This window comes from Hemitrygon akajei, chromosome 18, assembly GCF_048418815.1.
Source record: "Hemitrygon akajei chromosome 18, sHemAka1.3, whole genome shotgun sequence".
Classification (NCBI taxonomy): Eukaryota; Metazoa; Chordata; class Chondrichthyes; order Myliobatiformes; family Dasyatidae; genus Hemitrygon; species Hemitrygon akajei.
Genome location: NC_133141.1, coordinates 42,871,329 through 43,015,507, shown reverse-complemented (window position 1 = coordinate 43,015,507; position 144,179 = coordinate 42,871,329). Strand labels below are relative to the sequence as shown.

Below are 144,179 nucleotides of genomic sequence, written 5' to 3'. Positions count from 1 at the left end.
TTCTTTGTGTGCATTTCTTTGCTACTAGTATCGAGATCATCCTTTGTGTTTTCTTTAGTACAATACACCAAACTTCCATTAAGATTCCTAACCATGAATGTATTTACAAGAGAACTAAATGAGTAGATGGATAGAGGACTCACTGACTGGGTATTAGAAGGAAGTGGATGGTAGATCAAGTAGCCTGTAAATCCCAACAGGGACCAAATAGGTCAAATGGCATGTTTCTATGTATCATCCCCCCCAATCTAGTGGTTAATGACACAGATATGATAAATAGTAAAGTTAATTATACACTTGACATACACTCAGGGGCCACTTTATTAGATACAGCTGTAAGATGTTAATGCAAATATCTGATCAGCCAATTATCAGCGACTCAATGCTTAAAAGCATATAGACAGGGTTAAGAGGTTCAGTTGTTGTCCAGGCCAAACGTTAGAATGGGGAAGAAATGTGACCATAGTGACTTTGACCATGGAATGATTGTTGGTGCCAGACAGGGTGGCTTGAGTATCTCAGAAATTACTGCTCTCCTGGAATTTTCACACACAACAGTCTCTAGAGTTTACAGAGGAGGTGCAGTGAGCAGCAGTTCTGTGGGTGAAAGTGCCTTGTTAATGGGAAAGGTCAGAGGAGAATGGCCCAGACTGGCTCAAGCTAACAGGAAGGCAACAGTCACTCAAGTAACCATGTGTTACAACGGCGGTGTGCAGAAGAGCATCTCTGAATGCACAACACATCAAACCTTGAAGTGGATGGGCTACAGCAGCAGAAGACCACACCGGGTTCTACTTCTGTTCCTAATAAAGTGGCCACTAAATGAAAAGCTTGGCTTAAAGGATTGACTTTTGGCTTGGTTGTTTCTCTGTTTTCCTTCTCAGGGTTCAATTTCAAGTTCACCTTCTGTGGTTTCTCAAACAAACACAAAGATGAATTAAAGATGTGTCTGGTTGTTTCTATGTAAACATATAGATAAGACTGAACTACAACAAGAATTGTCAAGTCATGCTGCAAAAGTTCAATTTGTATAAAATGTTGTTACTTAAATCAATCATGAAGAACAATATATGCTGATAATATTCCCAAAATCAACTTAATTAACAAAGGATACTTAAACGAATGAAGAAAAATTAAAGACTAAGAAAAATAAATGTCCAGTATTTTGTTTATCATGAACTGCCTCTTAATCATTCATATTTGCTGTTGCTAAGGTATTAGGATAACTTTAGAGCAGATGCACAGCTAGTTCAGACATGCTTATCTCTAAAATCTCAACTATTCAAACCGTTTCAGAGAATCAGTCAGCTTTGTAATGCTTCCAGGTGAAATCCAATAGGTTTCACTTAAATGCTCATCAATGTCTCTTGTGGATGGCAAAGTTGTTCTTTATTGATATTGATCATTTGCCACTCTTGGGAGAAAGTTGGACTCTGTACCAGGTCCAGTAATTTTCAGATATTTACTATGGGTTTTGTAAAGCAACATTGTTGAGGACTTCAGATAAAGTTGCAAAAAGTTACCCTGAGCATCTGAGTACTCAGCTGTCTTGTGATTTATGCCTGTACTTTAAACCTTTGCACCATGGAATTCTGTCTACCCAATAGGGAATGAAACATCAACTTTCATATCTTTCACACATTCTTTCCCTTTGATCAATTTCATGAACGCTGAAATTGTAAGGCTGCAGGATACCTGAGGAGAATTTTATTATAGTCTCTGCAAACCCCAGACCTCGCATTCGGTTTCTTTATTTCTGTTTGCTATTCTTTGCCGATGCTTTTTGTACTGCTCTGTGCTCTGGGACTCCAGATGGTTTCGGGATTCTTTTGGGGGAAGGTAAAAGAGAGGTTTATTGAACAATAGGATTCTTTCCAAAAAAAACAAACTCTTAGCATAGCAAATTGGGAATTTCACAATTTGCTTGCCATGTTTAGTCCCAGATTATGTTGCAAAGATCATGAACTAATTACATGAACACAACATATTTATCACTTAAATCTATTATGGATAGTTGTCGTGCCAAAATTACTCAAATATGCCAGACATTTCCCACCTGAGGTGTTCGGTAATGATTTATAATCTACACATAGATTGTAAACCACTAGGAAAAGCTATAAAAGTGTCTATTTTGTAATTTTTTAAATGTCTTTGAAAGCATTGAACTACTAAGCCTAAATGGGGGATTGTTGGGAAAAGCAGAATCAGAATCAGGTTTGTTATCACCAGCATTTGTCGTGAAATTTGTTGACTTTGCCACAGTAGTACAATGCAATAACTAATAATAGAGAAAAACAGTGAATTACAGCAAGTACAGTATATATATACACATATATACATACACACACACACACACATACACACACACACACACACATATATATATATATAAATAGTTAAATTAAATAAGTAGTGCAAAAATAGAAATAGAAAAGTAATGAGGTAGTGTTCATGGGTTCAATGTCCATTCGTAAATCGGATGGCAGAGGGGAAGAAGCTGTTCCTGAATTGCTGAGTGTGTGCCTTCAGGCTCTGCATCTCCCTCCTGATGGTAGCAATGAGAACAAGGCATGTTCTGGGTGATGGGGGTCCTTAATAATGGATGTCACCATTTTGAGGCATTGCACCTTGAAGATGTCCAGGATACTATAGAGGCTAGTGCCCATGATGGAGCTGACTACGTTTATAATTCTCTGCAGCTTAGTTTGATCCTGTGCAGTAGCCCCCCACCCCCCATACCAGATGGTGATGCAGCCAGTTAGAATGCTCTCCATGGTACATCTGTAGAAATTTTAAATTGCTCACTCTCACCACTTCTGATCCTTCTGTGAGGACTGGCATGAGTTCCATTGTCTTACACTTTGTGGAGTGGACCATCAGTTCTTTGGTCTTACTGATGCTGCGTGCAAGGATGGTGCTGTAACACACTCCACTAGCTGATATCTCGCTCCTGTACGCCCTCTCGTCACCATCTGAGATTCTGCCAACAATGGTTGTATCATCAGCAAATTTATGGATGGTGTTTGAGCTGTGCCTATCCACACAGTCATGGGTGTAGACAGAGTAGAGCAGCGGGCTAAGCACACATCCTTGAAGTGTACCAGTGTTGATCGTCAACAAGGTGGAAATGTTACTTCCAATCCACAAAGATTATGGTCTTCTGGTTAAGAAGTCGATGATCCAGTTGCAGAGGGAGGTACAGAGACCCAGCTTCTGGAGCTTTTTGATCAGAACTGTAGGAATGATGGTGTTAAACGCTGAGATGTAGCCAATAAACAGCATCCTGACATAGGTACTTGTATTGTCCATGTGATCCAAGCCTGGGTGAAGAGCCAATGAGATCGCGTCCACCGTAGATCTATTGTGGTGATAGGCAAATTGCAGTAGGTCCAGGTCCTTGCTGAGGCAAGGATTGATTCTAGCCATGACCAACCTCTCAGAGCTCTTCATCACTGTAGGTGTGATAGTCATTCAGGAAGCTCACCTGCTCTTCTTGGGCACTGGTATAAATGTTGCCCTTTTGAAGCAGGTGGGAACTTTCGAATGTAGCAATGAGAGATTGAAAATGTCTTTAAACACTCCGGCTAGTTGGTTGGTACAGGTTTTCAGAGCCTTACCAGGTACACCATCGAGGCCTGTCACCTTGCGAGGGTTTACCCTCTTGAAAGATGCTTTGATGTCAGCTTCCAAGACGGAGATCACAGGATCACTGGGTGCTACAGGGATTCTCATAGCTGCAGTTTTATTCTCTCTTTCAATCCAGGTATAAAAGGCATTGAGCTCATCTGGGAGTAAAGCAACATTGCCATTCATCATGTTAGGTGTCGCTTTGTAGGAAGCAATAGCCCACAAATCCTGCCAGAGTGGACATGCGTCTGATTTTGCCTCCAACCTCATTCAGAATTGTTCCTTTGTTCTTGAAATTGCCCTCCGCAAGTCGTACCCAGTTTTCTTGTACCGACCTGGGTCGCCAGACTTGAATGCCACAGCTCCAGCCCTCAGCAGACTACAAACCTCCTGACTCATCCGTGGCTTTTGATTTGGGTATGTACAGTAAGTTCTCATAGGCACACACTCATCCACACAGGTTTTAATGAAGTCAGTGACAGTTTGGCATACTCAGTCAGACTTGAAGATGAGTCCTTGAATGCAGTCCTGTGCACGAATTCAAAGCAGTCCTGTAAGCACTCCTGTGCTTCCCTTGTCCTCACTACTGATGCTGCAGTCTTCAATCTCTGCTTATACTCAGGGAGTAGAAGAAGTACAGCCAGGTGATCAGACTTTCCAAAGTCTTATTTCAATGAAAGTATGCGTAAAAGTAATTTTGAAAAGAAAGGGATCTTAAACAAGTTGTTCAATTGAATTGTATGTTCTGTATGAAGATTGATAGCTAATAGATAAGGCAGTGTCCCAGACTGTAGAGCTCACCTAGGAGACTAAAATAGAAGCTAATCCATGAGCAAATTAAATTTACAAAATAGTTCTAGGTGTAATAGTAGTGGCAGTTCATCGTTGACAAGGAGGCACAAGTACATGACAGCAAACAGAGGCTCTGAGGGGAACAAAGGCCAAGAACGCATATAAAAAGTTCAAAGTTCAAAGTTAATTCATTATCAAAGTATGTGTACTATATACAACCTTGAGATTCGTATCCAAAAGCAAAGAAACCCAATATAACCCATTTTAAAAAGCCTGAAGGACCAAAGCTCACATCAATGTACTCAAGTACGGTAACGATACTGGACAGCAAGAGAAACTGGATGTCAGGCCTGCTCAGGCAGGCATCTCTCAGTCCCCACCCATCTGCCACTCATTTCCAATCTGCAGCCTATTTAATCCCGCTTTCATCCACAGTCCTTGTTCATTGAACCAGCCTGCTACAACCAGTTGCGCCCTATATGAAGATTTTTCTGCTGAGATGCGGTGAAGTGGAAGGGAGGCAGCAGATTGGATACTTTGCCTGCGTCAAGGCTCATGGTCGGTGCTGGATTACATCATGGAATTCAGAATCCTCACAGCAAACTGCAGCTGGAATGTGGAAGTGCTGCTGGTCCATTATCATCACAGTCTCTCAAAGTGCTTGGAAGATGAAGTGTCTACCTGGGAGATGCCCATCGACCTTGAAAGCCTCATCACTCTGGCCCTCCACTTTGACAGGCGTCTTATGGAATGGCCCTCCAGATCATCAGACGGAACACCAGTTCCATTTCCAGAACCATTTCAGTCTGCAGGATCCTCATCAGCAACACCTCTAGAACCCATGCAGTGAGGGACAGCTCCTTTAACACCTCCCCCTCCCCCCAAGAGCATGAGCATCTGTGGAGAAACGACTTGCGGAGCAGCTGATCATCCATGCTTCAAACGCCTACTGCATCTGGGAAACAATACCACCATATAGAGACGAGGGGTAAGCTCTCCCCAGCCTCTCATTCCAGCACCATAGCCCAACTCACTCTCTCTGTTCTCCTCCACATCCCGACAGCTCTATGCACACAGGAGGCTCTGGTGGACTCCTGTGCAGCAGGCAACTTTCTGGATTAGACTCCCAGCAAAGCCTATCTCTCACCCCTTCCATGACACGACCTTGGGGTCTGGGATTGTCAGAGCATGCACTCGGCCTGTGCACATGAGCACTGTGGGCCCACCTGATTCCACCTTATTGACTCACCCGACACTCCTCTCATGACCCTCACTTCACCTGGCTTTGTGTGCACATCTGGTTGGCTGCTGAACTGGGGACCCAACTGCCGGACCACCTGTCTGTAACCTCAGCTGACTTCACCCTAACAATCCATGGAGATGGAGGAAGCCCTTGACCTCACCAAACACCCCCTGTAATACTACGACTTAGCCATCGCCTTCAGTAAAAGGAAAGCCAGCACCCTGCCACCTCACAGACCACAGGACTGAGAGATCGACCTCCTGCCGTGCACCACCCCTCCCTGAGGTCATCTGTTCTCCCTCTCCCCTCCTGAGAACCGAGCTATGAATGACTACATTGGTGAAGCTCTATGACATGGCTTCATTCAACCATTCCAGACCCCAGCCGGTGCAGGATTCTTTGTCAAAAAGAAAGAATGGGATCCACTGTCCTTGCATTGACTACCATGGACTCAACAAAATCGGCATTAAGAACTGCTACCCTTTTCCCTTTATGGATAGCACATACAAAACAGTCCATGGAGCCCAGCTCTTCACCAAAGTGGATCCGTAGAGCACGTAAAACCTGATCTGCATCTACCGGGAAGTTGAGTACAAGATGGCATTCATAACACCCCACTGACCCCAGTGGACCCACTCCTTACCCTTCTGTGTGTTATGGTCCGGCCTGGAGCCCGCATTCGGGTCTTGATCTGGTCCGCGGACTCCGGATTCCGGGTCTTGTAGCCGTCCCTCCTTTTGTCCTTGAGCACAATTAGTCACACCTGTGGATCATCGTGGCTTGTTGGGGCTCAAGGAGGCGCACCTGATGCCCATCGGCTGGCGGTGTATATAGGGGGCTCTGGAATTGAGTGGAGTTGGGGCGTTACCCTGGTTAAAGATGAGTTCTTTGAGTAAGTCTGGCAGTCACCCTGGACCTAGTTCCCTTCTTATCCCTTGCCTCTGTTGGACAAGCCTGGCTGGACTGCTGTTGCCTGGTGGGGGTCTCTGCCCCTTTCCATCCCTTGCTGCTGATGGGTTGTGCCCTGCAACCTACCCAGGTGCCCTGTGACCTGCTCAGGCCTCTGTGTTCCTGCCTGGGAGGTCCGGGCCCTGCCCAGGAGTTACGTGGCCTGCCCAGTGAACTCTGGGATCCTCCTGCCTTGCCTGAACTCTAAGACTCTTGGAACCCCAGCATCACCTTGAATGTCACATCCTCATGCACACCATGGTCTCCATGTTTTGTCCCTCATTTAGTTGTTCCCATCCTGCCCCTAGTACATCAGTGCCTGTGTCCTGCACTTGGGTCCAGACTCCTGTCCCCTTATGACACTGGACATCCAGGTGCACAACAGACCCTGGATTTTCTGTGATGCCATTTTTGGTGGCCCACCATGATAACAGGTGTACTTCAGTTCATCATTCCCTGCCCTCAATGTGCCCAGCCCAATTCCTCCAACCAGCAGCACTCGGCTCCTGCAGCACTACTGGTTCCCCAACATCTGTGGTCCCATGTCACCATGGATTTCATCATGGGTTTGCCACCTTCTGATTGGGCCACGGTGATCATGACAGTGGTGGACTGGTTCTCTAAGGTAGTCCATTTCATTGCCCTCCCCAGACTTCCATCGGCCTCTGAGATGGCGGATCTGGTTCTCCAACATGTGGCTCATCTCGATGCAATATCCTGAGGGAATCCATCGGACCAGTGCCCACAATTCATCTCCTGCTTCTATTGAGCATTTTGCTTCCTTCTCTGCAGCTCAGTGAGTTTGTCAATGGTTTTCATAAGCAGAACAATGGTCAATCAGGAAGTGCCAATCAGCAAGTGGAGGTATTTCTGCAATGCTTCATAGACTCTAATCCTTCCACATGGAAGAAGTATCTGCTCTGGGCTGAGGTGCCCACAATCAATACACTTCCTCTGCCTCAGGTATGTCACTCTTTGAATTGTTTCAAGGCTACCAACACCCGATTTTTCCCCACTGTCAGGTTCCCCACTGCTGAATACTTGGAGGAGGGCATGGAGGGCCATCCTAGAAGCCAACTGTGCCTAATGCTGGCAGTGCCCAGTCAGACTACTCCAGCCTGGGGACCATGTCTGTCTGACCACCTGTGATCTGCTCCTGCACACCAACTTCCACAAGCTCTTGTCCCAGGTCATTGGTCCCTTCAAGATTACCCATCGTAACAATCCAGTCACATACTGTCTCCAGCTGCTGCCATCCCTCAAGATCGCATCTACCTTCCACATTCCTGCCTCAAGCCCGTTGCCCATGGACCACTCAATGCACCTGAGCCATCATCTCTAGAACCTAGGATGGTGGAACATGGTCCAGTGTACATCATTCACCAGTTGATGGATTCATGCTGTCATGTCAGGGTGTGTAGGATCTGCATGACAAGGAAAGGTGCAGCCCAGTGTGGAGAGGTCTTGGGTGCCGTCTAATTTCATCTTGGATCCATTACTCAACGAGAAGTTCCAGTTGACCCAACCTAATCCTCCTGACCATTGGGTGCTGGCCGTAGGAGTGGGGGTCCTGTCAGGCCTGCACTGGCAGGTACTTCCTAATCTCCACCCAGCTAACAGGAGTCACCTGCCACTTGTTCCCAACTCATCACCTGCAGCCTATTTAAACCCAGCTCTCATTCACAGTCCTTATTCACCCATTGAAGAAGCCAGCCTCAACCAGTTGCTCCTAGCCTTCAGTTATTCTGTTGCCTGTGGTACTTAGTACCTATTCTCTCTTGTTTTGTGGCCACTTGTGGCTTGGTATTTTTGAAGTTTATTTTAAAGTTATCATTCATCCTTGAATTGTCTAAAGTGCTTTGCTTTTGGGTCAAGCCTCCTCTACATTTCCTGACATTGGAGGCACCAGAGAAATATATTCAATGGTGGTTCCCAGAGGCATATGTGGTGAACTAGATATACCTGTCTGACTGCTCCTGTGGCTCCTCCCACAGACCCTGCTGACTGCTCTCCCTCATTTTCCCAGGATGTAGTGTTGTTCTTCCAGTCAATAAAAGCCGATATCTCACTTCCTAAGTCTCAGCGTGAGTTATTGATGGTGCATCAATTTTATTGACTGGAAGTTACAACATGGAAACCGTTTTACGCCCAGAACGCTTAGATTTGGACCCCCAAGACCCTGAAGCAGCTCTTGCCTTTGAACACTGGCTTGTGTGCTTCCAATCGTACTTGGAGGAGGTTCGTGCCACCGACTCGGCTGTTCGGCTCAGACTTCTCCTCTCGAGGGTCGCCCCAAAAGTTTATTCATTCATCAGGGACCTACAATTATGATATCCTGTACCGGCCTGGCAGGCTCAATGAACCCTCTGATGCCCTATCCCAGGGAACGTGTGCTAGTGCCCAGCTCGACCAGCTGTATGCCCTTCATGCCCAACTTTGCCACCCGGGGGTCACCCGATTTTACCATTTCATTAAAGCCCGGAACCTGCCGTACTCCCTGGAGGACAACAGGACGATGACCAGGGACTGCCAGATCTGCGCTGATTGCAAACCGCACTTCTACCGTCCTGACACTGCGCAGCTTGTCAAGGCCACCCGCCCTTTTGAGCGACTGAGTGTTGACTTTAAGGGCCCCCTTCCCTCCACCGACCGCAATGTCTATTTTCTCAGTATTATTGACGAGTACTCGCGATTCCCCTTTGCCGTTCCCTGCCCCGACACTACTACCACGTCGGTCATCAAAGTCCTGCGCCAGCTCTTCACACTGTTCGGATATCCCTGCTATGTCCACAGTGATAGCGGATCCTCCTTTATGAGTGACGAGTTGCGCCGGTTCCTGCTAGCTAGGGGCATTGCTACTAGTCGCACCACGAGTTATAATCCCCGGGGGAATGGCCAGGTGGAGAGGGAGAATGCCACAGTGTGGAAGGCCACACTTTTAGCCCTTAAGTCAAAAGGGTTGCCGGTCTCCCGATGGCAGGAGGTCCTCCCTGAGGCACTCCACTCTATCCGCTCCCTGTTGTGTACGTCCACTAATGCCACCCCTCACGAACGCCTATTCTCTTTTCCCAGGAAGTCTGTCACTGGGACCACCCTACCAGTTTGGCTGACGTCCCCGGGGCCAGTGCTGCTACGTAAACATGCGAGGAGTAATAAGTACTCACCGCTGGTCGAGAGGGTTCACCTCCTGCATGCTAATCCCCAGTATGCCTACGTGGTCTTGCCTGATGGGCGGGAGGACACGGTCTCTGTCCGCGACCTGGCGCCCGCCGGAGCAGCAGACCACTACCCCGTACACTCCACGGTAACTATGAACCCTGTACCCGAGGTGACACCGCACGCACCGTGCCACACCCAGACTCCTCACGACGCTCATGTACCGGGCATCTCGTACGCGTCTATTCCAGGGACCTCGCTCACACGCGAGGGATCCCTGACACCTCCTGTTGGGACAGAACCAACCCACTCTCCGCCTCCGGTGCAAACACCACCTCCGGCACCTGTGCCATCACCACCTCCGGCACCTGTGCCATCACCACCTCCGGCACCTGTGCAATTGCAGCCGGAGCTACGTAGATCGCAGCGAACGATTCGACCACCTGATAGACTTAACCTGTAAATATACTTGGGGATTTTTTAAACAAAGGGGGGGTGAATGTGGTGAACTAGATATACCTGTCTGACTGCTCCTGTGGCTCCTCCCACAGACCCTGCTGACTGCTCTCCCTCATTTTCCCAGGATGTAGTGTTGTTCTTCCAGTCAATAAAAGCCGATATCTCACTTCCTAAGTCTCAGCGTGAGTTATTGATGGTGCATCAGCATAATCAAATAAAAGTGATTATTAGGTTAGCTTGAAGCACAAAGCATGTTGGAGGCGGTTTATACATTTAAAGATTTAGGATTGTACTGGATAGGTTGAATCATGAGATCTGTAGCCTTTGCATCTACTCATCTCTCTAATGACATTATGATTAGCAAAATGGAACCTCCAAGAGTACCAAAACCATGGTACATGCCTCAAAGACCCAAAGAGCTATATTGGCTGGAGCCAAGGCCTTATGTTTTAGCTCTTGGTAGGGTCACCCATGCCAAACAGGTCAAAGGGTAGTCAGGCTAAGAGATGTCCACTGGTCCTCCAAGTTCAGGAGTTCAGCTCAGGGTTAACAACTCTGATTGGTCAAACAAAACTGCTACAGAAACAGCAATGAAGAACCTTTCTACATTTGTGTACAATGGTATTCCTGAGTCTCCACCTGGGACTTGCATGGCTGACAGTAGTGAAAATTGAGAGGAAGCTACTGGCACAGTGAAGGAAGCCCTGAACACTGTCAAGACCAAGGAAAGACAGATGAAGGACCTTCATTGCTGCCCTAAACACCCGTGAGGTAATGGAGCAGTAAGTAAGTAGCAAAATGGAACAGAGTCGGTTGATTAAGTTTGGAATTGGATCTGCATAGTCACTTTCAGATTGGTTTAATGTTATGCCTGTGTAGGCCTGCCTGAGTATTTTATGCCTCTGTACCTTACTACCAATCTACCTTAGTGTTTTAACAAATTGCCTTGTTAGATGAACAAATTGAATCTCCCTGTGGAATTTCAAATAGCTCTGCTTTCAGACAGATTGTGTGAAAGGCCAACCCAAGTTTCTCACATGATTTATTTTTTTTATCACCTGTCACATTTTGTGCATTTAATGTAGGGGTGGTTTCTGGGCAAAACCTTCAGCTGTTGCTTCACTGTGAACACTCTTCTCAGGAGGTTGTGGTTTCAAGGTCTAACCTAAGGCTTCTGTAGAGAAATTGATACTGACATCTCAGTGTAATGCTGAAGACCACTGCTGCCTTGTTAAAGTTGCTTTATTTTGTGTAAGTTGTTAAGTGGAAAGCCTGTATGCTGTCTTTGATGGGCATAAAAGATCATCACTGCATTATTTGGCAGAAGAGTAGAGGAGTCATTTCCAGTGTTCTAGACAATGTTAGTAAATCACATAATTTGTCCATTGTCACAATACCATTTGTGAAAGCTTGCTTTTGTAGGAATTGCACATTATAATTAAGAGTATGCTTATGAAAAATACAGCATACATTGCAAAGTGCTTTGGGATGCTCCAAAAGTGCTAGTTCTTTCTTTGAATGGCCTCATTATGAGTGTAGCAAGAGACCAAGTTTTAGGAGCTAATTTTCAGCTGAAATGTGTTTAACTTGCCCCCTCTGGATATCGTGAGAGCCTTGGATCAGCAGGCATTTAAGATTTTTGATACTGATTCAATTTGAATAAGAGGGTAACAGCGGGAAGTGGTGACCTCAGGAAGAATAGCAACAGCATGAGGACAAGACTGGATCTTAAGGAATGTGTTAAATTATGTAGTGATAATGCATTCTCTTTATATTCCTATTTAAGTTTAACTGTTGGTTTTCTACTTATTAATACAATCGAGTTTAATCCAAATCATTTTTTATGACTAGTTGTTGATTCATTATCTTCTACGGTAGTGTGTGAACTGTGTCACAAATCAGACCCACGCTTCAGGAAAAGAAAGCACTGTACTGGGTTTGAACTCAAGGCCCTCGTCAGGGGTCAATGCTTAGACCTTTAACCTCTTTCTCAGAGACGAGAGTCCTTGCAACTGACAGGTCATGTAAGGTCATCTGTCTTTGACTCACATTAACATTGTCATTATTCACTTTTTTCAAATCTGTTAAAACCTCTATGTTTTCCCAGTTTAATCCTTTGGACAATCCTGCTTTGAGATTAGTGCATCAGAATGGGATTAAAGAATCTACTTGCCTCCCTTGGGCTCTTGTGATTCTCAGTCATATTTCCCCATATTTGAAGGTAAATAATTGTAAAATAACCTTTATACAATGCACTAGAATGACCCAAGGCAGCACTAGACACAAGTCACTCTAGTTAGGCCACACCGTAAGTGGTCCAAGTCTTAACTCAGATTCCATTTTTGGAATATTAAGCTATTTGACTAGTTCACAATCTTATTGTGCAAATGCCTAGCATACTTGTTTTAAATTTCTTCCTTTGATATTTTCAGATAGATCTTAAATAATTTAATTTAAATAGATAATATCTCGATTAAAATAGCAGAGTGGAATTTGATACATGCTTGTCAAAACACCTTGCTTTTCATGTATAAATCCAAAATTTTGATACAGATTTTCAGTACTGCTTACACACACACACACATGCACAGGTTCGCATGCACACATGCTTACATGTGCTCACACACACGCTCTCACCTAAATGCTTTCACATATATGCACTCTCTCACAAATGCTTTCATACACATGCACTCTCTCTCACATACACGCGCATGCTCCCACATAAATGCTCTCAACACACACAAACGCTCTCGCAGAAATGCTTTCACACACGTGCTCTCACACAAACGCACACACATACACGCACATGCTCTCACAAACACACATGCATGCTCACACACATGCCCTCATACAGTACACATACACATACTATCACATAAATTCTCACAACAGATGCATACACACACGCTCTCACACACCCACACTCACACTCACACTTATGCACACACACACACACAGTCTGCCTGATACATTTTTCTCAGTTATATCTTCCTCCTGCTTCAGTTGGCTGAGCTAGAAATCCTTCTCTTTGAATCAGGATCTCCTACTTTATAACTACAAGACATTTGGAAGCAGAACAGCCTAATCTGGTTTCCTTCAATCCTTACAGGATTTGCCTCATCCTCATTCTGCAGGGATCAGTGTACTCCTGTCTGAACAATTCTGCTTGTGAAGCTGCATTCTTCATCTGAGTTTGACAATTGTTAACAGGAGAATATCATTCTTTTGCATATTTTTTTCACTTCATTTGCAGAAACATGAACTTGAATGCAGTTGCTCTAGGCATTCTAAAAGTCAGCAAAATTTTTTTGTTCCACCGTCCTTTTAGTTTACAGAAATAACCCAATTCAACCATGCAATGTACATTACACACTTGCATAGAGTTAATTCAGTCTCTTTTTTGTCATTCCAAAAATGGCCTGAGCTTTCAGAGGGAAGTAGTTAACAGCCTCAGAGTGAAAGACTCTAGAAACAAAACCTGTCTTGTTAAGAACTGCAACAAAGTCTTCACAGTATTATTTCCATATATAATGGATTTGATGTGATATCTTGTTCTGTGGGCTACCTAAACTGCATCCTTTTTGATGGGACACTAGAACCATTGAAGTATAGATCATATGAAGTAAATCATCACATTTGATCATTGTGTAGTGGAGAACACTAAAATCCACTTATTGTGTATTTTTTATATCTCCCAGTGAGTGGAAGAAGACTTAATGGAATATTCTGAGGATGGATTGCTAAACTCTGTCATGGGTTCAACATGATAAAATACAATCAACATCACAACTTATTTTTCAAAAAGAAAATTAATCTATATCCATCAATTTAACTATCTGCTAATTAATTGTTGAATTATTTCCTAGCAGCACAATAGACACTGTATTTCAGTAGCATGAATAAACCAAGGCACGGTGCACTTTACTAATGGCCACGGGGATTAAGAAACAGGAGTGTAAGGAAATTCCAAATGTGACTTGCTATGCTTTTGGGTCTCAGTTTGAATAAAAATCAAAAAAATTGCAAATGCTGGAAATTGGAAATAAAAACTGCAAATGCTGAAAATGCTCAACCGGTCAGGCTCTGAATGAGAGAAAATTCACTCCGATTCATTTTGCAGGAATGTCAAACTTGAAGAACTTTGTTGTTTTCTCTCTCCCGGTTCTCATAACCTGAAACATCAACTTGGTTTCTCTTTTTTCACAGATGCCACCTGAACTGCTGAGTGCTTCATTTGTTTTCTGTTTTTATTTCCAGTGTAAGTCTGTGTCCATCAGAACTTATCTACAAATTACAAATGTGATTTCTCTTTCTACTGCTGCAGATCTGGATGAAAGGATAACAAGGAAATAGATCTGCAAGGTCTGCACACCCTGGTAGACTTCAAAGCTAAGCGCAGTGGCGTTTCCAACATCGCTGCCTCTCTCCTATATGAGTTAAGTCATTTTTACGCTCAATTTGATGTCACCAACACTGAGCCCCTGAGGAGAGCCACTGATGTGACCGGCAGCTTGGTCGTCTCTGAGGCTGAGGTACACAGGTGTTTCCAACAGGTGGACAGTCGCAAGGCTGTGGGACCGGACGGCATCCCAGGGCGAGTACTCAGGATGTGCACGGCACAACTGGCGGGTGTGTTTACAGACATTTTTAATCTCTCCCTCTCCCAGAATCGAGTACCCTCCTGCTTCAAGACATCCACCAATGTCCCTGTATCTAAATAGACCAAGGTAACACGTCTGAATGACTGGCGTCCTGTCGCACTCACCTCAATAATAAGCAAATTCTTTGAGAGGCCGGTCAAGGATTACATCTGCAGCTTTACTGCCATCCACACTGGACCCCCTACAATTCACCTACCGACACAACCTTTCGACAGATGACGCAATAGCCACTACTCTACATACTGTCCTTACACATCTGGAGAAGTGGGATGTTTATGTGAGAATGCTGTTCTTGGGCTACAGTTCAGCATTCAACACCATAATTCCCTCCAGGCTCAACAAGAAGCTCAGAGACCTCGGCTTTCATCCTGCCTTGTTTAGCTGGATCCTGGACTTCCTGTCAGATCGTCGGCAGGTGGAAAGAGTGGGCTCCATCACCTCCACTCCTCTGACCCTCAACACAGGGGCTCCTCAGGACTGTGTCCTAAGCCCCCTCCTTTACTCTCTGTATACCCATGACTGTGTCACCACCCACAGCTCTAATCTACTAATTAAATTTGCTGACGACACTACACTGATTGGCCTAATCTCAAATAATAATGAGAAGTCATCACCCTGACACAGTGGTGTCAAGAAAACAACCTCTCCCTCAATGTCGCAAACACAAAGGAGCTGGTTGTGGACTACAGGAGGAATGGAGACGGGCTAACCCCTATTGACATCAATGGATCTGGGGTTGAGAGGGTGAACAGCTTTAAGTTCCTCGGCATACACATCACTGAGGACCTCACGTGGTCTGTACATACCGGTTGTGTGGTGAAAAAAGCACAACAGCGTCCCTTTCACCTCAGACGGTTGAGGAAGTTTGGTATGGGCCCCCAAATCCTATGAACTTTCTACAGGGGGACAATTGAGAGCATCCTGACTGGCTGTATCACTGCCTGGTATGGGAACTGTACTTCCCTCAATCGCAGGACTCTGCAGAGAGTGGTGCGGCCAGCCCAGCGCATCTGTAGTTATGAACTTCCCATGATTCAGGACATTTACAAAGACAGGTGTGTAAAAAGGGCCCAAAGAATCATTGGGGACTTGAGTCACCCCAACCGCAAACTGTTCCAGCTGCTACCATCTGGGAAATGGTACCACAGCATAAAAGCCAGGACCAACAGGCTCTGGGACAGCTTCTTCCACCAGGCCAATAGACTGATTTAATTCATGCTGACACAACTGTTATATTGTTGTACATACTATTTTTTATAAATTGCTATACATTGCACACTTAGACAGAGATGTAACGTAAAGATTTTTACTCCTCATGTATATGAAGGATGTAAGAAATAAAGTAAATTCAATTCGATAGACAGATACTTTATTGATCCCAAAGGAAATTACAGTGTCACAGTAGCATCACAAACGCACAGATATACAAATATTAAACGAAAAGTAAGAAAGAACAAATAAGTTACAACAGACAGTCTAACAGGAGGGGGTCATCACTTCCCTGGCAATAGGTTGACTTATTATAGAGCCTAATGGCCGAGGGTAAGAATGACCTCATTTCGTGCTCTTTGGAGCAGCGCAGTTGTCTTAGTCTATTACTGAAATTGCTCCACTGTTCAGCCAAGGTGGCATGCAGAGGGTGAGAAACATTGTCCAGAATTGCCAGGATTTTCCGTAGGGTCCTTTGTTCTACCACAGCCTCCAGTGTGTCCAGTTTGACTCCTATAACAGAGCCAGCCTTTCTAATCAGTTTATTAAGCCTGTTGGCATCACCCATGTTGGTGCCATTGCTCCAGTACACCACTGCATAGAAGATTGTACTGGTGACAACAGACTGGTATGATGGTGAGGCCTGCACACTCCAAAGGATCTCAGTCTCCTCAGGAAGTAGAGGCGTCTCTGGCCCTTCTTGTACACAGCCTCTGTGTTGGTGCTCCACTCAAGTCTGTCATCCAGGTGCACCCCCAGGAACTTGTAGGTCCTCACCATCAATAGTAACAGGGAGCAGTGCAGGCTTAGTCTTCCTAAAGTCCATCACCATCTCCTTTGTCTTACTGATGTTGAGCTGCAGATGATTCAGCTTGCACAATTTGACAAGGTCCTCCACCAGGCCCCTGTATTCATCCTCCCGTCTTCCCTTTATACACCCAACGATTGCTGAGTCATCAGGGAATTTCTGCAGATGACGTGACTCAGTGTTGTATCTAAAGTCTGAGGTATACAGGGTAAACAGGAAGGGAGCCAATACAGTCCCCTGTGGGGTCCCAGTGCTGCTCATAGCCATGTCTGACACACAGCTCTGAAGCCACACAAACTGTGGTCTGACAGTCAGGTAGTCCATTATCCAGGATACAATGGAAGTGCCAACCTGTGTTGAACAGAGCTTTTCCCCCAGCAATGAGGGCTGTATGTATTGAAGACACTTGAGAAATCAAAAACCACAAACCTCACATTGCTGCCCTGCTTATCCAAATGGGAGTAGGCTCTGCTCAGCAGGTAGATGAGTGCATCATCGACTCCACTGTGCTCCTGGTTGGCAAACTGCAAGGGATCGAGGGCTGATCTGACCAGGAGTTGGAGGTGAGTCAGGACCAACCTCACCTGACAGGCCAACACAGTGATTCTTTATCTACAAATGCTAGATATATGGACAAGCTTAATATAATTTGAAAAGAAATGACATGTCATTATTTAGATTAAATGAGAGAGGTGGATAGTCGATTCAAATGCCCATCTTAAATGTTCAGCAGAATGAAAAGCTGAGTAATGCATTGGGGCCTTAATCTTCTGAACTAGTTATGGGTCAGACAAGGGGTAGGAGAATGTCAGAGATCAACTCTGACCTTCCTTGATTAATGGTGTGAAGAATCTGCTTTGCTGAGATGTCTTAATACTGTTCTGAAGATCTTACTTTTCCTGGTGACAAAAATACTGCCATTGGTCTACAGTTCCATAGGGAGACCAGGAGTGATGTGGGATTGGGAGGGCAGTAATGATAGGCCAAGCAATTATTGCTCTATGTCAGTTGATAATTCCTTTGTTATGTTTTAGAACTTCAATCAATATCATTAGTATAGAAAGATAAAAAGGACTTCATCACAATTCATCATTGCCAGAGAATTTCTCTGATTCTAATGTATTAGTGCTGACTAAAGGTATAATGAGAGACCAAAAGAGTGATTGTCCATCCATGTAAGAACATAACAAACCAATAGCAGGATATCCACCTTGAACCTCTTCCACATTTCAATAAAATCGTGACTGCCTTCTTTTGGTTCAAATGCTTCTCCCTACCCTGTTCTCCATTATCCCTGTCAACCCTGCACTCCAAAAATCTGTCTCCACCTTGATTCCACTTAATCAATCAGCATCCACAGTTCTCCCGGGAGGAGAAATTCCTAGATCTACAACACTCATAATCTTAAATCATTAATCCGTTATCTTGAGACGGTGTCCCTTATGTCTCACCACAACAAGCTGGTAGAATTTTTCTTTACTATGTTTAATTGGCAACCCACTTCCCCATATAATCAAATACGTATGCCAGATTTGCTCTTAGATATTATTTTTGTGAAAAGTATCTTTTGCCTCTCCTCAAAGTTAATGCATCTTATTCCTGGCACCATTGTACTGCATTTCTTCTGAGTCCTCTTCATGTTGTCGATATGCTGCCTAAAATAAGAAACCAGAAACAGCTTATATTAGTTAAAATGTTTGGTGGCCAAACATTTTAATTCGGATTCTCATTCCTCCTCTTGTGCCAAGATGAGGCCACCCTCAGGGTGGAGGAGCAATACCTTATATTCTATCTGGGTAGCCTCCAAACTGATGGCATGAATATTGATTTCACCTTCCGGTAAAAAATGCTTTCCCTCCTTCTCTCCTCTTCTTCTATTCCCTACTCCGGCCTCTTACCTCTCCTCACTTGCCTATCACCTCTCCTGGGACCCTTCCTCCTTCCCTTTCTCCTATGGTCCACTCTTCTCTACTATCAGATTGCCTTCCCCTCCAGCCCTTTATTTTTCCCACCCACTGGCTTCACCTATCACCTTCCAGCTATCCTCATTCCTCTCCTCCCCACCCCACACCTTTTCATTCTGGTGTCTTCCCCCTTCCTTTCCAGTCCTGAAGAAGGGTCTCCGCCTGAAACTGTTTATTTCTCTCCATAGATGCTGCCTGACCGGCTGAGTTCCTCCAGCATTTTGTGCGTGTTGCTACAGCTTATATTATTTTATCTGGAGACTAAGCAATAGTTGTATGAGTTTTGTATTACCTCCTTGGTACTATTTGGAAAGTCATGGCATCAAATCAGTTTTACAACCAACTTATTTTTTTCCAGTTTTTATATAGTTGTCATCTGAACCATTGTGTTCTTTGCTTCTTGTCCCGTTTAAAAAATTTACTGTTCAGATTACATTTTCAACCTCTCACTGCTATGGGCAGAAGTTCCCACTTGCTTCAAAAAGGCAACAATTATACCAGTGTCTAAGAAGAATAATGTAGGCTGTCATAATGACTATTACCCGGTAGCACTCACATTGACAGTGATGAAATGCTTTGAGAGGTTAGTCATAACAAGACTGAGCTCCTGCCTCAGCAAGGACCTGGACCCATTGCAATTTGTCTATCGCCACAATAGGTCAATGGCAGACACAATCTGAATGGCTCTCCACACGGCTTTAGACCACGTGGACAACACAAACACCTACATCAGGATGCTGTTCATCGACTATAGCTCAACATTTAACACCATCGTTCCCACAATACTGTTTGAGAAGTTAGAGAACCTGGGCCTCTGTACCTCTCTCTGCAATTGGATCCTCAACTTCCTAACCAGAAGACCACAGTCTGTGCGGATTGGTGATAACATAGCTTCCTCACTGATGATCAATACCGGCACACCTCAGGGGTGTGAGCTAGCCCACTGCTCTACTCTCTATATACACATGAATGTGTGGCTAGGCAAATTTCATGTCACATGCCGGTGATAATAAACCTGATTCGGATTCTGATATGTCCTCTCTTATACACCCCTTAAGACGTACATAAGAATATTAGAACACAAATAGAGCAGCAACAGCCCACACAATCCCTCAGGTCTACTCCACCAGAAGTGGCTAGCCTACCACCCACAGTCGAACGGATTAGTGGAACGCTTCCACCGTCACCTGAAGTTGGCTCTCATGGCCCGCCTGAGAGGACCTAACTGGGTGGACGAGCTTCCCTGGGTCCTGCTTGGAATTCGCACAGCGCCCAAAGAGGATCTGCACGCCTCGTCAGCCGAGTTGGTGTACGGCGCACCCCTGGCCATCCCAGGAAAGTTCATACCAGCCCCAAGGGGGCAAGAGGAAGAATCTGCAGCAGTCCTGGACAGACTACGCGAGAGGCTCGGCAACCTGGCCCCCGTACCGACTTCACAGCACGGACGGACCCCGACCCATGTACCCAAAGACCTGCAGAACTGTAAGTTTGTGTTTGTATGAAGGGGCGGACACCGGGCACCACTACAGCGGCCGTACGAGGGGTCATTCAAGGTGATCAACAACAACAGGTCCACGTTCGTGCTGGACATTGGGGGGAAAGAGGAGGTTTTCATGGTGGACCGACTCAAACCAGCCCATGTGGACTTGGCGCAGCCGGTCGAGGTTCAGGCACCGCGACGCAGAGGCAGACCTCCCAAACAGAGGCTGATCCAGACTGTGGACATTGGGGGGTGTATCGCCGGTTCTGGGGGGGGGGGGGGGGGGGTTATGTGGTGACCCACTTTCTGCGCAGGCGAACCGGCTCACAAACAGCCAGTGTGCGGGGGGAGACTTTGGTAGTGCAACTCTGACATCATTTCCGCCTGGAGAGGGTGGGCACTAGGAATTAAATGCCAGCACCGCGAAGTTTGAATAAACTAGTCTCGAAACGACTTACCGACTGCGTGTCGTTACTTCAGCGCTGTGTGTAGCACATCGCTACAATACAACTATTGTTGATAGAATCTCAGGTGGTGCTGAGAGGGTGTACAGGAGTGAGATATACCAACTATTGGAGTGGTGCCGCAGCAACAACCTGGCACTCAACGTCAGTAAGATGAAAGAGCTGATTGTGGACTTCAGGAAGGGCAAGACGAAGGAACATATACCCATCCTCATAGAGGGATCAGAAGTGGAGAGAGTGAGCAGCTTCAAGTTCCTGGGTGTCAAGATCTCTGAGGATCTAGCCTGGTCCCAAAACATTGATGTAGGCATAAAGAAGGCAAGACAGTGGCTATACTTTGTTAGGAGTTTGAAGAGATTTGATATGTTGACAAATACACTCAAAAACTTCTGCAGTTGTACCGTGGAGAGCATTCTGACAGGCTGTATCACTGTCTGGTATGGGGGTGGGGGCTACTGCACAGGACTGAAAGAAGCTGCAGAAGGTTGTAAACCTAGTCAGCTCCATCTTGGGCACTAGCCTACAAAGTATTCAGGACATCATCAAGGAGCAGTGTCTCAGAAAGGCAGCGTCCATTATTAAGGACCTCCAGCACCCAGGGCATGCCCTTTTCTCACTGTTTCTCACATCAGGTAGGAGGTACAGAAGCCTGAAGGCACACACTCAGCGATTCAGGAACAGCTTCTTCCCCTCTGCCATCCGATTCCTAAATGGACATTGAATCTTCAGACACTACCTCACATTTTTAATATACAGTATTTCTGTATTTGCACATTTTAAAATCTATTCAATATACGTAATTGATTTACTTATTATTATGTTTTATTTTATTTATTATTTTTATTTTTCTCTCTGCTGGATTATGTATTGCATTGAACTGCTGCTGCTAAGTTAACAAATTTCATGTCACATGCCGGTGATAATAAACCTGATTCTGATATGTCCTCTCTTATAGAGCAGCAACAGCCCATACAATCCCTCAGGCCTACTCCACCAACAAAAGATAATGGCCCGATTGCTCTTGGATCCAATTCCACTTTCCTGCACGTTCTACTGGAGTTCAAAAGACTGTCCATTTCCACTTTGATTATATCCGATGACTCCAACTTCACTGCTCTCGGGGTTAGAGAATGCTAAAGATTAATGGCTGTGAGAGATACGGCATGGAAACAGGCCCATTGGCCCACAGAGTTCACATCGGCCTTCAGCCACCCATTTACACTACTCCTACATTAACACTACTTTTCATTCTCACCACATTTGCATCAATTCCCCTCAGATTCTACACACAGCTACGCGCGAGGGACAAATTGCAGTAGCTAATTAGCTGACTGATCTGCATGTTTTTTGGGATGAGGGTGGAAACCGGAGCAGATGTCCATGAAATCAGGGAGAATGTGCAAACTGCATGCAATCAGGACCCAAGCTCAGGATTAAACATGGATTTCTGGTGCTGTCACTGGAATGTTTCCTCGTCTGCACCTTGAATGGCTGACCCATTATTCTCCATGCTCAGTATTCCTTGGTTCCCCTGTGAGAAGAAACAATCCTCAGTATCTATGAAGCCAATACCACTGAGAGTCTTACATGCTTCAAAAAAACATACTAATTTGCATTCTTGTATTAAATTTTAGCACTCATCCACATGACCAAGTTCTCCTAAGTCCTCCTAAGCCATTTATAGACCTCTTGAGAGTTAACCACACTCTCTTAATGTTGTTTCCCAAGCTTTTACCATCAAAATAATATTTTCAATTCTAAAGTTATTCATTTACTGTAAGGGTCCTCAGGTGCCCAAAGAAAGTGTTAAATAAGTTCAATGCTTTTTTTTAAGCAAAAGAAACTCATTTAAATCTGTGTCCATTCAAATAGGTTTTGAAAATCACTTTCAAGCAACACACACAAAATGCCGGTGGAACGCAGCGGGCCAGGCAGCATCCATAGGAAGAAGCACTGTCGATACTCCTGACAAAGGGTCTCGGCCCGAAATGTCGACAGTGCTGGCCTGCTGTGTTCCACCAGCATTCTGTGTGTGTTGCTTGAATTTCCAGCATCTGCAGATTTCCTCGAGTTTGCTTTGAAAATCACTTTAATTGTTTTCAGTATTTTCACTATTTCCACTGTAGTTTTTCCACTTTTTCCATCTCCTGAATCACTTACTGAGATTTCCAGATGCACAGGGAGTGGCCAGCAAGAACACAGGCCTGGACTATATCATTAAGTATGTTAATAGGCTGTGAACGTATAAATGTATGCGTTTGACATACATCTACTTAACCTGTTGTTTCAAAAACAGCCAGATATCAGAATCAAAATCAGGTTTAATATCACTGACATATGTTGTGAAATTTGTCGTTGTTTTACAGCTGCAGTACAGTGGAATGCATTAAAAAGAGCTATATTTTAAAAAATAAATACATATATAAAATACGTAGTGCAAAAAAAGAGCAAAATAAAATAGTGAAGCAGTGTTTGTGGGTTGATTCATTGTCCATTCAGAAATCTGATGGCAGAAGGGAAGAGACTGTTTCTAAATTGTTAAGTGTGTGTCTTTTGGCACCTGTACCTCCTCCTTAATGGTAGCAATGAGAGGAAGACATGTTCTGGGTCTCCTTAATAATGGATGCCAACTTTTTGAGGTGTCGTCTTTTGAAGGTGTCCTCGATGGTGGGGAGGGTAGTGCCCATGATGGAGCTGGCTGAGTTTGCAGCCCTTTGCAGCTTTTTCCAATCCTGTGCAGTGGCCCCTCCATACCAGACGGTGATGCAACCAGTTAGAGTACCTTCCATGGTACATACATCTGCAGAAACTTGCGATTGTCTTTCAAACCAAATCTCCTCAAACCTCTAATGAAATATAGCCACTGTCATACCTTCTTTGTAATGTAATTACATTATGTTGGCCCCAGAGTAGATCTTCAGAGATGTTGACACCCAGAAACTTGGAACTGCTCACCCTTTCCACTGCTGATCCCTCGATGAGAACTGCTGTGTGTTCTCTCGACTTCCTCTTCCTGAAGTCCACAATCACTTCCTTGGTCTTCCTGACGTTGAGTGCAAAGGTTTAGTTGTGACACCATGCAACCAGCTGATCTATTTCACTCCTGTATGCCTCATTGTCACCATCTGAAATTCTGACAACAATAGTTGAATCATTGACAAATTTATAGATGCCGTTTGAGCTGTACCGAGCCACACAGCCATAGGTGTAGAGAGATTAGAGCAGTGGGCTAAGTGGGATGCTAATCATGCATCATTGAGGTGCACCAGTGTTGATGTCAGCGATGAGGAGATGTTACTGTGGGGTCCTAGTGAGGAGGTCAAGGATCCATTTGCAGAGAGAGGTACTGAGACCCAGATTTTGTAACTTGTTGATTAGTACTGAGGGTATGATTGTGTTGATAGTTAGATAGTTTATTGATCCCAAAGGAAATTATAGTGTCACAGTAACTTTACAAGTGCACAGATATACAAATATTAAAAGAGAAGTAGAAAGAATAAAAGATAAGTTACCACAAACAGTCTAACAGGAGGGGATCATCACTTCCCCGGCTATAGGTTGACATTATAGAACGTAATGGCTGAGGGAAAGAATGACTTCATATGGTGCTCTTTGGAGCAACACTGTTGTCTTAGTATACTGAGCACTGAACTGAAATCAATAAATGGCAGCTGTTCTCCAGGTGGCCCAAGGTCAAATGTAAAGCCAGTGAGATTGCACCTACTGTAGGCCTATTGTGGCAATAAGCAAATTGCAGTTGATTCAGGTCCTTGCTCAGACAGAAGATGATTCTGGACACGACCAATCTCTCAAAGAACTCCATCACAGTAAATATGAGTGTAAAGCTCCTATCCAGTAGTGATGAGAGGCTCTATAGTTTATTCCTATTTCTAATTCATATGTTCTTAATTGGTTGGATTCATAGAATCATAGAAAACCGAAAACACTGAGTAAGGTCGTTTTGTCCATATTATCAATGCTAATTGAAGAACAGCCAGCCAGTATTACCAAGTCAGTATCAGAGATACAAAGAGGAATAGAGCTCAGAAAGAAGCCCTTCTGTCCACCAAGTCCATGCCAACCTTCAAGCATCCATTTTGTGTTCATCCTACCCTAGCCTATTTTAACCTCTCCATATTCCCATTAACTCCCTCTAGATTTTTCCACCCACCTGAACACCAGAGGCAACTTACAGTGTTCAATTGGTCCACCAACAAGAAGAACATGCAAACTCCACACTAGAGGTCAGGATCGAACCTGGTTCATTGGAACTGTTCTGTAAACTGCGCCACCGGAAAGGTGTTAAGAGTTTCAGCCTGGAGCACATTTTCAGACAGACCCCAACCACTTTCTGCGTGAAAATCACAGGTGAAGATCACAGATCAGACATCAAAACTTGCAACTTCTTACATGATTAAAGTTGTTCAGTGACCTCCCAAAGGACAATCAATACCCAGGAATTTCTTCTGTGCTTAGGGACTACTGCCAGACTTCAGCACAGATACTGCAGGAATCATGTCCATATGGAATGCACCTCCTTTGCCTTCATTCCAACAAACTTACATTACCAGAGCTGGAGCTACTTCAATAAATTCCTGGCCAATGTTTTCATGAGTTCCATGTGGGTTTTGTGAAAGGCAGTAAGTGCATAAGCAATGTGGTTTTATTCAATGTAAATGAAATACTATTTAGGCCATTATCTGAGTATGATGTTAATTTCTGGTCACCATAATTTAGCAAGGGTTTGAAGCTCCTATGGAAGTAAAAAAAAAGAATATTTTTGTGGATGAGACATTTCAATTTAAAGGAAAGACTATGGAAGCTAAAGGCAGGAATTCTGTGAGATATTTGAGAACAAGATCGTGTAATGTTCAGACAAGTTAAGTAGATAGAAGTTCTGACCTCTGCCTGTGACTAGTGGAGTGCCGCAGGGATCGGTGCTGGGTCTGTTGTTTGTCATCTATATCAATGATCTGGATGATAACACAGTAAACTGGATTAGAAAATTTGCTGATGACACCATGATTGGGGGTGTAGTGAACAGTGAGAAACGCTTCAAAGCTTGAAGCGGGATCTGGGCCAGCTGGAAAAATGGGCTGAAAAATGACAAATGGAATTTATGTAGACAAATGTGAGGTGTTGCACTTTGAGAGGACAAACCAGGGTAGGACTTACATGGTTAGGGGTAGAGCACTGTGGAGTGCAGTAGAACAGAGGAATTTGGGAATACAGATTTACAATTCCTTGGAAGTGGCATTAGTCGATAGGGTTGTACAGCTTTTGATACTTTGGCGGTCATAAATCAGAATACTGAGTACAGAAGTTGGGATGAACCGTATGTTTAAGTTGTATAAGATTTTGGGGAGGCCAAATTTGGAGTATAGTGTGCAGTTCTGGTCACCTACTTAAAGAGGTGGATGTGGATTCAATTTCAACATCTAAGAGAAGTTCGGATAAGTATGTGGATGGCGGGGTGGGGGTGCATTAGAGAGGGCTATGACCCTGGAGCGGGATGTTACCTGAATGATTTTATGTCAGTGCTACACTTGAGAGAAATAAGGATCCCAGAAACCCTTCTGAAGAGCCAGTAACCAAAGCTCCCCACACACACAAGAGATGAGTTCAAATCAGGCCTCCAAGTGTCATTCATACTCAATAACTTGCTACTTATCAAACTTATTCAGTTTACCACTTCAAGGAGGAAGGGTTACCATGTCACTTCATTACATCAGAAATACAGTATATCTAATGTCAACTAACCATAACACAATACCAAGAAAATGATGCAAAATTTAATATTCATATCTCTTTAATCTTCCCTGGTAGATGAAGACAATGTTAAAAAGAAAAAAAAACACTTCTAAATAGATTCTTAGTTTGTTTGCCTGATCAGAATAAGTGGACATTAATTTTCAACTAGCTGAGCTAGCTGAGTGCAAAGTTGTGTTTCCATTGTACATCAAAGCAAATGCCAGCAATGGCCAGGTCTTATCAAATGAATGAATCACTTTGATGTATAAATTGCTACACAGTAACTCATTTATAAAGAAAATTAAACATTAAAATATGATATGGTTTTGTGTGGGAACACATAGAAAAGTGTGCAGATCATTTGAGTTATGAAGGCCTTTTGTTATGGAGACTGCAGTCTTACCCTCCCACCATCTCCCAATATACTTTGGCAAGTGACCTGCACTATGATACAGGAGCTGTCAGCAGCTTGCTTACGATAGGAAGACTTGCAGTGTTTGCAAGGTTAAGAACCCCACTTAATGTTCCACCCCCTCTGTTTAACATTATAATTATAACTGGTTAGGTCATTGTATACTGCACAAGGGCTTTCATGTTGTGTAAGCAATGTAGGTATTAATAGCCCTGTTTACCTGGAGAAATTAGAACACAAGGTCCATTTGTCATTTGAGACACGAGAGATTATGTGTGCTGGAATTTGGAGCAATGAACAATCTGCAGGAGGAACTCAGCGGCTTGACCATTTGTCAATGTCTACAAGAGACAGAGAAAATTAAATGAAAAATGTCGTAGTGGCAAGCTAGCAAATCAAATAATTTAACTCTATTTCCAAGGTGTTGTTTAGAATGACAAAACAGTACAGCAAAGAGGACTTTAACTCACCAATTCTGCTTCAGTAGCCGTGACAATCAATCTAGTTAATCTACCCCTCCTTTCTTTCCACATATCTCAGAAATATATTCTTTTTCTAATGTTCCCTTTCAAGAGCTACAATTAAAATTGTTTCCAAATCCTTGTCTTATAATTCATTCCAAATCCCAGCACTGAGAAAGAACTGCCATAGTTCTTGCTTTCCAGGGCATATAACATTTTTAGAATCCTATTGCACATACTCATTTGAAAGGTGATCGAAAGCATACAGGCAGGGAAGGTATGGGTACGGTGCTTGTTTCCACGTATCACGTAAGGTCTACTGATCTAAGGTGATAGAGTTTATTTAAGTGAATACAAGAAGAAAGCTACCTTATTGCAATGCAGCTTAGTGCTCAGGTCTGATTTCCCTGCTTAAGAAAGAATATATTTGTGATGGAGTGCAATGACGACTCATCAAATTGATCCCTGGGATGGGTAGTTTGTCCAATGCAGGCAGGGTCTATACTTGCTTCAATTTAGAATATTGAGAGGTTTTGGGCAGGGCTTGAGAGAGCAGGAGCAGGGCTAACGTTTTCCCTGGATGGGGTATCTAGAACATGGGCTTATAATCTCAGGATAAGGATTTAGCTACCCAAGGCTATACTGACAAGAAACCTCTTTGCCCAGAGGGTAATGAATCTTTGGATTTTCATTCCAAGAGACTTGTGAAGTATTAGGTTATATTCAAGACAGAGGTTGATAGATTTTTGATATTTGGGGTTTCACGGCATATGGGTTCGGCACAGGAAAATAGTGCTGAGGTAAAAGATCTCTTTGAACGAATGGTGGAGCAGGCACAAAGCGCTGAAAGGCATACTTCTGCTTTTCTTTCTCATGTTACATTCTTGACACCTATTAAAGACAAAAATTAGCTTTATTTGTCATATGTACATTGAAACATCAAAATATACAGTTTGCATGAAATAAAATCAGCGAGGATTGTGTTGAGCACCCTGCAGGTGTCCCCATGCTTCTGATGCCAACATAGCATGCCCACAACTTACAAACCTATACGTCTTTGGAATGTGGGAGAAAACCAAAACACATGAGGAAACACATATGGTCAAGGGGAGAAGGTACAAATTCCTTACAGACAGCAGCAGGAATCAAACCCTAATCTTATAGCTCGCGCTGTAAAGAGTTGCGCAAACCACTACGTTACTGAGCCAACCTTTCAGTCTATTTCACAGCATTTTGCCCCTTGTTGGCTCTGTTTTTATCTACCTGGCATGTTAAACCTTCCTCCTTTGATGAACTAAAGAGTTTCTCCTTATTTACTTTGCCTTAAGTTCTTCATAACATTAAATTCTTCTGTAAAATCACCTCACAGCCTTTCTGTTCTGTATTTACAGCATCTCTAGTCAATGAGTGAAACTGTAAATATTCTTCCCCAGGGAAACAGGTACAGCTTAAATTAGAAGTGTTTCCCCACCACACTCCCACAGCTCATTTCTGCCAGTTCCACAAGGTGATTTTCACTCTCTGCCAGTCATTCTGGCTATCTCAGTGGCATCTTAATGCCCAGGGTATCCCACCAACTACCTCCAGTTTGGCTTATACCTCTGAAGCACTGGCTTCGCTTATCACCTTCCATACCCCCGATCATAGTCCCCAAATTTCTTGCTCTTCCCCAGTCACAGCTTTGCTGAACTCAGGAACATGATATACAACCTTCCTGGTTCCCTCCTGGATCATAGCCCCAACTTCCTCCCTACACTTCCACACCCATTAAGAGTGGTCCTGATATCTTGGCTAACTCAAATCCCTCTCCATCCACCAAATCATGGACATCAGTATCCACTGATTCTTCTGGTCCACCCCATTGGTTCCCAAACCAGCCTCCCATGGCCTGCTTGCATTTCTACCAGCTGCTTAGGCTGCCCGGGAACCACTCATGAGAAACATGTCAACTGCAACAGGAGCCCTTCACAACTGGAAGTGCATGGAAATTTACAGACTGGAGATGCTCAATCTGGAAACTACCAGAAAAAAAAAGTTATTGTCATACACAATGCACTGAAAAAAATGTGCTCATTATCAACTTTCAAGGAAAACATACCTGTGCTAAATTTTGCTATGAAGGCCAAGTTATTGGGTATATTTAAGGCAGAGGTTGATAGTTCTTGAATAGTAAAAGTGTCAAAGGTTTCTCTCTGAAAGAACTAAAGCTTTGGTTCCTTCAGGTTGTCATAGCCGTGGAGAGGTATTGTGGACAAGCTGCCACCGCCTATTAAATCCTCCCAATGATATGTGTTTCAAATAGCCTCTGACAACCAAGTCCAGATCCTGGCCACATGGGACTTAGCTACTATGGCCAGCAGAACCATTTCTACTGACAGGAGAAGGGGCAAAGGTTGGATACTGGCACCTTAAATCCAGTTGCTTTGGGCAGACGGGTCTCCTTAGTCATGGTTGACAGCTCACCTTGAAGGGAAACTAATCTCAAACTTCTGCTGCCTTGCAGCTATACCTACTTATGGGGAAGGCATCAGGACTAAACCCCAGGAAAAATCCAGAGCAAGCATCTCTCAGGCAGTCCTACGTTGAGTTCAACACTGACTGGCAACTTCTACAATACCGCTGGTGCCAAACTGTATTGGTCTCTGCCGTTCCTTGGGATTCATCAGTTGCATGAAATGTGGGAGCCTGCTGCGTAGGCAACAGCTTGCTCTTCAAATCGTACTGCCCTGGCTTGCATATCACGTAGACAGCTAGGGTGCAATATCCATGTTTAACCCCGGCCAATGGAGGACCTCAATGGTTACAGGGAGGAAGCAGGAGAGTTGAGAAAGATACTAAATCAGCCACAATGGAATGATGGAGCAAACTCGATTGGCCAAGTTGCCTAATTGTGCTCCTATACCTTATGGCCTTATGATCTTATTTACAGTAGTATACACAATTGAATCAAGCTTGAATCATGTCCTGACATTAGTTTAAAACAACAGATTATCCATGTGTGGTGATCAGCTGACAAAGTCCAATTTTTCTCCTACTTCAGCAAGAACATACTGTTATATGGTATGAACTGATATGGCTCTGTTGTAACCTTTTAGCTTTGATGTCTTGAGAATGCTCTATAGTTTGTTTACCCTCTCATTCTGCCAGAGAAGATATTGTGCAATGAAAACAGATTGAAATAGGAAGATGGAAATGTACTTTGAAGAGTTTGCTTTCTGCACCATTGCTTTTAAGTGCATATTATTGAAGGTGCCATCATTCTGAATTCCCTTTGATCAGCCTGTCTGGATGTGTGAGTGGGTAGGTTGGAGGGATGGGGAGCAGACTTATTTTGCTGTTGTTGTCTTCTTTTGTTTTAGTGGCTGCTTATGTTCTGCTGAACACCGAGGGCATGCCACGTTGGTGCCAGAATGCGTAGCGAGACTTGCAGGCTGTCCTTGCATGTGCTGCTTGTTAATACAAATGACACATTTTACAGTATATTTCAATATACATGCGATAAATAAATCTGAATCCAAATCTGATTGGCCTTAAATGTCTTTACTTCAGATTTAGATTAATAACTGAAACCTTCAAAGAAAAAGAACCATTTAATTTGTAGAGCCCTGCAGAATTTCATCAGTTATATTTATTTTATTCATGTATATATACAGTATTTTTTTAAACTTCTGCTTGTATTGTTTGGATTCAATTTTAAATTCCAAAGTCTTATAAACCAAATGTTTAAAGTGTCTTTGAGAAAAAGATAAATAATAAGACTTCTACTGAATGTGTTTGGAGCATTTTCAAAGAACATTGTTATATAAAATGTCTTAGGAAATTGCAGTAACCTTGAGAATTATTGCAGATTTCAGAGCCATTGTATCAATTTGAACCAGAGCAGTTGGTTATAAATACCATATGAGTGTCTGAAAGGGACTGGGATATTTGAAAGGAAGGTTGTAGCTTTGAAGTGCATTTTGGGATGATCAACCAGTAGTATTAGCTGGGTTCCAGTAAAGGTGTCAGGTGTTGATCTTGTTCAAAGCTAAGCATTATCAAACAAATCTGGACAGCATTGGCCTCACTAATACAAATGATCAAGGTATTTTAAATGTAAAGGAATTGAACACCAAACCACTTATCTGCCTGTTTTCCATTGATTTTTATGTTGGCTTCTATTTCATTTGTGAATCAGGACGTGCCTCCAGAGTTGCACCAGAATATTCTGCTAACTGTGCTGCTTTCGGAATGGTCTTCAAAGTGCACTCATTTTCATTGGCACACACCATTATTTTACTTTAAATTCATTTATGGGATTTGGGCATTGCTGATAAAGGGTCTCAGCCCAAAATGTTGGCTATTATTTCCCTCCATAGATGTGAAATGACTTGCTGAGCTCCTCCAGCATTTTGTGTGTGTCTATCTCTCTGTATCATCTCCTTCTTGTTCTGGACATGTCAATATTTCATAAGACCATAAGACATAGAATTAGGCCATTTGGCCCACTGAGTCTGCTCTGATATTGATTCTGGCTGATTTATTTTCCTTCTCAACCCCAATCAACTGCCTTCTCCCCATAACCTATGATGCCTTTACTTTATAAAAGCAAAAGAGAGGGCATACAATATAGCAAAAATTTGTAGGAAGGTGAAGGATTAGGGAACTATTAAAAACCAAAAGAAGGCAACTAAAAAGCAAAAAGGAGGAAAAAAAGATGAGCTATGAAGGCAAACTAGCCAGTAATATAAAAGGGGATACCAAAAATGTTTTTCAGATATACTGTATAAAGTGTAAAACAGAGGCAAAAGTGGGCATTGGACTGCTGGAAATTATGTTGAAAAGCACTTAGGCTTTATTGCACGCAGCTGTATTTTTCTTTTATATAATGTTAATATAATTATGAAATTGTGTTACTATAATGGTGAAATACTCTAATTAATTGTGTTAATGAATATAATCCATATATTTTCTAAATAATAAATGTACCACAACTTTACTTTGAAACATTTTAGAGCTTCAACATGTTTACATTGTCAGTGTTTCAAGTTACAACATTGCTATAAATTGTAACAATAAACACAGAATGGAAGTCAGCAGCTCATTGTTAATAAACTGCCAGCCACTGTACGCCAACACTATCTGGTTAAAACATTTTATTTTTGCCATTGTGTCTGTCAGTTGTTTTGACTGTCTGACATCATTTACTTGTGTCGTGAATTGTAGCTTATGTTTATTTGATGTGCATATTACAAAAAAAAACATTTTAAGTGCCACACAGTTTTCAGGCCATGTAAAATTTTTCTGCTCAGAGCAATGGTTGGTCTGTATGCCTGTAAAACAAATGAGAGTTGACGTTTTTGGAGAGGCAGTTTTCTAGAAAACTTGAGTAGCACAAACCAAACCAAAGGGTTTCCTGAAACATCTAGACCAGATCCAGGAATGAAGATGAACTGGTAATATTAGCAAATGATTGCCTAGAAATGCATTTCCTTTTGCTAGCACTAAAAACATCACTGAGCAACAGTTTCCAAGGAATCAAAGTTTGAAAGTGCAAAATAATGCTTATTTAAAGCTAATGACAAAAAAGAACTTGTAGACATTCATCTTTATAAGCATGAACTTAATATTATAAATGAATTAATCTGTGAAAATAAAATGGACAAATTTTCATTTAACGACAACAACTTACATTTATATAAAGACCTATATAACAGGACTTATATTTATATTTATATAACAGGATCTCCCGGTTGCCACTCACTTCAACTCTGCCTCACATTTCCATTCGGATATGTCCATACATGGCCTCCTCCACTGCCATGATGAGGCCAAACTCAGGTTGGAGGAGCAACACCTCATATACCGTCTGGGTAGTCTTCAGCCCCTTGGTATGAACATCAAATTCTCCAACTTCCGGTAATTCCCTCCCTCTCCCTTCCCCCATCCCACTTTCACTCTGCCTCCTCTTCCAGCTGCGTATCACCTCTCTCATGATTCTGCCTTCTTCTACTACCCATAGTGCTTTCCCCTTACAGTCCTTCTTCACCTCTCCTGCCTATCCTCTCCCCCACCCCTCGATCTTTCCTCTGATTAGTTTTTCACCTGGCACATTCCACCCTCCCCCCACCTTCTTTATAGGGCCCCGCCCCCTCCTCCTTCAGTCCTGATGAAGGGTCTCGGCCCGAAACGTTGACTGCTCGTTTCCACGGATGCTGCCCGACCTGCTGAGTTCATCCAGCTTGCTTGTACGCGTTTATTTGACCACAGCATCTGCAGTGTACTTTGTGTTTACATTTATATAGATCCTTTAATACAACTAAATAACCTGAGCTGCTGTTTTTAATGGCAAACCACAAAAGTAGCTGTTCAGACACATAGATTTTCGAGGATTGGGGAGAAGAATTGTGGCATGACGATTAGAGTAGGAATTCCATAATCTAGTGTGCAGACTAAAATGCACAAGCAGAATAGTGCAACACACAAAAACACGTGGTTTGCTCATTTCCATAGATGCTGCTTGACCTGCTGAGTTCCTACAGCATTTTGTGTGTTTCGTTTGGATTTCCAGTATCTGCAGATTTTCTCGTTCTTGATAAGAGAACAGTATCCAATGGCTGTTGGAAAGAATGTGCTTACTTCCAATACCTACATGAAGGTATTATGTGAAGCAGCCTTTCCCATTCACACTTGAGCATTTGACCTGACTTTGCATATGATGCACGTTCTATGTAAAATCACATAGATGTCTGATTCTTTTGAGTTTAGTGCACTGTATGTCATTACAAAAGTGTGTGCCTCTTCTTAGCCTCTAATTTACTACAGTTCTCTCCCTGCAGCAATTTTTCATACCACAGGAGTCTTGGAAACATATGAAGGAAGGATCATTAGAAGAGAAAAAGACTAGAATCATATTACTCTATGAATCTATCACGTAGACAGGCATCTTGGTCAGCATGGGCAAGTTGGGCCAAAGGTTCTGTATCCGTGTTGTTTTACGCTATGACCACCTTATCTTTTCAAACTTACAATGGCTTTCAGCTGGATCTGTATCTTCAGTCCATTTCCCCACATTATTGTCCTTGCTTTATCAGAAGTCTGTTTTGATCTGCAGCCTAACCTCATTCCTCTTTAATATTTACCAAGTTTGCCTACCATTTCAGAAAGGGGGATTGAGTGATGTGAATTTAATAGAAAAGATGAAAGAGATTTTATTGGGCAACCTAGAAAACAAAAATGAAAGTTATGATTTTACAATGAAATGTTAATTTTCTTCCTGAATAAAGTGCTGTCCCAAAGTTCAATGTTCAAAGATAATTTATATTAAAGTTCATTTTTATCATCATATACTAGCTTGAGCTTAATTTTCTTGCAGGCATTTACAGGAAAATAAAGAAGTACAACGGAATTTATGAAAACTATAAATAACAAGGTCTGGCAAACATTCAATGTGCAAAAGAGGACAAATCGTGCAAATAATAATCAACTTAAAATATATATGCTATGTAATACTGAGAACATGAGTTGTAGAGTCTTTGAAAGTGAGTCTATAGGTTGTCAAATCAGTATAGTGTTGAGGTGAGTGAGTTATCCATGCAGGTTCCGGAATCAGCATTGTAAATAAAAACCATTATAGATGGTTCCAAAAATAAACTTGTCAATGAATAGTATTTGGTGTGCAATCCTTTTATTTTGAAATTTCCTAATATCAAATGTACACATTTAGTATGGAAAAAAATCTCAGAATCACAGAACATTTGCAAGAAAGAAGGAAGAGGCCATTTGCCCTTGTGTGTTCTCATTGGGTCTATCTATGAGAAATCCAGCTGATCCCAATCCTCTACCTTCTCCCACTCCAATCCCCAGTTCTTTCTCCATGACCCCATCCCCTACCTTCTAGAACATAGAACAGGCAAAGGAACGAGCCTTTCAACCCATTATGCCTATACCAACCATTTTGCCAAATAAAGTTTCACATGGTCTATATCCCTCCATTCCCTTCCTGTTCATACATCCTTCTAAATGCCTCTTACACAACGCTATCGTATCTGCTTCAACCATCTCCCCTAGCAGCATATTCCAGACACCTACCACTATTTGTGTAAGTAACTTGCCTTGCCAATCTCCATAGGGGGAGTGCAAAATAAGATTCACCATACTGTTTTGTGAAATGGAAGGATTGCCATATGAGGAGAAGTTGAGTAGGATAGGTTTGCATTCTCTGGAGTTTAGAAGGATGAAATGTGGTTTCACTGATATGTAGAATTGTTTAACAGGATTTGATAGAGTGAATACAGTGGATGTTTCCACTGGATCAAGATTTACAGTCTCAGATAAAATGGTATGCTTTTTAGGACTGGGGCGAAGAGAAATTTGGTTCATTCAGGAGGTGGGGAATATTTAGAATTGATTAACACACAGGATTATGGAGGCTCAGTCATTTTGTTTGTTTATAGAGTTGTAGAACTTTACAGCACAAAAGCAGGCCCTTCGGACCATCTAGTCCATGCTGAACTATTAATCTGCACTCGGACCATAGCCCTCCATGCCCCTCCCATCCATGTACCTCACCAAATTTCTCTTAAATCTTGAAATTGAAACAATATCCATTCAAAGGAGTTTGACAGATTTCTAGATACAGTATTAAGGGAACTGAGGGATTCCTATTCCTAATTATTCCATTCTTATGTTAAATCAGGACCGTGTATGAGATTCAAAGCTCAAATTTCAAATTTCAAAGTTAATTTATTGTCAAAGTACATAAATATTACCATACACTACCTTGAGATTCAATTTCTTTCAGGCACTCACAAGAAAATGAAGAAATACAATAGAATCTACAAAAAAAAATTATACATACACAGAGACTGACAATCAACCAATGCGCAAAAGAAGAGAAACAGTGCAAATAAAATAATTGTAATACTGAGAACATGAGTTGTAAAATAGTCCTGAAAGTGAATCTGTAGGTCGTAGAATCAGTTCAGAGTTGTGGTTGTACTGGCTCAGGAGCCTGATGGTTCTGGGTAATAACTATTCCTGAACCCGGTGGTGTGGGACCTAAGGCTCCTGTGCCTCCTGCCTGATGGTGGTAGTGAGGTCAGAGTATGGTCTGGATGTTGGGGGTCTTCAATGATGGACGCTGCTTTCTTGTGGTAGCGAATGGTAGGAAATGTTTTGCCTGTAATGGACTAAGCTGGATCCATCACGTTCTGTAGTCTTTTCCATTTTGGGACATTGGTGTTTCCATACCAGGCTGTGATGCAGCCAATTAAGGATCAATCATTGTGCATCTAGAGAGGTTTGCAAAGTTTTTGGTAACATTAGATTAGATTCAACTTTATTGTCATTGTGCCGAGTACAGATACAAAGCCAAATGAAATGCAGTTAGCATCTAACCAGGAATGCAAAGAATAGTGTTATTTACAAAATAACTGAATAAAAAGTAAGTGCTACAGCACACAAATATAAACGTACTGAGACAGTACAATATGGGTGCAATACTGCTTAGCGCTGTGATGTGAGGTTCAGCAGGGTCACAGCCTCAGGGAAGAAGCTCTTCCTGTGTCTGCTGGTGCGGGATCAGAGACTCCTGTAGCGCCTACCGGATGGGAGGAGAGTAAAATGTCCATGGTTAGGGTGGGATGCATCCTTGATAATGGTTTTCGCCCTGCCCAGGCAATGTTTATGGTAGATGTTCTCAATGGTGGACAATTGGGTGCCGATAATCCGCTGGGCAGTACACTACAGCTCCGTTGATGTAGATGGGGATGTGAGTGTGGCTCCTAGCATGCCTGAAGACCACAATGATCTCCTTGGTCTTCTGGGTGTTAAGGGCCAGGTTGTTGTCGGCACACCACGCGGCCAGGTGCTGAATGTATGCAAATTTCTAAGAAAGTGTAAGTGCTGTCATGCATTCTTTGTAATGGCACTTATGTGCTGGTCCCAGACAGATCCTCTGAAATGGTAATGCTAAAAATTAAAGCTATTGACCTTCTCTACCTCTCATCCCTTAATAAGAACTGGCTCATGGACCTCCAGCTTCTTCCTCTTGTGGTCGATCCAGATGTACAGATTGATGGAACTCAAGGTGGTCCAACTCCCTTGGCCCTCTGGTTGGCAGAGATCACAGGGTTGAGAGTTGCTGTACCAGCATGGGGAATTGTGCTGCAGACTCAAACAACTGGCCACATGATCAGCTCAATTCACTATGGATCACATTCATGCTGGTGGAAATGTCAGAGAAGGGTTACCATGCACTATCCAATCACAGGTTGTGAGAGGCACTGAAAACCCATAGAAAAGCAGAACATCATTACTTAGAAAGGGATTCTTGTTTCCCACTGAGAAAATGAATAAAGAAAACTATGTATTTTACAACAGTAATTTTGTACAGTGGTTATATAATATCCTTAAAATAACTGTGGATAATTGTTGGAAATTAATAGCAAGAGACCATGCAAGCTCTGGTACCAGGAAGTAATCATGAACCCAAGTGTTTCATAAACACTTGATCTGGCACTCTCTTGATACAAATCAAAACAGCTTGAGTAGATACCTGGGATTAATATTCACCCAGATTGATGGAAGGACGTAAGAACATAGGAAATAGAAACCGCAGCCAGCCATTAAGCCCCTCATGCTTGCTCTGCCATTCATTAAGGTGATTGGCGACCTTTTTATCTCAGCTCCCTTTCCTGTACTAATCCCATATTTCTTGACTCACATAATTCTAAAAAAATCAATCAAACTCTGTATAGATGGTTGTTCCTTTCTGCGCATCGGGTGGTAACCTTGCTGTTTCTTTGTCTCTTTTTTACGAGGCCGAGTTGCAAACTCGACGCTCAACCCAGCACGAATGGAAAGTGTGCAAGGAGCCGGCCGGATTCAAACAGATATTCAATATCTGAGTCTCCACATCACTTTGAGTTCTCCCAGTGAAGAAATTTGTTCTGATATCAGTCCCAAATGGCTGACCCCTTATTTTCAGACTGTGCTGTCTGGTTCTAGACACTCCTAGCCAGAAGAATCAACATCTCTGCATCCACTCCATGAAGCCATGTAAGATTTTTCTACAGCATGTTTCAATTGATTGTGCCTCATTTTTTCAAGATAGTATAGGGCCAGTTTGCTTAATCTCTCCTCACGGGACAAAACCCAAGCCAGGAATCAATATGGTGAACCTTCATTGCACTCCGTCTATTGTAAGAATATCCTTCCTTAAGTCAGGAGACCAGTTTTGCACACAATGTTCCAGCTGTGGTCTCACCAGCCCCTTGCATACTGTCATATCTTGTATTATAATCTGGAAGAATAAAGTTTAATAAGCAATTTATAACTCTATTAAAACCCTGCATCAGGCTACATTTCTGAACCCACCACATGGCATCTGTTATTTATATTAACAGCAAATTGTTTCAGCTGTCACTCACAGCTAATTAATAAATTTAAATCTTTTGTTTGTATAAAATGTAATGATATTGAATAACAGGCATCAGGTCTTACTTCAGTGCAGAGTCAGACCTTCCACTTATATGATAGCATTTGGAATAGAACGCCACAAGGAAAATATATAAAAGTTTGCAAAGAATAATATTGACAGAAAAGCAGGAATAAAAATTTTGGCATCAGAAAGTGAGATCAATACGGTGCTCTATGGAAGATTTTTAAAAAAGCATAATTTTTGAAAAATAATAGAATCTCCATATTTAGTCAGTCTTTATACACTGAACTTGATATATTACCTTGATGTAAGATACAGCAAGGGGAGTTATTACTCAACAATTTACAAGAATTTGTTTTACTAAATTTACCACAGCACCACTGTGATTGTATGGACCGTCCTTAAGAAGGTATATCTGGTTAACCAGAAGTGTAATCAAATAGGTCAGTGAAATACCCGACTGCAGATACGACTTGACTGATGTGCAAACTTTACTCAGAAACTATATTTTAAGAAAATTGTATTACCCCTTGAAACTGCAACCTTTTTCTATAAAGACATGCGTGCTGTTGCCACAACCACATTTGAATGGTAAATTCCCATTCTCTTCAGTTGCAGCAACCACTCTGCCTAGATAAGCAAGAACACTTGAGGAACCACAGCTCTGTGCAGATAGCTGACTCACAAGACGTGAACAACTTCGTCTGATTCATGAGAGATTGGGACCTTGTATCACGTAACAAACTATTCTCTCGACTTTATGTTGACCATTGTGTTAGATCATGTGAATTAATTATAAAGTTCTTGAACTAGAGAGGTCTCTTTAAATAGACCAGTATTGAAAAGGTTACACGGAGAAATCACAGTAATTGTGCAATGATTGTCAATAACTAAAATTATTCTTCTAAAGAAATTTAACGCCATTGTCATTGACAAATCCTTATCCCTATAAAACATGAATGCTTGAAAATCCCTCTTTATACCTTTCCTTCCTTTATGATGTTCCACAAAAACTATCTCTCCAATATGCTTTTGCTCATGTACCCTGAAGTGGCTCAACCAGTAGAACTGCTGCCTCTCAGCTCCAGGATCCACATTCAATCGTGAACTGTGTGTTGAGTTTGCCCATTCTTCGTGTGACTGCAGGGGTGTCTCCTGAGTGTTTCAATTTACTCCCACATCTCAAAAAGTTGCAGGTTTGTAGGTTAATTGATCATTATATATTGCATATATTGTAATTGAGTTGTAGAACCTGAGATGTTGATGGGAATTTGAGGAGAATAAAACGGGATTAGAGTAACTACATGCTTATTGGTTGGCATAAACTTGTGAAACTAATTTGTCTGTTTCTGTATTGCATAACTCTATGGTTTTCAGATCTTCTTATGAAATATGGAATTTGATTTTGCTTATAAATCACAGTGGGACATTTTACTATCTTAAAGGGGCCTTTAATGGTATTCTTGTACGATTACCAATTACTTTAACAGGGTTATCACCAAGCCTAAGGAGATATTTGGAAAAATGTGTTTTAAGTAAGCTATTAGAGAAGGAAAAGCATAAGACATTTTAAGATATCCTGAAACCTAATTCACTAAACAGAAATAATTTTTACCTGTATTCTTTTTGCACTCAAGATCATTTAAAACATTTCATAAAAATTATTATTTCAATACCTGGGGCAATGGAGAAAATTCCATACTTCCATGAAGTAATTTGGATTCTGTGTTTGCAGTAATAGATAAACTGTCAAGACCATAAGACCATAAGACATAGGAGCAGAATTAGGTCATTTGGCCCATCAAGTCTGCTCCGCCATTCCATTATGGCTAATTTATTATCCCTCTCAACCCTATTCTCCTGCCTTCTCCCTGTAACCTTTGACATCTTTACTAATCATGAACCTATAAACCTCAGCTTTAAATATGCCAAATGACTTGCCTCCATGGCTGTCTGTGACAATGAATTTCAATGACTCCCAAGTCCCTTGGCACCTCAGATTTCTGAACTTTCTTCTCGCTATTACTTTGCTTGTTTGCCGCTTGGTATATTCTGTTTTGTTGTGTTCTGCGTTGCTCTACTGAACAAGGTGGCCATGCTCTTTTGGCATCAGAATGTGTGGGAACACTTGTGGGCTGCCCCCAGCACATCCTTGAGCATTGTAAATGCATCTCACCGTATGTTTCGATGCATGGTACTGTCAGCACCTCCAGTTGAACTTTGTCTTTTTTGTGTGAATTCCGCAGCTGTCAGTCTGTGGTTTTGTATTGCCATGTGCTCTTGTTTGTTTTCATGCCCCATATGCTTCTGTCCCCACTCCTGCTCTACTCCGGACCCTGTATCACTGAATACTCCACCTCTCACCTGTTTCTAATTATTACCTGTTTTGCTGCCACTTCTGTCTCATTGTGCTCCACCTATCATCTGCCTCTCTGTTTATTGCTCAGTGTATTTCAGTCCTGTGTTTTCACCTGTTTGTTGCCAGATTGGGCCAGTGAGTTTTCCTGAGCCTTTCCAGCATTCGTATCTGTACTCTGTCTGTCTGAATATCGACTCTGCCTGTTTCCCGATTCTGGTTTTTGGACTTCTCTGGATGTTTTGATCTCTGCATGAACTTTGACGCCAACTCTGTTTGCACCTCGGGATTTGTTAATTAATATCACTGTGTGCACAGTACTGGGTCTGCGATTGGATCCCTGCTCCAGCATCCTGACAGGTACACGTGATAAATAAATCTGAAACTGAATCTGAGCAGGCACATGGCCAGCTAAACATATGGTCTAGAAAATGCCTCCAGCGATTCTCTGATCTTCCATAAGATATGCAATTTTTGTAACTACTCCAGCATAATTGGCAAAAATCAGCAAAGTAATGAGAACCTTCCACAGACCCTCAATGTTAAATTTTGTTGCATATGGTGTAGGTGAATTTTCTATATGGTTCCCCCAATAAATATTTCTTTATTACCCCTCTTAGCCTATGAAATTAATTTTACATGTATGGATTGCAATTTCCTCAGATAAGTATTACAAGATGAGGTATACATTTCATTTTATAAAGTTACACATTTTAGTTTTACCTTGCCTTCATATGCATATTGCAGTTTTTGTGTCCAATGTAAAATGTGTGTTAAAATTGTACTCTGTATGTTCAAGTTAACCATCTGATAATTACTGTTTGACTAACTTGGAACACCACCATTCACCCAGAACTGAAGCGCAACATTCGACCGCAAGTACACAGGATTAGGCCATTTGGCCATGGCTGATTAGTTTTGCCTCTCAACCCCATTCTCCTGTCTTCTCCTTGTGACATTTGATGTGCTTCTAATCAAGAACCTGCCAAACTCCACTTTAAAAGCAAAGGTTGATAGGTTCTTGATTAGTAATGGCATCAAATGTTATGGACAATATGTTGGAAAGGGAGAAATGCTGTATCTCTGTGAGCAGCTTTCTTCAAACTTTGTGGGTCAGACTGTCACTTTGGCAAGCCACTGCAAAATTTGGGCCACCAAAAATGGTTGTCTAATCTTCTGAGTTCTCATTGGGGAAGGTTTGCTGATATACAAAGAAACATCATACTTTGTAACTGGTCCTTGGAGACTGACACAATGTTAGAACTAATTTGGTGTATCCCACCTACCACACTGACTTGGTTAACAGCACAACTGACGCACTGCTATTCAAGATCAATGGAAAGTAAATTCAGGCTGGATGACAAACAGGATGGAGATGGACTCATTCACAATCCACTTCTTCCCCGCTATGGACTGAGAATACAATCATTTAGTCACTAAAATCATAAATTTATAAGTTAATCATAGACCAGGACACCTTACTATCCAAAGTGGAAATGCTAATATGAGGGAGCATGATTTTAAGGTGATTGGAGGAAAGTATAGAGGAGATGTCAGAGGTAGATTATTCTGCAGAGAGGTAGGTGCCAGGGGTGGTGGTTGAGGCAGATATATTTGGGACATTTAAGATACTCAGAGAGGCACATGGATGAAAAACGTGGAAGGTTATGTGGGAAGGAAGGGGTAGATTGATCTTAGAGTAGGTTAAAAGTTCAGCACAGTATCGTGCACTGAAGAACCTGTGCTATGCTGTACCTGTGTTTTGTCCACAACTCTGCCAATTTTCATGTTATCTACAAGCTTTCTAATCAGCTCTCCCTGAATTTTTGTATATCACAAGCAACAAATGTCCAACACTGAACCCTGTGGAACATCACTGCTTACAGATCTGTAATCTGAATAACACCCCTCCACCATTATCCTCTGTCTTGTCTGGCCAAGATAATTCTACCAAGTCATCGTTGATCCCATGTATTCTTAAATTCCAAAATTTTAATTTAATTTAAATAAACTTTAAATTCCTCAGTGTTATCACCTCATCTCCTTACCTGTCCATCCCTTCCCTCTGGTGTTCCTCCCCCTTCCCTTTCTTCCATAGTCTTCTACCCTCTTCTATCAGATTCTCCCTTCTCCATCCCTTTATGTCTTTCACCTATCTGCTTCCCAGCTCTTTACACCTCTTGCCCTCTTCTGGTTTCACCTATCACCTACCAGCTTCTTCCTCCCCTCACCCCCCCCCCCCCCACCTTCTTGCTCCAACTTTGCATCTTTTTTTCCAGTACCGATGAAAGGTCTTAGCTGGAAATGTCCACTGTTTACTCTTTTCCATAGATGCTGCCTGGCGTCCAGCATTGTGTGTGTAATGCTTGGATTTCAGGCATTTGCAGATTTTTCTCATCTTTGTACAAAAAAATCTCAATCAGGTTTCTAAGACATGATCTTCCTCCCCTCCCAGCACAATGCCACTTGGACCATCCCTAATGCCCATGCTTTTCCAAATGTGATTAAACCCCATCCCTTAGAATTCCCTCCAATAATTTCAACACCATTGATGTAAAACCCATCAAACTATAACTTGCTGGATTATCCCTATTGCCCTTCTTGAACAAAGGAACAACAACGGCTATTCTCCAGTCCTCTGGGACCTTGCCTGTGGTTTAAGAGGATACAAAGTTATTCAACCCATTTCTACTGATAGGAAAGCAAGGGGTAGATGTTAATTAAACCTTGATACCACTGCCTGCATTGAAACAACGCATGTATGGTTTCACTTTGACGGGAAAAGCTCGAAAGACCTTGGCATCTGAAGCTTTAATTCCCCAGCTAAATAAGTGTGTAGCCAGTGCAGTTTGTGATCGAGCCTCAGGAGCAGCGCTGTCGCCTCTGTTCAACAGCACCGCTGCTTCCGTCCAACGGTGATTGGCTCTCTGCAGCGTGATGTCGCTTGGACTTCAGTTCCTCTGAGTGTTTTGATGTCCCGCAGCAGCTCCTGTGCTGTCAGAGCAATCTCGGGCACGCCGGGTTGGTGCGGAACACTGCTCACACTCTCTCACTGTACCGATTTACTTCGGGGAGTGTAAGGCACTGTCAGCAGTGTGCTCTGCAGACTTCTGCAGAGGTTTGTCAGCTGCTGTGGCCGAGACGTTTAACCGTGCCCAAGCTGCCCTGAACTTTAATTCGCACTGACTCCAAACTTTCTTTGGACGTTTGAGTTCGCCCGTGACTGCTGTGAAGCTTCTTTACCGTAATGATGAATCGCAAAGGAATGGTCGTCAAAATTTTATCCCGAATACGGACCGACTCTTTCAACAGTAACTACACTCTGCTGGGGAAGGAGTTGGGGAGGTGAGTGTTAAAGGCACACGACCTTCGGAAGCTGCGAGTATTGACTGTCAATTCCCTCCTGCAGTGAGATTCATCGATTTCATGTAACTGGGCACTGGGAGAATCAGGAGTAAAACGACGCGTTAGCAAGAAAAGGGCAATTAAATGGAGAAAGTCGCTTTTAAAAAGTCCGTGTATTATTGAAAGTGACAGGTTTGGTTTTAATGGGGGCGTCTGCCTGGGGGAGAAGAAAACCTTAACTTCAAGGTGTACGGTTAAATCAAGTGTTTACTCATTTCAGTTCATCTTGAAAATGGTAAAGCCGCTGCAGCATAAGTCTAGAGAGGTTGAATACATTTGTTTTTGTATTTGTAAATGCTTATGAGTCGCAGTGCATTATAATTACCAACTCAGTATCTTAATTGAACACATTATATAGCTCCTGTTGATGAACACGCATTGCTATTTTAATCATAGTTTGATAATTATATGCATGCCATTGTAGACCATTGTTTAAAAAAGCCGTCATATTAGGTCATGATAAAAAATAGTTATTAGATCATATATTTTTGAATAAGTTTTGAACAACAGTCCTGATTTTATCATGCTACATGCCAAAGAACCTACGAGGAATTCGTTATTGCAGGTTGAAGACAGTGAGTATAACCTCTTCAGCTAGTAACATAAGGACTCGTTTCTTTAATTGTTAAGGGCACATTTCCGGATGGTTTCACAAAACAAGGGTATTTCAAAGCTTAATAAATATATTTTTATATATTTATAATAAATAGGAAATGTTTACTGTGAGAGAAGTAACCAAGTTTCCTGCAAAACAATATGTTTTCATGTTTTTGCAGGAAAGCTGGTTATTTCTCTCTCAGTAAATAGTTCCTATTAATGAGTTTATTCAGTTAAGCAAAAAGCTTATAAATTTGGATATAATTCAAGCTTGCTCAGGTGCATTTCAATATTGCACTGATTTTCTCTGTGATTCATTTCCTGCCAGAACCCAGAAAAGGGACATGTCAAAGTCACTTTTGAGTCCAGGTTGATCAAAGTTCCCTGGATTTATCCACTGTTAGCACTCCATTGATCTGAGACACACCTTTGCTTTGATTGCTAACCAGTGTTTGGAAGCGGAGATGAGAATCTAAATAATACTCGGAAATGCAGAGTATGAGGCTTTAGTAGGCAAGGCGTGCGAGGTCTCGAGATCTCATTGCTTCTTATTGCCTCTCTTGCCATTTCTGCTAAAGTTTAGAATTCCTCCCTCTCCTGGAAAACCAGTTAACCTGTGAATTAGCAGTGTGTATAACCAATCCACTTTTGGTTTTCATAAGAGGTGGACTCTATATACATTAAAAGTGTAATGATTAAATTTGTAGAGCTAAAGTGACTGGGCTGATAGAATATTGATTTCCCCCCCCCCCCTTCCTTTTGTCATCACAAGTTATTAATGATTCAGAAAATAATAATGTTGGTATTAGGTTTGCAAAGTTGGGGTTGAGGTGAGCAGTAGATTTCCTATTATAGCAACAAACCAGTTAGCTATGAAAATAGCACTAAAACAGTTCATCCAGTGGTAATTCCAACCAGGATTTGATTAGGACTTGAATAAACTGTATCAGATAAATGGTGGATTTGCTTGCTGGCCATGTTTCATTTATAAAACTTGGATAGGTATCTGCTTGAGCACTGTCAGTTGTATCTGTCATATCCTCAACTGAACCCTCTTTGTAGTGAGTGTTTCCTCTGACGTCCAATCTGTCTGTGTCTCGTGAGGCTTAGTTTTCAGGGAATGTATCTTTGTGTGGAATGTGGGGAAAGAAAAATGTCCAGTATTTCTGCCATAAGACTTTTTCATCTAAGTAGTAAGTATTAGTGAGCAAAAGTCATTGCAACTGAGATTACTGCCACCAGGCAGGCAAGCTTGCATTGATTTATATGCTGGCAAGTCCTTACTTTCTTCGGTGGTAATAAGTCATTTGGTCAATGGTTGCTCCCAGCAGAGCCATCACATCAGTTCAGCTCCTCCTCTCCGTCCTCCCCCTCCTTTTTTCCCTTTACCTGTTCTTTACATGTTCTCTCTCATAACTTTATCCATCCCCTTTGATTCTTTTGCCACTGAGCTACCCTAAGGGATAAGCTACAACATAAGCTTGCAGCACCTCTTTAGGGTGTGGGCAGAACCCCATGCAATCACGGTGAGGGTATACAAGCTCCACACAAACATGTTCAATCTAAGGTCATGATCCGAACAAGAGTCCCTGGAGCTATGTGCACCACCTTCCCCATTCAATTCTGTGCACCACAATGTGAGGCCAACATTTATTCTTCACCTCCAGCTTCAAAACTACTTCAAAGTCCACCACGTTGGTGGACCTGGAGTTATATATGAGGTAGAATGACTGATTTCTTTCACTGCATATCAAATTGTCGAGTAAGCTACAGTACTAGTTTTTCTGTACTGCAAATGGTGGTCTCTCTTGGGGGCTTTGCTATTGGTGGGTGGTGGGTGTTGATGCTTTTTGCCGAAATAAGTGAAACTTTGCTGCTGCTTATGTGTGGGAGGGGGTCTTTGGGGTTCAAACGTTTTTGCTGTTACTCATTTGGGGTAGTCTTCTGTTTTTGTGGATGTCCTCAGGTTGTATATTGTTTACATTTTCTGATACTAAATGAAGCTATTGAACTATTGACTGTAGATGTCTGCTTGTAAATCAGATGGAGGTTTGCCGCAATCCATGAACTTAAATTCCACAACTGCTGCGCTGTGGTGAGATTTGATGTATTATCAAAGTGCATATATGTCACCATATACTACTCTGAGATTCGTTTTCTTACAGGCGTTCTTACAGTAAATGCAAAGAAACATAATAGAATCAATGAAAAACGGCAGACAACAAAGACGGACAAACAGCCAATGCGCAAAAAATGACAAATTGCTCTTGCTGCTTACAGAACAGTTTTCTAAGTTTTTGCAAACTAGACCGGTATTTTGGCACTATATTGTGATGCAGTATGCCTATTGCAAGAAATCTGCCTGACAAGAGCAACTAAGTAAAAAGAGAGTTGTTCCATCTAACATTGTCTCTCTACTGTGTTCATATTTCAGAAGTGATTGCTAATAGAATCCATCATAACACAAAAAATGGGGAATGAATATCTTAAAAACATTGCAACAGTAGGTAATCTAACCCATCGGGTCTGTATTGGTTCAATGTACATGCGATCCATGGCCCCTTCTCAAAAACAAACAATTCTTTCCTGAAGGTTGGGTTATCGTACAAAAGATGCTTGTAAGTGCTCAGCTGGGGCTGTCCAGTATGGTGGTTTTCGATGTTTCATGCCTTCTATTATAACAATGTTTTTGGGATGTCAACAATTTATTTTGCAGGATGCTTTCTTTGCCGCAATCTATCTCTGAATTAAAATGCTGGATTAAATTCCCTCTCCTGCGCAAACTTTCAAGTAAAAAAAAATATATATATATTCATGCCTTCTATTATAACAATGTTTTTGGAAATTTTCAAGGATGCCAACAATTTATTTTGCATGCCTTCTATTATAACAATGTTTTTGGAAATTTTCAAGGATGCCAACAATTTATTTTGCAGGATGCTTTCTTTGCCGCAATCTATCTCTGAATTAAAATGCTGGATTAAATTCCCTCTCCTGCGCAAACTTTCAAGTAAAAAAAAAATATATACATTAACCAGACATTTCTTATGTTATTCATTGGCAGTTGATTCACTTTGTGATTAGATTAACTTGGCAACATATTTGGCTGAGGATATAATTCCCCTGTGAACAAGGTAGAAAAGAAGACTCAGTAAATGGAGAGATGCACTTATGTTACCTGAATCCATCTGCCAATAGAGATATCTATTTATTTATCTATTTATTTATTTATTGAAATACAGCGCAGGATTGGCTCTTCCAGCCCTTCGCACCGCACTGCCCCATCTGGCAAACCGCGATTCAACCCTAACCTAATGACCAATCAACCTACCAACCTGAAGGTCTTTGGACTGTGGGAGGAAACCAGAGCGCCTGGAAGAAATCCACGTGGTCACAGGGAGAACGTAACTTACTTTCTTAGAGCTCCACTCTTTCAACACAAGTGCACCTGAACCAAATTGTGGAACTTGACAGAGAGGTATAATACTAACTAGAAAATTCAGACAAAGAATCACGATCAAGACTAATAATCTGTGAAAGAATGTTGCTGCTTTAGAAGGAAAGCCAGTTGCTCTTTGGAGCACTGGGTCTTCCTGGTGTCAGGGTCAGGAAAGTCTTACATTACGTATCTCTAGGATTCTGTCTCATTGCTGTGGTCTTTGCTACCCTGTCGTCAGTTTGTCTGTGCTGGAGGTCATGCCCAGACCTAGAAAGTGTGGCAGTGTAGACAACTGTCAGCTTAAGATCAGCTGCAGATTTCCTGGTTTAACCTAGGCATTGTGCCAGAAAAGCTTCTGTATCATCTTCACTGAGTTCAATGCAGGTCTGTGTAGCTGAGGATGTAAAGCTAATTAATCTAATTAAAGTAGAATTGTAGTCTTTATTCAGCGTATATAGAGACTAAATGTAATCAGCTTAGAATGTAATAATCTGTAATATTATCATCGCTACAGTAGCTGATGATTGAGTGCACTAGCATATGTTTTTATTAGTTCTCAATTGCAGGAAATTAAATTTTCTGGTACTTTTTCATGATTAACTTCCTAAAATTTGACAGCTGTGCCACTTCTTTTAAATTCAGCCTCTGCAATTTTATGCATACTGTATATGTATTGAATTGATTGTACAATGCATGCTCAGTTTCTTTCCACTTATCAATCAATATACACTCAGTGGCCACTTTATTAGGTATAGGCATGTATATAATAAAGTGGCCACAGTAGTCGAACCCAGTGTGGTCTTCTGTTCCTGTAGCTCATCCACTTCAAGGCTGAGTTACTGTCAGCTTGACCCAGTCTGACCATTCTCCTCTGACGACTCTCACTAACAAGATATTTTTGCCTACAGAACTGCTGCTCACTAGATACTCACTGAGTTTCTTTGTCTTTCACACCATTCTCTGCAAAGTCTAGAGGTAGTTGTGTGGGAAAACCCCGGGAGATCAGCAGTTTCTGAGATACTCCCATCTGGCACCAACAATCATTCCTCTGTCAAAGTCACTTTGATCACATTCCTTATTTGGTCTGAACATCAACTGAACCTCTTGACCATGTCTGCATGTTTTTATGCATTGAGTAGCTGCCACGTGATTGGCTGCTTAGATATTAACGAGCAGATGTACATGTGTACCTAATAAAGTGGCCACTGAGTGTAGCCCTAATCCTCCTCATTGTCAAATCTTGATATTTGTAGTTGGGTCTGAAAAAATGGCAGTGGGAATAAAAGGAGATGCAGTGGGGGCAGATGTACGCTGCCGGGTACTGGGGAAAGAAGCTCTATTAATGCCAATGCTGCAAGTTAGTATCTGTTTGAACTTGGCACTAGTACACATTAAGCAGTAAGGTCAAGAGGATGTCTCTGAACATACTTGTGAGTAACGAATCACCTTGTATCAACCTATAGGGATGAGTTTTCAAAGTCCATTGGCACTCAAATCGAGTATTGTTTCATCCTGTAAGCAGATACGGGATTGGCTTCGTAGTTTTGGAATGTTGAATCCCAAATTCTTCAAGGCTCATAGGATTTTATTGCCGAGGCATCTCTGAACTGGAAGGAGTAGGGTCTGAGCCAATATTATAATTTTTCCTTGAATCAATGTCATACTGTTTGCTTGCATTATATAGAAAGAAGCTGGTGGCTCTTCTCTGTTAGTTCAGCCAGAACAGTAGTGGAGTTTTACAACTGGTCAGCAGATGTGATCAGCATCCCAATACCAGAACGCTACTCAGTAACTTATGAAGGAGTATTTTGGTGTGAGAATATTAATCAAGATATGATAGCCCCTGTGGCTGAACTTCCAGCTGCCATTCATTGTGCATCTTTTCAGAACAGCCCTTCTTGCATCTGGCCATGAGTGACCCAGCCTCAAATGCTCTTATGAAGAATCCCAGACCTGAAGTGATAACTGCTTCTTTCCCCACAGATGCCACCTGACCTGCTGTGTTTCCAGCATTTTCTATCCTTATTCAGATTTCCGGCATCTGTAGTTATATTGATTCTCAAACATGCTTTCACTCTCCCCCCATCCTGAAGTGGGTGATGAAGGTACCTATATTTAAAAAACTATTTGGAAAATGTAAGCATTGAGCACACACCTGGCTGCATTACTCAGAAGTGTGCCGTGATCTGGCGAGGGGGGCAGGTGTGGGGGAACATCAAAGAACTTTTTCTCCTTGTTACTTCCAAAAACTAATTTCTCTAGCTGGTTCCCATGGAATGAACTGTGACAACTGGAAGAAGAAATACTGGAGATCAGTTCATACCTACAGTAGGGGAAAGGGGAAAGGAATGCGAGATCATGAAGCAGTTCACCTATTTGGCAGCTTCCAAAGCCCCACTTGTTGGAATTCACTTGGGAGCCAGCAAAAATAACAAGGATTCAAAGTTCAAAGTAAATTTATTATCAAAGTACATACTGGATATGTGAGCTTATAGTACCTTGAGATTCATTTTCTTGGAGGCATTTACAGGAAATAAAGAAATGCAATAGAGTTTATGACAAATATATGTAACAAAAACTGACAAATATCCAATTTGCAAAAGAGGTCAAATTATGCCAATAATAAATTTAAAAACTATAAATAGATTAATAATACTGAGTTGTAGAGTCCTTGAAAGTAAGTCTATAGTTTGTGGAGTCAGTCCAGAGTAGTGGTGAGTGAAGTTATCCACACTGGTTCAGGAGCCTGATGGTTGGGGGTTAATAACTGCTCCTGAACCTGGTGGTGTGGGACCTAAGGCTCCTGTACCACCTTGAGAAGAGAGCATAGCCTGCTGATGGAGAGGGCTTTATCTGTAATGGACTGGACTGTATCTACCACATTTGTAGACTTTTCCATTCCATTGGACATTGGTTGCATTCCACCATGCAACTATAAAAGTCTGTCAAAATTTTTAGATGACATTCCGAATCTAGACAAACTTCTAAGGATGTCAACAGCTAACAAGTCTGCTATTGGCTGTGTTCTGACTTAGTAAAGAAACTTTAATTAAAATAGTATAAATGTTGGACTAATTACAATATCTCAATCGTGTTGAAATTGGGGAAAGTTTGGTACAAGTAAATGCTGCATTTCTATAGCAGTAATCCAGATATGTAACTCCACCTGTGTGCCAAGTTATGGCTTTACAGTATGTCCTCCAAATCATGGTCTGTTTAGTATGTGAGTTCAGACCGTGGTACGTTAACTACAGTCTGTGGTTGTATGGCAAGGAATTGATATGCTGACACCACATTGACACACAGACCGGATGCAAATTATCTTTTGCGTTCTGTGGGAAAAGAAAATTCTGCTCAAAGCTGTCAGGCAGACCATTCAACACTTCTGTTGCTCAAACAGAATTTCGGGAGATCTCATTCTTTGCAACATGTTCTTATTTCAAATGGAGTGCAGTCTTCATCAGGGCCTCATCTGATCCGGGGATTCTGTCAGGTTAGAATATTTGCATTGGTCAAGCAAAATTTAAATCTGCTGCCAAATTTATTCTATAGTTGTGTTCTATGTAAAGCTTTGGGGATTTTAACAAAACTGCATAAATCAGTATTGGACGAAAAGAACACTGTTACTGCCCGGAACTTTCGAAGATAGGATTGATTCTTGCCTCAACCATTGAACTAATGTGACCATTTATAGAAAGCAGTGTGTCCTTTGATAATCCCTATATTCTGTCAATTTCTCAATGCTTTTTCAGTTAAATCTCATCCTTTCAATTCAGGGGTAACTCAGGATGGAGTGCAATTCCAAGGAGCTATGAATTCTCCACAGTTCTTCCAAAGCCGTCATTCTTCACGTGACACCTTGCAAAATGAATGTCAGCTGGCAGTTCAGTCACAGAGCCCATCATAACCCGGTTAATATTCTCACACCTAAACAATCCTTCATAGGGTACTGAGTAATGTTCAGGAACTGGAATGCTGACCGCTTTTCCTCACATCTGCTGAGAAAACTCCACTGCTGTTTTTGCAGAACTAACCGAGACGAGACAGCAGCTTCCATTTGTATAATGCAAGCAAAGAATATAACATTACATTTTACCAAACTTGCATCAGGCAGTGATGGTCACCCACAGAATCGTTGGGAAACTAACAAATATAATCTGCACACCTACTTTGATCCCTGTATTTAAATTTTAGCAGATATTGCATATGAAGTAATAAACTCCCATTATGTCTTGGTGTCATCAAATTGAAACATGCTTAGTAGAAAAACTTGCCCATGAAGGTGAAGATGCCTATAAATGGTTTTCTCACTTTTACTCTTTTGAGTGAGATGGCATCTTTTTATGATGCATGATAGTGGGAGGGTGAGGCAAGCCCCTGAACATGTTTCATGTTCAATGCAGCACTTTGCCTAGTAGATTGCCTGCTGGCGGGCATGGTAGCCTAGTGGTAGTGCAAGGCTTACAGCGCTGGTGATCCAGGTTCAATTCCTGCCGCTTTCTGTAAGGAGTTTGTACGTTCTCCCTGTGACCACATGGATTTCCTCTGGGTGCTCCGGTTTCCTACCCACATTCCAAAAGATGTACAGTTAGGTTTAGTGACTTGTGGGCATGTTATGTTGGCACCAGAAGCGTGGCGACACTTCCGGGCTGCCCAGTGTAACCCTCAGACTGTGTTGGTTGTTGACACAAATGGCGCAGTTCACTGGCTGTACACGGCAAAATCTTCAGCTTTATTTAGCTGGCACAAAACGTCAACTCTTTTATTTGTCTCCATAGATGCTGCCTGCACTGCTGAGTTCCTCCAGCATTTTGTGTGTGTTACTCTGGATTTCCAGCATCTGCAGAATCTCTTGTGTTTAAGCTGATCTTTATCTTTGCCAATGGACTTTGTGCATACAGCTGTGGCTATGCTTTGCATGCATTGAGACAATCACTTATTCAGCTTCAGGCAAAATATACATGAGATGCTAATGAATTGCTTACCCTCACTCTTTGCTCTTCTTTAAACCACCTGGAATGAAAGATAACTTGTCTATCACAGCATCCATTTATTTTCTTGTTTCTTTTCCTCTCTGGGGAGATATGAAGGTGGTCAAAGACATGTGGGAGTTACTCAGGATAAATATGAGTGTGGAGAATGTGACCATAGGGTGAGGATTAGATTTGCCTCTGTCCAGGTGTCAAAGCAACTTTGCACTCCAGAAATAAACTCTTAGGTGCCTGAATATGATTTAAGTAATAATAATGCAGTTATCCATGATAGTTGGTTGCCATTGAAATATTTCAATTTTGTTACCACAGAGCATGATCTTTATTTACCCCAACCTGTAATTTTATTGTCCATCCCTAATGGCCTGAACTGAATGACTTGCCTGGGCCTTTTCAGAGTACATTTGTGAGTCCAGCCCAATACTTGGTAAGGGTGACAGATTACCTCCCCAAAGAACTTCAGTGCATTTTTACCACAATCTGCTGATTTAGTGGTGATCATCACTGATCACCACTAAACCACTGTTACCATGGTGGGATCTGAAACTTTTCAATATAGATCTGGAGAATTTCTGTTGAATTTCTTCCCATGGAAAATGAATTACTGGAAATAAGAAACTGGTTTTTAATTACCATTATAGTTCTGAATAAAATGTTAAATACTTTATTAAAAGTTGAACTTAGTATATTTACTCTTAATTCTCTTAGTTCATTATATCAAGTCATGTTCCATCATATCAAGTCAGGTATATGGAGGAATTTAAGGTGGGGGGTTATATGGGAGGCAGGGTTTAAGGGTCGGCACAACATTGTGGGCCGAAGGGCCTGTACTGTGCTGTACTGTTCTATGTTCAACACTGTAGTTCACAAAAGGGTTTTTTACATTCTAGGACACATAGAGGGGAATGTAGTCCAAGAGAACAGTCCTTCCCAAACAGGCTTGAGATGCATTGTTCTTGTCCCTGTGTGACTTGAGAATAAAATGCCTGGGTAGAAATGTAACTAAATGATTGCTGTGCCTTTTCTTTACAATTGTGATTGTTTCAACAGACAAGACTTGTATGGGTCTAAAAAATGTTCCCAAGAAACCCACCTGGATTGTGCTGCCACCCCTCCAGTGGCTTTTAAAAGAGGTAATTAGGACAATGGCGGACACTAATGCCAACAGGTGCAAAAGTGTGTGTTCAAGGCCACCTGTTGTGGGAGATTGAGGCTTTAGGAGCCAATAATAAAAGCAGCTACAGTTATGTTAAGTACCACTGACCAGTTACTCTCATTAATCTTGTGACCTTCCTTCAGCAAGTAGAAGATCAGCTGCTGCCTGCTTGTTCCCTGGCTGTGTTTTTGTTTTGAACTTATTCAGTCCTGTTAGCACCACATTCATTGCCTAAGAAAATCTACTGTACTTTAAGAGCAAACACCTTTTTTTAGCATGCATAATAAAAGTGGAAATAAGTTTTCATTCAACTGGACTTATATAAATAATATTTTCAGGTCAGAAATGTTATCTGTACTTTGTAGGTGTTTTCTAATATATAAGGCTCTTAAGGCCTTGATCAGCATCAGCGCAAAAGCTGCATTCATTTCTGTCTCATCAATACTTACTTTAACAGTTTACATTAATAAGATTATTCCTTTATTGGTTCCAAGTACAGATTAAATCCTTTGTCCTCTTTAGAGTCAAAGGTCAATGGCCAGAGGTTGTGACTAATTGCTTTTTAAGAGCCAGAATGAATGAAATGGACTGAATGGTTTTCTCCAATGTGATATCATTTTTCTGACCATAACTTAGCAGATGAAATGACTGCCACTGATAGTGCTGTGTCTTGCCACTGCACACAGAAATAAGATGAAATGAAGAGTGAAGCTCATTGGTCCTACCTCCCTACATATTATCTTAAACTCTTTTACAATAATTGTACTTTGTATAGTTTTCTTAATGCAGCATTCTCCAGATATTTCACTTGTATGAATGCAGACAAAACAGATATTGCATTGCCAGTTAATGGGGAAGATGGTCTCCAGTTATCAGTGACACAGCAACTTTAAATATCAGGGTCTACATGTTCCGGTGCAGCTACACCGTGTCTGAAAGGAAGAAATCCCATTAGTGTACCTTCCTTGCTTTCAACTGAAACTTGATTTTCTTAAGAAGCACCTCTGTGTGGAGGGGGCCCTACAAGTTAATCTGTTGCGGAGTTTCACTGAGTCCACTACCAAAGTACAGTTTTGTGTGTGTGTAGCAGGGAGATTTGGGTGGGCAGAGGAGGGCAAACAATTCATGGCCTCACGAGGGAGTTCAGGTTCCTCTGTTAGTACTTTTAAACATAGGATCATGGCTTTTGTGCCCTTTTTAAGTTCCTAGATGTCCTAATTATTTATATTGGGTCCTTCAAAAATAATTGTACTGCTTGAAAAGTCGAAAGCAGGATGCTTTTCACTGTTCAGAAGTTATTAATTTTATTGCTTTCTGCTTGGGTAACTTAACACTGGGTTTAACCAGAGTCTTGTCCAAACAAATAGAGTGACAAAACAGGAATTATTTGAGTAACAGTGTACAGGTCCTGCATGAGCCCTGCTGTCCAGGCACGCAAAATATTAGTTACATTAGCTTTCCAAAATATGGTGATGGGACAAATGATGTATCACCTTTTCCTATGGACTATGAATCCTTTTGAATGGTTAACATTGGCCTGATGTTATTCCCATGGCCTGTATAGCGCAAACTCTCTGCTGGCTTAGTGCTGCTGTAGACCTACAGTTTACTAGATCTCATTTTGGGCTTCTTTTCCATTTTCTAGCAAGTCTCGGACTTATCATCTCCAACTAATCGTAAGCTGAAGAAACAAGTAAATGCAGGAAAATGTGGCGGGCAGGTCTTTATTGGAATTTTGTTACCTGAGACCGTGAATGGTGTGGTCCTCTGAAGGGTTGAAGACTTCTCTACTTAGTCCCTCTCCAAGCTGGTATTGGGCAGCTCTTGGTCATGGTAAATTCCTCTGGGGAGATTACTCCTACATTGCACCTGCTCCTCCACCACTAACTGTGATCATTCTATGCTCCCTGTAAAGAACTTTCCTTGACCCCAAGATCTCTCTCTGCTTTCTCACATACACTTTCTCCTGGTACCTACAGCTTTTTTTTCTGTCTCACTAATTCTCCTTCTGGTTTCCTCTATGGTCTTTTCATCTACTTTTCAGTAGTTCCTATAGCTATATGACATTCTTTCCCTTCAGTTTCCTCCTTTTCTGTGACCTTCCAAGATCCTCCCTCTCTCATATGTTATTCTGCTCAATCCTCTCCATGTTCAGCTCTTTTGGCCTTAGAGCTAAACAGCACAGAAAAACACCATTTAACCAACCTCAGTCCTCTAGGCATGCTGTACTTAGGAAGTTTATGTTATCAAAAAAGCATAAAAATTAACTATTCTTCCACAAAATAAACTACTTCTCAAATATATAAACATATCACTACTTGAATAAAAAGCAAGACAAAGTTTCCATATGCATAGGGTCCAGAGATTGGTGTTGTCATCAAATGCCACAAATATAAAAATGATTAAGGATCTGATCAATATTTGTATGTTAATCATTCATCTTGTCAGAGTAGCTTGTGCACGCAACATTTTCTATTGTTGCCTAATGGAGTGCTGTAAAAATTAAGCAATGTCCCTTGTCCTGGTACAGAAATGAAGTTTTGAAACTTTACTGTATGTTACTTTGGGCTGTCTTGCTAGCAGTATCATCTTATTGGTGTACTTATTTTACTACCAGTCGTGCAGCCTAGTATGACTCCTTGATGCCTACAAACATTTGGTACCTTGTCCAAGCACACATCTTTTATGTATCACCAGATGTTTGTTGGGAGGATTAAAATTAAGCCCTTTTCTGTCTAACCAGTCATTTTTCATCAGGAATCATTGAAATACAGACAGCATTACTATTCTTTTTTTATTCCCCTTTCGCCTCCTTATAGCTCCCAAGAAGAGTAGGGGGTCTTTCAGCTGTTGGCCCAGTGGAATCGGCTAAATCAATACATTCTGATTAAAAATGCATTTTTTAAACCACTTCATTGTTTTGCTGAAGTTATCCATACCAGACCCGCAGTGTTGAGAATTATGTTTTTATAAATATTGCTTAACAATTTTTTTAACGTTTCTACAGGGGTGTCTGTCTATTTCTTGTCAGCATCTCCATCCTAAGGCCCCTGACAATCCAACTTTGTAGCATCAATTTTAAAGCTATAATATGATTTCCTAACATAAAGCACAACAGCTGTAATGAAAACTGGTATGCTTAGTTTATTAAACAGGTATGCTGTGTAAAATCTCAACAATCATATGACTTTCTTCAAAAGAGCACTCTGTGATTAGAGCAATTTCATACAATTTGCATTTCTGTTAATTACCTAAAGGTAATTAAAGAAAGTCCTTGGATTTTATGGAAGAATGGGAGAGAAATAGATACACATTGATTGCTCGCAGTGCTTTCCTTTGGTTGCAACGCTGGGAGATCCCATGAAGGTAGCTACTCTGGTATGGTTGATTTTTCTCTACCCTACATCCTAGTAATACAGTGAGTACTCCACACCCAGGAACTCCAATGATCATGATGCTCATGGGCACAGGAAGAACATTCCAGTGTGCAATAGTTTAGTCATGAAATAGGTGCAATCCCTTTTTGTACTACTTTGTCCATTTAAAGGTGTAATTCAAAGACTCTGGTGTAAGAGAATGTTGTCACATGATAATTACTGAATAATTTAAAGCAGTCTGCTGTAAATCAAATAGAGCATTTGTAAGTTGTAAAGTGTTCTATTATCTTGCGACATTGTTCATTGCATCTGGGTGTAACCATATGATTGGTTGGGGTGGAATTGTTTGGGTTTTTTATTTCTTGTAAGGGTAGTTGAATAGAGTTAGGGTACAGATTAGTCACAATCTAACAGAATGGAGTGGTAGGCTGGAGGGACTGACATATAAGACACTGACAGAATTTAGCTGGTATAATAACAATATTTGACATAGGTACAATAACAACATTTAAAAGGAATCTGAACAAGAAGGGTTTGGAGGATTATGAGCCTAATGTGGGCAAATGTGACTAATTTAGTGGGCACCATGAATGAGCTGGGTTGAAGGCCTGTTTCCATGCTGTGTTACCATAGCATCCAATGTCTAATAAATGTTAAATTCAAAGGTTGGCGCTTCATTTGAATCGCTGTCTTAACTTCTCATTCCTGCTATCATTTTACATTTAACATAAAATTTATTGTTGGTTATCACAACAGTGTAAAGTTACAATTTTTTTTTACAGAAGCCAGATTGTAATCTATTCAAATTGAATGCATAGATTTACAAGCCCAGAAAGGGATGGAATATCTTTCAAGGGTGTATACAGTGTTTGGAATCTTTTGTTTGATCTTCTTATATTGTGCTTTACTGAGAACCCAAATATCCTCAGAATTTGCACGCTCCCAATGTTTCTGTGAAGGAGGAAATGTTATGATATGGTTCCACAAAACTCAAGATGCCCAGTTTCCTTTTGCTTTTCATCTCAATGGCAGTCAGGACTGTTTAACACAGGTATAACTATTTCACTCAGACTCGGATGGATGGGGTAGGTCACTTTTGAAAACAGACATGCCTTTCTTGAGAATACTGTAACCAGGTGTTATTCAGTAATCTGATTTTTTGCTAGCTGCTAAACCAGATGAACTATATTCTCTTTGAATAAAAATCTCTTTGGCCTATCACTGGCACCTCTTAATTTAATTATTTTAGAGATACAGTGTGGATTGGGCTCTTTTGGCCCAAGCAGCCACACCACCTAGCAACCCACCTTTATGAACCTAGCCGAATCACAGAACAATTTGCAACGACCAATTAAACTAATTAACCAGCACATCTTTGGACTGTGGGAGAACCCGAAGGAAACCCACACAAAACAAACTCCTTAAAGTCAGCGCTGGAATTAAACTCCAAACTTCAACACCCCGAGCTCTATTACTGTCGTGCTGACTGCTACACTACCTTGGCACCATTTTCTTTGCCAATACTTTTTTGTCCTTTTGGGCTTTGTGACTGTTGCCGCAGCAGATTTGCTAATTGCCATGGAGCTGCTCCAGGCACATAATGATGCAACAACCTCCAAGGGCAGGCACACATTTTGACATTTTAACTTGAGGTAATTTAGTGCTTATGTAATATATTATGCATAGGAGTTTACAATGTCAATGGAAATAGTAGTGTCTGTGATTGGAAACAGTCATACTATTACCAGAAAACTAGGAATTGGGGAAAGAGGGTGAAACCAGATTTCAGACACAGCACAGGCCTTTTAAACTGCATAGGGCATAGGAAAATTCAATGTTAATATCATCATAACAAAATCTTTTTGTATATTTTACTACTAGTAATCTGTTGTATGTTTCGCTGTAGCACAGTTTTGGTGGACCATTTTGTATTTTCTGTGCAATAACACTGTTGCTAGGTTACAATAACCAGTGTAATGAGATATGATAATGTGTCACCGCAGATAAGCGACTCTTGCACACTCCGGACAATGACGTGAAGTCGTCATGGCTCCTTTGATCTCCAGAGTACTTTTCCCCACCTAACTACTAGAAGCAATAAGAACTGTTGTCACTCATCTAGTACAACATTTAAACTGACTTGAACTCTGCAAGTGTATATTGAGCTTCAATTGTAGAATCATAGATTAACCCAGCATAAAAAGGCCCTTCAGCCCCACTCATCCATGCTAACCCACCTAAACTAGTCCCATTTGCTGATGTTTGGCCCGTAGCCCTCTTAGTTGTAAACTGAGGATTCACTTAAAATAATCAACATAGAATGTTAATATTTTTGGTTTCTGGGAGATATAAAGGCCTAAGATGTAATTATTTTAGACTAGTAATAGCTATTCATCTCTCAGATTTACTCCATCAGTTAATTAGATAAGGGTGATCATTTTAGTGAGGAGAATGTGATATACAAATGTCGTCTTTGTTGTTAGGGTTTTACATTTTTTAATTTATTGTTAGCACTCCTCCTTTGATTTCCCTCATTCCAACACCTCCACCTCCTACAACCCACACACACTTCCTGCCTCTTGGTCCACATGCATACCTGCTTAATGTCTCTCTTTGAAGTGGGGAAGGAGAAAGTTCTTGCACAAAGCTGCACAGCTCCTGGCAGGGCGTCTCTCTGAGATGCAGGTTGCACTCACCGGGGGTAAAATGGTCCAAACATCATGTGTAAGAGCAAGTAAATTCAAAGGCAAATATGGAAGGGAATGTGGGGAAAATCAAAATAGGATTAGTGTAGGTTTATTGTTAAGTGGGTGCCTGGTGATCAACATGGACTCGATGGGCTGAAAGGCATTTTTTTTACTGTATGCATCTAAGACTCTAATAAGGAAATGTTGCATTTGTTTCATAAGCAGTTACAATGAAACAGCCATTCCTGGCAGTCCCCTGGGCACTCTAAATTGATGCTTTCCTTTATTGTTTGAAAATATCTTTTTCAGAATTTTCCTCAGCAGGCTTGCCTTCCTTTATGATTGCTGACTTTAAAGAAATCCAAAAGGTCTGTTGAATTCTTTGTATTCCAGTCACGCAAGGATTGCCCTTTCCTATGGCGTGTGCTTTTATAATTTGTATTTCTCATAAAACAGTGACTTGTGTGTATCACAAACAGGGAGAAGTAATGACCTGCCCCAGCCTGTATTTATGACTGGACTGGAATGCAGGTTAGAGGTGGCAAATTGCAACAAACAACTGTTATGTGTCATCATTTGTCACCAGTGGAATTCTATTGCCAAAGGTGAAGAAATAAGTATTTTGGCTAGGATCCAGAAATTCCACATGAATCCTGCAGTGTGCAAAGTTTTATTAATTTGTCTGTCCTTCAGAACAAATATCACTGCACTGTTAACCAGATGGCTTATGATAGTGGATTTGAGTTGACACACATAATGCGTGACTAAAAATCTCACTGAGGTGCAAAAGAAAAGGATGTCAGACAGGAGTTGATTCTGTCAAGGGTCCTTTGGAATGAAATTAAACTAGAGATGAAGCTCCAAAGGTTTGAGGGGAAAGATTTAACAAGAAGTTGAGGCTAGAGGGATATATTTGGGGCCTCAAAGACTAAGGGACCGATTCTACTCTCTGCCAGCTGCCAAGTTGAAAATCAAAGCCTGGATGGGTGGGGTAAGTTTGGGGTCTGAAGTATGTAAGTTAACATCCTACATTCAGAACAACTAGAATTGGTCACCCATTGGGTAGAGTTTGCAGTCTGCATGTTTTGAAAGGGCCTAAGTACATCTAATTTAATAAGGTGTTAAGGGAAACTGGTCAGTGCACTTAGAACATAGTACAACGTGGTACCACAATGTTGTGCTGACCCCTTAATCTACTGCAAAATCAATTTAACCCTTCCCTCGCACATAGCCCTCCATTTTTCTTTCATCCATGTGTCTATTTAAGAGTCTCTTAAATGTTCCTAATGTATCTGCCTCTACTAGCACCCCTGCCAGCGCGTTCAATATACTTGCCACTCCCTGTGTAAGAAAAAAAAGAAAGAAAAACCATCTGACTATACAGTACTTCCCACTGATTGCCTTAATATTATTCCCTCTTTAAATTAGAAATTGTCATTCTGGGAGAATGTCGCTGACCATCCACTATATCTGTAGCTGTGCACTGCCTCTTGTCATCTTCTACACATCTCTCATCCTCTGCTCCAAAGAGAAAAGCTCTAGATCACAATCTTTCCTCAAAAGACATGCTCTCTAATCCAAGCAGCATCCTGGTAAATCTCCTCTGCATCCTCTAAAGCTTCCACATCCTTCCTGTAATGAGGTGACCAGACTGAACTCAATATTCCAAGTGTGATTTAACCAGGGTTAATAGAGCCGTGACACTATCTCGCAGATCTTGTTATAAATGAATCCGCGAGGAGTGAACAATCTGATTATACATCTCTAAATAGAGCCTAGGATTTTGATCCTAGGTGATCTTGCCTAAATTTTAGAGGTAAATATATGATTTATGATAGTCATCTTTATCCTTCGACTTGTGTGTGACTAAGTGTGGGGGAAAAAAGGTTTCTCCAATGAAAAAGTGGGCAAATTCCCTCAAAAGTGAGATCTAACTCACAAAAATATTGATTTGTAAACATAATCTGGGATTAAATTAAATACCCAATATTCTGTTAATATATTGCTAATTACTGCTGTGCATTTGATTTGATTTGAATTCTCCTCCAGAATAATCAAGTAACTTTTTTTAATGATAACCGAGTTTAATTGAATCAGAGAGAAATGTGAATGAAGCTTATATTTGTATTGTTTGGTAATTGGTTACTTGATTAACTAACAGCGCAATGCCAAATCAGTGTTTGTCTTGTTCGGGGACAAACATGTGAGATACATGAAATGAATAATATCAGAAATATCATTCATATATTTGAGGTGACTTTTATTTAAGGTCACCTAATATACACTATCTATGCAGTCTATAAATTCTATGATAACCCTGTGTGAAATGTCTAAAATAGTTTTTGAATTTTTAATCCTAGTTCCAAAAGTATAAGTTAAATAAAAGTTACAGTACTAAATAATTTCACCAGAACCCTTGCCCATTTAATATGATCGCTCGATTTTTATTACAATGCAGCATTTGCTAAGTGTCTTGAAATAGGATATTTTACTTTGAGGAAATTTGCCCACTCACTTTTACTTTGAAGAAACTTTCTATCGCCATTCATAACCACATGCCCACTGATCTAAAAGATGTGTGCTGTAACCAGCAATGCATGATTCACACCTCGAAAGTTTGGACAGGGCATAAAGTCCATGGGTTCATTCAGAGCTCTAGAAATCTTAGGTGGTTTAATTTTCTTTTATATAATTTTGCTCTTTATATTTATTGTGGGTTTTTTTGTGCTGCATCTGATCTAGAGTAACAATCATTTTATTCTCCTTTACACTTGTGTACTGAAGAATGATAATTAACAGATCTTGAATCAGCTCCTTATAGTATTCCTCAAATGAGTCTTTCAGGTTAAAAAGTTGGCTCTGTCCGTGTAAAAAGGCTTCTTTAAACATTAAATGTAGCTTTTTATTCATATAATTCTGCCAGCAGAGCTGCAAACGTGGATATATCCTGATGCATTCATAATCATTTTACAAAACTTACATGTATTTAGACCTAATGGGTCTTGTACAAAGGTGGGGGCAACTGAACCAGGTTCAAACATGCAATACATTATATTCTTCTAACATGCCCAGTGAAAAAGAAATTTCCAATGTAGTAAGCCTAGGTGAATACACAAGAATTGTAATAGAATAATTGCCACTCTGTCTAAATGAAGGGATTATTAATTTATTTGCTTTAAACTTTCCAAATTCCCTTTCCACTTTTTAATCATCTGAAACTACTTTGAATTTACATAATCATGGAGCTCAAACAGGCAATGTAATTGAAGAGACAGCACTCTGCCATGTGTGTTACCGATCCCATGATGTGCAATGTGTTCCACATTACCAAGTCCTGGCACCTGGTCACTAATGAAGCAGCTGCGCAGCCTCTTCTCCAGGACTTGACCAGAATCTTTAAGAGTGATAGCTTCTTTATTTCATTCATTTACTCACCATGACTCAAGACCCCAGCACCTCTGAGATATTAATGCTGGTGATCATAGAGAAGTAGTATCTCCCTTTAGGATTATTTAGCACTTATTAACAACATAATTAAATTATTCAGGTATGAGTAAGTTCTACTTAACCTTGGGCAATTGATCTATAGTAATGAGAACCAACCAGCATAGGCAAACTGCAGTGTACAATGAATGATCACATTGGCAAATGGATTTTTAGGTGTTGAAATTGCAAATGGATTATTTTGAATCATTGCTGCTTGTAGCAATCCAATGTCAAACATGTGAATATATCTCACTATTCTTTTTAACCACCTGAGAAGGGTTAATCTTTCACATATACTTACAAATAGTCACCTGTTACATCACCCTGAAGACATTCAACCTATCTTTCTCTGTCTGTCAGCTCCACATTTTCCTAGACCTGTCTTTGTTGTTTCACCATTATATTCTTGCTAATTCTTTCAGTTCTGTTCAGTTTTAATGGTTACCCCTGTTAACTCCATTAACAATTGTGGAATTGCGGGTTAACTTGTTGCAATGGAGTGGGTCTTTGCAAAATAAAACTGAAAACTATGCACACTGAAACTTAAGTGGATAAAATTCAGATAGATTCTACACTAGCAAGCAGCAACACCAATTCAAATGTTTCTCTATATTCTACTGATAGTTCTAATTCAACTATTGTTCTGCAAATCTCACTTACAGAGTGCAGCTTGGACTGCAATATACTCCAATTTGTATCATGGTCTTTAGTCCACTTAAACTGGATTATGAAGATTTTAGAGAATGTTTTAATTATTAAAACTGGAAAGATTACCAGTAATTGGATCAAAACAAATTATTAAATGCTTTAAGCATTAAGTCATTTAGTAAATAATAAGCAGTAAATAATTACCAAAAGATGTTGAAGACAAGTAGTAATATTTAATTGCTAAAACTGCATGCTTCATGTTTAACTTGGTACAGACTGTTGGATACCTTCCTCGATTGATGTTTCGTGTTTTTTTGATGGAGGAAGTGACATTTTTCTTGTACTTGCCCTGTGTGCAGTGTTACATCTGATCAATTGGGCCTGCAAAACTAACTTATAGTGCCAAAGCCTAGCTCGGTGAAAGATTAGACCAGAGGTTGTTGCTACCACATCTGATGCAATTAGAAAATGCAGCGGTATTTCCAGTTCAACTAAAAATATAAGTTGAACTAAAACCAAAAAAAAGAGCCAAGGCTAATAAAACTTAATGGTCTTCCCGTTGGCTAGTTCTTTTTATTTTGATCCTAAAACATTTTGAAAGGTCTCCTGTCACCACTCTCCCGTGCCCTATAAAAGGTAGCTGAATGAGATAATGAAGTGAGAAAATTTTGGGATGGGAGTGGAAAGTATTTGAGCTGTCTGCAATAAAGAACATGAATGGCGAATGACTCCCTCTTCCTATGTACTGCGAGGTCTGGAATACTTGGATGGAAGCCAAGCCACCACATTCTGGTGAAATTATGAAAGATACACTAAAATAATTCATGATAAAATTTGTGAGTCTCTGAGGAATTTAATGCTGTCCAGTGAAGCTTGTAAGCGGTATTTTGAAATGTGAAACACAGCAGAAAGGCAAAATACTCAAAATATTTTAATTTCCAGCATCTGCTGTAATAATTGCAACATTAGCAATCTTGTTAGTTGCACAACCACTATTTGGTGTGCTCCCATTGTTTCTTTTCTAACTAATGCAACTTCCATAGAATTGGAAGTTAAGCACTACAAGCATTTGGACTTGCTGCTTACTGCTAGAACTGGGATTTGGTATCATTACCTGTTATGAATTTTTACTTCTTTCAAAGAGCCATAATGATAAATAGGAAAAGAAACCTGAAAATAACTACTTGCATTTAAACAGGTAATTTGCAGCAGCTACAGGATGCACTTCCTTGCTGAAAATTGATTCTAGCAAAAGCAATGCACTGCATGCTTAGTGTGTGATAAAGATCGATTTTTTTCACCTCTCTACCTATAGCTGTTTAAGGTGATTGGAGGAAAGTATAGGAGGGATGTCAGAGGTAAGTGTTTTTATTTACACAGAGTGTTGTGTGCCAGGGGTGGTGGTAAAGGCACATACATTAGAGGCATTTAAGAAACTCTCTGATAGGCACATGGATGACAGAAAAATGGAGGGTTATGTGGGAGGGAAGGGATAGATTGATCTTAGAGTAGGTTAAAAGTCCAGCATAACGTTGTAGGCTGAAGGGCCTGTGCTGTATGTTCTTATGTGCTTATGTTCTACTTCTAAAACAAAAACAAACACTCTTTTATTCTCAGTCCCTGATGCTTTCCACAGCCGCATCTATGTTATGATGGGGAAATCACAAAATGTGATGAGGAAATCACTTGTTTCTGCATCTTTCCCGGAGGTTTTAGAAAGGTTATTGCGTCATGTCTCATTCCTAACAATCTAATTTTATCTGATCTTAATGGCTCATTTACCATCCCTTGAAAACTGGGATGGCACATTTGTGGATGGGGAATGTTTACCATCCTCCAATGTGCACGGGCAATTGCATTACCATCATGATTCAATGTGTCATTGGCAACATAATACAACCACTTTCCTGTTGGATCTTCCACAACGATCCTGAAGACAGCCATTTTGGGGAGATATTGTTTGACTTACACAATTAATAGTTGAACATTGGAGAGAGAGGGTACAATTTTTTGGTGTGTACATTCACCGAATGTATGCATCGTTTGCAAGGTTAGCATTTACTGCCCATCACTACTTGCTCTTGAGAAATTGGAACTGGAACACATTTCACACCATATGGCAGTGAAATTAAACCTAATTCTGATTCTGAATGTTGAGTCCTTGACTTGAACCACTGCAGTCTGTGAAAGTTTACCCCAGTGCAGTTAGGTAGAGAGTTCCAGGATCTCACAAACTAGGGAACATGTTGCTGTTGGGAAGGTATTTATCTTCAAAGGGAGCAGGGATCAGTGGCCTTAAGGATGGAATTTCTCATATTTCTCATATATATTTCTCAATAAGTGTATGGGACAATGGAATAATGTTGGATTTCCCCATAGGGATGAATAAAGTATCTATCTATCTATCTATATGAAGGGCAATAGAAAACCCTTGCATTATATTGTATGGCACTAGACCTTCTAAGTTGTGGAGGCCTCCAGTTTGGAAGATGCTGTTGAAGAAGTCTTGGTGAGTTGCTGCAGTGCATTTTATAAATGATATGTACTGCAGCTCTGGTCCACTGGCAGTGGCGGGACTGAATGATTAACCTAGGGGGTGGGTGCAAATCGAGCAGGCTGCATTGCTGTGGGTGGTGCTAACACTGTTCGAGCTGTAGTCATATGTAGTAAAACTTTTAACAACTATTTTGTTTCCCACATTACATGCTGCACAAATCTGCAGTCCTACCGTTGCATTACAGCAACTGAGTGTTCAAAAATGATGAGCCATTTTAAGTCTCTTTTTCAATAAGTGGAGTCCATGCTAGATAAAATGCATAATCTAAAGGCAGTAGCCACTAATGTGGATGTTTCTCTTCGCTCACAGGGGCAAATTTGCAGTCGTCAAGAAATGCATGGAAAATGCCTCCAGAAAGGAATATGCAGCCAAGTTCTTACGGAAACGAAGGAAGGGCCAAGATTGCCGCATGGACATTATCAACGAGATTGCAATCCTTGAGATAGCGAAAAGCAACCCTCATGTGGTAGACTTGCATGAAGTGTATGAGACGACCTCAGAAATCATCCTGGTGCTGGAATAGTAAGTAGGATCTTGATGTACTTTGCCTGCCAATGCGAAACATCAATATCTCTTTTCTTGGTGACACACGACCTTAACACTTGCACCCACTGATCTTGATCATAGGATAATATAAAAGTTAATGGTTTTATACCTCACTGCATTAAGCATAGCATCTGAGTACAAAAATGTGATGAGATTTAATTTAATGAAGCTAACCTATGTACTCTTATCAGTCATTATAGAGGTGACGTGCAATTCTAAGAAAGCTGATTCACTTAGAAGCATAGGAGGGAAATATTATTCGTCCATAACTTTGTCTTGACATTTCCACTGATCTATAGGTGCTTACAGCAGCAAAATCTGATGGAAAGCATGAAGTGACAATGCATTCTGAAACCCTGGGATCATTTATCAGTCATCTTTCACATGCTTTTGAAAAAATCTATCTCTGAGTGACATTTTGCTTAAGTGGTAACACAGTCATATCTGAGACAGACTATTGTGGCTTTGAGTTCAGGTTCCACAACTTAACCTAATTTTACTTCATTGGTGCTGCGTTGTAAGAAGTCCTGTCATTGTGATGAGAAATTAAACCAAGGCCTACGCTGCCTGTTGTATGTTTAAGATTTCATGTCACTATTGAAAGAACACAAAGGAGTTCCTGTGGTGACCCTGCAGTGAAAATAGATTGGGGGGGTTATTATCTCATGAGCTGCTATGCCATTTACTCAACAATTGTGACCACATTGCACTTGTTAGTGAGCATCTCATGATGCCAATATGTAAGTTCATTTTTTAAGTATAAGCTTGACTTTTTTAAACCAATATACCCATTTCCAGGGTTTTTTTCACGACATATAATGTTTTCATGAAGTCACATTCAGGACCAAAGACAAGTTTGACTACAATTTTGATCACATATCCTTTATCAGTGCTATACATGGGGAAAGTCATTGATTTGCAAGTTCAGTTGCATCACTCCACAGGAACATATGTTCCAAATCACACTTGACTGGATGAGCCATGTTATGTCAAACAAAGTGTTACGACATAGTTTTTAGTGGAAAACTTTTTTTCTTTTCGATTCCCAGCTGATCCAAGGCTCATCTGCACCCTCTCCTCTCTTTCCCTCCTGAGGCTTACCAGTTTTCCCTTACATGCTCTTGTAGTGCTCACGTTCCTTTTGGACAGATCTCACCAACAGTAAAGCAGAATCTGTATCACTCAATATTTTGGATGCAACTAAATTTCTGTCGAGTAGCATCACGAGCAAGGTGGCCAATGGTCATCAACACATTCACACTTGTACTTTGAACTTTGCCAATCACCAAGCTATCAAACCATTGAATTTGCAACAAGGGACATTACTTTGTAACACACTGGGACACCCTGATCGCAAAATTATTCTTGGTTATCTTCAAATCGAAAAGGGCCTCAGAAGATTGATAATGTTGATGCACAATTTAAATCCCTTCACCCACAAGATGTTATGTTTGCAGTGTCTTCACCACCTAGGTAGTAATCTAATAGTCAACACCAATCAATTGTGTAACAAAACACATCTGGCAGCATCTGTAGAGGGAAATGGGCAGCCACCATTTTGGGTGGAGACACTGCATCCAGATTGAAAGAAGCGAGTACAAGGTGGATCAAATGAGGAAGGGTCGATTGGCAGATGGAGTTGGGTGTGGGAGGGAGAGGTGGCGACAGCAATAGAGGCGAGGAGGTGATAGGTGGATGCAACAAAAGGCTGCAGATGTTGGAGTCTCAATTATGCATCCTTTATGGAATCCATCTTTGAAATGAAGGAAATGAAAATCAGGCATGCAATTGATGCAAGCTCGGTAGATTACTGTTCTGACAGTGAAGGCAAAAATGTGCAGAAAAGGGAGTGGGAGGTTTCTGCATCGTTCTCAGCACTGATAATGGTGAAGTTAATGCTCACCTCAAGTTTAAAAAAATATATATTTTTGGAAATGATTCAAAAAGATTTACATTATTTTGGCAATTAGAACTTCTCCAGAAGTTGCTGTAACTTATTTGTCACCATTGTATCGAGGCAAAGTTAGGTGATCTTGAAACAGCTGTAGCTTGCACGCACTTCCTGTTATAACAGCAGACTTTTGTGAAGCCACATCCGCCAGCTCTTGATTAGCATGACCAGAATCAGACAGTCTTCTGTAACTGTCAGCAGTCGACTCCAGATGATAGAGACTGCTTGCCATATATGGTCATGTGAAATGATCGTAGCTTCTTGTCAGTCTGTCTACCAAGGATTTACTTTTCAGCTTCCACTAATTTGGCCCTGAACCTGATTTTTTAACATTCTGTGAGCTATGTAAAAATGGGTAATTTTGAAAGCAGAAAACCTATAAGAATCACCCATTGCTTCCTTAGACACCGTCGTTGTCCATGGTTGGACGATGGACCTGGTTTAAAACATTTCAGCAAACATGTGAAATACAAGTACAACCATTCATCCTTAGGATCAGGCTCTAAAGTAAAGTCCTGACAAGTGATAATAAAAATTTAATGTCTTTTATTGGAGTCCTTGGGAAGCCAATCAACATCACCAAACCAAAGCATTGTCTGGATGTTTGTCCCTTGGCTTGGTAAATTGGTGTGCAAATTAGCAACCATATTTGCATAATAATGGCGACACCAGAGACTACATATGCTGGAGCAACACACTGAGGAGCTGGAGAAACTCAGTGGGCCAGGCAGCATCTATAGAGAGAAATGGACATTCAACATTCTGGGTCAGGACACTTCATCTGGACTGGGCATATGAAGGGTCCTGACCTGACACATTGACTGTCCATTTCCATCTAGTGATGCTGCCTGATCTGCTGAGTTCCTCCAGCTCCTTTTGCGTGTTTTTCCATTGCAGTGACTGTATTTTAAAGGACGTCCTTTCTTATCAAATGTACTGGGCCATCTGAGTTGATCTCTAATCGGACGAGTGTGGCAACCACGTTGGAGGGTTCTGTTAATCCATCCAACATGTGAATTAGATTCCTGTCTTTGCCACCCAGCCTGTAATCATTAAAAGATCAACTGTGCTTTCTTCATAGAATTCATCTTTGAAAGAAATGAAATGAAAATCAGTCATGTAAGTGATCCAGACTCACTGGATTATTATTGGCCTGACAGTGAAGACAAATACACATCTACTAGGATGTGATGCTGAGGCTTTATAAGGCATTGGAGAGGCCTCACCTTGAGTATTGTGAACAGTTTTGGGCCTCTCATCTTAGAAAAAATGTGCTGGCATTGGAGAGGGTCCAGAGGAGGTTCACAAGGATGATTCCAGGAATGAAAGGGTTATCATACGAGGAATGTTTGATGGCTCTGGGTCAGTACTCGCTGGATTTCAGAAGGATGAAGGGAGATTTCATTGAAACCTTTCGAATGTTGAAAGGCCTAGATGGAGTAGATGTGGAAAGGATGTTTCCCATAGTGGGAGAGTCTAGGACAAGAGGACCCAGCCTCAGGATAGAAGGGTGCCCTTTCAAAACAGAGATGCAGAGAAATTTTTTTAGCCAAAAGATGGTAAATCTGTGGAATTTGTTGCCACGTGCAGCTGTGGAGGCCAGGTCATTGGCTGTATTTAAGGCAGAGATTGATAGGTTCTTGATTGGACACAGCATCAAAGGTTACAGGGAGAAGGCCAGGAACTGGGGTTGGGGAAGAGATAGAAAAAAAGAATCAGCCATGATTGAATGACAGGACAAACTCGATGGGCCAGGTGGCCTAATTCTGCTCCTATGTCTTATGGTCTAATGTTCTACTCTTTTAAAATTGCTTTTGTTCCTTAGTAACTTTATGGTATAAAATAGAACTTGTGCTGTCTGCTTATGAGACACTGGGGGTGGGAAGGGGGGGGTCTTGGAAATCTATTCCACCAAAATGTCACTGTTGAGGATGGGCAGTCTTCATTTTTGAATATATGGGTCACTAGTTAGGATATTTGATTATCTTTGCATACACCAGGCTCCCGCATGTAACTTGATCAAAACTTGCATTTTAAAATCATGTTTCCATTTACAAAGTCAGGGAACAAGACAAAAGATTGTAGGCACAACCTAAACCAAGATTCAGGAAGGCTGCTGGAAAAGATTATTTTTGAGTCTTTATAAAATGAAGGGAAAAAAGTTGGAGAGATGAAGAATTTTCAAGGCTTGATGGTGATAATATTGGCACTTGCTGGGAATATGTTAGAAATGGAATGGAAGGTACCGTATGTACTGCTACTAGAACAGCGAAAAATCAGTATGTGAGATTCTGTGCAGAAGTTGGCTCATTTACCAAATGTCCATGGATACAACCGCAATTATGATGATCCAAAAAGATTTAATTCTAGAACGTGAGAGGGAAATCTGATGGCACTCAAAGTCTGTTTCAGCCATTTTTTGGAAATGTTGCCACTGTTATAAAATCATCCATATCATTTAAATCTACAAATAAAATTGATCACTTTCTTAACAATATATTTCTGCTGATTGAATAATGTTTTCTCATTGATATATTGGGTCTTGAATTCCTGATTTAAGTGCTTTCCATCATTCTCCTCAAGGGCCATCTGGAAGAGAGCTCCTGGTTTCCTTGCACTTTCTCTATTAAGTAGGCTTAGAGAGCTGGATATTGGTAAAGAACTTCACCAGTGTTTGAATTGCAGCCAAGTCTAATCTATTGGACAAGCACAATTTCTAACAGGAATCATTTAGTAGCTTTCTGATGTTAAAACCTGCAACCTTGATCTTTTACAGCATTAATTCCCTAAAAGAAAACAAGAACTGAACCCCAAAGCCTTCCTGGTGTATATTGCTAGGCCCACATCTGAGAGTCTACTTCTGGATGGATTTGTCTCAGTAGTTAATAGGTCTTTTTAAGATTGTTGTTAAGATAGTTTATGATATGTTAAGCACAGACTACTTAGATCTTTGTTTGGCCACTGAGTCAGTGCTCAGTGTTGCATTCTCCCCAAATAAGGTATGACATCTCAACAATGCCTCAAGTGCATGGCTTTTAAAGGTTTATGGCCTAATTGTGATGCCCACGTGCCAAACTGAATTAAAATATGAGATCAAAGATTGGCTTGATCAAACAGGGGGCTGGCATAACTGACTAGAAAATGTGAGGTGCCTTGCTTTCATAAAGATTGACTTAAAAAGGCATTTCCCATTTATTTACTTAATTAAGTTGGATTTTCACATTTCCTGATTCCATTCCAAAAGCTTGGATTAAATTGACATAGAATTCAATCCATCCTTTGTAATGAGCACACAGAACACTGAAATGCATCTAAGCATTTGAACAAACTTAACATTTGAAAACCCATCTAATCAGCAGTTCACAAGATGGCTTATGTTTATAGGAAAAAATATGATAACTGCACAGAGGTGTGTGGTGATGTGGTTATAGCCTAGACATTCATTGTAAGACCCAGACTGAAGCACAAGCTCTAGTTTCACACGTAACTTGCATCCGGTGGTTCATGTGGCACCTCAGCAAGTATCATTCCAGAAACCTGTGCTCAAGTGATGAGAATTTGCCCACATCCTTTGTCTCACTTCCTCCAGCTTTAACGTTCTAGACCTTTAAAGTTGCAAATTATAACTTTAAATGTCATGTAGTGATCTGAATTCTTTAAAAATGCAATTAAAATTATTAATTAATGCAAAAATGCAATTTAAAGAAAAATTACGGAGAAATATTATCTAATTCTAGGTGGACATGTTTCAAGTAATTCAAGGTAAATGTGAAACTAATCCACATCAAGATTTTATTTGTTTATAGGTTTTAATAGCTCTGACAGTCCCTATCTCCTCCCACTTCATAAATTCATTCCTCCTCCCCTCCCCTTAACTAACCTTTGACAAACATCCTTCTGCCATTCAGGAGCACCCTCTATCATTCAGAGAGTGTCTCAGAGAGAATGGATAAAGTGAATTGGGGTAAGGAGTGGTCAAATGATAAAAACTTGGACTGTGCAAGAGACCAATGTTGGAGGAGAGTGGAGATCTCACATGGCTGGAAGACATTATGTAGATTGGGAGAAAGATGGAATACAGAGCATTACAGCCCAATACAGGCCCTTCAGCCCACAGTATTGTGCCAACCCTTTAACCTACTCTAATATAAATCTATTCCTTCCCTCCCACATAGCCCTCCATTCTTCTTTCATCCATGTGTCTATCAAGACTCTCTTAAATGTCCCTAATGTTTCTCCTCTTTCACCATCCCTGGTGGTGCATTTCATGCATCTACCACTCTCTGTGTTTTAAAAAATCCTACTTCTGACATTCACCCCCTCCCCATACTTTCTTCTGATCACCTTAAAATTATGCCATTATGTCCCCTCATATTAGCCATTTCCACCATGGAACAAAGTCTCTAGCTGTCCACTCTTATCATCCTATACACCTCTATCAAGTCACCTCTCATCCTCCCTCGCTCCAAAGAGAAAAGCCCTAGTCTGCTCAACCTTTCCTCAAAAGACATGCTGTCTAATCCAGGCAGTATCCTGGTAAATCTTCTCTGTACCCTCTCTAAAGCATCCACATCGTTCCTATAATGAGGCAACCAGAAATGAGGGATCTTGTATCATGGAGACTTCAAATTTCTCATTCTTTTCAATGAGGGGATGCTAGATTGGGGATCAGGATTGTTCAGTGAGCTAAAGGTAATGGGTGAACAAGACTTGCCATTAGTTAGAATACGGACCGAGGACTTAGGATGAGCTAAAGGACATGGAGGGTAACAAGCAGGAGGGCAGTCAGGAAAACAGTGGCAAGTCCACAGGGAGTAAGGGAATTCAGGCAGGGAGAATGTTGTCTGGTGTTAGAGGTAGAAAGATGTATACTTGGTGATGGGGAGAATCTGAAGCTCAGTTTAAGGTTAAGTTCACACATTTTTACTCAGATTGATTTAATTAGTTTATTAGAGTTATCCTGTTGAAGGAGTGCATACTGGTGACTGTGAAGTTTGTGTAGATTTTTGTAATGCAACAGTGTCAGTGCACTTGCTTCATCGCCAGACTTTATAAAAATGATCTCACATTTATAATGGAGGAAACATAGACTGCGCTTTCTTTTTAATGACTTAAAGTTCAAAGTTAACAGAGTTCCAGTTCAAAGGACATCAGTAAGCTTCCATCTTGAAGTCTGCCAGGTGATGGGAAATGTTTCTATGTAGCAAAGTCAAGTGCACCCATTATCCTATAATGATGCAGCAAACCCCTTGGCACCGAGTAGCTACTGTTTCTTCTGGTGGCTTTTCAGCACAGTAATTGCCTGTTAGCAAAGTGTCAGAGTACAAGCTGCTACATTCATTGTGATACCTAATACACTCTGCAGGCCGATAGCCACGAAGGAAATGATAGCCTGCAGTGCGTGAACATTGCCTTTTTTGTTTGTAGGGTGAAAGCTAACACCTGCACAAGTCAGGAAACACATTGCTCTCGAGTGACTGACTCCCGTCTCTCCAGCTTCATGTCTTCAGATCAAATGTCTAGTTTTTAATGCGAGTTGTCTCAAGGGGAAGAAATTGTTGCTGCTCTGACCACTTAATAAAAGACTGCAGCAGTCTCCAAACCTCCATGTAATTTTCCAGATTTTAACTGCAGGCTTGCAGCTTTTTGGATTTGAAATATCTTTTTCAACTCTTTTTACTGCAAAAGGACAATCCTGCAGTTTTCATTTAATTGAGAACTCATCTAATTAAAAACCTCAGTACAGAAGTATAACTAGTGCCCTGAAGAAAACTCTGGCACATTCTGTTGTAAGGATTGCCAACAATCAGTTGTTCCTATAAAGGAGGTGATCTGGCCAAAACTAATCTCTGCAACAGATGATCTGATCTTTCTGATATTGTTATTTATGAGGCCTTTTGTATAAGTTGGCAACAGTGACTCCTATTGTGCAGTCCTCTTTGGGCAGATGGGGCTTGTCCGCCGTGGTTGGCAACTCACCTAGGAAAAGGGAAACTGGTCTCAAGCCTTCCCTGCCGTGTGGCTATACCCACTCAAGGGGAAGGCTTCAGGAGGTAACCCTGAGGGAAATTGGAGTCCCTGAGGCATTCCTACATTGAGTTCAAGGCTGACTGGCAACTCCTGCAATGCCACTGGTGCCAAACTGTATCGGTCTCTGTCGTCCCTTTGGATTCACCAGCTGTGTGGAGATTCATCAGCTGTTGCTACAAGGGCAACCGCTAGCTCCATATGGTACTGCCCTGGCTTGCATATCACGTAGACAGCTAGGACACAGCATCCATGGCTGACTCCAACCAGTGGTGGGCCTCAGTGGAATACTATGTTTCAAAGATATTTCTCTGTTGGGTAGAGTGACATTAGTATCTAATTGTAGAGGTTGCGGAATTTACCTGATAAAATTTAGAAGATACCAGTTACGATATTTTAGTATGGAAGATTTGCTTCTGCAATACTTTTATCTCCTGAATTAGTAGGTGAACTTGAATGTAACGTCTTATGGCATTGTGTGTTAATTCACAGATGTACTTTGCACTTGCATTTGTGATAATGCTTGCTCAATGCATTATCACAAATCCAAAATGTAGGATAATTGTTATGGTTGTTAATTTTGAAATATAATAATAAAATGCAGTCAGCACTCAACAGGTGAGGCAACATCTGTGGAAAGAAACAGTTAAGTTCTATCAAAGGGCATTGACCTCAAAAATGTTAACTGTTTCTCTATCCACGGCTGCTGTCTGACCTGCTGGGTGTTTCCAGCATTTTCTGTTTTTATTTTGGATCTGAAGGTTTTTGAGTTTCAATTATTAATTTTGATCATGGATTTGTTCTGAATAAAGCATGAACTTAACTGTGTTTTATACAAACCTTGAATAATAGTTTTAAAAAGTTTTGGTGAATTCTACAGCAGATGTATAATTCAAAATAAAAATTCCACAAAAATTCCAAAACTACTGAGCCTGGAATTAAGTACATTGTGACCTGACAGCGCCGCTGTGATTATAAAGCATTGGAGATAGAAATCTTAAAGCTGTATAGTGTGACGCCATATTTTTGTGTGGTAAATAGTTTGATCTTATTTTTTTAAAATATAAAAATAATTAGACACCTAATGTGATTTACACAGTTTTGATTCCTTCATGAGTTAAGTACACAGTCTCTTTTTACCAGGCAATATATGTGGTATATCCATAAACATGGATGGTTATGTGCAGTGCCCACACGCAACCCTGGCAGACCCTGCTCAGCACAGTGCTTATGAGGCCTGTTTCAGTCTGTCTGAGAAGGGACTGCTTGAGTAGGTTACAATCCAGTGTTGGGAATCCAGCTTAGCGAGGGGGTTAAAATTAGGCCTGTTCACTAACACATAATGCTCTGCACAGTAAAGGTGATTTCTCAGAATATAAAATTCACTGTTGCTTCTAAGGATGTAAAAGGGACTCTTATTACTCATGCAACTAGTGATGACAGTGTATGAAATGCATGGACTACATTTTTCCAATGTATGACATTTACCACTACTTCAACGATGACCCATGGGGCAATCCCAGCTACTGTGCTGGGGCAATGGCTGCATTGAGTTCCTTTTATGGAGCAATAGATAGACTGGTGAGATGTCCTTTTCATTCAAAGCGTGACTTTTAACCAAAAATATCAACATCAGAAAGCAGGGACTGCATTGGAAGTGGGGAGAATACTGAGAGAGAAAGGGGATTTAAAACTGGGAGAAGCTGCAAAGTGCTCAGGGAAAGCTTGGACCTATAATTCAAACTGACAAAAAAAGTGTGAAAATGTGTTTGCATACTTTTGCATAGTGCTTGAGTTAATTTTGATATGGGAGAACCCATTATACTTGTACCAAAGACGAAGTGAAGAGTTTGTGTGATTGTGCATGAATTGCAAAAAGCTAGCAGGCAGGTGTAGCAAGTGGTAGGAAGTCAAATAGCCTTTTGGAGTAAGTAAGTATTGTTACAACTGTAGAACGTATTGTGAGGTCACACTCTGAAAACAGTTTAGTTCCCCTTATTTAAGAACTCCATTGATGCAATCGAAAAGAGTTCTGCAAGGTTAGTTCCTGGGACGAGTGGGGTCTTTGCTCATGAGCAGCCAAAGAATTTAGATACATATTTAGTGCATCTTAGCAAAATGGTGGGTGATCTTATGGAGTCATGTAAAATACTTAGGAGAAGTGACAAGATGTCAAGATAGTTCCAGTAGCAGAAGAACTTGAATAAGGGGTCATAGTTTCAAGATTAAGGAGGACAGAAATATAAAACTGAGATATGTAGGGGTAACTTGCAGAATCTTTAAAATTCCTTACCCTGGAGAGTTGTGAAGGATAGATGACTGGGGGCACTTAAAGAGGAGGTTGATAAATTTTTTGAAAGATCAGGGAGTTAGGGGCCAGTGGGAATGAGTACAGAAGGTGAGATGAGGCTTTGAGAAGGTCATCCATTATCATATAGGATAGTGAGATAGGCTTAAGGGGCCAAGTGGCCTACTCCTAAGGTTTTATTTTCAAATGTATTTATGCAATGTACTTTGGAACCTTTGCAAGTAATATTACAGCTACTGAAGAGTTTTGAAATGTTATAAATCAGGAAGTATGGCAGCCAGTTCACACAGAAGTGTCACACAAACAGCAGCTGGTTGATTGATAAAATCCTTGGTTACCATTGGTTGCAAAACATATTGGCCGGAAAATTAGGGGAAGCACCATGTTCTTTATTAATACAGTATGGCAGTTCTTTAAATCCACCAAAGCATATATGTGGGACTCCAGTTTAATAACTTATCCACAAAATACCTCCTCTCTTATTGTAGCACCTGAATAACACTGCAAAATGCACTGGACTAGGGCTGGATAAGGTTGCTGACATTGAAGAGGGATCAACAATCAGTTTCATTTACTTGCAGAGTTCACAATCTGACCTATTAACTGGTGGGAGGTTTTAAACAAATCAAGTGTTCTCAGCATGAGGAGGGATCATTACCGAAAGGGCTTATTCTTTCAAAGGGGAACTGACACTTAGCGAGAGCGGAAGAAGTGACTGTGGTTAGAGATATATTGACTTCTATGAGGAAATGAGGTAAACCAATTTTAGGCACTCTGCATCACATGATCTCTCTGTTTTATGTTACCAACATTTTAGCTTGGTAGCTATTAGCTGAACAATGATAAGACTGCCACTTGTTTTGAATGTCCTGTCAGCATTCATGAATGGTGGTCCAGCCTTAGAAGTCAGTAATCTAGTGTTGGTGATATCTTAATCAGTTACATTGTCTTAACATGTATGTGAAATGAGAAACTGAGAACTGAACAAGACCACACAGTCGAATTAAAATAATCCAAGGCATTGGTGCTGTATTTCTCACCATTCTAATGCTAAAATAATTGCATTTTGGCTCCAAATGTTAGATTTGACTCGCTGCAACATTTACAGTTTTGTTTGTGCCTCTGTTCCAATATAGCCTTGTGCTTGGGCGGTTAAGCCCAAATGGAAGTGTTCAGCTTTCTTGACCCTAAAGGTATGCTGCAGAAGGCAGATTGATTAACAGAAGTAGCATATCTCATTCAAAATGGGATCAAGTTATGTAATGGGAGGAAAGGTACCATTGTTTGTTTTTGTGGGCAGATTGGGTAACTTAGAGCAAATGCCTAACAGTCCAGTCTTCGAAAGTGGTCTGCTGTTGTTCCTGGGATCACTGACAGTCAGATATGAGGGAGATGGGAAATGGGCATTACTTTATGTGACCTCCTCAACCCAACCATGGTGTTTGTTTTTCCAAGCCACCAATGGTTTCACAAAAGCTGCTCTCACGGCTCCTCAGTCATTAATTTCAGCAGACCTGGTCCTGTTGGCTCTTGCTCTGTAGAACCTCAGCTACTAATCCAATTGAGAGTAAGTAAAGGCCACCACTAAGAGAGATGCTCATGGCATTGCGGGCTTGAAATGACCCAGAAGATTCAGTCTCCACCCCATGTTATCCCTCCCCTTCTCCACTGCACACATTCACTGCTTTGAAAGCAAGAGTCTAAGGCATAATCATACTCATAGCTGGAGTGTACCAAACATCGCCAAATCTGCGAGTCATCTATCAATTTTAACTTGTTCTTTACACTGTTTTATTTAATATCCCTGTATTATGGCTCTTATAACTTGAGCTTAATTCTCAGTCTCATCTATACTCTGGCTTAGAAGCAGGGGGTGCTTCACCCTTGCCGGATAATACCCTAATACCAACCCCTCTCCCCCACAATGCCCCAATGCACCCATGGCTCATCATGAGTTGGCGCTGTGCATGGTTGGTACAGCTGTTATTCTGTCTCAAGTAATTAGGTAAACGCTTGAAATAGGGAACCAAAGAAGTAATGCATGGCCATTTGCCATTTGTAATCCCACAAAATAATTCTGGAGACAGTGGAGCTGCTGAGTAAAAGAAAAAGCAATCTATTGTTCACATTTCTTCAACATGCTACAGTTGTTCAGTCTCTCAAAAGATTTTACAAAAAAGGCCTGGAAGTTCTCAAGTCCTAATATACATTCACTAGCGACTGTCATGGCAGAGGGCATCAAGAGACTTAAACATGCTTTCCTTGCAAAAATGATAGACACCTAATATAATGCAACTAATGCATTGATTGGGAATTCTATCTCCTTAAATTAGCTTAGTGCCAGAATAGTAATCTTAAGAACCCCATGCAATTAAGTTTTAACTGTCTAGAATAATAGAATTAAAACCATGCATTGTGTTTGCTTTTCATTTCTTTGGTAAGCAATCAAGCTTTATGTTGTGCAGAACATTTTCACATTAATTTAATGTAAACTACTTTCTTGGAGTATCAGAATCAGGTTTATTATCACCAGCATGTGACGTGAAATTTGTTAACTAATACTATCTTTTTTACTTTTCATTTTATTCTTCTTCAGAGTTGCTACTTTATTTTGTTTTCCTTCAATTTGGACCACCTTCCCAGAGGAATCTACTGCTTATATAAACTGGAAAGGTGGATGAAGTAAGCTGGTTAGAATTTCACCAACCATGCACAGCGCCGTGTAATGACAAGACGTGGGTTCATTGGCAGGTATTATCTAGCAAGGGTGACACACACCTGCCTTCAAAAGAGAGTATAGATGACATTGAGGAGCAAGCTCAAGTTACAAAGAGCTGAAGTACAAGGATATTAACTAAAATGGTGTAGAGAACAGGTTAAATTAGATAGTAGTGACAGATGACTGACAGATCTGGTGATGTTTGGTACACTCCAGTTATGAAAGTGATTGCATATTAGACTCTGATTTCAATACAGTGAATGTGTGCGGTAGAGAAAGGGTGGGATAATTTGGGACAATATGCTTCAGGTTAGATGAATCAGGAAAGGAACACTTAATGGAAACACAGAGTACAGAAGCATTGATGAAGTAGGAAGAGGAGAACAATATTATAAGAGTGAGTCATGTGCCTCAGAATTGGAGAATAGGAATTGCCATTCTGCAAGGGGCCAGACTTTTCTCATATGCTTGCCCATGTGGTTATCATTCCAACAACTTATTCAGAACAAATAATTGCAATGAAATGGTATATCAAATCATGTCAGTAGCAGAGGGATTTCAAAATGCTGAGGGAACTCAGCAGGTCACACAGCATCTATAGAAAGGAATAAAGATTCAACGTTCCGGGCTGAGACCCTTCATCAGGATTTCTAAATAGTGGAAGCACTATTGTTATTGTGAACATTTTTATTTTTTTCTATTGTCCAATATTTCTAGATCAGATTTCCGAGACATCCTTGTGATGGATGAGATTCACTTGCGACAATATTCGGCACAGCATTGTGGGCCAAAGAGCCTGTTTTGTGCTGTAGGTTTTCTAATATTAGGATTGTCATTTTCTAAGTTGAGTTTATTATCATATGCGCAAGTACATTTATGCACAGGTACAATGCTGAACTTTCTTGTAGCAGCATCAGAGGCACATTCAATTCAGATTTGATTCAATTTTTGTTTGATTGACAACAAAATTTAAAACCAGGAGGACCATTACAGCTAAGCCACTTAGGTTAGTAGTTCTCCTTCATTCACACCGGAAAAGAAACTGACATGAGAATGCCAAGGGGCCGACATGAACTGCTGGAAGCAGTTCTGCATTCTTGTGATGTTGTGAGTTGATGTGATGGGTCTGAATCCCACACACCTGTTTGCAAGGTGTGGAAACAGGCCACAATGTGTGGAAGATGACTGCCTATTAGTTTATCTTTAAATCATAACCTGGCAGGGTCACTTCCTGCACGTGTTTAGATTCATTTGGTGGACCATCTCAAGGAAGTTCTTAAAATTCCTTTGGGTAAAAGAAACGCAATAAATCACAAACATCGCGAATCACAAAAAAAGTTAGCAGGCAGGTGCAGCAAGTAGTTAAGAAGGCAAATAACACATCAGCCTTTCTTTTGAAGAGGGTGGGGTCTTAGAAATAGGGAAGTTTTGTAACAATTGTACAGGGTGTTGGGGTGCGGCCACACCTGGAATGTTACACACAGTTTTGATTGTCTTAGCTAAGAAAGAATGTAGTAGCATTGGAGGTAACCTGGAAGATATTCACCAAGTTAATTCGAAGAATAAGAGAAATTTCAAGTTGAGAGTGGCCAAGCAGGTTGGACCAGTATTCTTTGGAGTTTAGAAGAATGAGAGGTGATCTTATTCAAACATACTATAAGATTGAAAGGAGGGGTTAACGTCAACTTTATTTATGTTTTTTCTCTTTTCACTGATTCAACAGCAAGTGATACCACAAGAAAACCAGTCTGGAGTTAATCAACCAGAGAGTAGTAAACAGCAAAGTTAGCCTAATCAGTTCATGCTGGTGCATTTCAATTAGTGTTGGTTGAAGAGGCGAATTAACATTGACAGAGTAATCAATACCTGGCTTGTTCGTTTTTCTTTACCAATGACACTTCCCTTTTACACTGGTTAGGCTCTGTACTCATCTAGTTGCCTGGTGAGCTCTCTGTTTACACAAAAATAATCAAAAGAGATTGAAGTGAAAATAGGTTTCTCACCTGTTCTATTAGTTACACATGCCAAAGGTTCAAAAAGGATAGAACATTTCTATGATGTCCTCCGGTGTACTTTACATCCTGTGAGGTAATTTTGAAGTGTGTCATAGAGTCCGAGAGCACAACAGCACAGAAACAGGTCCGCCAGCCCTTCTAGTCTGCACCAAACTGTTAATCTGCCTAGTCCTATCGACTGTAGCCTTCCATACCCCTCACATCCCTGTACCTGTCCAAACTTTTTGTAAATTTTGCAATCAAACCCGCATTCCCCACTTCCACTGGCAGCTCGTTCCACACTCACACGGCCCACTGAGTGAAGAGGTTCCCTTAAATATTTCACTTTTCACCATTAACCCATGACCTCTAGTCTAGTCTCACGGAACCCCAGCGGAAAAAGCCCACTTGTTGCATTTAGTCTATCTGTACCCCTCTTAATTTTGTATGTCTCTATCAAATCTCCCCTCCATTTCCTATGCTCCAGGGAATAAAGTCTGAACCTGCAGTGCAGCAAATGTTGCAGACAGTTAGTACATGAATGAAATGGCTAATCTGTATGTCTGGTACAAAGGGTAAATATTGGGCAGGACACAAGGAAGAACTCACCTGCTCTCCAAAATACTCCCAAGGATTGTCTCATCAATCTGAGGCAGTAGATAAGCACTTGTGTGTCATTCTGAAAGATTAAGGAGCACTCCCTCAGATCTTGGCTGGTTAAGCTATTTAAGAGGGGATTTGGGAGTCAATGTTATGCCATTGGGTCTGTAGGCTCATGTAGGCCAGACTAGGTCAGTGTAGCAGATTTTCTTCCCTGATATTAGTGAGCCAGCTGGTTTTATTTTTCCACATTTATTTATTTATTTATTTATTTATTTTCTTATAAATACTTGGCTGCTATGGACTGTCTCTAGACCCAAGGTCCAGGTTTCTGGATGCAATTAACACAAGAGATTCTGCAGATGCTGAAAATTTTGGGAAGCACACAGAAAATGCTGGAGGAACTCAGCAAGTCAGGCAGTATCTACAGAAAAGAATAAACAATCAACCTTTCAACCAATCAACCAATCAACCTTCATCAGGACTGGAAAGGAAGGGGGAAGAAGCCAGAATAAGAAGATGAGACATGGGCAGGTGATACGTTAGACCAGGTGAGGGGGAGGGGGGATGAAGTGAGAATCTGGGGGGTAAGTAGAAAAGGTGAAGAGCTTCCCCCTCACCTGGTCTCACCCATCACCTGCCAGTGTGTACTCCTTCTCCTCCCCCCTCTTATTCTGGCTCTTCCCCCTTCCTTTCCAGTCCTGATGAAGTGTCTCGGCCCGAAATGTTGACTGTTTATTACCCCCCACAGGTGCTGCCTGACCTGCTGAGTTCCTCCAGCGTTTTCTGTGTGTTGCTTTGGGCGTCCAGCATCTGCAGACTTCCTCGTGTTTTTAAAAAATATATGTGTTCCTTCCTAGTGCAAAGCTGAGGAGTGCCATCTTTTGGATGTTAAATGATGTTTTGTCTCTGCTCTCTCAGGTAGTGTCAAAGATCCCACAGCAAGGAGTATATACCAGTTACTAACATTATCCTTTAATCAATATCATTACACCCAGTTAACTGGTCTCACAGTGGACACTTGTATACAAATTGGACTCTATGTTTTCTATATTAGAGCATTTTAGAAATATAAGATCTTTAGGTCGTTTGGAAATGGATATAGGAGGCACAACATACTGGCAAGTCATACTTCAAGTGTGAATGCTTTCTTTTACCAATTACATTACATTTTATCACATTGCTCATAAAATGGGATGTTTGCCTTTTTTGACCATATCTTGCAAAATGAACACTTGAATTTGACAACAAGGCACGCACATAATTACCTGTTATTACTCAAATCCTGGAGAACATTTTTAATTCATGTAGTAACTGCCAAGCAATTCCTTTAGGCGACAATTGGCTCCCACAGTTAAAACAAGCCCGGCTTTATACTTCCCTGTTTAAAGAACAATGTCTTTTTTCATTTTTGTAGGTAATATTTTTGATTGCCTACTTATATCCCAAATTTAATTTGTCTTCAGCTGCACTATTCTAATGCTAACTTGAAATAGAAGATGCTGAAAACACTCAGCCTCTGTGGAAAGAGAAACATCCAAAATTTCAGGCTCATAAACAAGAGATTCTGCAGATACTGGAAATCTAGAGCAACACACACGAAATGCCGTAGGAACTCAACAGGTCAGGTAGCATCTATGAAGGGCAATGAAGAGTCGACATTCGTTTTGGGCCCAGACCATCTCTGCACTTTCTATCTGGACTGGACAACAAATCCTGGACCTGGAACATTAACTGTTTCTCTTCCCACCAATGCTGCAATTGCTGTTTTTTATTTCAGATTTCTACTATCTGCAGGATCATTTTTTTTGATTTTTCTAATACAAGATCAATCTGTATGGAATGTGTAGGTTCCATCTGCAAGGTAATGTTTAAAAAAAAAGAATCACCTAGTGGATGCAAATACTCAACTAAATGCTTTGGTAACCATGGCTTTCTATTCCAGTCAAAGCCATTATTGTGAGGTGAATAATTTGCAATGTCAGCAACAATGAAAGTGAAAATATTTTCATCAAATAAAACTTCAGGACAGAAACAAGACCATCATCCCACCAAATCTGTGCTGAACACAGTAACAAATTAAACTGAACTTGGTTATAAAGTTTAGTCAAAGAGTACTAGAGCACAGAAACAAACCCTCAGCCCACCTAGTACAATCCGAACTGTTATTCTGCTTTGTGCCATTGACCCACTTCTGGACCGTAGCCCTCCATCCCCTCCCATCCATGTACTTATCCAATCTTCACTTAAATGTTGCAATCGAACCTGCACCACCACTTCCACTGGCAGCTCACTCCACACTCACACCACCCTCTGAGTCAATGTTCAAAGGTTCATTTTATTACCAAAGTATGGCTGCACAATACAACTATGAGACTTGTCTTTTCCAGATAGCCATGAAATATGGAAAGACTCAGAAGTAGTTGAAAGAAAGACATCAGTTCCCCAGCTGCCACACAAAAAGAGAAAGACACAAAGACTTGCAAACCCCAACCCCTCCCTCACCCACATGGAGAAACAACAAGAACATCAAACCCCGCAACTCAGCAACAAGTAAGAATGGGTGAGAACACGAGTAAAAGCCGTAGAACTAAAAGAGTCCAATCCATCAATGTCAGAACTTTGATAACACCTCTGAAAGCATCAGGACCCAGTGGCCCCTCACAGGGCAGCGACTTGAACCAGTGGCCTCTCTGAAGGCAGCGACACAAACCAGAGTGAAGAAATACCCCATTTCCCCCTAAATATTTCACCTTTCACCCTTAACCTATGGCCTGCAGTTCTAGTCTCACCCAGCCTCAGTGAAAAATGCCTGCTTGCATTTACCCTATCTATAGTCAGGGCCTTTCTCCCAGAATGGATATTTCAAAGACCACGGGGCATAGCTCTGAGGTGAGAGGTGGAAAGTTTAAAGAATATTTGTCAGCAAGCATTTTTTTACACTAGAAGTGGTCAGGGGAGGTGGTGGAAGTGGATACAATAGCAACCTTTAAGAGGCATTTGGACAGACACATGAACACCAGGAAATAGAGAGATACAGACCTTGTGTGGTTAGATGGGATCGCTTTAGGTCAGTATTATAGTCCACACAGGCAAGGTGTGCCAAGGGATCGTTCCTCTGCTGTTGTAAGCTCTGTGGCCATTTGGGTGCCTCCACTGAGGTAGTAGTATGGGTAAAGACATGTGTGGGATCTGCAGACTCTTGCACAAGTGGTGCTTGGCGGGCTGGGTGGGTTATTTGGGCTGATGTGCTGTAGGCTCTGCTGTTTGTGTTTTAGCTTCCGCAAGCTCCCATCATGGATAGGTGGTCACGGAAGGCATCTTAGTGCCTTCCCAAATGCCCCTTCTCCGTATAGCGCAATCAGAAATCATAAATTCCCATCAATGAGTGAGGATATTGCATCTTCAAGAATGCCCATGGGAATACTTTTTCCTGTCCTGGAAATCTCCTACCGTGACAGAGCTTGAATCATGCATGTGGCTCACAAGGTGACTGATAGCTATTCGCAATGACATATCTTTTCCTTAAATGGAATCACTGGTGTTGCATATCTGAGGTGTGATGATAGTTTTTCCACATCAACAGTTGTGCAAGCTACAGGGTGTGACTTGTTTTCCCATCAATGAGGCAAGGTGCACTTTTATGATCCAGATGAATCTGCCGTGTACTGAAACATCTAAGGCTGGCATTAGCCTGGAAATATTTGATATGTTGCATAGTGCTTCACTGTCACTCACTTCAACAGGTTTAAACAAAGAACAGAGGAGAAATGTACAAATGTGTTAAATCGTTTCTGATATAAACAGAAACTTCCTGTTTTAGCTGTATCTGGGCATGTGAATTAATCTTGAGTTCACTACTGAGAAATTAAATTAACTATGCCTTTTGTGCCATTATCCAGCTGAATATTAAGTTCATATGCTTTATTTGTCACTTGTACATCAAAACATATAGTGAAATGCATCATTTTGGTCAACAACAAACGCAGTCTGAGGATTGTGCTGGGGGCAGCCCACAAGAGTCACCATGCCAAAGTAACACACCCACACTTACTGACCCTAACCCATTCATCTTTGGAGTGTGGGAGAAAACTGGAACACCTGGAGGAAACCTTTGCAGTCGCGGAGAGAATATACAAATTCCTTTCAGACAGTGGCAGGATTGAACCAGCGTCACTGACACCGTAGTAGATTATGCTAAGCACTATGCTACTGTGCCTTTTCCTGGAGTAAATATATAAAGAACTATTCCCAGGTTCTATGCAATACTGTAAACACTTGATTGGGTATTTCCAGGTGTGAGTTACTCTTGTGTGCCAATATAACTCTGTAGCAGGGGCAAGTGGCACATTTTTCCCTGAGCGATGCCCACTCCATCATGGGGCACTTGCAGGGCAACACACTCCTTTTAGTGAAGCACTTGTGCTCACAAGCCAAGGAAAATACTCGGTTTAAGGTCATCTTGATTCATCCCCAACCTATCCGTTCATTAATAGATCTGCTAGTCTTTTCCTCAGATTCAGAATCACATTCAAGTTTGTTGCCACTGTCTAATATGGTGTGAAGTTTGTTGTATTACAACAATGGTACTGAGACACTGATAAGTTACAAAATAGTGGAAAATAAAAAGTATTGAGGTAGTGTTCATGGGTTCAATGTCCATTCAGAAATCTTATGGTGGAAGGGAAGAAGCTGTTCCTGAATCATTGAGTGTGTGTCTTCAGGCTTCTGTACTTTCTCCCTAATGGTAATAATGGGAAGAGAGCAGGTCCTGGAACGGTGCAGGTCCATAACGATGGATGTTGCCTTTCTGAGACATCGCCTCTTATAGACGTTCTCTCTAAGAGATAGGGAGCATTGTGCATGTGATGCAGCTGACTGTGTCTACAACCCTCTGCAGCCTTTTGCGATCCTGTGCGACGGATTGCATCACACACAAAATACTGGAGGAACTCGGCAAGCCAGGCAGCTTCTGTGGAGAGGAGTGAACAGTCAATGTTTCAGGCCGAGACCCTTCTTACTTTTGGATTACACTTCTCCGTAGAGGCTGCTTGACATGCTGAATTGCTCAGGATTTCCAGCATCTGGTAAAGTTTGATATTAATGAGCTATTTTCCCTCTTGCAGTGCTGCAGGTGGAGAGATCTTTAACCAGTGTGTGGCAGAAGGAGACGAGGCCTTCAAAGAGAAAGATGTGATCCGCCTTGTGCGTCAGATTCTAGATGGAGTTGCCTATCTACATGGGAAGAATATTGTTCATTTGGACTTAAAGGTAAGGCTATTTGACAGCATGTTGGAAATCGCAGTTTGTTACTGCCGGTCCTGAATACATGTTTGCAGTACCATTGTTGCCTTTGCACCGTGGGGTGTAATTACACAGATTGTGCAAAATGAAACTGCTGATCCTTTTAAAATCATTTGAGTATAGCAATATCGAGAGAGGTTTGATTCTTGCTGTCAGTTTAAGTTGTTAACGAGATTTTGAAGGCTTATTGCACATGTCAGATTTTGTGGCACACGAGATGACTGGTGAGTATCTCATCCGGTTTATTATACGCTCAGTGGCCACTTTATTGGGTACGCCAGTACACTTGCTCATTAATGCAAGCATCCAATCAGCCAATGGTGGGAGCCAGCTCAATGCATAGGTTCAGTTGTTGTTCCGACTGAACATCAGAATGGGGAAGAAATGTGACCTGAATGACTTTGACTGTGGAATGAGCATCGGTGTCAGATGGGTTGGTTTGAGTATCTCAGATACTGCTGATCTCCTGGGATTTTCACGCACAGCAGTCTCTAGGGTTTACAGAGAATGGCGCAAAAAACAAAAAACATCCAGCGAGCAGCAGTTCTGTGGTTGAAAATACCTTGTTAATGAGAGACGTCAGTGGAGAATGGCTAATTACAGCTGACAGGAAGGTGACAGTAACTCAAATAACCACACATTCCAACAGTGGTGTGTAGAACATCTCTGAATGCACAACACATCGAACCTTAGATACAGCAGCAGAAGACCACGAACACACACTCAGTGGACGCTTTATTAGGTAGAGGAGATGCCTAGTAAAGTGGCTTCTGAGTGTAGCTTTAGACTCCAGTGTTGCCATTGCCACTAAACGCCAAGGAGAACAATTTTTACTCCTTTGACTGGATTCACCATTTTGAGAGTTAACTGTAAGTTTTTCCATGGAACAAACTGCTTATGAGTCTCAAAGAGAATTTGTATGGTGTGCCTGTTTCTACACGCTATTAGTGGATAGATTTAAACTCACTAGTAATATGCTATGAAAGGCTTATAGAACAGGCGCCACAATGGTTCTATAATGTGACAGGATTGCTGTCTGCTCATATCATCACATCTGTGGCTAGGTGGATTTCTCTAAGTTTGCGTGGGACTCTTGCCAGATTGAAATTACCACTAAAACAAAATAAGGAATCAGCAGGTAAGTGCTTGGCAACCAATGAAGTTAGTGCAAGTTTTAACTGGTAATCAGTATGTATGCAACATTCATTAAATTAACAGTCCAGAGTCTTATTTTTCCTTTGCACATTCAGAAATTCCACTCCATTTTAAATGGCACAATTAAGGATTCATTTTTTTATTCAAATAAATCTGCATGAAGATATGCATTGAGCTGAATTTAAATTGTGACTTGTACTGTGAGGGGACCTGTTACAATGAAGTGGACTGACAATCTAATGAAGATGGAAAGAAATAGAATCCATTAATATTCAATGAGATGTTTTAATGGGTAGAACAGCAAACCTGCTAATCACATTGATGAACAGATGTGTTCCTTGTCCAGAAATCCTGTTTCCTGAAAGTTTTATGGCAATAATACTTCCATTAAAGAAAAGCATCAAATTTATGCAACTTTCTGCTAACAGGGTCTGCTGACATGTAACACATCCAGTACACTCTGAGTGTGGTATAACCAATGTTTTGTACAATTGCAATATGACATCCCAGCTCTTATACTCAGTGCCTTGGCCCATGAAGGCAAACATACCATAATCCTTTTTACCACCCTATCCACCCATGTCACCACTTTCAAGGAGCTTTCAGGGACTTGGTCCTGAAGGTCTCTTCATGCATTAACACTTTGAAGATCCTGACCACTTGTCCGATCTGCCCAACCAGAATTTGACTTCTCAGAGTGCATTACTTAGTACTTGTCTGGATTAAGTTTCACTTGCCACTGTTCTGTTCAAATTCCAACATGGTCTATATCCTGCTGTATTCACAGGGAGCTGTCTAGTGTTCTAGGGAGTCTACAGTTGGGCTCTCCCTCTATTCTAAAGGTTCAATGAGAAAGCTGTTGCTGTCTCCGCTAACTAAACAAAATATCCCAGTCTGTTTGTTTTAGTTTTTAAAGAGATGAGAAATAAACTTTGGATGCACCACCCAAGAAGTCTGACCATATGCATGTAAATAAAGTGATTTCAGGATCTCATGTACATCAGGTGGCTTTGCTCCTCATGCATTGTTCCTTTCAGAACAGACATATCAGGTAGCGTTGTCCTGGGAGTGACAACTCTTGGTCACAGTATGGTAACTCAAGTTAGAGAGAGGATCAGGCAAGGGATTTGGGTGGAAAAAACAAACACAGCTGCTAGAAATTTGAAAAATTAACTATTGGAAATACTCAGTAGGAACAGCAAAATGTCACCATTTTGTATCTACAACCCTTCATCAGAATTAAGAAAAACTAAACCAATAAAATTTAAATGTAGCTTTTTCAGTACTTTTCCATTTTTAAGCAGGTTAGGCAGCATCTGACAAAGAGAATCAATTAACATTTCAGACTTTCCATCAGACCGAAGAAGGCGAGAAACAGATTGGTCTAGGTAGCAGCAAAGGTAGGGCAGGATGTTGGATACAACAAAGGGAATTTCTGGTAATAAAGTCTAGCCTACTGGGCAGGTTAACAACATCTCACAGACCAAGAAGCTTAACGTGCTGGTAACTGTCCCCGTTCTGCACGTACCTCTCCCACCTTCTCTCCTACTCAAAGCTAACCTTCAGCTCTCTCGTTCCCATCTCAGACCCAAACTATTAGCGATTTCTCTTTCCACAGGTGCTGTCTGATCTGCTGAAACTTTCTAGCACTTTGTGCTTATATATCACAAAAGATCTGAGTTCTGTTTTTCTATTGATACTCATTCCTCATCCTAAAGGGTATTTGGCATCACATCCAGCTCAGACAGTTGCCCTGGATAAGACCACCATGGTGTTTGTCACTCTTGGGGCATCTGTGGTTTCAGGACATAGTGCTAGACCTCTAAGTCAAGTCCTGTCCTTACCTGGAGGGACCAGCCACCCTGCTACGCCCTTTGCTTTCTTCCACACCTCCACTGAAGCTGTGATACTAACTGCTGATCTGTACCAAGTGTCCATCCACTTCTAAAGGTTTGGAACTCCGGCTGCTAGCTCCCTCTCCCCCTTGAGCCAGACCCAGCCTCGCTTCAGGAGTCTTTATGGTTGGAATGAACATTTTTCCTTTGGGGTAAAAGGGTAATGTCCATTCTTTCATAGTCGGTGCCAACTGAAATGCTTATTAGCACACTGCATAATGGTCATATTGCACAGCTATGCTTGTGTGATATAACTTCCAAGTCTCCATGTTGTGAAATCTGAATTAACTTAATGAGCAACTTTAGCCCACTGAATGAAGGGTTTCTGAGGGCTTTTTGTTCTTTTCAGCAGACTTGATATATGATGCATTGTGCAGGTTGTGAATTACTGTCAAACCAGCACTGCATTGCATTAATGACCTATGTAAGAAAATTACATACATGTGGCGAAACGCATGCCAGCCTCTGAAAGAAATTGAAAATGACTGGTTTGAGTAAGAAAACCTCTGAATTAAACCGTTTACGTGAAGGCTTAGTATCAGGATTGCCAAATGCCACAAAGTGGACTGTGATAACTGTGAGAATCATAGTACTTTGCTCATTGGTTAAACATTTACAAAATTAGCTTAATGTATCCACTGCAAACATTAGCATTACATGTTGCATAAGCAATGTCATTTGCCCAGGTGAGTAGAGAAAGAAACTAGTCAGCATGGGTAGTAAGTAATTCACGTAAAACTAAACTTCTTGACAGTGCAGTTTTGCACGTTGTAACCTTGTATGTTCCAAATGGAAAGACTCATGTTGATATTGAGAAATGTGTTCAGAGTAGTTTTGCAAGCAAGAGCCAAGAGCCTGAGAAGGAGGAGGTCACACATGTGAATCACAGTTCAGAGCATGCTTTAAGTATATTAGAGGCTGAGACAGATACTTTTTTTTCAACCATTGTGGAATCAGTGGGTCAGGAAACGTGCAGAAAAGTAGAAGAGAGGATCAGCCATGATCATACTGACAGTGGGGGCAGCCTCAAGGGGAAGTATGGCCTAGTCCTGTTCTTTTTGTTTTCCATTTGTTGGAATAGCAAAACACTGAAGTGGCACTGCTTACTATCAATGAAACCTTCACCATCACACTGCAAATTTGTTAAGTAACTAACATTTCCAGGTACTTTTATAATCATAGCTAATCAAGCATCCATAAATCACATATTCCACTGTCCTTTTTCCTTTCCTGAATTTAGTTCAATTACTTATCCTTTGTGTCCTTCCTTTTTATTATAAGCTCACACTTTGTACTGAAGCTCCATTATTTAATGACCTCTGGTGCTGTACAGTTTCTGGATCTGGACTGGTGATCAGGTTTCAAACCTCACTGAGGCAAAATGCAAGATACGGTTCAGAAAATTGGCAAAAAGAACAGCTATAAAATTTCAGCTTTATCACTAGTGTACTAGACAGAAAAGAACTTAAACACCCCACTCATTGGGTCTACACATGACTTAAGCCCACATTTTGTTATTGACTCTCATTGCCCTCTGAAGTTGTCTAGCAACTGTGCAGTGTGACCCAAACTTGGGCAAAATGCAGGTGATACCTGTGTCATCTACATCCTAAAATCAATTACGAAAACACACTTACATTTGTATTCCCAATAAATGCAAGAAAGTTCAATGAATAGTTTGTGCAACTTTTTATAACATGTGGTCAATCTTTTGTTAACTCAAATTGACAATGTAAGGCTCTGGTTAGGACATTGTATCAGTTTATCCTATGCTTGCACTCAGAGGTGGCAAACCTGTGGCATGTGTGCCCAAGATGGCACGCGCAAAAAGTTTGTTGGCACGCGACATGCAATACTATCCCTTGATTCTTTAAACTTGACCTATAATAAAAAGATACATAATGATTATCTTTACTGCCAAATAAAGCAGCAAATTATTTTTTATAACCCGAGAACAGAGAGATGTTTTCACAGACAATGGCTCTTACCAGCTTGGTGCCAACTAGACAGTTGTGAGAACATGTAACTTTGGATGATGCATCTTAAAACCCTCACAGACATGGTGTACACATTAGTACCTGGATAGTAAATGGTTACAATAATAATACTTTCTAGAAATGGTATTATTTTTCAATTGTAATTTTAAAATAATATCAATATTTTTGAAAAGGGTTTCTAAAATGCTTAATTTATTTCAACCTGTTTCTGCTATATTTTTATAGTAAAATAATTAATGCACATAAATAAGCAACAGGACTTGTCCTTTCCCCTTTTAAAAAAAAGTCCATACTTAACATTTCTAATTCTTTAATCCATGGTAACCTCTGCTCAAAACTTTCATGGCACACAAGAGAATTTTTAGAAGATTATCACAAAATTGAGTAAACACTCTCAAAAAGGTTTTCCACCCTGTTATATACATTATCGTGGCAAACTGATAGAGCATTTGAGAAGCCTGCATTCAGTGCCCTTCACAGTGCTTGGGGTTCCTGAAACTCTATTCCTGTTCTTTCTATCAGCCACAGAACATTTTGCTTACTAATTGCAATCCACTGGGCAACATTCGGATCGTTGACTTTGGCCTGTCCAGGAGGGTCGATAGCATTGAAGAGATCAAGGAAATTACTGGGACTCCAGAATACGTAGGTAAGTATTCAGCCATAGCAACTTTTTCTCAAAGACATTTCTTGAGTTATTTTAATGACTAATATTATTGGCAGTCTGTCTTTGATCAGTTTAGAATATTCTGTAAAGAATTAAATCTATTTTTCTTAGTGAATTTTGTGATTTTTCTGAATTACAGTAAAAGTCTAATAATTAGCTACCCAGCTATTCCAAAATCCCAATGTTTCAGCATCTGACTCACCAGATACCAATTTCCATGCTCTCTTTTAACTCATTGGGGCCAATGGAAAATATTATTCTATTGTATAATGTTTAAAGAGAGAATTAAGAGAATTACCTTCAATAATGCAGAAAAGCTGTCCAGCCCAACCAAAGTCTGAGATGTCCCAGATGAAGGGGAGTTCTACTGTACATTTTTTTGAAGTTATAAACTTCCCTACAGACATTGCCTAAAAACTCTTCTCTAGTCATCAATGCTAAGTGCATTATGTACTCAGTTTTTGTATTTTGAAAGCTGAGTACAAACTGCTACAGCAACTACCTACCAAAATGATTTTTTAAAAATAATTCATGTGTAGATGCAGCTGATTTTAGAAAGTCTTAAAATGCTAAACTGAAGATAAAATTGGCTCTACTGCAAAACTATTTTGCATAAGGGATGAAACAACTTTACCTGCAGTAGTTACAGAATCAATGCACAAGCAACAGAAAACTGACAAGCAATCAAGTGTCTAATCCTCTTTTTTTCCATTAATTCTACCAGCTCCTGAAATACTAAATTATGAAGCAATCAGCACAGCAACGGATATGTGGTAAGAGCACAATTTTTTTGGGTTGGCGACTGAATATCTAACAGCGAACTCCTATTGGATATGAATGTTGGAAAGTTATTGGCAGATTGTGCTCAGTTTTCAGTTATGAATTGTCAGTTTATGAAGCTGCATTATATATATATATATATGCACACACACATACAAAGCATCAAAAAAATAGAATGAATCTGTGGAAGCGTACCATAAGCGAAGGTCATAAAGTTATCAGGCCCTTTTGTCCAACCCATCTATGCTGTCTATCTGAGCTAATCCCATTTGCTTGGATTTGAACCATGGCCTAAATCTTTTCTATCCATGCACCTGTCCAAATGTCTTTTAAGTGCTGTAATTGTACCCATCTCTACACTTTCTTCTAGCAGCTCATTTCATGCATCCATCACCCTCTGTTTGAACAAGTTTCTCCTCTAGACTTTTAAAATCTTTCCCTACTCATACATTTATTATCAATGTATGCGTGTGTTACCATATACTACCTTGAAATTTATGATCTTGCAGGCATTTACAGAAAAATTTAAAAAATACAATAAAATTTATGAAAAACAACAAATAACATAGATTAACAAACAACTAATGTGCAAAAGACAAATCGTGCAATTAACAAATGTAAGTTAATAATACTGAGTTGTAGAGTCCTTGAAAGTGAATCTATAGTTTGTGGAGTCAGTCCAGCATTGGGATGAGTGCAGTTATTCACACTAGTTCAGGAACCTGACATTTGCTGAACCTGGTGGTATGGGATCTAAGGCTCCTGTACTTCCTGGTACAAACCAAAATAATTTGTACATTAACGCCATGATGTCCCAGCTCTTCTACTCAATGCCCTGATTGATAAGGGCAAGTGTGCAAATGCCTTCTTCACCACCCTGTAGCTGTGTCAGTGCTTTTAGTGAACTATATGCACGTAGCCCTCGGTCTCTCTGTTTTACTACATTGTCCAAAGTTCTTAGTACAAACCAGCTTCAGAAACTGCAGGGCCATGGTTTCCACACCAACTCCCCTCTGCAAGGAAATCAATATCATTCAAACAGTCCCAATATAATTGTCGCTGGAATTTAACTACTTCTCTAAATTCCTGCTAGTAGATAAAAATGATGGGTGGAACTACAGGATAAGCTGTGAAAAGGAGAAGCTTCTGCTATTTCTCCAGAGTTTCCACAGAACTTTGGATATAAGCCCACACTTAACATTAGTTCTCTGGAAATTACCAAACAATGTTACATTTCAAGGATTTAACGCATGAATGTCATTGTGGTTATTGGCATAGTCACTGAGGTTTGGTTCATACTCAAATGCAGAATAGCAACATTCCTTTAATTCTATTTTCTATTGCTTTCCCAGGAGTATTGGCGTGTTGGTGTATGTCATGCTGACAGGAGTTTCACCTTTCCTTGGAGATGACAGACAGACCACATTCCTCAACATTTCCAAAGTGGATATTGACTATTCAGAGGATATTTTTGAAGGCATCTCTGATTTAGCGATAAATTTCATTCAATCTCTCCTTATTAAAGACCCCAGGTAAGCTTTAAGGCATAAGACCATAAGGTATAAGAGCAGAATTAGGCCATTTAGCCTATTAAGTTTGCTCCGCCATTCCATCATGGCTGATTTATTATCTCTCTCAACTCCATTCTGCTGCTCTCTCACCGTAACTTTCATCACCCAGAACTCAGAACCTATCAACCTCTACTTTAAATATACTCACTGACGGTCTTCACAACCATCCAAGCAAAGAATTCACAGATTCACCACCCTCTGGCTAAAGAAATTCCTTCTCATCTCTGTTCTAAATGGATGTCCCTCTATTCTGAGGCTGTGCCCTCTGGTCCTAGACTTACCCACTAAAGGAAACACCCTCTCCACATTCACTCTGTCTAGGCCTTTAAATATTTGATGGGTTTCAATCAAATTTCCCCTTTCATTCTTCTGAACTCCAGTGAGTACAGGCCCAGAGCAATCAAACACTTCTCATACATTAACCCTTTTATTCCTCGAAAAATTCTCATAAACCTCCTCTGGACTCTCTCTAATGGCAGCACATACTTTCTTAGATAAAGGGCCCAAAACTGCTCACAATATTCCAAGTGCAGTCTGACCAATGCAGTATAAAGCCTTGGCCTCACATCTTTGCACTGGTCCTCTCAAAATGAATGCTAACATTGTATTTGCCTCCCTTGCCTTTGACTCAACCTGCAAATTAACCTTTAGGAAATCCTGCACAAGGATTGTTGTGTGTGAAAATCCCAGGAGATCAGCAGTATCTGAGATACTCAAACCACCCTGTCTGGCACCGATAATCATTCCACAGTCAAAGTTACTCAGATTTCGTTTCCTCCCCATTCTGATGTTTGGTCTAAACAACAACTGAACCCCTTGACCATGTCTGCATGCTTTTATGCATCGAGTCGCTGACACATGATTGGCTGATTAGATATTTGTATTAATGAGCAGGTGTACCTAATAAATTAGCCACTGAGTGTATGTCAGAATGGAGAAGTTGTATTCACCGTCACTAAAGGCAACTCTTCAGGAGCACATTCCAAACCTAAGATCCTTACCATCTTGAACAGAAGAGCTGGTCCATGAGTGTACCACCACCTACAAGCATCCCACCAAATCACATACTATCCAGACTTCATCATCACTGGTTCTAATTCAGCCTCCTATTAAAAAAGAAAATGCCCTTTGAGCAAAAGATAATACTTTGACTGCTTGATACGTTTTTGTGAAATGCTTTCTGATGCTGTTGATTTAGAAGACATTCATTAGAACAGCAACCTTTATGCAAATCTTTAAGCACTATAACCTCAGCTTCCATAAACACAAGAGACTCTGCAAATGCTGGAAATCTAGAGTAGCAGAAAGAAATAAATAGTTGACATTTCGGACCAAGCTTCATCACCAGGACTGGAAAGGAAGTGGGAGAAAGCCTGAATAAGAAGGTGGGGGGGGGGGGGGGAGCGAAAACTCAGCTTTTGCATTTTGAATGTTTGTGTTATAATAAATCCATTTCTCAGTATAATATGTTCAGCTTTGGGAATCACAATCCAAAATAAATTTTAGATTGACAGATGTTATGATTTTAGTTCAGGAATAAAATGTTTAAATGATGTTTGGATTAATAATTGCATTAATAATTCTCTTTTTTTATGGAAGGAAAAGGGCAAAGGCTGAACAGTGTCTCAAACACCCCTGGCTTTCTCCTGAAGTAGAGGTGAAAAAACCCATAACCGAGTCGGAGGAGGAACAATCAGCGTCTGAGCCGAACAGCCCTGATTCAGAAGAACTGGTGCTAATGGCGTCCTACACACTGTGCCAGCCTTTAGACAAAGACGTTGAGCGGACAACGGTGCACAAACAGTTCAAATTCAAGGAACCCTTCACAACGTTGCGGGATTTTCTGAGTGCTTGATGCGCATCGGACTGCTAACGTGCTAGTTTCAATCTAGCTACACAGAGCACCACATTTGCTGGTTGCTCAGAGTGCCACATGGCTGAATGCTCTGTAGGCTTTCATTATCTTGGACAATTAACTTTTTATTGGGCACAAGCCTGGTGTAATATAGAATGAATAGCCTGAATTGAGCACATGGTTTTAAGGTGAAATGTATAACCTTTTTCTCGGGAAATGGTGCCCTCCTAAGCATAGTGATTAAGCTGAGAGACTGGTATAGGGAAATCCTAGCTGAAGCCATAGCACCTTTGCCGATTGGATGTATGAATCAATATCATGCCCTTACCTACCATTGCTAGGTAACTAGTTGCAGTGGTTGAGTTACAGAAGATCTTTGCCAGAAATGGTGCAGGCCAATATTGGGTTAGCATTTTCACTGTCTCCTGGCACTTAGGTCCTGTCAACCAATAGATTTTATTGAACAAAACGGCACTTCTCAATTCAGCAAAAGCAAATCTTGCATTAAGTTTGAGTGCAATTTGACTATTTGGTGGAAGGTGCCTCCTTTTACTTTGTACATTGTAACTGGAGAATGCAGTTTATGCTAACGAGCAAAAGCTCCAACAATCCCTACGGCACCTCATTTTCCAGGCCTGTTTTATACTTGCCTTCTTCCTAAATAGAAAGGGAAATAATGTGTGGTATTTAAAACTGTTTTTTTTTAAACAAGATCAGCAAAGTTTGGATTTGATGTAAAAGTATCAGTTTCTACTAGGTAGGCTGCTGTTTATAATTTCAAGGCTTACAATAATAATGCTGCATGCTTTGTGCAGTGTTCAGTTTTTCAGTTCACATTAAATTCCATTCCATATAAAATCTGATTTGCCCTGTTCCTGCAATTATAAAATACAGAACCATAGCTCTTTTTATTAAATTAGGAAGGAATTCTAGGAGATCCAAAGTAAGATTGGTGGGTCTAAAATTCAAGTAATGAAGTGAAACAATAATGGTGCTTCTGTGGCTACAGGACACACTATGCAAATTTCCTTGTAAAGCTATACATTGGAATGTGTGGAGCTGCAATGAAATAATAGCACATAAAGTATTAGTGCACATGTAATTGTCTTTTTCAGGCCTAGGGAAAAGGAGTGCCTTTTTACTCTTATTTATTGTATCTTGTTGGTTTAACAAGAACCATTATTGAAAGATTTTTTTTGGCAGGGAATAGAACGTGTTTTCTTTCTTTAAAGAATACTCCAGAAACATTGGCTTTGTTATTCTAGGAATCTGACATTTATCCTGGTTATTAACTTGTGGCTCACTTCTTCCTATTATCAATTTTGGAGCTCTTGTGACGGTGAGGCATGTATCAGGCGTTTGCGCGTTTTTTTAGATTGTTAAGCACCACTTTAAACTGAGTATTCAATGGCTGGGCTAGAAGGGTTTTACTGAGCACCTGTGGGGCCTATGTAGCAGATATATAAATTGTCACTTTACTTTAGTCACTGAAGCTAGATAAAATATTCATGAGTAAGTTGCTATAGGATAGATAGCAAGAGATCCACTTTGTACCTTGGACCACCGGAGTTTTAAACAAATGAATGAGTCACAATTATAAGAGTGGGCCAATAATGTACAGTTGTTCACTTTGAGGAATAATTATTTAACGGTTAAGGTGTCAACAGCAATGCTTTCCAGGTATTGTTTTATTCTGACCTCATTTACACATTCAAAGTGAGGAGGGAGGAGTGGGTGGACATTTTTTTTAAGAAACATCTTTTTCAACAATTAAACAGTCAGTATTTTCTGCATGATTTTTCCCTTAAAAAAGAAACTGAAAAAAAAAGTGTTGAGGCATTGATTGCATATTTAACTTGCACAGAGGGTTTTGCCACATGGCTGACAGGAAATCTGCCACAAAGCACAAGTGAGAAGTCTTTCATTCAACTTTCCTGTTGTACATCAGAACTGAAATATTTGAAATGGAGATATGGAATTTTGTATTGTATTATATTTTCAATGGTTGAATAGAATCATCAACTTATTTAGACATTCTTCAGGCAGAGACCATTAGGCCAATTGTGGCAACTGCATTGAACTGATAAGGCTGCATTTTGTTTGAAGTTTTGCCTGACTGCTTTAAAGTAATTTGATGATTAATCAGTACAATTGCAGGAGTTTTCTGCATTGGCTAACTTCCTACAGATCACATCTCCTTATTTGTCAGAGAATAGCAGCAACAAGCAGATTCTCTGCAGAACTGGTGTGTGAAATGAAAGGTCCAGGTACTGCTTTAGTGCCTCTCTGTCAATGCCACACAGACAATTTTAGGATTGAATTACTCATAGATAAAGCTTTCACAGGATATTAAAATGTATTGTTATTGACTGAATACAATAGTTGTACTATAAATTTATTTGTATCAAAAAATGCACCTGCAATATTGGTGAAAACTATTTTTGGGGGGAGGGATGGGGTTGCTTATGTTTTAACAAAACTGCCAAAGCCAATTGTTTGCTGATGCCACTTAATTTGTTGAAGGCAGTACCTTTGTTATTCTAATAGTCATTATTCTGTTTATTTTAAATGGATTAATGATAAAGTAGCAAATATGTCTTCTATCAGAAGTGATGTCAATCTGGCTTCAGAGATATTATTTGAATTTTGTTATCATGTGGACATTTAACACAATTGCATTGAATGCAGTCAGTTGGATGGTTTAAAAAATGTTCAGGTTCCATCAGCAAAGAACATCAATTATGTTATCAAGAGCAGAAGAATAGGCAAGATCTGTTAAATGTGTTCTGTCTGTTGATTACAACTACATGTGGTTCAGAGAAGTCAAGAAAAGATGTGTTAAAATGAAAAACATATAAACCATCTGGGGTTAAGAAGGGGTTAAGATTGTTGCATCCTTTGTTTGAGTAATCGGATTAGAAGAAAGTATTCCTTCTGTCAAACAATTGTAGCTTGTTTCTTCTGTAATGGAAAAAGTGTAAAATTTATGTAAAACAATCAGATTAACAAGTATAAAGTTGACAATTAACTACTGAAATTCTATAGGATGGTTGGCAGTTCTTGGTCATATAAGGTTTGTTGGACCAAATCTTTGAACTATAATAATTGTATTATTTCCTTTTAAAATACTGTCAACTTTGTTATCAGCACCTCCACAAATAATATAATGTACAATATGTTTATGCAATAGTTGTGATAGCCAAAACTGATGACAAAGGTACTGTTTAATGTTTTTCATGTAATGTGTTGACTTTTTTACAATAAAATATTATTAAAGTCCATTAGCTTATTTTCAGTTTTATGAAAATCAGTTTGCAAAGCTATTATGAATGACACCAAGACAATTTGCAAAAAGTAGACTTATCCCCTGAAATACAGAAAATTAAAACGATGATCAGTTGTTTAAATTTGAAAGATTTTGTAGCATAGTAGGAGAGGGGGTCCATAATAAAGGAGAAAAGTATCTTTGCACAAAGGTTTTCAAAAATTTGAAATGCCTATGATCAGGGTTATTGAAGTTGTATCATTTGAACATTTCAAAATTGACCTGTTTGATAGTTGTATTTGGATGAATGTATTGTGTTTCAGAACTCAGGTAATAGGGTATTGGGCTCAGTCAGACATTAGCCATTCAATTAGGTAATGGCCTACTCTAATCCTGCTTTGCATTTAGTGCAAAAACAGTGTTTTGGAATACAGAAAAATATCAGCCCACTGTGTCCCTTGCCAGTCAGCAAGTAAAAATTTACCAACCCTTGGTTTGTAGCCTTCTCTGTCTTGGCAATTCACTTGCTCATACCTTAAACATGAAAGCATTTGTACCACAATCCACATCAGTGGATCGCTCCAGATTGCAGCCAGCTTCGGGTCAAAAAGGTCTTCCTCAGATCCCCTCCTGCTCCTATTATGTTTTATGTAAGACTCAGTCTGTTTCCTTGGATGGAAGTAAAAAATCCCATGGCATAAATTTCAAAAAGGTCGGGGACTTAACCTGTATCCCTCAACTAACACTATCAATGCAGATTATCTGATCATTATACAATTCTTCTTGGAGCTTGCTTTAAACGAACAGATGTGTATAATGGTGGCCATCAAAATATAATGAATGCTTGTTGGCATCTTCTGAATATTCAGTCAGCTATGCCCACCGACTGCCAACTGGACTGAGACTCCTGCCCCACAGCCAGGAGTCTGGCCCATGCAGGCCTCTTTTAACAGTTCTCCTTACGATCTCCCACAGCAACAACCCATATTTCCCTCCTCAATTCTCATCCCTCACACATCCCAATTTTACAATATCCCCTTGTTGATAAGTCCAGCCTCAATTCTACCATCACTAGTCACTGGAAAACAGGTATTCCCCAACCCTCCAATCGATGTCCCCCAGATATGCTCAATTTCATACAGTCACCAGCAGCCTAGCATGTAAAGGAAGGGTCCTCTCCTACACAAGGTGAATTGAACACCATGTGCTCCAGGACAACTGAATCTCCAAGCAGCAGCCCCACTGTTACTGTGCCATGCACTGTTTAACATGTTTTAGCTGGGGCAGAGGGAATTGTACGCCAATCCTCTTGCCTTCAAATTCAACAATGAGCTTTTATTTCTGTTTCTTTTTCAAATGCCTGCAAGAAAGTTAATCTCATGGTTGTATATGGTAACATATATGTACTTTGATAATAATTTACTTGGAAATTTATTTTTTGATACCACCTTCTTCCCAGGACGAAGGCAAAGCTGCTTCTGAATTTGCAGAAGCATTGAAATTCCCTTTTTAAAGACATTGGGCTAGAAATCCCATTCAGCAGCACTATGTTTGTCTGTTACAAAAAGGACATGGAAAGTTACCACATGGATTGCAATATCCCGTGCAGGATAAGAGTGATGGATTGCAAACTACGCCCACAAGCACAACAAGCTGCATCTTCCATTGATACTTTTGTGGTCCGTTGACTACACCAGCTGCTCAAATGCGCACCAGCCCTCACATCAAAACAAGCCTGCTTAATGCATCTCTAGCACAATAGATTTTTGCACCAATGGGCTTTTAATGCAACATTCCTTAGCACCATTTAATTGCATGTTTTCCCAAGCAAGAAATTTTAGATCCGCACAGATTTGCAATGTTATTTTCATGTCGCGGTAAACACTCAGCAACTCCCAAACAGCAACACCATGAGCAAACAATGGAGTGGCATTCCCAGGAGAAGCATGACCTTAGCTTGCAGTAATGTGTCTGAGTGAGCTCAAAGCACCAGGAAGTGATGCAGAAAAGTCCAACAATATCACAGAAATAGACTTGCCGATGCTGAAATCTTGAAATAAGGAAAAAAATGCTGGAAGCGTTCAACATGTCAATCAGCAACATTGAAGACAACTTCTTAGCTCAATGACAATGACTTGGGGGAGATGGAAGACCTACATTGTGTGCCCAGAGACCCGAGATCTTTGGGCACAGATCTTGAAAAAAGTGACATAACGGACTTTTGACATCATAAACCAATGAGTTGTTTGTTATGTCTCCCCTCTTGCTGTGAAATGGAGACACCGCTTTCTCCCTTATTAGGGAGAGAGAGAGCCTGTGGTATGTCGAATACTGAGTGAAGAATGTCGTCTTCGGGGTAACTGCAAGCCTGTGTCTTTACTGTTGCTTTGCTCACACTTGAGTGATCGGTGGCGGGTGCCAATGCTTGTTTTTTTGCTGGTGGGGAGGGGGGATCATTGCTTGCTGCTGCATACACGAGGGAGGGAGGGGAGCTGGGGGGGGGCTTTGGGGTTCTAACATTTAACTGTCGTTCATTCTTTGGGGCACTCCTCTCTTTTCGTGGATGATTACGAAGAAAAAACATTTCAAGATGTATATTGTATACAATATACTGTATTCTGACATCAAATGTACCTTTGAAACCTTCTCATTAAGTTCAACAATTTCTACCTTAAACCTCCTCCAGACCAGTCTTCTATAGATTTACACTCCAATTTCACCTGGTTTCATTGTGCACTTTCATCCATTTTGCCTTCCACCCAATCACAAACATTTCTCTGCTTTTTAGCATTACCCAGCTCTGATAGAAGTCTGAACATTTAACCATTTCTCACTCCACAACTGCCATCTCACCTCTGACACTTCTAGTATTATCTGTTATTGATCAGTTAGCTTCACCCTCACAAGTGGTCTGCCAATCATTTGCTCATGTTTAAATCCTAAACCCAGCTATGTGAACACTGAAAAAGCAAAGGCTAGAAGAGCAGCAAGAATCAGCCCTTTGCTCACTGGAAGAATGGACGCTACAGAATGGAACTTGGGGATTAGTCATTGCCCTGCCAAGAGAGAGAGCCAGGAGGAAATAAAAGTCATGAGAAATGGAACCATTACTGCAAACAAACTGGAAGTGACTGGAACATCACGTACATTTGTGTTGCGAATACTGCCAGCATATTCTGTGCATTGAGATATCTTGGGAAGTAGAGATGCCCCCCCTGCAGTTAGTTATGGGTGGGTGTCTGCCGTATCCAACAATGAAAAGAAATTGGTGCGGGAGAGTTTTTGAAGTGGAAAAGCCACTGTACTGGGACAGTTCCACTCTCATGACCTCGGAAGCCCAAGTTCAGTGTTATGAGTAGTCATCACAAACTTGGGTCTTCCTCGGTTGCAATGACATCTTCTGTGCCATATCATGACCTTCGTTCTCCACGAAATGTTGCAGAACCATCTTCTTGGCCGTTGAATCTCACTGTAGATCTCATCCACCCAGTCCACTGGAGATGATTTCACATGCTAGGACAGGCATGTTCCTATCTCACTGGGCTATGAAGCCCTCCAGCTACCCTCACCTGGTTTAGCCCGCCTGTTGAAATGCTGTATGGGAGTGTGGCCACTGTCACATTCAAACAGCTACTTGGAGTCACAGGTGAGTATCCGATGGGGGCCAAAGGTGAGTGAGCTGCCTAGGAATTGACATGATAAGCTCCTTGGCAGAGGTGCTACCCCTCTCTGGACACCACATACACCCCACAATTAATTATAGTGATTTCACAAGACCAGAAACCACAGGAGCAGAATTAGGCCATTCAGCTAATTACATCAGCTCTACCCATGAATCAAGGCTGATTTATTTTCCCTCTCAATCTCATTCTCCTGCCTTCACCCCATCATCTTTGATGTCCTTATTAATCAAGAACCTATCAACCTCCACTTAAAAATACCCATTAACTTGGCATCCACAGCCATCTGTAGCAATGAATCTACAGATTCATCACCTCTGGCTAAAGAGATTCTTCCTCGTCTCTATTCTAATGGGGCAGCTTACTATTCTGAAGCTGTGCTCTCTGGTTTTAGTCTCTCCCACTGTAGAAAACATCCTCTCCACATCAACTTCATCTAGGTCTTTCAATATTTGGTAGGTTTTTACGAGATGCCCCTCATTCTTCTAAACTCCAGTGCAATGCAGTTTGAAAAATATTAATTTCATAGCTAGGCACCATGTTTACAAATGCTAAAGCTCCTTAGTGATCATTATCAACCCAACTAATTCATCGATTTTCATGACATTTTTCTATTTGCGACAAAGTGCTGAGGTTTTGGGTGTGAAGAGGTTTTATTTTAAAACAATATTCACAACTTTTTCCAGAACAATGCAATATTTGAAATGTAATTACAGTTGACAGAAAGACAACCCAGTCACTGATCTGCAAAGATAGCAAGTTCCCCCAATCATTACAGTAACTATGAATGTTTGCAGAGACAGGGACTGATTCAGGACAGCCAGCATTGCTGTGTGTATGACAAATTCCTTGGAGGTAACCAAGACCAATGGATGTTGTTGATATGACAAAGACTCTCATGACAGGCTGGTTTGGAAGGCTATGGGATCTAACGGGAGATAACTTACTGGAATCATATAGTAATTGGCTTAGTTGTTTGAAGCAGAGAGTGATGGCTGAGGGTTGTTTATCAGACTGGAAGTCTGCGTCTAGTGATGTGCCACAGGGGGTTGGTGCTAGGACCTTTGTCTGCAATGAATATACGGTACTGTGCAGAAGTCTTAGGCACACATATAATTAGGGTGCCTAAGATTTTTGCACAGTACTGTAGTAATTTTATGTATTACATTGTACTGTTACTGCACAAGAGAAACCAAATTTCATGACAGATGTGAGTGATGATAAACTTGATTCTGATATGGGTCTCTATTGTGGACTGAGAGTGGAAAAGGGGGCAGGGAGAGGGGAATCATGGTTGGGAAAAGGGGAGGGGAGAGGGGAGGGTGAGGGCGGCACAAGAGAGAGATTCTGTAATGACCAATAAACCAATTGTATGGAATCAATTGACCTTGCCTGGTGTCTCGGAGCTGGATGTGTCTACACTCACACCATCTGTCAACCCAGGCACTCTTTTCTCTGCCACCTGTCCCACACCCCTTCCACGGCGCTTCAGGCTCGCCATTCCAACATCCTGTCAGATTTGCAAACTCACTCTACGCTCCACATTGACAAATACAGTACTGTGCAAAAGTTTCAGGCACTTCAGCTATATTTATGTGCCTAAGACTTTTGCACAGTACTGTAAATGAGATGGATGTGAATTTACAAGGATATTTATTGAGTTTGCAAATAATACTGTATTGGTGGTATTGTGGACAGTGTGTAAGGTTACGAAACTTTACAAAGGAAACGTTATCAGCTGGGAATGGCAAATTGCTTTCATTCCAGATAAATGTAAGTTATTGCATTTTGGGAGATCAAATCAGGGTAGGTCAACACGTACAAACATGCTGGAGGAACTCAGCAGGTCGGGCAGCATCCGTGGAAACGAGCAGTCAACGTTTCGGGCCGAGACCCTTCATCAGGACTAAAGAAGGAGGGGGCGGGGCCCTATGAAGAAGGTGGGGGAGGGTGAAAAACCAATCAGAAGAAAGATCAAGGGGTGGGGGAGAGGATAGGCAGGAGAGGTAAAGAAGGACTGTAAGGGGAAAGCACTATGGGTAGTAGAAGAAGGCAGAATCATGAGCGAGGTGATAAGCAGCTGGAAGAGGAGGCAGAGTGAAAGTGGGGTGGGGAAAGGGAGAGGGAGGGAATTACCAGAACTTGGAGAATTCGATGTTCATATCAAGGGGCTGGAGACTACCCAGACGGTAGACGATAGTCAGGGTAGGACTTGTACACTGAATGGTAGGGCCCTGGGGAGTGTTATGAAATGAAGGGAACTAGGAATGCAAATGCATAGCTTGTTGGAAGTGGCTTCACTTAAAGGTGTCCTGGATACCAGGGAGGTTAGTACCCATGATGGAGCTGACTAACTTTATAACTTTCTGCAGCTCCTGTGCAGTGCGCTCTGCCCCCATACTAGAGTTAATGCAGCCAGTTAGAATGCTTTACATGATACATCTGTAGAAATTTGCGAGAGTTTTTGGTGAGATACCAAATCTCTGTCCCTGATGGCTCCATCAAGAGTTAAGGGAGTGCACACACACACACACACACACACACACACACACACACACACACACACACACACACACACACACACACACACACACACACACACACACACACACACACACACACACACACACACACATCTCCTCAAACTCCAATGAAATATAGCTTCTGTCGTGCCTTCATTGTAATTTCATCAATATGTTGGTCCCAGGATAGATCCTCAGAGATGATGAACCCAGTAACTTGAAATTGCTCGTTCTTTCCACTTCTGATCTTTCAATAAGAACCGGTATGTGTTCCATCAACTTATCCTTTCTGAAGTCCACAACCAGTTGTTTGGTGTCACTGATGTTGAGTGCAAAGTTGTTGCTGCAACACTATTCAAATAGCTTTTATGCCCTTTTGTCACAATCTGACATTCTGCCAACAATAGTTGTGTCGTCAGCAAATTTATAGATGCCATTTGAGCTGTGCCTGGCCACACAGTCATGGGTACAGAGACAGTAGAACAGTGGGCTAAACACACATCCCTGAGGTGCATCAGTGTTGATTGTTGGTGAGGTGGAGATGTTATTTCTGATCTGCACAAATTGTGGTCTTCCTATAGGAAGTCGAGGATCTAGTTGTAGAGGAAGGTACAGGCTCTGTAGTTTTTCGATCAGGACTGCAGGAATGACGGTGTTAAACGCTGAGCTATAGTCAATAAACAGCATCCTGCCATAGGTATTAGTATTGTCCACATGATCCAAGGCTGTGTAAAGAGCCGTTGAGATTGCATCCACCATAGACATATTGTGGCATTAGGCAAATTGCAGTGGGTTCCAGTCCCTGCTGAGACAGGAGCTAATTGCAGCCATAAGCAACTCCTCACCGTAGATGTGAGTGCTACTAGACGATAGCCATTAAGGCAGTTCACTCTCCTCTCTTGGGCACTGGTATGATTGTTGTCATTTTGATGCAGGTGCGAACTTTCAAATGAAAATCTCTCATTGCTACACAGCCAACTTCCCTAAATGTGTTCATAACGAAGTTTTGCAATAGCATCCACTCTTTTGTTGTTAACTCCAAAATCGAAAGCAGCTATAGAATAATCCCAAGTTTCTTGCAACCTAGGAAATATTTCATAAAACATGGTTGCAACCAGCAGTATCTTCGCCAAATATAAATTATTTATGAAGGGGTCCCTGGCACTATTGTTATAACAGGAGTGAAAGGACATGCTTCTAGCACGTTCACAATGTCGTTTTAAGAGTCAGACCCCCACCTTCTCTATTCTTTCATGCAGTCTATAACCTTCTGACATATTTGGGCTCTTCCAATCCTGAGCTCCTGCACATCTTTTTATTTAATCACTAAACTGCTGACAGTCTTGCATTCAGCTGCCAAAATCATAAGCTTGGAATTTCACCCCAAAAGTTCTGTGCCTCTCTTTCCGCCATTAAGGCTCCTTAAAACCTACCTCTATGAATGAGCCTTTGGTATCTGTCTCAACACCTCCTTGGAATGCAGGTTTTGGTTGCAAAACACACTATGAATCTCTTGATGGGGGGAGGGTTTAAATCATGTAAAGACTGATACACGGATGCCAATTGTAATTGTGAAGTCACCTTCTACAAGATTTTTTTTGTCACAGTGCACTGGGAACTTGGGTTAGTTACAACACTCACTCTTCCTTTACACGTCAAGCTTATTTCTATCCCAATGCTAATACCTTTAATCACATTCAGGTATTCACTCAGATTATTTAAATTTATTGCAACACTTACAATTATGCCTACTTAAAGCATTTTTTGTATTTGTTTATTATTTTGAAACAAAATTCTTCACTTTATTGCTTGATCAGATCTTAATGAATGTTCTGGATGCTGCTCCGTTAACCTTCCTGTTTGCTAACTAACTCTAATTAGATTTCCTGCAAACTGTTTATGTTTATATTGGTAAAATGAGTAAGTACACAGAAATGGTCAAGTTACAAGAACAGCTCACAATTTTTTGTTCATTCTGGTAAACAATAGATTTGACCTCAATATTTCCAAATTTCCATAAACATTACTGGAATTTGGTGAGCTTTGGATATTCACTGGGAAATTTTATATGGAGGAATACGCCACAAACATTAGTTAAACCCTTTATCTTTTATGGAACAACTTATCAGACTGTGAAAGTTGTGGAAGAGGAGTTAATCAAAGATCAAAGATACTTGGAGTATTGTGTATACAGTAGTTCTGATCTCCTTAAGCAAGAATATACTAGCATCAGAAGCAATCCAACAGAAGTTCACTAGGCTAATTCCTAGGATGAGAGGGTTGTTCTGTTGTGAGTGGCTAAAGAAACTACATCTATTTTCCTTGGGAATCAGAAGAATGAGGGCTGGTTTTACTGAAATGTATAAGACTCTTAAAGAGCCATGAAAAGATAAATGTTTCCTAGTACATAGAACAGTAGAGCACAGTACAGGCTCTTCAGCTCATGATGCCATGCCAACCATTTAACCTACTCTAAGATCAATCTATCACTCCGCGCCCACCCCCCTCCCACCACATAGCCCTCATATTTTTCTTTCATTCGTGTACCTATCTAAGAGTCTCTTAAATTTCCCTAAAGTCTCAGCCTCTACCACTTTCCCTGGCAGTGAGTTCCACACACCCACCACTCTCTGTGTAAAAAACCTATCTCTGACTTTCCCTCTATACTTTCCTCCAATCACCTTAAAATTATCCCCCCCCCCCCGTCTTTTCACCCTAGGAAAAAGTCTCTGGCTGTCCGCTTCATCTATGCCTCTTATCATCTTGTACACCTCAGGCAAGTCCTCGTTCATTCTCCTTCACTCCAGAGAGATAAGCCCTGGCTCACTCAATCTATGCTCAAAAGACATGCTCTCTGATCCAGGCAGCATCCTGCTAAACCTCCTCTGCACTCTCTCTAAAGCTTTCACATCCTCCCTACAATAAGGTGACTAGAACTGAACACAATATTCCAAGTATGGTCTGACCAGACTTTTATAGAGCTACAACATTACCTCACAGCTCTGGAACTCAAACCCCCAACTAATGAAGGCCAACACAACATATGCCTTCTTAACCATCCTATGAACTTGTGTGGCGACCTTGAGGGATCTATGGATGTGATTCCCAAGACCCCTCTGTTCCTCCACACTGCCAAAAGTCCTGCCATTGACCCTGTATTCTGCCTGCAAGTTCCACGTTCCAGATTGAATCACCTCACACTTTTCCGGACTGAACTCCATCTGCCACTTCTCACCCCAGCTGCACATCCTATCAGTGTCCCACTATAACCCTCGACGACCTTCTATACTATCCAGGACATCACCAACCTTTGTGTCATCTGCAAACTTACTAACCCACCCTTCCACTTCATTTAGTGATAAAAATCACTAAGAGAATCTCAAATGAGTGTGTATAGTTACAAGATAAGGGGCAGTTATTTAAGACTGCAGTGCACAGAGGTCAGTGAACCTCCGAAATTTTTGACGCCCAGACAGTTATGTGGCTGGATCATTGGGCCACTAAGGTTGGGCTTGGAGCTTTGTTGGGAGAGAAGAGAGAAGAGGTCGGAGGAGTCGACCTGGAGAGGGGCCATGATTCAATGAAGCCCGGGGAGATCGAAGGAGGATCGGCGAAGGGGGAACTGTGAGCTCCACCTTGTGCACATTAGAATGTTTCACTAAAATGGGCCCTTTTCTTTTTTTTTGCTTTATCTTTACTAACCCTTTAGTCAAATTAAGAATTATAAAGCTAAATCTTTTAATTGCACGCAGTGTACCGTCTGTTATTTCATGTTACTTATTTGTAACAGGGTAACACATCACACAGCATCCACACAAGCAGGGATTTGGGGGGGCTCACACTTCAATCTTCCCCGTTTGGCAGGGCCGGAGGGTGTCTTCCCTAGACTTATGCAGCTGACGGAACAAGAGTGTTACAGGTAAATAACCCCTCCTTCAATCTCAACAGGACAAACGAGTTGGTTACTGACTTCAAGAGAACTAGTACCATTCACACCCCTTTTTACATCACTGGTGCAGCAGTGGGAAGTTTCAAACCCCTGGGAGTGCAGATCTCACACAACCTCACGGTCCCAGAGCACATCCTACACAGTCAAGAATTCTCACCAATGTCTCTCCTTCCTAAGGAGGCTGAGGAGAAGTGGACTATGTACATGAACCTCACATCCTTCTACAGATATGCAGTAGAGAGCATTACAATATACTGCATCACTGCCTGGTACAGAATCAGCTCTGTGGTGGGCAGGAAGGCTCTGCAATGGCTAGTCAAAGTGGTCCAATGCATCACTGGCACCAGCCAACCCACCATCAGGGGCATTTATACGGAAAAATGCCAGCAAAAGGGCTAGTAACATCATGAAGGATCCCACATACCCTGCTCATGGACTGTTTGTCCCGCTCCCCTCAAGAAGGAGGCTACGTAGCATCCACACCAGGATCACCAGACTCAAAAAATTACTTTCCCCAAGTAGTAAGGCTAATCAACTGCTCTACCCACCCCACCAATCCTACTTTATCATTTCCTGTCGGAGTCACCTTATGTACAAACACTCTTGTGCCTAGCATCATTTTATGGACATACAATCAATCTTTGCAGATAAGCTATTTAATGTATTTATATTTATTGTGTTCTTTATCTTTTGTGCATTTTTTGTGCTGTAAAAGATCCAGAGTAACTATTATTTCATTCTTCTTTACGCTTGTGTACTGAAAATGACATTAAACAACTTTGAACAAAGTTTAAGATTACCCTGTCGATGTTTCATACCGAGACCCTTTAATGATGAAAAGTCTTGGCCTGAAACATCAACTGTTTACTTTTTTCCATAGATGCTGCCTGGTCTGCTGAGTTCCTCCAGCATTTTGGGTGTGTTGTTTGGATTTCCAGCATCTGCAGGTTTTATCTTCTTTAAGATTATCCTGCTATTTTACAGTGAGTACTGAATCCCTGGATGTTAATGTCAGTTTTGCTGTGTTAGAATAAGCATGCATAGAAATCTCAATGTTGCTGTTGGTTTCATGAAGTAATAATACTAAACATTATCTTTACCATAGCAAACATTACCAATACTCCAAAAGCAAATGGGAAATTTACCAGTCCTACATTCCTGGGGAACAGCTGGAGAGTGACAGCAACAATTCAACTTCTTGCTCTATTTAAGAATAACTCCACGTACTTGGAATACTGGATCTGTGAATTTATCTTTCATTCTCCAACACTGTTAATCCTCACCCTCAGGTTGTGTAACAGGAGACATCCTTTCTCCATTTACTGGCTCTGCACCAAGATGTCTTTTCACAATCACTGGGTGTACGATAAGCAGACAGACTGCTTACCATTTCAACATTTCATTGATGACGGTCTTCTCATTTTACACCTGCCTGAGGTGTTGCAGAGAAAAATGATCTTATAAACCTTGTTTTGATACAAAAGAATTTGGGTAACTCATGATTTGTTTGCAGAGTGAAGTAACCCTACAAAGTAGCAGACAAAAGCTCATCATGCTGAAAGCACAAAAGAAAATAAAGACTCAAATCTTCTTAGAAAGGAAAGGTGACTAGAGATAACCAACTCATGTTAAGAGCCTGTCTGTCTTGTTTACAATAATTGCTTGGGAAAATGCCAATATCAATTCCCATAATTTGATTTCCCTCTGCCTTAAACACTCATTCCCTCCACCAACGGTGTTTTGATAAAAGACATCACGGCTGTTCATTCAGGCTGCTCTACCGAAAACAAGGGCAATAGGTGCATGGGGCAGCCCCACCATCCTGACTTGGATATATATTACCTGTCCTTCATCATCACTGGGTCTAAATCCTGGAACCTCCTTCCTAACAGCACCGTGGGAAGGCCTCCACCTTAGACTACACTTGGAGCACTGTGTTCAGATCTGATCACTTCATTATAGGAAGGATGTCGAAGCTTTAGAGAGGGGGAAGAGGAGATTTACCGGGATGCTGCCTGGATTAGAGAGCACGTCTTATGAGGATGGGTTGAGTGAGCTTCGTCTTTTCTCTTTGGAGCGAAGAAGGATGAGAGGTGACTTGACAGAGATGTACAAGCTTATAAGCAGAGAGAAGAGTCAGTGCTTTTTCCCCAGGGGCAGAAATGCTTAATACTGTATGATACTTTCTAAAGGTGAGTGAAGGAATGTTTAGGAGAGACGTCAGAGGTATGATCTTTTACACAGAAAGCTGATGTTTCGGGCAAAGACTTTTCATCAGGGTGGAGGTGCCTCAGCCCAAAATGCTGCTGACTTATTTCCCATTTCCCTCCATAGATGATGCCTGTCCTGCTGAGTTCCTCCGGCATTTTGTGTGCATTGAATAAGGTTATAATTCATGGTTATAGACATGTTTGTTGCTGGTGCATGATGACATCATACATTTGTCAGTTATACTACGTCAAAAGTATCAATTAAAGATTAACTGCAGGGCTCAACAACAGGATTGATGTGCTTCACTAGTTTTGAATGTATAAAAGGTAAATCAGACCCCTTTCTGCCTGTGAAGACAGTAATCAGGATCAAATAATATCATACCCAAATCAATATCTTGCACTTGATACAAGATAGCTTTGAAATAAGCTCCCTCTTAGAAAAGACCATGCTCAGCTTCTGAAGCAAAGATTCCATTTATAAATGTTCTTCCGGCTCAGTGTGAGAAGCCTTAATAGCAGGTAATAGGTTGAAGCAATGATAGCGGCTCCATTCTAAAGGGATTGGACAGGCTAGATGCAGGAAGATTGTTTCCGATGTTGGGGAAGTCCAGAACGAGGGGTCACAGTTTAAGGATAAAGGGGAAGCCTTTTAGGACCGAGATGAGGAAAAACTTCTTCACACAGAGAGTGGTGAATCTGTGGAATTCTCTGCCACAGGAAACAGTTGAGGCCGGTTCATTGGCTATATTTAAGAGGAAGTTAGATATGACTCTTGTGGCTAAAGGGATCAGGGGGTATGGAGAGAAAGCAGGTACGGGGTTCTGAGTTGGATGATCAGCCATGATCATACTGAATGGTGGTGCAGGCTTGAAGGGCCGAATGGCCTACTCCTGCACCTATTTTCTATGTTTCTATGTTTCTATGTTGTGTTGAAGAAATATTGCAATTGTTGCATGCCTTTTCTCACATAAAATGCTAAATAAGGTAGAAATAATGATCTCATTATTTAAAAATGAGCAAGGGGGTTCTGATACTTTGCCCAAGAGTTTCATCTCAACATTATCACTAAACCAGACTATTGGATTATTTAGGAGCTTCTCAATTGGCAAATTAACTACCATTCTTTCCTCCTTTGCAATCATGTCCACACTTCCAAAGTATTGCTCAGCACTTTTGAATGTCATAGTAAGCTTATTATCTAAACACACCTTATACTTTAGAATAGTAGTGAGAGATTGCTGCAAACCCAAAGATGCTCCCTTTCTGATGAGGAATTAAACTGAGTCCTCATCTCAGGTGGATGTAAAATATCCCTTTAAATTATTTTGAAGAACAGCGGGAAGTTCTACTTGGCACCCTGGCTAGTAGCAACACCATCACTAAAACAGATTGACTTGTCAATATTTCATCATTCTTTGTGAGAGCTTGCTGTCCACAAACTATTACACTTACTAAGTGTATAGACTCAATACTTTACAACGCTGCAAGGGCCATAAACTTTGATAATTCAGCACTTGTCTTATTGATTAAATACTGATCCATTTAATGAAACCCCATATGCTGCTTCTTTATGGAAGTGGGTGCATAGAACGTATAACAGTACAGCACAGGAACAGGCCCACAATATTGTGCTGAACTAATTAATCTAGCAATTAAACACCTAACTAAACTAATCCCTTCTGCTTTCACAAAATGTCAGTATCCCACCATTTCCTGCTCTTGAGTGCTTCCATCCTATTTGCTTATTGCACCAGCCCTGGCAGTGCATTGCAGGCACCCACCCCTGACTATGTAAAAAGCTTGTCCAGCATGTCTCCTTTGAATTTACCCACTCTCACCTTAAACACATGCCATCTAATATTAGATACTTCAGCTCTGCGAAAAGATACCAGCTGTCCACTCTACTATTCTATCTATAAAACTCAAACAGGCCTCCCCTTAGCCTCAGCCGTTTCAGGAAAAACAACCCCAGTTTGCCCAACCTCTCCCCATAGCATATGCCTTCTAATCCAATTAGCATCCTTGTAAACCTCTTCTCTCCAAAGCCTCCACATCCTTTCTAATAATGAGGCAACCAGAAATGAATGCAATACGTCAGATATAGCCAAACCAGAGTTTTATAAAGCTGCAATGTAGCTTCTTGACCCTTGAACTCAACACCTTGACTAATACAGGCAAGCGTATCATAGGCCTTCTTTACCACCATATCAACCTATGCAGCCACTTTCAGGGAGTCATGAACTAAAGCCTGAAATCCCTATACACATCAACAGTGTTAAAGATTCCATGCAACAGCATAATATTAATGCATCATAATATAACTTAAAATGACATTAGGCCATAAAAGGGACTGTTAAAATGCAAACTTTTTTGTTTTATTATATCAATGTGAACATTGTTAGTTCAAAGAAGCATTGCTAAACATGGCTGTTTGGATTTTGCTCAGTTAAGTCCATCCCTTTGCCATGAATGGCAGCTAATCTAAATTTACAATCAAATCCTGTCCGGCCAACCTCTAACTTCCCAACCCAAGGATTTCTTACTGCCTTTTCCAATCAGACATTCAGCTGAGACAGCTGCAGGCATTTCTTGAATTATTACTTTAATAGATACGATTACAGTAATAACCCCATCATTTAAACCATGAAAATGACATAATTCAGATTCCATGCAACCTTACAATTAAACCCATTTAAGTTTACTGCACAAGGAGGCTGTTTGTGCTTTCTTAAACCAAGTTACCACAATCACACCCTGGCAACTGATTTTTATGAGGGAAAGTAATGACTCAAGTTACAGCAGTTATTGGTTAACTCTCCCAACATTTTTATCTGCTTTTCATTGTATATTCCCTAATTTTCCTCCCATTTCTTTCCACTTGTAGCATGGACATTTCCATCTTTTTTTCTTCTTTTACATCTTTTTATTTCAGATCTGGTTCTGCTACTGGTGGGGCCTGTTATCTACGTTCTGGCGGTGTGATTTCGGGCTGATTGGGCGAACTGGCGCTTTGCTGTCTCCAGGAGTGTTCCATGAGGCTGTAACCAAAGTGTGCCAGGAAGCCAGGAGACAGGTCACAGGTGAGCTCACGATCTCGCAGATTAAAGCACCGAGGAAGATTGAAATCTTCGAAGCAGGTGCGGAGCGCGAGCGGGTGTTCAGAGCCGTCTACTGGCCTCTCACTTGCTGCTGCCGGAGAAGGTGTGTGTGTTTCTCTCTCTCTCTCTCTTTCTCACTCACTACTCCTGAGGGAAGGTCTTTGCATTCTAGTGATCTCTCCCTCCTTCATTGCTGTCAGCGGATGGTGCCGGAGCAAGGTCTAATTGACTCAGATTGTAGATTTGGACTCTAATTCAGGTTTATGTGTTCTAGTTCTTGTTGCTCTATTTGTTGCTAATTTTGGGCAATTTTTGAATCAGGGCAGCCTCCAGATAATGAACACTGAACTGAGCTGTACAGAAATATGCCTTTTGATTTTTGTGTTTTATATTCTGTGTTTTCTTTGTTGCCATTAGTGCAATTACTTCTAGCGTGTGCGGGGGAAGTGGGGTTTGATGTTTTACTTCGAGCTAGTTGGTTCCATGATTCTTCTTTGTTTCGTGACTGTCTGTGGGGAAGATGAATTTCAGGGTTGTATTCTGTGTACGGACTTTGATAGTAATAGATGTATTTCAAATTATTATGTATGAATCTCAACCCTGAGCATTGACAGCTATCCAGCTTTTGGGCCAGACCCAATCTGTTCTCATCTCGTTCACAATTGTGATCTTTTAACAAAAATCAGAGAATGAATCTTGGCTTCTATATACTTAAATTTGTTGGAAACATAAGCCTTTGCTAAGTTCACAGTATTCTTGCCTCAGAGTCTAAATTAGGTTCAAACCCCACTCCAGACACTTGAGCACAAAGCCTGTGCTATCTGCTCTGTTGACTGTTGGTACTATCTGATCCACAAGAGGTTAAATGTGGCCCTGCCTGTTCTCTCAAGTGAATGTTGAACGAGAAATAGAGGACAAAAACAGGCCCTTTGGTCCACCCATTCTGCACCAGCCATGAAGCACCTATTTACACTGATCCTATACCTCATTTTATTCTCCCCACAATCCCATTAACTCTCATAGTTTCAACCAGTCACTTACAAACTGGGGACAATTTACAGTGGTCAACTAACCAGCACCTCTTTGAAACATGGGAGGACACCGTCATACCTAGAGGAAGTCCACACAGCCACAGAGGGAACACAAACTCCACAAAGACATCACCAGAAGTCAGGATTGAATTGTTAATGGTAGCTCTACCAGCTTTGTCATTGTGAGAAAAATTTCAGGTTGTGACTTTAAGGAAGAGCATAAGAGTTGGCCAATATTTATTTCTCAATTAAAATCTTAGTGGAATACTATTAGTTGGTCGTGAACAGGTCATTTGCAAGAGCTTGCTATACACAAGTTGACTATTAGGTTTCCTACATTGCAAAAGTAGGAAACCTCATTGCTCTCCGGTCCACTGCTTTATGAAAGGTGCTTAATGGACACAAGGTGAACACACAAAGTGCTGCAGGAATCCAGTGGGAGGAAAATGAACAGTTAATGTTTGAAACTTCCTCAGGACATTTTCTCAGACTCAATGAGCCCTGATGAAAGGTCTTGGCACAAATCGTTGATGGTTCATTTTCCTCCATAGACGCTGCCTGACCTGTGTTAATCCAGATTTCCATCGTCTGCAGTTTCTCTTGTGTCTCTGTAATGGATGCATTTTTTCTTTACCCATTGTACCATCCCATTTGTTGTCTGAATTCCCATCTGAATTATTAATGAAGACAGAGAGATGGACATTCCTTGGTTTAATTTATTGTACTTTCAATTAGATATTTTAAAAATAAGTGGTGTCCTATGCTCTAATCTATCTGATTGTCAATTGCAAAAGAAAACATGCCTTCTATTGAATTAGTAAGATACAAGGAATAAAAATTAAGATCTTTACAACTACCACAATAGAAACAAAATGTAAACAACAGATCATTCTTTAACTTACTGTACATAACAGGTTCTTTCCCTCTCAGTCTGACTAGCTGCCCAACTTGCAACGTATTGCCCAGTCTACCCAAATTCAGCTTTGCCTTCCTTAACGCTTGACCCCTGAACTTTGCACTCTGGATTTCAAGCCTTCAAGTGTTTGCCCTCCCACTGATGTCACACCTGGTAATGGGGTAAACGCGATGAGCACAGCTGGAAATCCTGACAGCTAACATTTTTAGTCAGAGCAGAAAAAAATCTGAAGTCAAGACAATGTAAATTATTCCATACCAAACCCTTAATTGTTTATTGGTCAATTCATGGTGACAAAAAAAAATCTTCATTGATAATGGAGGATTCTCTTTTAAGAATACAAGCTGCTTCATATAGTTATTGTTAATTTTCCTCAATTACTGAGTCATTGTTTCAATGTTCAGAATCTGACACTGAAAATTTTTATGCTTCATTTTGTGAAATTCTAGCTCTGTTGAGAGAAAAATGTGGAAAGTGAAAATTAAAATGAACAAGTGCAAGGTTTGGCAGGATAATGTGATTGGATAAATATAGCATCTATAAACAGTGATTAAGTAGGAGCTTTAAAAGTTTACAAGTGAAAGGAGAATGACTTCATCCTAGGCATTTCCCCAGCGTTTAAATCAGAAACGACTGTATATAAAAAAATTGTAAAATGCAAAACCATGGAGCACAGAATGAGACCATTCATTCTCTGTGTTTCCGCCTTAGAAGAGCAATTCAACTTGTTCCATTTGAAATTTGTTCAACGTTAGGCTCAGAGAGTGATGTAGCTAGTCGAGCTGCTGCTTTGCAGTACAGAAAAAATACTCAGGGTGATATCAGTGTGGAGTTTGTATGTTCTCCCTGTGAATGTGTGGGTTTCCTCTGAGTTCTCCAGTTTCCTTCCACATTCCAAAGACACGTGAAGTTAGTAGGTTAATTGGTCACTGTAGTTTGCTCCAATTGTGTACAGAATGTGGAGAAGCTTGTGGGGAGAATAAAAATTAGGATTAATGTAGGGTTAGTGTAAAATACATGGGTTTAACAGTCGGCACAGGCTCAATGTCTCTTCCCCTGCAACAACGTACTTCTTTTCCTTTTCAGGTTTCACCCGAGTCCCATTTGAAGAGTCATTCATGAATCAGATTTCTCCATTAATGGAGACCAACATTTCAAATCTTCTGTTCTTCATGTCACTTTCACCTGGAAATTTATTAGAGGGAACTGTTTGTACCATAGGGCAATTAGAAAACTTTTTCTTCTTCAATCATATCTACCTGTAATATTTACTCAGAAAATGTAATATCTGAATTATTGACCAAGTGATTTCTGAGCTTAAGTTTAGCTACCTGCTTAGGTATTTTTGATATGCTAAGAGAGGCGAATTTCAGTGTCAACTCCACATTGCATTTCATGAAAAAGAAAACTGAGAAGACAAGATATTTGAAACAGCCGTGAACATATTGATGGAGTACTACCAGCTATGTTATTACTGAATCATCCATGAAAATGTTAAATGCTGAGCAAAACATTCCAGTTAACTTAAGCATACTGTGTTAATAAGGTTTGATTGTCCTGCAAACAGTTATCAAGCTGCACAGTCAGGTCTCCTGATCAAAGTGCTGTTTCTTTACATAGCCAGGATGGCAACAGACAAGCATAATATGCTGCTCTTACTGAGACAGGTCCACAAGAGTCGTAGGAGGCAGCTTTGTGCTCTTATGAAGGAGGTGGGAATGGTTACTAGGCAAATGTTGACATGATTAGGTACACACTGTTGCTGAAAAAAATCAAATGTTTGGATATGGATCATGCACAGAGATGCCCTTTGCAATTTCAGACTTGGGAAAAGTTCTCTCAGAAATGTTTGCGAGTGCAATTTACATTGTATTAAGTCAAGATTTTCTTGATTAATGATTAAAAATAACACACATCATGATCCAATTTCTAGGCTACCCACAAGCTTTGTAGATAGAATCTATCTCCTATGCAGTGTTTGAAGAATTCACTGTCACCAAAATGGACAGAAAGATCTTGGCCAAAATCGGGTCAGCTGCTCTCTTTATTGTACACAGAAGACAGTCCCTTATCTTCAAAATAATATTTGTGGTGCACTCTTACAAAACCTGGGAAATCTCAGAAAAGCTTTCCACCACAATGGCTGCATAATCTGGCATGTATCAGTCTGGGTCCTTGTTATTAAACTTGCCATTCCTTTTGTCATTAAACTTGCAGGAAAAGATGCAATGTTCTGAATTTACTTGGCACTTTCATTCTATATGGAACTCAGTCAATAAATTGCTGTGATGCTAAATGAGTGCTATTATTTAGGTAGCTACAGCATTATCCATATTTAACTGGAGATTATCATTGAACATTGAAGTATGGTTTCATGCATATGGCTGGGATTCAGCATTGCCAATGGGGTGATCTGTTCGCACATAATTGAGTGGGATGTTAACATAATTTATTACGGATTGTGAAGCATCTGGTTTTACAGATTATGTACTGACGCCGCCTACATAAAAATTTTCATTTATAAATCTCATCAACATGAAATTATAATAGTGTGGATATCCAGGGAAATTCTAAACACTAGCAATTATGTTAATCTCTTTCTTTTAGCGCAACTATTCAGGAACAATCCTTGGGATAAAAAAACGTTCAGGTATCTACTGCAGAACCTTAATCAAAACAAAACAATTCACAATATTAGTAATAGTGAACTTGCTATGGTAGATTGAAAGCACATTAAATATCATGGTAGTGAGCAATTGATGCCTAACATTTAAAATGCATACTATTTTAACAAGAGATATATATTTCTTTATAACTCAACACCCCAATAGAAAAGGTGGCCAGGCTGTGGTTATTGAGGGAGTTAAAATTGTAATAGTTTAAAGGACATTGCTTAAAATATTACTAAAAAGAGCAGTAAACATGAGCATTTGGAACATGTCAGAATTCAGCAAAGTAGAACCAAGAAATTAATAAGGGGAAATAAAATGCAAGTGTAATCCAGCAGATAACAAAAGTATACTGTGATACCTTCTATTTGAATGTATAAAAGAAAATATTTGCAAAAATTAGGATTGATCACTTACACAGTGAGGTAGATGAAATTAAAAGACAGAATAACAAAATGACAGAGAAATTAAATGCACAGTTTGCACCCATCTTCGTGGAAGAATACTCAGAAGATATCCTAGGTGTCAGGAATTGTAGAGGAGGCTTGACTCAAATACAGACTAGCAGAGACAATTCAGTGATGGGTGATAACTTTAATGATGAACTGCAAAGTAATAAGTCATGAGAAACAAGAGAGAACAGATAAAATTTGACAAGTCAACAAGGCAAATGAAAGCTAGGAGCACCTAGTTGAGGCTGGCTGGTTCGTATGAGTGAACAAGGATTGTGGATGCGAGGCGGGTTTAAATAGGCTGCAGGTGATGCGTTGGAAACGAGTGCCAAGTGATAGCTGGGTGGAGATTAGGAGGTGCCTGCATGTGCGGGCCTGACACTGAGAACAGTGGAGAATAACAGGCCTGGAGTGAATGGGAAGCTAAAAGATATCAGTATTACTAACTGAGAAGTGAAAGGTACTGAAAGGCAATAAACCTCTGAAAACCTGCATCCCAAGATTTTGAAAGAGCTGGAGGTAGACAAAGAAATTATATTAAAATGAATCCAGTCTTCCACAATTCAGTGAATCCTAGATACATAAAGAGAGCTTGTCATGAGTAGCATCAACTATTCTCTTTATTGTGCACAGAATAACTACCTGAGCAGCATTCTCACAAAATGGTAAATGGCTGAAGATCTTGTTAGTTATATGTTGTACCACTGTGGGCAGGAATGACATTGGCCCAGATTAGAAGTTCCTTGAAAATCAGAAAATTGCAGATGCTAAAAATCTGAAATAAAATCAGAAATGGTGGTAATACTCAATAGGTCAGACAGTATTTGTAGAAAGTGATGAAGCGAGCACAACTTGAACTATTAACTCAATTTATCTGTTATTTTAAAATTTCCTTAATATTTAATCTTCATTTTGATTCCTTTCATTATTAAACTTGCAGGAAATGAGCAATGCATTAATATACTTTAATCTGGGAGGAGTATCAAGTTGTGATTTGTGAAGATAGCAACTATAACATCAAATATAACATCATGAGAAAACAAAGATCTACATCAATTGTGGGATTGAGTTTAGGAACTGGGAGGTAATGTTGCAGCTATATAGGGCCCTAGTCAGATCCCATTTGGAGTACTGTGCTCAGTTCTGGTCGCCTCACTATAGGAAGGATGTGGAAACCATAGAAAGGGTGCAGAGGAGACTTACAAGGATGTTGCCTGGATTGGGGAGCATGCCTTATGAGAATAGGTTGAGTGAACTCAGCCTTTTTTCCTTGGAGTGACGGAGGACGAGAGGTGACCTGATAGAAGTGTATAAGATGATGAGAGGCATTGATCGTGTGGATAGTCAGAGGCTTTTTCCCAGGGCTGAAATGGCTGCCACAAGAGGGCACAGGTTTAAGGTGCTGGGGAGTAGGTACAGAGGAGATATCAGAGGTAAGTTTTTTATGCAGAGACTGGTGAGTGTGTGAAATGGGCTGCCGGCGATGGTGGTGGAGGCAGATATGATACGATCTTTTAAGAGACTCCTGGACATGTATATGGAGCTCAGAAAAATAGAGGGCTATGGGTAACCCTAGGTAATTTCTCAGGTAAGGACATGTTCGGCACAGTTTTTGGGCCAAAGGGCCTGTATTGTGCTGTAGGTTTTCTATGTTTCTATATCAATAAATTGACATGACTAGACAATTAATGTTAAAATCTATTATCACAGAAGAGCTAACAAGGGACAGATAAAAAATTAGATAGAGTCAGCATGGATTTATGAATGATGGTTTACTAATATGTTGGTGTCTTTTAAGTTTGTAACTGGTAAAAATAGAAAACTGGGAACTAGTAGATACAGTATGATTTGGTCTTTCAGAAGACCTTTGGGACCATTAAACAAACTTAGACTTCATGAGAGCGGGGATAACAAATAGGTGTTGATCAAGTGTTGGTTAATAGAGAGTTGGAATCAACAGGTCATTATTGGACTGGAAGGCTTTGCTGCAGGGATCAGTGGGTCACATACATTTGCAATCTACGTCAATGTAGACACCAAGATGGATCAGATATTTGCTGATGATGAAAAGTAGGGTAGCAGAATGGGGTTATAAGGGAGTGCAGAGAAATTGGAAAACAAAGTCTTTTTTAATTGGCAAGAGATTGAAAACTGTTAATATTCAAAGGGGTTTGGGCATCCTTGTATGCAAATCACTGAATATTAAATTCCAGCTTCAACATGCAATTAAGTTAAGTGGTATTTTGGATTTTATTGCAAAGGGTTTGAGTGTACAAGTATAGACATTTTACAGTAATTAGATAACACTGCATTTGGAATATTGTGTACATATTTGATCTCCCTGCACACTGTGATAGAGGGCATGCTACAGGATACATAGGATTGATTCCTGGAAAGGGAAATATGCTCAAGAAGAGAGATTGAGCAGACTTGAGTTTAAAAGACTGAGAGGTAATCTCTTAGAAACATACAAAATTCTTAAAGGGGGATGCTAGAGACTGCAGATACTGGAAATCTGGAGCAACACATAAAGGAACTGAAAGAATTCAGCAGGTCAGGTAGCATCTCTGGAAGGCAGATGGAGAGTAGACTGAGAAAGAAAGTGGTGCTGAAGGAAAAGATCATCCATGATTTTATTGAATGGGGGAACAGGTAAAAGGGGCTGAATAACCAATTAATTTCTCATGTTCTGCAGAAGGGGTGAAAAGGCAAAAGGTGAGGCATAGATTTGCCCTTTTAACTGTCTGAATACTGACTGCAACAGGACCACATGCCCTCTCCCATTTGGCTCGGGGCATAATCATACATCATACAATCCACTCAAGTAGTTAGAGACTGCTTCCATTAGTGACATTGTTTCCTCTGCAATCCCTGTCAGTCATCCTGTTAACAGGATTGCTCTATTCAATGGGAACTATTACTAGGAGACCAATCGTTTCTCCGAAGGGAAAAGCTGCCAGTTTGCTGGAACAATTTAGACTTCATGCAAAGCATTTGTGTTTAGAACTGAAATAAATCTGTCAGAGGCAATCACAAGTGAAGGAAATGCACATGCAACAAGAGAGCTGTGGATGGTAGTGTGGAAGAGTAAGGTCTAGAATTAACTCAGACTCAAAATAAACAAGACAACACAAACAAAATCCCAGGGCAAACTCACAAACAGTAGTACAAGAACTGAGACTCCTACAATTGGGCACTGAGTGTACAGCATGAGGCTTTTAAGTACAGACTTTCCATGATGGAATGGGGTAGGAAATAATTGGCAGTCTGGGTCTTAAAGGGCCAATGGCAGCTAATCATACTCCGGGGAATTGGAGCGCCAAAACTTGGATGCTTGCCACTGTTCAGTCAGGACCATGACATTATGTATTTGTTTCTAGTGGTTTTCAGAATACCTTACTAAAATAGTGCAGCACAGAGTCACATCTGGTAAAAATGTTGCTGTGGCACCAGAGACCCAAGGTTGATATTGAACTCCAGCGGTATCTGGGTAAACTTTGCACATTCCCCTTGTGACTGTGTGATTCTCTTTGGGGTGTTGTGGTTTTCTTCCACATTCCTCATGTATAGGTGAGTGGTAGAATCTGTGAGGGGGGTGGGGAGAATAAAATATGATTTGGGTAGATGGGTGCTTGATGACCATCATGGACTTGATAGGGTGAAGGACCCATTTTCTTGCTGTATGACTCCATGAACCTATATAATCTCTTGACTACAGATTAAGTGACACCTTGTTATAGATATTGACTAAGCCAATAGCAAAGTCCCTCTTTTATTGGTCCTAAAGCATTTAATTTTTCCTCAGATCATGTCAATAAATGCATTTGTTGTTAAGTTTCTTTCTTTTCTTTTTCAGTCTTTTTATTAATATCAAAATAATGGATACAACATAATATTGCTACACAATTATTGGGATTACATTGTTAATGGCTAACATATATAAATATATATTCAGTTAATACAAAGGTAATAAACCTCCCAAAATTGTACAAGTACAAATGTAGTATACATAGAAGAAAGGATTAACATATCCAAAAAGAAAAAATATATACCCCCCAAAAACAAACTAATCTAAACAATACTAACCAAAAACTAAGAAAAAGAAAAGAACGTGGGCTGTCCGTAACATCAAAAAAGAGAGAACCATTAGTGTCATTAACTCCGAACCTCTCTGCATATATTAAAACAAGAGAATAGGTTTGGAAAAAGGTCAAGTCACATCTTATGTGATATATATCATATATAGTTTCTTTAAACTGTATTTATCCCTATTGTTAACCTGATTAACAATGGAACTACTGGGAGTACACATCAAGGTCCCAGAACAATTGGGAAAACTCACCAACGCTCATCACCATCACCATCAAGAACATATATACAGAAAGGTGACAGCAAAAGGCCAGTAACATCTTGAAGGATACCACCCACCCTGCTGTTTGTCCCACTTCCATTAGGAAGGAGGCTAGATAGCATCCATGCCAGGACCACCAGAGTCAAAAAGTTACTTTCCCCAAGCAGTGAGGCTGATCAACACCTCCACCCACTAACCCACTCCTCTACACCCCCAAACACCACTACTTTATCATTTACCATCAGTGTCACTTTATGTGCAGGGACTCCTCTGCCAAGTGTCACTTTATGGACATGCAAATAATCTATGTATTGTATATAAGCTATTTAATGTATTTATATTTGTTGTGTTTTTAATCTTTACATTATTGTGTTTTTGGTGCTGCAATGGAACCAGTGTAACAATTAATTTGTTCTCCTTTACACTGGTGAACTGAAAGTGACAATAAATAACCTTAAATTGATTTTAATCAAGTTGACAGCTAGCACAGGAAAGCGGGCACAGGAATTTTGAATGAGTTATTAAAAATACAGTATTGTTACTTTCAGAAAATAAACACAAATATGTACCCTAATTACTCATGGCTCAATATGTAGTGCACCACCCCCATCATCACTCTGATATCACCCCTATCCAACATTCAGCTCCATTAACTTCAATGTCTCTAACACCAACTCTGAACATAATGCACATTTCTCCATAATAAGCAACCCTGATTTCAATGGCATATGTTGGGAGGTAGTTTAAAGCAATCTGTGTATATTTAAGCCATTCATTCTAAATGTATCTAAATGCAGTTAAAAGTATTACTTTTCAGACTATTTTGTTTCATTGTCATAACTTTTCTAATGCGTAGACCTGAATGCTGAACCGTTTTATTTGATTACCATTTCCATAAGAATGGTATGGTTAAACATAAGGCTGTGACTACCTTTTCTCACTACTACTGTCAAAGAGCCTGAAATTGTACATTCAATGCTTTAGGAACAGCTTTCTCCCCTCCACTATAAGATTTCTGAATGGTCCATAAACTTATGAACACTATTTCACTATTTTGCACTATTTATTTTTATATATTCTTGTAACTAATAGTATTTTTATGTATTGCTCTATATTGCTATCCCAAAATACAAAGTTTACAACATACGTCAGTGATAATAACCTGATTCTGACTGTTATTTTCTTTAACATGGTGCCACTTTATTGCAACAGAAGTGCATTTTGGCTTGAGTCACATTATAATTAGAAGATTTTAGAATTAGAATCAAGTTTAATATCACTGGCATATGCTGTGAAATATGTTGTTTTCCAGCAATACATACTTTTAAAAACTATAGATTACAATAAAAATATATAATATAATATATTAATTTAAATAAATAGTGCAAAAAGAGAGCAAAAGGTAGTGTACATGGGTTCATTGTCCATTCAGAAATTTGTTGGCAGTGGGGAAGAAGCTGTTCCTGAAATGTTCAGTGTGTGTCTTCAGGCTCCTGTATCACCTCTTTGATGGTAGCAATGAGACAAGGGCATGTCCAAGGTGATGGGGATCCTTAATGACAAATGCCACCTTTTTAAGACATCACCTTTTGAAGATGTCCTCAATGCTGGAGAGGCTAGTGCCCATGGTGGAACTGGCTGAGTATTCAACTTTCTGCAGCTTTTTACCAATCTTCTGCAGTCCGTCCCCCCCCCATACCACACAGTGATGCAACCAGTTAGAACACTCTCCATGGTACATCTGTAGAAATTTGTGAGAGTCTTTGGTGACATACCAAGTCTCTTCAAATTCCTAATGAAATATAGCCTTCTTTGTAATTACTTCAATATGTTGGGCCCAGGATAGATCTTCAGAGATGTTGACACCCAGGACCTTAAAACTGCTCACCCTTTCCACTGTTGATCCCTCGATGAAGACTGGTGTGTGTTCCCTCGACTTCCCCTTCCTGAAGTCCACACTCAATTCCTTGGTCTCACTGACACTGAGTGCAAGGTTGTTGTTGCGACACCACTCAACCCCTGGTGATCTATCTCACTCCTGTACACCTCCTCGTCACCATCTGAAATTCTGCCAACAACGGTTGTGTCATTGTCAAATTTACAGATGGCATTTGAGCTGTGCCTGGCCACACAGTCATGGGTGTAGAGAGTAGAGCAGTGGTTTAAGCACACATCCTCGAGGTGTGCTAGTGTTGATTGTCAGCGAGGAGGAGGAGATGTTATTCCTGATCCACACTGACTGTGCTCTCCCAATGATGAAGTCAAGGATGCAGCTGCAGTGGGAGATACAGAGGCCAGATTCTAGAGCTTGTTCATTAGTACTGAAGGCATGATTGTTTTGAATACTGAGCTGTAATATATAATCAATGAATATTGGGCTGATAGGCCCTTCTCCTGAAGAGAGGGAGGCAGTGAAATCAGAGGGCAATTTGTATACACACATTCTTGCCATTTTACATGAACAGAACAATGTGTACAGAACAAGGAACAGAACATGATTATTATTCCCTTAACCAAGAATAGGTACCTATAGATGAAAGAAAATGGAGAGCTATGATGGAAGTGTTACATTGAACTTAGAGTAGAATAAAAGGTCGACACAACATTGTGGGCTGAAGGGCCTGTACTGTTCTATGTTCTAATTTCAGGTCATTAAATGCTCGGAGTTTTATGGCACAAAAAGAGGTCACTTGGCACATCATGGCCACAAAGCCAAAAATGGACTTTAGGTTAATCCCTTCTCAGCTCTCTTTTTTTTTTACAGGCCTGCAGGTTACACTCCACTGCAGCTCCTTGTAAAATGTACCATTCTTCCTGGCAGTGAGGTCTCAGATTCCCCATCAGTCATCGAGAAAAGTATTTCTTTCTTCCCTCTAATTCTTCAGGTAATTAATTCAAGTCCATGTTAATGACCATTTTGTTAAGGGAGAATGATCCTTTCTATTCACCTCTTTGAGGCCACTTGTGATTTTAAAAACTTCCATTAAATCGTTCCTCAGTCTCCTCTGTGCCAAGACAAACAAACCTACCCCTGATGATTTACCTTCATAATTATAACTCAACAGTCCTGGCACCATCCTCACAAATCTCCTTCTGAACTTTGCTGTCACTCTATGCTGTACTACATGACCACTGTAAACAATATTCCAGCTGAGGTCCAACAAAACTCTTTAACAAATGTTAACAAAAATTTTCTAAAGTAAGTGCATGTTCGGCACAGCATTGTGGGCCAAAAGGCCTGTATTGTGCTGTAGGCTTTCTATGTTTCTACAAACCCCATTTCCAGAAAAGTTGGGATATTTTCCAAAATGCAATAAAAACAAAAATCTGTGATATGTTCATTCACGTGAACCTTTATTTAACTGACAAAAGTACAAAGAAAAGATTTTCAATAGTTTTACTGACCAACTTAATTGTATTTTGTAAATATACACAAATTTAGAATTTGATGGCTGCCACACACTCAACAAAAGTTGGGACAGAGTTAAAATAAGATTGAAAAGTGCACAGAATATTCAAGTAACACCGGTTTGAAAGACTCCACATTAAGCAGGCTAATTGGTAGCAGGTGAGGTATCATGACTGGGTATAAAAGTAGCGTCCATCAAAGGCTCGGTCTTTGCAAGCAAGGATGGGTCACGGCTCACCCCTTTGTGCCAAAATTCATGAGAGAATTGTTAGTCAGTTCAAAAGGAACATTTCCCAACGCAAGATTGCAGAGAATTTAGGTCTTTCAACATCTACAGTACATAATATTGTGAAAAGATTCAGAGAATTAAGAGACATCTCAGCGTAAAGAGCAAGGTCGGAAACCACTGTTGAATGCGCGTGACCTTCGAGCCCTCAGGCGGCACTGCCTAAGAAACTGTCATGCTACTGTGACAATTATAGCCACCTGGGCTCGGGAGTACTTCGGAAAGCCGTTGTCACTAACACAGTCCGTCACTGCATCCAGAAATGCAACTTGAAACTGTATTACGTAAGGAGGAAGCCATACATCAACTCTATGCAGAAACGCCGGCGAGTTCTCTGGGCCCGAGCTCATCTCAGATGGACCGAAAGACTGTGGAACCATGTGCTGTTGTCAGATGAGTCCACATTTCAGCTAATTTTCAGAAAAAACGGGCATCGAGTTCTCCGTGCCAAAGATGAAAACGACCATCCTGATTGTTATCAGCGAAAGGTGCAAAAGCCAGCATCTGTGATGGTATGGGGGTGCATCAGTGCCCACAGCATGGGTGAGTTGCATGTATGTGAAAGTACCATTGACTCTGAGGCGTATATTAGGATTTTAGAGAGACATATGTTGCCATCAAGGTGACGTCTCTTCCCGGGACGTCCATGCTTATTTCAGCAGGACAATGCCAGACCACATTCTGCATGGGCTACAGCAGCGTGGCTTTGTAGACACAGAGTGCGTGTGCTTGACTGGCCTGCTGCCAGTCCAGGTCTATCTCCTATTGAAAATGTATGGCGCATCATGAAGAGGAGAATCAGACAACAGAGACCATGGACTGTTGAGCAGCTGAAGTCTTATATCAGGCAAGAATGGCCAAAATTTCCAATTGCAAATCTACTACAATTAGTATCCTCAGTTCCAAAACGATTAAAAAGTGTTATTAAAAGGAAAGGTGATGTAACACAATGCCTCTGTCCCAACTTTTGTTGAGTGTGTTGCAGCCATCAAATTCTAAATTTGTGTATATTTACAAAATACAATTAAGTTGGTCAGTAAAACTATTGAAAATCTTTTCTTTGTACTTTTGTCAGTTAAATAAAGGTTCACGTGAATTAACATATCACAGATTTTTGTTTTTATTGCAGTTTGGAAAATATCCCAACTTTTCTGGAAATGGGGTTTGTATGTTTTTCCACAGTTTTAGTACAACTCTTTGTTACGTACCCCGTAACTGGGTCACTTACCAGCAAAGATAGAGAGGTCCGTTGAAGTCTGATGGTACTATTTTTAAAAGTCTTTATTTATAAAGGGGCATAAAAATAAGATTAATACAAACATTCAGATAATATACGTCGTCAATACTCAATCTAAAAGCGCGGGTATAGTAATAATCATCGATAAGAATTAGCTCTATCGTTTGTCTAGGGGGTAATATATTGTCCGTTGGAAATATAAAAGTCACTCAGTTCCTGCAGGCTTCTGGTTTTGGGGACCGCTGGGTTTTCACTTGTTGGAGAGAGAGAGATTTGTGAGAAAAGAAACTTGCCCGGGTCTTTTGATGAGGCCAATCCGTTGAGTCAGGGGAGTTGGTTCCCCGTTGTTAGTTCAAGAATATCGTTTCTGTGATACCCGCCACCGGCTCCCAGGCAAGGGAACCGAACGCACATGGCTTCCTTCAAATGGCTGCCCGCTATTACGGGATCGCTAGCGTGTCTTCTGGTGCGTCCGAGGGGCCGTCTCTACAGCCCCTCTTTTATCTTGACTCGCAGGGTAGTAGATGTCAATCAGGTTGGGGGTGATGCAATCTCTCTCTCAACCAGCCCACTTTGCCTGAGGGCTTGCACGTATCCTAGTCCCCAATCCACAAATGTGTCTCCAAGAGACAATGGCCAATGTCGTGTTATTTTGCATCGCCGGGGAACGAGGCATCCGGCACGTCTCTCTCCCATTTCCTGGGTCCACTGACCCCCCCCCCCACCCCAGTGCTCTTGCGATTCTCGCAAAGGAGGGGGCTGCGGTCATAACATCTTAAACATGGGAAATTAAAAGAGATGAAACAACAAAGATTATCTCAGTCCATCAATTTTGGGATAAATGTTGGTGCTTTTGAAGGGAATGTGGGAAACTGTAACACTTCTGCTCATTATCAGCAAGTTGCAGAATAAGAGTACAAATGAAGAGCTTAAATACATTCTCAGGAAGGTGTCCCTACAGCACTACTGCCAATTTTACCATTTCTCTTACCATCAATCCATGACCTAAAGGGTATTCATTTGCCTACAAGTCAGGAAGCTGTAGGTTCAATTGCCAATCTAAAGACTCAGGCCATAGTGTTGATGCACCACCAGGCAAGAAGTCTTTTAGGTGAGGTGTCAAAATGAGGCCCTGTCTGCCTTCCCAGGAAGGCGTAAAATATACAAAGACACCATATCAAAGCCGAAAAGAGCAGTTCATAACCCCACCACCCCATGTCCAGATCACTTTCTCAATATATTGTTTTTGAGTTGTCTGACATGAAGGTTGCTTACAGAATTCTTCACACCTTGAAACACCGAGCTGGATTGTCGTTTATGCAGCACGTTGTCAGTATTTGGCAGCCACGGGCCCCCTCCTGCCTTTATTTAAATCCATTCACCAGATGTGCATTACTGCTGGCAATACTTTCATTGATATAATTGTCACTGAGCTGAGGAGACTGTGAAGAGTCGACCACTGAGGTTGGCCTGCAGTCACACACTGGCTGGGCTGGGCAAGGATGACTTTTTCTGTCCTGCGGAGCATTAGTAAGTCGGATGGGTTTAGTTCTCGTTATTATGATTATTTACATCCAGAGGCCATTTTATTAGATACAGGAGCCTAGTGTGCTCTTCTGCCATTGTAGCCTATCCATTTCAATGCTTAATCTTCTGCACACCACTGTTGTAATGCATGGTTATTGGAGTTACTGTCACCTTGCTGTCAGCTTGAACCAGTCCGGCCATTCTCCTCTCATGTCCCTCATTAACAAGGGGTTTTTGCCCGCAGACTGCAGCTCACTGGATTTTTTTTTTGTTCTCACACCATTCTCTATAAACTCTAGAGACTGTTGTGTGTGAAAATCCCAGGAGATCAGAGGTTTCTGAGATACTCAATCCACCCCGTCTGGCACCAACAATCATTCCACAGTCAAAGTCACTTAGATCACATTTCTTCCCCATTCTGATGCCTGGTCGGAACAACAACTGAATCTCTTGACCATGTCTACATGCTTTTATGCATTGAGTTGCTGCCACATGATTGGCTGATTAAATATTTGCATTAACGAGAAGATGTACCTAATATAGTGCCTACTGAGTGTATGTTTTAATTTCCAGATTGACTTAATTGCTTGAATTTAAATTCCCCAGCAACCTCACATGGGATTTCAATATGTCACAGGATTAATGGTCCAGAAGTGTGGCTATGAATCCAGTGATTTAACCACTTTACGACCTTCTCTGGATAGAGAGGGCCAATGAGCTGAACCTTTATAAATAGAAACCTCAGAGGGCTGCCTATCCAGTATGATCCAAAGAAGGTCACTTCCAAGTAACTTTGTTTATTTTCCTCTGTAGTGTTCTACAAGGGTGACACCCATGGAACGATCACCTCATGTGGTATGGAGACTCAAGTCAAGTTCGGAAGTATCTCGTTGAATTTTGGAGGTGGTGCAGATTGACGTAGACTTAGTTTTCTCTGCATTTCACTCTGGATAAATTCAATTTTCAATTACCTCATCCTGAAAAATGAACGGTAAGTGGAAGATTAGCTTTATTTATCACTTATACATTGAAATCTTGAAATATACAGTAAAGTGCACTGTTTGTGTCAATGACCAACATGTTAGGTGGATGTGATGGGGGCAGCCCGCAAGTGTCGCTTGCTTCCAGCACCAACATAGTATGCTCACAACTTACTAAATTATACTTCTTTGGAATGTGGGAGAAAACGGGAGCATCTCGAAGAAACCCACGTGGTTGGGGGAGAATATACAAACTCCTTACAGACAGTGGTTGGAATTGAAACCCGATCACTGATGCTTTAAGTGGTTACGCTATTTGCTACCTACCATGCCACATTGTACTATCAAATTGTTCTAAGCGGGATGGCAGAGAAGGGCACCATAGTGGCATGGCTAATGGCATAGTGACTGTCTACCTAGGTTCAATCCAGACCTTGGGTGGAGTTTTGGACGCTCTCCCTACGACTGTGTGGATTTTTTCCTCATGTCCCTATTTTGTCCCATGTCTCAAAAGCATATGGGTTGCTAGGTTAATTGGCCACGATAAATTGTCCTTACTCTTATTATCAATAACATATGTCTTCTATTTCCATAACAGAAAAGTAATTTGTAACTTTGGGCACTAAATATTTTATTTCACTGAACCTCAGAACTTTTTCAAGCAGAATACTATCAGTTGTAAATTGAACTTTCCCTATGGCAACAGGATCCAAGTACAGAGTCTATTTTCCTTTGAGATGTAGAAATATTCCTTGAATATTTCAGAATCAGAATCAGGTTTATTATCACTGACATATATCATGAAATTTGTTGTTTCGCGGCAGCAGTACAGTGCCATACATAAAAATCACTATGTTACAATAAGAATATATAAAAAATAAATAAATAGTGCAAAGAGAGAGCAAAATAGTGAAGTAATGTTAATAGGTTCATAGACCATTCAGAAATCTGATGGTGGAGGGGAAGAAACTGTACCTAAAACATTGAGTGTGTGTCTTCAGGCGCCTGGATCTCCTCCCTAATGGTAGGAATGGAAAGAGGGCATGTGCTGGGTGGTGGGGGTCCTTAATGATGGATACCGCCTTTCTGAGGCAATGCATTTTGAAGATGTCCTCAAAGGTGGGGAAGCTACTGCCCATGATAAAGCTGGCTGAGTTTACAACTTTCTGCAGCTTTTTCCGATCTTGTGCATTGCTGTATCCATACCAGGTGGTGATGCAACCAGTCAGAATGCTCTCCACGGTATATCTGTTGAAATTTGCTAGAGTCTTTGGTGGCGTACCAAATCTCCTCAAACTCCTAATGAAGTATAACCACAAGTGTGCCTTCCTTTGTGATTGCATCAACGTGTTGAGCCCAGGATAGATCATCTGGGAACTTGAAGCTGCTCACCCTTTCTGCTGCTGAGCCTTCAATGAAAACTGGCATGCGTCTCCCGACTTCTCCTTCCCGAAGCCCACAATTAATTCCTTGGTCTTACTGATATTGAGTGCGAGGTTGCTGTTGCAACACCACTCAACCAGCCGGTCTATCTGATTCCTGCACACCTCCTTGTTACCATCTGAAATTCTGCTAACAACATCCCTAGTGTGCAAGTGCGTGGATGTGTGTGGAATCTGGAGGCAGTTGACAGGAATTACAATGTAGTGTAGATCGGTGATGAAAGTTGTGCACACAGTGTCGCTTTGCTATGTGACTCTCTTTGTGCGAGTTGATTAACAACATGTTTGCTGTGGACATCAACACATGAGAGGGCCCCAGGCTTGTGATTATTGTCCGCCATCTCTTCCTTACTACAGTGTGACTGACATTTGATCCTAATGTATCTGCAGCCTCAGCCCCATGTGGCATCAGGCTGTGAATCTCCTCCCCAATGGTTTCCAGATGTTCTATCATCCCTTACAACTGATAGTCACCTTATAATTTACCCTTACAGCTTGCTTCATTTAACTGTTCCTGACTGTGAAATATTTCAGTTTCTCTGCAGCATCAGGTGGCAATAGTAAACAACATTTAAAATTAAACAAATAGCAAAATCCTACAAATGAGGAAAGATTAAAGATCAATTTTATTTCTCACACGTACATCGAAACATATAGCAAAATACATCACTTGCATCAATGACCAACACAGTCTGAGGAAGTGCTGGGGGCAGACCACAAGTGTTGCCATGCTTGTGGCACCAACGTAGCATGCCCACAACTTACTAACCTTAACCTGTACATCTTTGGAATGTGGGAGGAAATCCACACAGTCACAAGGAGAATGTTCAAACTCCTTACTGGCAGCGGCGGGAATCGACCATTTTCTCTGCCACTCAGAGTTGCTTCAGTATCACCATTGGGCCAGTGATGTCATTAACATGAGACATCATCATCAGGTTGTATGAAATGATGGTGCCTTCTCAAGATAGGTATCAATATGCAAAATGTTTAAACATTAAAAATTACATGTTGCAACTATTAAATATCAAGCACATCTCTAGCCTACCTACCTCTGGGAGTGAATTCCAATGCACATGGATTTGAAGACTGCAACAGTGGAAAGGGAAGTTCTTTGCCTGCATCCCTGTTTATCAGGGTACAAAATCTATTCCATCAAGCCATCTTCCCCTCACCAAGTATATTGTCTGGATTGGAGATCCAACCTACAACTCTCAGGAATAATCTGCACAACCCAAGTGCATGGATTGCTTTCCACTTCCACCAGCCCCAGAATCGGGCACGTCTCTCAGTTTCCTCCACTGTGTGCCCACCTCCCCAACAGGGGGACAAACCTGGCAGTTAGGCTGAGGAGTTTCTACCCCTTCCTTCTTCCTCTTCTTCTTTTTGTAACATTTAATGGCAGATGGCAGACCAACATAAGGTGCTTTACCGCCACCTACTGAGTTGGAGTGTGGAGCAAAGAGAAAGGATGTATACCTACTAAATTTCCTGCCCCTCCCAAAAAAATACCCTCAAATAATATCAAAAAGTCTACTGCTTTTCAGAAAGTCAAATATGCACTTATGTACATTATGGCAGTGATATCCTAACAAACTTTCCATGTTAAACTGTGTCTGTCCAAAAGATCTCAATTTAGCAATTAGATGTTTCCTTTGCACTTCATAGGAACTGCATTCAAACAGCATATGCAGAAGCATTTCTTGACAAGTGCAATCCCTACAAATGTCAGTTACAAATGCATATTAATTCTGAACAAGGTATTATGCAACCTTGTACGTCCAATATGTAAATATGTAAGTATAACTTTCTCCCTCTTTTTACACCCATCTCCCAGTTGAGCTACCACCATCCTCTGAATTTTATGTAAATGCTGTTCATTCTTTTCCTTATCCCAACTTTGCTTCCATAGTGATTGAATAGATTTTTAAATTATAGCTTTCATCTTCCCCTTATGAGAAGGCACCACTATATTTATAACTTTAATCTTAAGCAATGGCTTGGCAAGAATGTCTGCCATCTTGTTTCTTTCAATCCCAACATGGGAAGGAACTCATATGAAATGCAGACACAGGCCTACACTCTGTAACCTCAACAGATGTTGTCCAATCTCAAGGAGAATGTCCGGCCTACAATTTGAAATACCTGTTTTAATAGAGGTCAAGACTGGCATTGAATCAGAGTACAGAAGTCAGAGCATGAATACTGATACTTTGATCATCTTTTCTTAATAGTCAGCTGAAACTTTGGAAGATAAACAGAAGCACTGATGACCTTTCACTGGATCTTTTGAACCATCTGTGTAGATATGTAAGAAGTCATAATATCTGCCTTTGCATGTATTGCTGAACTTCCTGTGCCACTGATAAACAATCAGTCCTCATCTTGATCTTTTCCTCAAGGCCCAAATCAACCACAGGCAAAGGAAAAAACCACGGAGGAGTGACAAAAAGGGGTACACTGGGACCATCATCCACATTAAGCAACCCAAGATTTTGTGCCCATTCATTTTCCATCCACCCAAAACTGATATAGTGCTCCCAGCCCTCCAACTAATGTTGCCAATATTGGATGACCAACTTTATGTCCTCTTACGTTAACCCAGTGAACCATTGCTAAATGTAACCTGCGGAGATGGAAAGGTGCCTCACCATGTCTATCAATAATGCTGAAATTGGGGATGATTTAATAGACCACAAGATAATCTCAATGCCTGAGCTTGAACTTTATCGTGGAGCTTTAAGACTGCTGGTGAGGCTGACTCATGAGCAACACATCGATAATCAAAGACAGATCTGATTAAAGCAATACACGTTTGTCTAAGTGATCCTACTCCCACCCCAATCACACCCAGCTAAGCACCTGAGCACATTAAGGGCTTTTTTACACTTCTCTAGAATTTTATTCACATGCACCTTCCATGTTAGCCTCGTGTTCAGCCACATACCTAGAAACTTTACCACTAACTCTTGTTTAAGAGATTTACCATATAACTTGTGATCAATTGTGGGTGTAAAAAAACAAATAACTTGAGTCTTTGCAATAGAAAACATACCGGCATCCTCATTCCTCTACTTCATTAATAGCTGCCTGCATTTTCCTAACCGTATACATTCCTGCCTCTCTTCCATACTGCACCATCATCAGCATATAACAATTTGGAAAAGTCTGAGCCAACATTTAAGAAAATATCATTAATAAAGAGTCCCAGTCTCTATCTCATACTCCCTAATGTTGTTCCCACCCTAAGTTGTACCTTCTTATCACATAAAGAAATCTTGAATCCGATTGAACACTCTACCACGTCAAATAAATCAAATAAAACTGCTACCACTGGTACTTTATTAACTTGGACCTTAGGAATATCAGATTCCAAGCTTAACACCGAGTCCATGGTCATTCTCCCTTTACGAAATCCAGATTGGTATACAGCTAATTTTCCACTACTTTTCACAAAATAAGAAAGCCTTGCTATTACCATTCATTCCATTATCTTACAGACATGTGAAGTTACTGAAATTGGTCTATAACTGCAAGGATCTGATTGATTCTCACCAGGTTTCAATGTAGGGATAACAACTGCTAACCTGCAGGAAGTGGGAAGTCACCCTTCAATCCATATTGTATTAAAGAGTTTCAAAACCAACATAAGTTTTGAAGCCAATAACAATGTAAACATATTTTACAAATATCATCTTTCCCAGCTGATGTCTTACCAGCCGTTTTAACAGTCCCTTTAAATTCAGACAAGGTAAATTCAACATCCAAGCAGAAACTGGAACATTCTTTTTTCTTGGCAATCTGAGGATTGCTTGCCAAAATAGTTTCTTTGTAAGACTTCTCCTCTTTACTTAAATTTTCTGAACTATGTACACTGACATATGTTTTCGCTAATAGCTCTGCTTTTTCAGTCAGTAACTGCAACCTTCTCCCCACCATACAAAACCAGTAATACATCAAGTTTTCTAACTTCCTCCCCATTCTGTATCCAACCCCGAACTTTCCCTACCTGGATCTCTTTCCCAATGCTATCACAATACATTCTCCAATACGTTTTCTTTGCCCTTCTCACTACTTTTCTAACTATACCTTGAGCTCTTTAATCTTGTATGAAGATGAAAAGGAGTAACACAGCCTAACTTTCCTAAGAGCTTTATTCCATTCCGTCACAACTCTTTTACATTCATCTGTCTGCCAGGGAACAGCTCTACTTTTATAATCTCCCAACTCTCTGGGAATTGCTTCCCTAGCTATTGGATTGAGTACAGAGCTCAAGATATTATTGCTCAACTTGATATCCTCCAAAACCAAATGATCAGGACATCTGCTTTCACATAAATCATCAAATACATTCCAATTTGCCTTTCTAAAGTTCCATCTGGGGATATAAGACCCTTTCCTCTGATGCACATCTATTCCCGTTGTACAGATAATGTTGTATTGCTATACACTTCCCAGTTATACACCATTGCTATATTCTCAAATACCAGTGTCAGATCTATAGCAGAAACAGAGTTGTTAACTAGATTTATCCTTATAATCCTACCAACATTCAATCATACCAAACACTTTTCTTCCAGAAAGTCTTCCGGTCAAGATGGCGCCTGGGTACAAAGCTCCCACGGTTGACATCTTCCAGATGGACCATAAAGTCATATATTTCACTTCTTTTATGTGTTTTACATTTGTTTTTCATCTTTAATGTGACCCTGGAATTGTTGAAGCTTGGGATTTGCAGTTTGGAGATCGTTTGGGTGTTTCAGCCCTCTGCAGTCTCCGAGAGGATTCCAGGAAGCAGAGGCAGCGTGTGCAAACTTCCTGGCGAGAAGGCTAGGGGACGGGTTGTGAGCCAATGTTCGACTCCATTTCGCCAATTAAAGCGATGAGAGAGATTGAACTGTCAAGGCGAACGTGGAAGATGAGCACTGGCTGCTTGCCTCTTGATCACTGGTGGGATCTCTCTACTACCAGAGAGGGGAGATTGACTTTTTCTCAGTCTCATAATTTTTTTATGTTCTGTGCTTTTCACCCAATCTTTCTCATTTTTTGTGTGTGGAGTAGGGGGACTTGGGGGACAATTTGCCTGTTCCATTTTTGTTCTTTTTTTGTACAGTGAGAAGGGGCTTGGGGATTGATGATTGTGCTGCTGGTCTTTTTCTTTCTTGGTTTCATGGCTATCTGGAGAAGAAGAATTTCAGAGTTCTATACTTTGATGATAAATGAACCTTTGAACCTTCCACCACCGTCCCATTCACATTTATGTCACTCCAACCACACATAGTGCTATGAACATTACAGTTTCCAATTTATCAGGTATTAACCTTTCACAAAGATTATAAAAATATATTACCTGTACTTTACTGTTTTTCCCCAACCTTCAACCACAAGTGATTCACAAACATGCCTAATCTCCAAGACTCTGTATAGTATCCCATTTTTGACAAAGGTAGCCCCTCCTCCCCCATTGCCCATTTTTAGATCGCATTTTATATCAACATAACCTTGTATCTTACGACTTAGGCAAGGTTTCAGCCAAGTTTCCAGCACACATATAACATCAGATTTATTTGATAAATTTTCAATAAAGTTCATAAACTTTTGGCCATTAGCTAACAGGCTTCTAGCATTCCATCGTAAGGTTAGGAAAAAAACATTAACAAACCTCTTTTGAAGTCTGAAAATTATTTACTCCTCCATGTAAGGTATCATTAATAACTTCGTGAGTAAAGTCCTTTATCTCTAGATGTTTTTTTGCAGCTTTTAATATAATTTTAATTTTTCCTGTCCTTCTTTTAGTTTGTGCTGTACAATTTACCACATCTGCCTTGAAAGTGACAAACTTTAGTTTATCAACAATTAGAGAAGCCTTTGTAATACATTAATGCACCTTACACACTGTCTTTAATCTATCTGCATTGTGGATATTAATAGGTCCCATTGACACTACCTTCTGTACTTTCTGCAGAGCCTCTGCATATGATATGCCCATTTCCACCTGAACACACTGCATTCCACAGTTTTCTTATATACAGGACACCCCAAATAAGCAGAGCAATGTTTTCCTCCATAGTTACCATGTTTTACCGTAATACCTTCTCCATAATTGCCATAATCCTGTTCTCCACCACATCTACCACACCACTTTTTACCTTTGCATATAGCTGCCTCATGGCCAAACTTCTGGCATTGAAAACCTCTCAGAGGGGGTGGCACATAGACTCGAACTACATAATCCACATATAACCTATATTAACCCTATCCAGCAAGTTTTTTCCTTCAAATTTATTCAATACCGATAAGCTATCAATTCTAGCTCCACCACAAAACCCTTTAAAACTTTTAGCGTCTACAACTTTTCCTCCAACTAAATTTTCAACTTGGTCCATGGATACAGCTAGAGGCACTCCAGAGATTACTCCCCAAAGTCACTGTCATTCAATATAATTTCTTGGTGTTACTTTCCTTCCTCCCACGGGTTTTAACGCCTAAGCTTTCTCATATTGCTTACTCTCTTCACAAAACATTGAGAGTGCCCTATTTCTCAAACATTTTGCACCCACAATATCTCCTGATGCTTTATTCAAATCCTTAGTTAATCTAATTGGAATGATATCAGAAATGGGTCCACATTCAAAACTCAGCAATACCTTAAACCTTTCCGTCCTTCTTTTATTTAAATCCTGTCTACTACTTTCATCACTGGACGATAAGCCACTGCAATCCTCAATCAGATAATTATTTTTCCATTTCCCAGAAATCTACCATTCACCTTCCACTGTACAACTCCTATAACCAAATACCACTCCCCATTCACTACCTCCATCTCCCCACTGCCTGAGAGCAAATGCCCAACAGCAGGACAGTCATTTGGTCCAACCCCAATCAGCTTCACCATGTCCTCCCTCGATTCAGGGCTGCGCCCTCTCCCCAAGCAGCAATTCGTGACTGCCCAGCCAGCTGTACCTCTTCCTCAATCGCTACCTCGATTAAATTTGAAATTATCCAACTGTAATTATTAGTAAATGCTTACATCTCATTTGACATGGACCAATCATTTAATATACTCTAATGATAAGAGAATACCTGTAACAACGTCCACCTAATCCCACTTGGATTCCTATCTCTGTGAATATCTGCCTCACTGATTGTGTAGAAGTCCTGCTTGGACCATACTGAAGAAAGGACTGAATTATGAACAGAATAATTACAGACCAGGGAACATTAAGCACATCATTACTATGTTTGCTCTTTGAAGAAACATCCCAATTCATCCATTTCAGCACTCAAGTTAAATTGTTTTGGCATGAGTTTCAGAGATCATCTTTACAGTGTTTAGGTCTGTAGAGTGAAGTCCCTTAAGATACTAGACATGGAAATTAACAAAAAGTTTACCATTATTATAGCTGCTTTAATTATGTACAACTGGTTTGATAACACATTCTAAGTTCAGCAAGACTACATCAAAAATAAAAATTATCATTTGATTCATCCTAAGTAAAAAGAGCCAACTATCCAACTGTCAGTCAGAGTCAGCAAGTGTGGCATGGAGATCGCTTATTATGTACATTTGTGTCTGTTCAGTGAAATTGGTTACACTCTTACCTCCCAGTCAGAATGCTGTGGTTGTTAATTCTAGAGAAAGTGATTTTTCATCCTTCCCCCTCCAAGTTTCACCTATTGCCTGGTGTTTCTCTCTCCCTACCCCCACCTTTCAAATCTACTCCTCAGCTTTTTTTCTCCAGGCCTGTCAAAGGGTTTCGGCCCAAAACATCGACTGTACTTTTTTCCATAGATGCTGTCTGGCCTGCTGAGTTCCTCCAGCATTTTGTGTGTGTTGCTCGGATTTCCAGCATCTGCAGATTTTCTCTTGTTTGAGCTCTTAATCCTCATGGGTGCCACTATGCATATAAGGAAACTAACAGAAGGATTTTATAAAGCATCGCTTAGACTGCACTTCAAATAACATGAGCATTTTCAGGCCCCATATCTAAGAAAGGATGCGCTGGCATTGGAGAGGTCCAGAGGAGATTCACAAGAATGATCCCAAGAATGAAAATGAGCAGTGTTTGATGGCTCTGGCATGGAGTTAACAAAAATGAGGGGGGATCTCATTGAAACCTATCAAATGTTGAAAGGCATAGATAAAGCTGATGTGGAAAGTTTGCTTCTAATGGGAAGTGGAGTTTAGAACCAGAGAGCAAAGCCTCAGAACAGAGATGAGGAAGAA

At 40.8% G+C, this 144,179-nt stretch overlaps 1 protein-coding gene across 1 annotated transcript; it reads left to right on the top strand.

Annotated features, from left to right (window-relative positions):
- The first annotated feature begins 44,164 nt into the window (after window positions 1–44,164).
- Window positions 44,165–102,204, top strand: LOC140741363 (serine/threonine-protein kinase 17A-like). Its single transcript, XM_073071513.1, has 7 exons — window positions 44,165–44,558; window positions 67,866–68,078; window positions 88,828–88,972; window positions 94,575–94,701; window positions 95,444–95,492; window positions 96,852–97,031; window positions 98,670–102,204. Exons 1-7 carry the CDS (start codon window positions 44,461–44,463, stop codon window positions 98,923–98,925), a joined length of 1,068 nt encoding a protein of 355 aa, XP_072927614.1. The 5' UTR covers window positions 44,165–44,460; the 3' UTR covers window positions 98,926–102,204.
- Window positions 102,205–144,179: the final 41,975 nt, after the last annotated feature.

What these genes read in the sequence shown, in the direction of transcription:
- LOC140741363 (XM_073071513.1), top strand. Translation starts at nt 44,461, where the DNA reads ATGATGAATCGCAAAGGAATGGTCGTCAAAATTTTATCCCGAATACGG. An exon ending in TTGTTCATTTGGACTTAAAG is followed by an intron (nt 88,973 to 94,574) that starts GTAAGGCTATTT and finishes TCTTTCTATCAG; the next exon opens with CCACAGAACATTTTGCTTAC. An exon ending in AGCACAGCAACGGATATGTG is followed by an intron (nt 95,493 to 96,851) that starts GTAAGAGCACAA and finishes TTGCTTTCCCAG; the next exon opens with GAGTATTGGCGTGTTGGTGT.